This window comes from Ursus arctos, unplaced genomic scaffold (genome assembly GCF_023065955.2).
Source record: "Ursus arctos isolate Adak ecotype North America unplaced genomic scaffold, UrsArc2.0 scaffold_5, whole genome shotgun sequence".
Classification (NCBI taxonomy): Eukaryota; Metazoa; Chordata; class Mammalia; order Carnivora; family Ursidae; genus Ursus; species Ursus arctos.
The window spans coordinates 76,635,978-76,780,156 of NW_026623067.1; the positions used below are offsets into that span (position 1 = coordinate 76,635,978).

General features: G+C 37.8%; 2 pseudogenes; both read left to right on the forward strand.

Moving 5' to 3' along the window:
• The first annotated feature begins 13,551 nt into the window (after window positions 1–13,551).
• Window positions 13,552–103,530, forward strand: LOC113254968 (SUMO-conjugating enzyme UBC9-B-like; annotated as a pseudogene).
• On the forward strand, window positions 86,191–86,264 carry LOC113255386 (small nucleolar RNA U3; annotated as a pseudogene).
• Window positions 103,531–144,179: the final 40,649 nt, after the last annotated feature.

Sequence of the window (144,179 nt, forward strand, 5' to 3'; positions counted from 1 at the left end):
TGCGCACTCCTGAGCTCCCTGTTTCAGTGTGGTATGCGCACGCTCCAGAGCCCAGTTTCTGTCTGGTAGCGTACGCGCTCCTGAGCTCCCGGTTTCAGTCTAGTTCGAGTGAGCACTCTGGAGCTCCGGTTTTCAGTCTGGTCACGCTTGCATTCCCGGCCTCAAGGTCTCAGTCGGCCTCAAGGTCTCAGTCTGCTTTCTCAAGGGTGCCGGTCCTTGAGTCTGGCCCGCTCCCCAGTGCAGGTGAGCGTGACGGCTCCCTCCCCCTTCCGTTTATCTTCTGATATCTGTGTGCAGATTCACGGCTCTCCGCTTCATACCTCAATACTCAGTGCTAGAGATGTTCATTTGTAGAGATCCTGTTGTATCTTCCTACGTCTCCTATAATCTTGTATTATTAGTCATTAGTATTATTAGTATTTTTAACTCAGTTTTATTTTTTTATTTTTATTTTTTAAAACTTCTTTCTTTTTTTTTCTGAACTTTATTTTATTTATTTATTTATTTAAAGATTTTATTTATTTATTTGACAGAGAAAGAGACAGCCAGCGAGAGAGGGAACACAAGCAGGGGGAATGGGAGAGGAAGAAGGAGGCTCCCAGTGAAGGAGCCTGATGTGGGGCTCAATCCCAGAACACTGGGATCATGCCCTGAGTTGAAGGCAGACACTTAACGACTGAGCCACCCAGGCGCCCCTAAAACTTCTTTTTTAAACAGTGTTATATTAGTTTCGGGTATGCAGTATAGTGATTCAACAATTGCATACATCATCCGATGCTCATCACAACACCCCCTGTTTCTCCTGTCCCCCCATCCACCTCTCCTCTGCTAAACCATCAGTTTGTTCCCTATAATTAAGAGTCTGTTTCTTGATTTCTCTCTTATTCTCCCTCTTCCTTTGCTCATTTGTTTTGTTTCTTAAATTCCACATGAGTGAAATCATATGGTATTTGCTTTCTCTGACTTATTCACTTAACATTATATTCTAGCTCCATCCATAGTCATTGCAAATGACAACATTTCATTCTTTTTTATGGCTGAATAATATTCATTGTGTGTGTGTGTGTGTGTGTATACACATATATACAAAATCATATATATATATATATATATATATATATATATATATATACACACACACACACACAAACATATCACATCTTTATATACCACATCGTTATCCATTGGTTAATTGATGGACACTTAGGCTACTTTCATAATTTGGCTACTGTAAAAAATGCTGCTGTAAACAAGGGGTGCATGTGTCCCTTTGAATTAGTGACTCTGTATTCCTTGGATAAATACCCTGTAAGGCCATTGCTTGATTGTAGGGGAGTTCTATTTTTAACTTTTGGTGGAACCTCCATAATATATATCTGAATTATGGGGTAGAGGTGGAAACAACTCTGGCATAGTCTTTAACCGAAGAGGACTGTATACTCCATCTTCACAACACCATAAATTATCCAAAAATTAAGGGGCGCTGGGTGGCTCAGTTGGTTAAGCATCTGCTTTTGGCTCAGGTCATGATCCTAGGGTCCTGGGATCGAGCCCCGCATTGGGCTCCCTGCTCGGTGGGGAACCTGTTTCTCCCTCTCCCTCTGCCTGCCACTCCTCCTGTTTGTGGTCTTTCTCTATGTCAAATAAGTAAATAAAATCTTTTTAAAAAATAGCATTTTAAAGAAACCCCAAAATTAAATAGATTTCATCAAATTTCCACTTCAGAAAAGAAAGGTATGCCCTAAGTGTATTAGGACTTCTTTATTACTCACACAGGTGGCAGTATCTACAGTGGGTGACACTGCCTCTGGCCTGCAGTGTGGCAAGAGTCCTCTTTTCATTTTACAGAGAATCTTACCAAAAGAGTGACAAGACATACTTCTTAAAAAAATTAAAATCAGTTCTTTAGAAAGTGTATAACTTATGGTTTGATTTTTTTCTGGGAATATCACACGCATTGACCAACTACATGTATTGATGTTTAAAACATTGTGATTTCTTCAAAACATCCTGTATGTATACCAATATACCCCAAGAAGCATCAAGCCACATTATTTGTGTTTAAAATTAGTTTTTTTTTGTCCAGAGAAAAAGAATGCACTTTGTTGGTAGTATGAGATCTTGTTTAGGTTAGAAAGGTTTTGATTTTATTCAGGGCTTATTATTGCAAATTCTGCCTCCTTCTTTAGTTTTGGGTTTTCAAAATCCAGAAAAGTATCTTCTAAAAAATGACAATTGTCCTGTAACATTTCAGGCGAAATAATATTTAAAAGCATTGTGTTTTAGGAGTTCAGAAATTATGTGTCAGGCTTCATCAAGAACTTTCAAAGAAAAAGGAAGAGTAGAAAGAGAACCATCTTCTGTGATTTGACTCTCAAATGAACTTCTAGGTTTCAGGCCTGTATTAAAATGGAAATATAAAAAGATAGGCACTCAGTATATTAATTTATAATGCATTCATTAGTCTGTTCACTATTTATTGAATGTCTCCTGAATGTCAAACCCTGTACTAAGTACCTGAGATATATTGATGAGGGAAAAAAGACATAATCCTGCCTTCATAGTGCTACAAGCTAACAGGGCAGTGGACATCAGTAATTACACAAGCATATAAAACTGTAAGTGTGACAAGCATGTGGAGAAGAGGCTCGTGGTATAGTGAGAGCCTGTAAGGAGGACTTTGGACTATTGAGGCTGGTTAGAGGAAGCTGTTCTGGAAACATGATGATTACATTCTGATCTGAAGGAAGAAGGTAGGAATTAACTTGTTAGGAAGGAAGGAAGAAAGGAAGCAGGTACAGAACAGAGGGAAAAGCCAAGTAATTAGAGAGAATGTAGAACTGAAAGAAAGTCAAGAGGGCTAGAATTCTCAGAGAACAGAGGAGTATAGATGAAAGTCATACTCATTTATTCATGTAATCCAAATTTATTATGTGCTTACTGTTGCCAAATTTTGTTGTAGGTGCTGAAAATATTAGTGTTGACTTTGTCACAAAAGTAAATACAGGACATTAAAAAGTTTTAACCATGCAGAGATGGGGGTGGGATGTTGATATGATCATATTTGTGTTTTGCAGAGATAACTAGCTCCAATATGGAGAATGGGTGAGAAGAGGCCAGAGTGTATTGTGTGGATCAGTGAAGGGGCTATTACAGTAGTGTAGCTGGGAGACAATAGCAGCTTGGATGAGGAGAATGATGCTGGAGATGCCTAGAAATTGGGGGCTTCAGGAGATAATTTAGGAAGCAAAATAGGAAGTTGTATGTACTAGGTTGAGAGGCAGGGAGGAAAATGTCAAGGATGTGTCTGAGGTTTCTAGCTTGCACAGCTAGATGGGTTAGCTAAAATAATGGCAGTAATAATATCATCAGCCACTTTGACCTGAGTTTTGGTGTGGTAAGGGACTGTTAGTGGGAATTACTGAAGTATAATCTTTTTTTTTTTTTTTTAAGATTATAGTTATTTATTTGACAGAGAGAGAGACAGCCAGAGAGACAGACAGCCAGCGAGAGAGGGAACACAAGCAGGGGGAATGGGAGAGGAAGAAGCAGGCTCCCAGCGGAGGAGCCTGATGCGGGGCTCGATCCTGGAACACCAGGATCACGCCCTGAGTCGAAGGCAGACGTTTAATGACTGCACCACCCAGGCGCCCCTGAAGTATAGTCTTTAATCAAAGTAGAGCACTTCCTCCAAATCATTGTAAATAACCAAAAATGATTACCTCAAGTCTCTACTTTTTTGGTGGTGTTGTTTTTGTTTTTTTCTTGACAGAGTAGACATGTTCTACATAATGTAGAACTTCGCTGGTTCTGATGTTCCATGTGAACAGTGAGGCCTTTTAAGAACTATACTACTGTGGCCATGCATGTTGCCAAGAGCCTCTTTTCCACTTAGACACAGCATCTTCTGAAAAGAGCAGTAAGATATCATTCCCGAAGGTCAAAGTGAGAATGCGATGGAGGAGGTAAGATTGAGGAGGGGAGGACACACTCCAGATTCTCAGTTGGGAGCCAGGTAAGATCAAAGCCCAGAGCTGGGAGATATAGTCCATAAGGCTAGAGTGTGTTGTGAACCATCTGGCCTGGTGGGAGATGGGAGTGAAGGAGTGGGCTGAGGTCACTTCCCAGAAGGCTCTCTGTGCTTTGCTAAGGTTTGACTTAACCGGAAGGGCAGTGGGGGGTGGACTCTGAAAAGGTTAGGAAAATGTCAGGAACAAGGTTAGATTTGCATTTTACAAAGATGACTTTATAATAATTTAAACTGCTCTTATTGTATGTACTTTTTCTGAATGTGTGCTGTTTTCATAATAAAATATTTTTTTAAAAAAAGAAAGCTGATTGTGTCTGTGGTGTAGATTGGATAAGACTTGGAATGTGAGATGAGATACAGGGAGATCAATCAGGAAGCTATTGCAACAGGAGCTTGCTAAAATGAGGGAAAGAATGTAACCTTTGGAGCCAGGAAGACTTAAATTTGGATGGACCTTGGCTTTGCCACTTCTGGATTGTGTGCGCTTGGACAACTATTTTTCTTCTCTAGGTCTCAGTTTTTTCATCTGTAAAAAAATAGGGAACAATACCTCCTTACATTATTTTCTGTTGTGAGAATTATGTATGTTAAGTTCTAGCATATAGTACTGTCAGTAAACGTAGTTCTAATTTTAACACTGTGAAGAGTGTGAATTAAGAGACAAGCAATGGGAATGGAGAAGGGGGAATAGATGGCAGTGATGTTAAGGAGGTGGATTGTGCAAGCCTCAGGGACTGATGTAATGATGTTGGGGAGCTGCCATACTTCCTGAGAATCTCACTTGGATGGGATTAGGCAGATGGTTATTCCATTCACTTAGAGAAAATAGGAAGAAGGTCAGGGTTATTGGTTGAAGGCGCGGGACAAGGTTGGGAATGAGGGGAATTATGAACTCAGAGTGGGACTTGTTACACTTGAGATGCTCTGAAGTCAGTTGGCTCTTTGAGTCTATAGCTCTCTGGGAGAGTGGGGGCTCCATGATGGATATTGGGGAGGTGGTATTTTATAATGAAAATGTGCTCAGAGTAATGAGTAGAGTAGGCCATAGGGAGCAAGAATGTTTTAAGAGGAAGGCAACAGAACAGGAGGCAAAAAGAGCAAGGGCGGGGAGATTAGAAAAGAAAATGGTCATATATGTTAAGAAGGGAAACAGTAGTTTATAAGCCAAGAGAGAAGAAAATTTCAAGAGGGAGGAAGTGATTAATATTGTCAACTGGCTCAAAGAGGTCAGCTAAGATTGACATTAAAAAAATGCATTGGATTTAGCAACTGGGGGCGGGTGAGGCTTGTGTCACAGTTTGGCTAGAGATTCTTGTGTAGAGTGCTAGGGCTGGGATCCAGATTGCAGTATGCGAAAGAGTGGACAGGAGGTAAGAAGTGGGCATGGGGTGGAACTGTCCTCTGTTCTTTTTATGAGGGGAAAGAGAAAAATAGGGATGGTGGCATTTTGTTTGTTGGTTTTAAGAAGTGAACGCTTGTGTGTGTGAAGTAGCCAAACTAGAGAGAGAAAGAATAAGAGTGATTCTGAACTCTGTGGGAGGGGGTGGAATCTGCCGGCACAGGTGAAGGAATTAGCCAGAAACCAGAAAAGGGAGGTTACTTCCTCTAGGATGAGGAGAAAGCTGGCATCAATGGGTATAGTAAAAATAGATAAAAGCGTGGGCTGGGGAGGTGTAAGATATTGAGGAAATTCATGCTGATGATCTCAATAGTCTTTGTGAAGAGGTGTGTGGAGAGAATGGCACCTGTCACAAGGCATGAGGATTAGGAAGAAAGACTTGGTTTTATTAAGCTGTTTGGGGGGGGGCAGCAACAGTTGCTCACAAGTGGGCTCTGGAATGGATTGTTGAGTAGTGCTCTAGAATGTGTTGGAGCTGAAAGTAGTTCACTGGCTGGGTGTCCTCCACCAGTGTGTCCCATTGTACTGGCAAGACTCAGGCAGGGGCTGACCGAAGCAAAGGGGCAGTACTCGTGTATGGAGGTGCTGACTGGGAGGTGAGGGTTGAAAAGAGCTCCTGGATCCCGAGGATGTAGGTTGTGGTGGATAGCGGGACTGGTGAGTGTGTGTTTAGGAATAGAGCGTTCAAGTGGCCTCTCTTCCTCCTCCCCCAAACACCTGAAATCTGAATAGGAAAGCACAGGGTGGGGCACTGGATTATCTACAAGGCTATTTTTAGTTGGCCCCTAGTTGGTGGTTCCTGTTGTTTTCTCTTTCTTGGGAGGAGGCAGCAGCTTTTAAAAAACTGAATTTAAAGGAAATAATTTATGTAATTTGAAGTCTTTAGACAATGGGAACAGAGCAAAGATTTCAAACACTGGTGAGACAAAAGCAGTATCTACAGAGGTATTACAAAAAGCTACAAGCCCTATTCTTAATTAAGTGAAAAAAAAATCATTACAAGACAATGCATGGATTATTCTCTTCCTTTTTCTTCCTTCCTTCCTTCCTTCCTTCCTTCCTTCCTTCCTTCCTTCCTTTCTTCCTTCTCTTTCTTCTCTTTCTTTTCTTTCTTTCTTTTTCACTAAATTGTCCTAAGTCTTTTATGTCTTACCTTGATAAGAGGAATGCAAGGGGTTATAAGTAGCTGTTGATACTGGATGTTTCATTCAGGCTCATGTGTGTGTGTGTGTGTGTGTGTGTGTGTGTATGTGTGTGTGTGTGTGTGTGTGTGTGTGTGAAGGAGTCCTCTTTGCATTTTGTGGTATTAGATGTCAAGTATGAGTGCTAAACAGGAATATCTGTGGGAGTTATTATCAGTAGCTAAAATTCTCTTTGCAGTTAATTTTTTTAAATGATAGGAATAAAGTATTGAAATCAAAGTGTTCAAGAATTTGTATTTCAGGTAAAAGATCTTTAAAATTCTGGCAGGAGATGGGCAAGGAAGCAGTCAGTCTGGGTTTGGAGATAGCAGGCTAGTTCTGGAAGGAGCCAGTTATGCCAAATGCTCACTCCCAAGTGCTACATTTTTATAGGTGTGCTTGCCCTTTTTACAGGTTCCCTCCCTACATTGCCTTGAATTAGTATGGTCGGGGGAGGTAGTGAGGAGAGAAATTCAGCCTTGTAGGGGAGCCCATCTCCCCATCTTGAGGGTGATGAGGTTAGTGTGATGGCAGCCAGATCTCCTGCCAGAAGTCACCCTGGTGCTATGAAAATGTCAGGAAATGTTCATAGTACCACTGTTCTTAATAGTCCCAAAATGGAAACACAAAAATGCTGACCATAGGAGAAAAAGATAAATAATTATGGCTAATTCTCACGATGGAAGATTTACTTGCAGTGAGTGAAAGTACAGATAACAGCAAGATGAATCTGTAACAAAATGCTGAGTGAAAAAGAAAATCCCAGAAAACTATATATAGTACAATACCACTTTTGTAACATTCAAAAACAAGCAAAGGAAAAATAAACACAAAGTTAGGGATAGTGGTTACTCCTGAGGTGGCGAGGGTGGAGGGCAGACAGAGGACGGCATGGGGAGAGCATATAAATAGATATAAGTTATTGTTAATATCATTGTTTGGGTTAAATGGTCTATTCATAGGTGTTTATATGTTATTGAAATAAGATAAATAAAGAGAGCCATAAATGGATTAATGGAAATAGTGCACGATTAACCAAATAAGTATATATTTCAAGCCTCATGACATTGTAAGCAGAAAATATGTCCATAACATGGGCCCTGTTGGCAAGCGCAGCCCTTCTCACCTGGGAAGCAAGACTCAAGAGACTCTTTCCACATAGGTTTACCTTCTAGTCTTGATGGACTGCAAACAAAGGATTTCAGAAAGTTGTTAAGTACCATGAAAACAAAAGCAAAAACATAGCAATAACTCTTTGAGTTGGCATGTGTAGGTATGTCTCTAGGATAGGTACCCAGAAATAGGTTAATTGAACGAAAGAGTACATACATTTAAATTTTTGATAGATACTGCCAAATTACTCTCCAAAAAATGTGCTAATTTACATTACCACAACCTTCTCTCTTTTTTTTATTTTAATCTTTGCCGATGCTGGCAATTATCGACGATTCTTAATCTTCTGGCTTAGCTGAGTGGAAAAATATGCTATCTCATTTTTGCTTCAAACAACCAATTTTTAGGTGAGCTTTTGGTGTGGGAGTTATTAGTGAATTGAAGACTCGGTGCACATTTTTGTTCCATTATTGGTGAAAGAATGGCTGTAGTTGTATTTGCCTAAAAATTCTCTGGGAAGAGTTTTGACCTGTGATTAGATCTATTACTCTTTAATCCATTTGGGCAGGAAGTAGTACTTACCTGAAACACTTGGGGGCTTGGAAGGGGAGGAAAGGGAGATTTATTTCACTCTTTTATGAGTCAAGTAGTGGGCTACAGGCTTTTGCATGTTCTCTCATTTAGTGTCTTCTTCATGGCAGCCCTCTGAGAAAGTCTAGAGACTCAGAGAAGTGAAGACTTGCCTTAGTCATACAGTTAGGAAGTGGTTCAGCTAGCTCTCACTTAATTTTTCATACTTTTCTTCCTTTAAGCCTAACAAAAGATAGCACCATTTTAAGGATCTAGTCTTTTAATGGTTCTATTCCAGTGGTTCTCAACCTTGGCTGTGCATTGAAATCTCCTGGGGAACCAGAAAAAATATTCATGCCTAGGTCTTACTCCTGGAGATTCTAATGTAATTGGTCTGAGGTGTAGTCTGGACATTAGGATTTTAAAAAAACTCACATTCTTTCAGCCAAGGTTGAGAGCCACTGGTCTAATTCAGTGATCTCCAGATTTCGTTTTAGACTTGCATTACCTATAATTTGATTTTGTGACACTCTCTTGCCATCTTATCTCCTAAAAGTTTGCAGTTTTTTTTCTTTGGTTTATTTTGAGGCTTTTGGAAAAATTCCATGATAGACTTTGGAGTAATTACAGCTATCCTGGTGTGAGATGGGTAGAAAGACTGCATTACTAAATTGAGGTCATTATTGCTGAGCTAATTATTTTTCAGATCTTTATTTTGCAGTTTTTAAAATCATGCAGCATGACATAAGCAATCTTCTTGAAGAAGAGTATTAGCAAAATATTAGTATCACGACTTCTTGCAAATATATTTTAATCTGTTACTGAACATCAAATAGGGCAGGTCAGGGACCTCGAAAAAGGAAATAATGTCATCTGTAATAAATGAAATCTTATTCAAATTTTATTCAGTCTTTCTGGGAATATTTACTCACTGCCCTATAAAAGTAAAATACCTTCTGATTGTCTTCCACATACACATGATGAGCTTAGTTGGTAAAAACATTTTCCCCATCTGTGATATCAAGATGCCTTCCCCAACCTTCAATGCTGCTTTAGAAAAACTGGCATCATTATTTTGGCAGCTCAGATGGGGTTCATAATGCCTCTTACTCATTCATTTGTTGTAGCTTATTATTTTAATTGAATTGTAGTTAACACACAGTGTTGCATTAGTTTCAGGTGTACAACACAGTGATGCCACAGCTCTGTACATTGTGCTATGCTCACCACAGGTGTAGCTCCCATCTGTCACTGTACAGCACCACTACAATACCACTGACTATATTCCCTGTCCTGTGCCCGTCATCCCCATGACTTATTCATCCCATAACTGGAAGCCTGTTGTGGTTCATTCTTACTGTATGTTGATCTTGAATATTGCATTTCTTTGTGGTGCAGACAGCAGTCATAGGAGAGCCATGTGGTGATTCTTGCAGAGGCCTTGTTCTTTCCTTTCCAAATCACTTATGGTTGCTAATATTTTAACTTGAAGGCTTTTTCAGTTTAATGTAAGTCTGTTTATGGGATCCTATTCGATTTCTGTGTAAACTAGGAGATTTTCCTTTTTCTTTCCAGTCTTCTTTTCTGTAAGTCTCATTCATCATGGCCTAGTCCTAAGATCAGCTTTGCAAAAACCTTGCACCAGGAAAATGACTTAGTCTGGTGGCATGGGAAAAGCCAGAGTTGGTGGACTTTGCTTTTAATTCCACCTCAATAAGTTCCTATAGAATTTTGAGTTATTCTGTGCCATCGTTTCCTTAATCTATAAAATGGAAATAATAGTTCCTGAGGAGCAAACAGTAGACTGTGTGTGAAAGCACTTTGAAATATATAAAATGTAGTGTAGTTCAGTATGATTTATTTTTTACTAGTCTATTATCTTCCTAATATCTGCCAAGTCGGTAAAATAAACCAAAAGCCATCTTGAAGCTGCACTGTGGTGTGTGCTGAGTGTGTGAGATTGGAGGTCGAAGGCCTGGTGTGAATCGGGGCAAATCTTTCATCTCAGCCTTAGTTTCCATCTTTAAAAATGAGGACACTAGATAGACACCATCTGCGAGGGTGGATGGATTAAATGCTATCAAGAATGTGAAAGTACTTTGTAAATAGGAAAACACCTCACAGACATTAGCTAGTTCTTTAAGTTTGGGTACATGACCCGTCCTTGAAGTCGTTAAGATTTATCCTTCAAGTGAGTCCCCAAGGTGCGGAATCTCAGTGCTACACCCAGAACTCCCACTTTTCCCCATTTTGCTGCTCCTTTACTAGATGCTCCCATGTGGACATCTCTACCTTCTGACCTTTCTCTCTTTCACCTTCTTTACTCACAGCCCTCTCCCAAATTATATTGACATTTTCCTTCCCTGGCTTATATTTTCTTTATTATGAAATTACACTTCTATTCGTATTCACTTCTATTCGTAACTATTCATATAGTTTTTTTAGCAGCTGATTTACAGCTGTTTGTGGCTAGCATTTTAAGTGAATAGTTAATCTGTTGAATTAATCCAAAATAAATGTTTAGATTATGTTGTTCCTTCAGAGAGTTTATTGTATTTTAGCAGTGATCAGAGTACCAGAACTCACAATAATAACAAATGTATGTGTTTCAGGTCTGTGTTAGATTTGAAGTAAATGTTTAAGGAAAAATGTGCCTTTTGTTACCATTCAAAGTACACATTTTAGTCAGCTCCTCACTGTATTAAACCATAGTGCTGCTCTTAGATGGGGGAAAAAAAATTACACTCTTTTCCCCTTTTTTGGGTTCAGATGAAAAGTTATTTAATAATACCTTCACTATATTTTCAACAATTTTATTAACATCATATAATAACCTATATTTAATTCTTTTTTTATATATATATTTTTTTTATATTTAATTCTTTTGTGGAACTTTGATTCAAGTACAAGATGATAAACTTTTAAAATATTACACAACTACTGAACACATATAGAACATGACATCCCTGTCTTAAAAAAAAAAGCCTCAATCAATTATGTTCTGATTTTTATAGTATTGCAAAATGTTTTCTTCCAAAAAATGAAGAAAACTCAGTATCTTCTTTTTTTAAAAAAAACATCATTTCTAAGGAGGATGTTCTTCTAAGAGTTCCTAAAATCAACTGACTTCCTGCTAGTCATGAATACCTAATATTGAGTAGTAGATTTTTGAAACATTTCCGTGAACTCACAGAAACAAATAAAAAGTGAAAAACCAAACGAAATAAACATCTCTGATTATCCTAGAGATTTTTCTTCTTGCGAGTTCTTTATTTCTTGCTTTCTTCCAGGTGTTTAGTTACTAAGTCATAAATTTCAACAACAGATCTTCCACAACTACTTTTGTACAGCCAAAAAAAAAAAAATGTTGCTTCTCCTAGATAACTAATGATTTCCAAGGCATTCTTAATAAAAACAATACCTTATTTCCTTGGGCTATGAGACTGTTCAGGCTGAGAGAGACTGAGGGATTATTTTGCTCCAGCTGCTGTATTTATTCCCAGATGTGGGAACTGGGCCCACAAGGCCCACAAGGAGGTGACAATTTACTTGAGTTCACACAGATAACTCACTTTATTGCAGAATTCTTGAGAAAGAATATGAATGGACGCATCTAGATATGAGATAAGAAATATCTGAGTTGTATTGGTTTATTAATGAGCTGTTTGTCATTTTATCATTCATTCATTCACTCACTCATTCACCATGCTTCTGTTTTCTTGGGAAAGTGAAATAATAGCAGGATTCCTGCCCTATTGCTGAGCTCGGGAGAGTTTTATATATAGTAGAGATGTTCATGGAAAAGTAAAGGAAAAAAATAGCCTCTTTTTGAAATGTATTCCTTCTCTCGCCTGGTGTGGTCTTAGTTCTCAACCCCTGGTCTTAGAAAAATAAAATTTTTAAGTGTGTGTCAGGGCCGGGGCGGGGGGTAACCCCCAGTATCCCTGAGAAGAGCTTTGGCTTAGGTGCTTTGAGGGCAGAGCCATTACTACTAGCTCCATTGTCAGACAGCTCTAATTGTTTGAAAGTTTTTCATTATATTGAGTTGAGATCTGTTCCCTGTAATTTCTACCCGCAAATCCTAGTCCTTCTTTCTGGAGAAACCCAGACCCAATGTATTCAATTGACTCCCTTCTTCCCCATGAAGGCCTTTTCTTTCTGGAGTAACCATCCCTTACCCTTCAGCTTTTCTCCATAGGGCATTATTTTCAGACCTCTGATTGTTACTGTTGGGACTCAGTCTAGTTTTGAATGGTGTTTTTAAAACACGAAACTGGGAGCTGAGTATTTCTCCAGATATTGTTGTCCATTATGAGATATATGGCAGAACCATAACATCTGCTGGTAATACTATATTAATAGAGACTAAATGCACTTGCTTTCTTGGTAGTTGCCTTTATACTCTTGACACCTATTAAGCTTGGAAACGACTAACCCCCCTGCATATTTTCTGCATGAAATGTTATTATATCAAGTCACTTCTAGTCTATGTTTGTGCTATTAAATAATTTGCACTGACTTTTATCTGTATTAAATGTTATGTTTTGGTTTCATTGTGGCAAGAATATTTAAATTCTTGATCCTGTCCTTGATTGAAATCATTGTGTATTTTTCTTGTGGTAGAACAGTTTTCAGCATTTTGAAGGATGGGGTGCCTTATTTTTCTTAGAAAAATCTATCAAAAGAAGCATTGTTTCTAGACTTTATTCTCAGTCTCATTTAAAAAAAAAGTGTGTGTGTGTGTGTGTGTGTGTGTGTAGTGTGAGTTTATACTACCTAGTGGATACTGTAGACTACTATCCAGATCTCCCTTTTTGAACCAAGTCACTAATTTCCCCAGTAACTGAGAAGGTGGGATACTGAGGGCCCTAAGCTAAGTGCCTCCCTGGGGATTGTCCCCAGCCAAAGGGTTGTCTTACGCTAGATCACATCACTTTCCTAAGGATAGCCTATATACAATGATTGGTCAGGCAGGGGAACAAAGGCTTAACTCATTGCTTTGAGGAAGCGCCCTCCCAGCTCCAGAGATTTCCAGTGTGACAGCTGAATCCTTTGTTGTGACTGCATTGAAGTTCAGTTCTCCTTTCTGTCCACACCTACTTCCTTTACTCCCCAACAGGTGTTGATTTAAAGGACTCTCCTCAATAAACTTTATGCACTCAGAACTCCTTCAGAATATTTCCTAGGGAAATTGACCTCTAAGTGATTTGGTACCAGAAGTGCTCTAAGGAAGCTGACTCTAAAATAGGATTTTGGAGATGGGTTACTGCAGTTGCCTGGCAATGGCATTTAATCCCTACCATGAAGTAGTCATTCATTTGTTTACACTTGTCACTGGTGATGAACTGGATGGGGTACCCATGGAAGAGAATGAACTGGATGGTGCAACATCTCAGACTTTTGAGAGGTGAGAGTACTAATTATAAGGATAATGGAATTCTGTGCCGATGCTGAGTGTCTTTAAGGCATAAGAGAAAGACAATTACCAATCGAAGGAGTATGGAAGCTGGGATCTCCTTAGCCACAAATAAAGAGACTCATCTGCAGCTTGAGGGCAGAAAGCACTGAGGACGACAACCAAGATATAATTTTAAGAATAGCACATTTTGAGGCTCCTGGGTAGTACAGTCAGTTAAGCGTCAGACTCTTGGTTTTGGCTCAGCTGGTGATCTCAGGGTCGTGAGACTGAGCCCCACGTTGGATTCTGTGCTCAGTGTGGTGTCTACTTGAGATTCTTTCTTCCTCTTCCTCTGCCCCTCCCACTTATGCTCTTTCTCTAAAATAAATAAATAAATCTTAAAAAAAAATAGCACATTTACAGAAAAGGTTAAATATTCAGCCCCAGCAAATTTCTATGCCAAGGACATATGACAAATTTTGCTATGCCAAATTTTCCTAGTTTTGGAAAAGAATAAGACCCTAAAACTTGAGATGGGAACATCAGCGTCAAGGAACTTTAATTAACTCTCCCTGAACTTTTTAGGCTTGCAAAAGTAGCTTTTTCTTTGTTAGAGACTCTACGCCCTACCTGAGGGTAATGTAGCCTTTGCCTTGCAAAACCACATAGGCCACCCCCTCAGATCCTGACCAATAAATAGCTAGTTTCAAATCAAATTTAATGTGGCCAGGAAAGTGCTGAACTTGGTAAGGAAGGAAAAAAGGGAACTAAACCCAAAAGGAGATGCAGAACTTAGCAGGATGGGTAATCAGGAAGCTGAGGGCAATTGCCTTAATAAAAAGCGACAATTCTTTGCCCAGGTTTTAGACCTGAGCCAGTTTTTAGAGTTAGAAGCCATAAATTGAAGGAAAGGCTAGGTTTTTAGGAAGAAACACCCTGCAACAGCATGTCAAATGTATATGGTAATGGTTCTTCCAGTACTTCCCCAAAGGAACTAAGGCCATGTACTTAGATAACTGTACACTGGGAAAAAGGGAATACTTAAACATTTTGAGGACAGTTGGATGGATACAGGATCCAAGTTGATGTTGATGCCTAGAGACCTATGGTGCCCTTCTGTGGGAGGGTGGGTAAGGTGTATGAAGGCCAGTAGTAAATGGAATTCTGACTTAGGTCTGCCTGAGGGTGAGTCTAGTGGGTCCACAGACCCACTTTGTGGTCACTTTACTGGGCTCAGAATGTGTAATTGGAATGTGTATATAGGTAGTTGGCAGAATTTCCACTTCCGTTCTTTGGCTTAGGGGGTAAGTATTATTGTATTGAGGAAGGCCCAGTGGAAGCTTCTGAAGTTACCCTCCAGCCCTAGCCAAGAGAGTAAATCAATAACAATATATCCTGGAGGGAATGGGTAGAGATTAGTGCCACCATTAAAGACCTAAAGGATATAGGCAGTTCCTATCATATCTGAATTTCATTTACCAGTCTTGTCTGGCCTCTTCAAAAAACATACAGATCCTGGAGAATTAGAGAAGACTACTGCAAAATCCACCAGGCAATAGCCCATTTGCAGCTGCTGTGCCAGATGTGGTATCTGTGCTAGAACAGATTAACACAGCCTCTGGTACATGGTATAAAGCATTAGTCTGGTGTTTGTGTTCTTTTCCACTCCTAACAGGAAGGTAGATCAGAAACAGTTTGCATCCACTCAAATGATAATCATTCTAGGATTAGTTTTCTCACCCTCTAACATAATATAGTCCAAAGGAATATTCACTGTCTGGACATTCTGTAGTATATCACCTTCATCCTGTATATTAATAATACCACATTCATCAGACTGGATGAAAAAACATGGCAAGCATATTGGAAATGTTGGTAGATACATGTGCTTTAGAGGGTTGAACATAAACCCTATGAAGATTCAGGTGCTTACCACAATAGCAACTTTCTTGGAGTACATTGATTTGGGGCACACTGGAATATCTGTCCAAAATAAAGAGCAAATTGTTGCATTTCAAACCTCCCAGCACTAAGAAGTAAGTACATTTGCTAGGCCTCTTAAGTTATAGAGGCAATATATTCTATACTTGGGAACATTTCTTCAACATATTTTCTTCATGATACAAAAGACTGCCATCCTTGAGTAGGGCCCACAGTAAGAAAGTGTTCTGCACTAGTTCTAAGTTGTGGTGCAGGTGGCCTTCCTGCTTAGGCCATATGACCAAGCAGACTTTATGATAGGAGGAGTATTGGTGGTGAGAAAAGACACTGTGTGAAGTTTGTGGAAATCCCCATGTATTAGTCTGCTCGGGCCGCTATAGCAAAATACCGGAGACTGGGTGTCTTAACAGAAATTTCTCATAGTTCCGAAGGCTGGAAGTTCCAGACCAGCAGAATTGGTTTCTGGTAAGAGCTCTTTTCTTGGCTTACAGATGCCTGCCTTCTCACCTCATAAAGCCTCTCTTCAGTGCATGGGCAGAGAGAGATCGAGATAGACAGATAAAGAGATAGATAGATAGATAGCAAGCAAGCTCTCTGGTTTCTCTTTTTATGAGGACATTAATCCTGTTAGATCAGGGATCCAACCTCATAACCTCATTTAACTTTAATTACTTTCTTAAAGGGCCCATCTCCAAATATAGTCCCACTGGGGGCTGGGGCCTCAACATATAAATTTTGAGGAACACAAACATTCAGTCTTTAACAACCACCTAAGGAGAATCACAAAGCAGACCCCTAGCACATACCATCTAGAGAACTGTACACCATTCAATGAACAGCTCCTGAGATGCTATCTACCGGGCTCTAGACTATGGGATACCAAATGACCATGCAGCCAGAATTGCCTATCATTAACTGGGTTGGATCACACAACCACGTCTAAAATCTGGTGAGACCAGGAATTGTCAATGAAAGTTGTATATTAATGAAGCTATGCCATTCACTATTGTTGTACTGAGGCTTCTTTCTCAGTTCACACAGAGGGCTCCTGGGACAAAGGGCCCTTATGACAAGCTAACAGAGGAGAAAATAGCAAGCACTCAATTTTTTGTTTAAAGTTAATGCTGTATGAAAATAGATACATAAGAATATTATTTTGAATCTCAAATAATCTCATTCTTAAGATTATATTTTTTATTTACTTCTAATTTTCCTTTTATAATTCAACCTGATATGTCCTATTGGCCATAAGAATAAGAAAGAAAATGATAGCAAAGGACAGTAGGTTTTTTTTCTGTTTTGATTCCACTATTTCTTGACGCTATTGGTTACATGGTAGTTGGAAGCTAGGCTTAGTTCTCTTTCCTCTTGTTGCCATGGGAAAAAGTGAACATTGAATAGAGATTATGTCAGGGAGTGGAGGAAATTAGAGACCCTCCTAAACCCAGGGTCTCAAGCTTTTATATAAGTTGCTTTGCTCAAAGCTAGCTTTGGTCATATGGTGCATGTTCCAAATAACATTGCCATTACAGTATCGTAGATAGCTGTTGAGTGATGAGCAAAAGTATATAATTGCAGCTCTCATGAATTTCATCTTTGTATTTTCAGTAAATTGATGATGATTAAATTTAAGGACTTCAGCCTTTGCTAATTGCAGAATGTGCTTCAAACACTGACCATAGAGGTAGTTATTGTGGTGAGGTCTCTCGGTACTATCTGTCTATAGTTTGTTGCATTTGTGAAACTTCTCTTCATTCTGCCTGATTTTCACAAGTGATATTTATTGTCTGTGGTTTGTGTTATGTGGCCTACAGGGGAAAAAAAAAACAACACACCACTTGCTTAACTATTTAAATATTCATAAGTCTATAGTTTCCTGAAATAACCCAGTCTAACTTTCTCAGAAAAGTGTGAAATTCCCTTTTCTGGGAATTGTTTCTTGCTTCTGATTCTTGCCCTCAGTGACATCTATGCTGGTCTCCTATTTCCATGCTAAACAAGATAAAAGTTAAAAGCATAAAAATTAACAAAACAAAACAAAACAAAACAAAACAAAAAAGAAAAGAAAAAGAGCCAGGCCAGCTAGCTATCCCCATTGCTCAATTTCCTTTATCCTCTTTCTGCTGACCTCATATGTTGGTAATGGCTATATTGTGGGGTATATTCCTGGGTTAAATTTTTTAAAAGGCTAATAATTGTCTTCTGGTACTTGTTTTTCCTGTTATCAACATTTCTTAGATATGATTTTCTCCTAAAAGTATTTAAAAGAAATTCCTATTGAGTGAACTCAAAAGGCTGAGGTTTGATGAGAGGGGTAGTACATTTTTTCCTGGGGAAACCATGAACACAGGTAATTTTTTTTTTTTGCTGTTTTCCACTACTTCTTGAAACTTTGAAAACATATCACTACTCCTTAAAACTTCAAAATTTTGAAATAAGCTTCCCCAAACATCAGTGGATTGAGATAGCTGAGAGTTATTGCCTCTAATTTTAATTTTTATTTAAAAAAAAGTTTCAGTGCTGTGAGGAAAAAAATTATTGAGGGGAGGACTACAAGAGAGTCTTTGGGGTGCTGGACATGCTTTATATCTTGATTTGAAGTGCTTACATAGGACTATGTGTGTGTGTGTATGTATTTGTATTTATATGTACGAATTCACGGAGTTGTATGCATAAGATTTGTGGTTTATACTGTATATATGCTATACCACAATAAAGCAAATTAATATTTTCTAGTTTTTAAGGGTGTTTTATTTTAAAGCATTTAAAGCACGAGACAAGATAAGGGAAAGAATTTTTAAAGTGTGTAGTGTTAAGCAAATGAAAGATACCACGATCTAGAACTATAACTGGAATATTTGGTATGCAGAGTGTATTATCTTCCACCCTCTAGCCCTGGATCTTTTAAACTTTGCTTCATTCCATCAGCCAGGTGCCAGAGAGAGTTCTTTGGTGCCAGGATAACTCTTACCTCTGACCCTGCTGTGGAAATTAATGGTTTATTTTTAGGGCAATAAACGTGCAGATCTTGCTCAAAATTTGCCACCTTACTATGACTTAGTGAAATAGCACATATTATCTCTTGGATGATCGTGGGCAAAGTTTCCAACAGTTGGAGGGGAATTCAATGGAGTCAGGGGCTGCATTAAGGAAATCTGTCCCAGAGGTAGAGAGAACACATCATGAGTGTAATGAGCATGAGAACAAGACAGATGATTTACATTTCTGTTAACACTTTGTTAAGCATTTTGTGATAGAACTGTTAGTGCTGGCAAATTAATGGAGAAGAAAAACTATTTAGAGTTTCAAACAAGGTCCATCATAAATAGGTTTAAATGTTACTTGGACACTGTCAAGGTACAGTAGAGTTGACTTTTGAACAACATGGTTTTGAACTGCATCGGTCCACTTATACAAATTCTTAAAAATAAATACAGCACAGTATATAAATGTATTTTCTCATGATTTTCTTATTAACATTTTCTCTTCTTTATTATAAGAATACAGTATATAAGACATGTCACATACAAAATATGTGATAATCCGGGGCGCCTGGGTGGTTCAGTCGTTAAGCGTCTGCCTTCCGCTCAGGTCATGATCCCAGCGTTCTGGGATGGAGCCCCTCATCCGGCTCCCTGCTCAGCGGGAAGCCTGCTTCTCCCTCTCCTACTCCCCCTACTTGTGTTCCCTCTCTGGCTGCCTCTCTCTCTGTCAGATAAATAAATAAAAAATCTTTAAAAAATGTGATAATCGACTATTTATGTTTTCTATAAGGCTTCCAGTCAACAGCATGCTATTAGTAGTTACATTTTTGGGGAGTCAAAGTTATACATAAGTTTCCAACTACATGGGGGTCAGCACCCCTAACTTCTAAGTTGTTGAAGGGTCAACTGTATATTCTTTTAGTGTGAATCTTGTGGATAGAATCAGCCTGAACAATAGGGCCCTGAGAGCCAGCCTGGCTGCCCTTTGCTATTGTGGAGTTTGATCTCCTATGATTATGATCCCTCTTACTCTGTACCGTTCCATTTGTTTCCATTGCTTGCTATTTGATGATAGCTTCTCTAGCTAGTTCCATTTCTTTTCTTCTATCTCTGCACTTTCCCCCTTTTTCCTCCCATTTTTAAGTTTTTCCTTGGACTTGTTCTAAGCCTGCTTAGGTGCAAATTCTTGCTGTTCTTCCTCTCATCCGTCTCTCCTTCAACGGCAAGCTCAAGTTTCATATCTCCCCCCACTTCAGCCCATCCTGATCTCCCCTTTCTTGTTGTACTTTCCATCTGTAACTCTCTACGTGGCACTGTATGATTTCTGACCTCATTTCTTAAGTGGTTCATATGAATGGTTGGTTTCTCCAACTTTCTTGGAGGGATAACATCACCGTCATCTTGTGTCCACTTTAGGGCATAGCACAGTGCTTTAGAGGAACCTGGGAATCAAAGTACACCTGAGGAATGAACAAATTCTGTATTCAAGACTTCTGTAATATCAAGCACTCAATTTTTGTTTAAAATCAATGCTGTGTGAAAATGGATACATAGGAATATTATTTTGAATCTCAATCTCATTCCTAAATTATATTTTTATTTGCTTTTAATTTTCTTTTTGTCATTCAGTCTGACAAAAGGGCCCATTTGTGTATGTGTAGGAAATCTTTTGCCCAATATAGGCTTCTAGTAAAAACAGGTTTTAAATAATGCAATATGGATACAGCTCATTATAGTCTCTAAATAATTACCGGGTCCCTTCAATAAGGGAAATACTTTTTCGATGGATCATTAGAAACACATTTGTGGTAGACTTTTAAACCATTAATAATCATAGAGACTGTCTTAATTGCTTTTGGAGAAGAGAATTCTTTCATAGTATGGAGAACCACTTGCTAATTCATCTGTTTTGCTAGACTGGATTTTCTTAAATTGGCTTGCTTTAAAATGGACATACTTGCACTTTAAAAAGCTCCAGAGACCTTCCATCTATATACAAATACAAAAATAGCATTAACGACTGACACTTACCCCCCTTTCCCTCTGTCAGTTACGGGGACTATTTAAGGTTCTATATTTTTCATGCTGTAGAAGTAATGTGAGGTTTACATTCAACTCCCTTTAATCTAAAACACTGACTGAGCTCCAAACCACTTAGCAGCCTGCCATTTTTCAATGGGAGGGGAAAGCAGCAATGTAATTTACTGTCCACATTTTATAGTTTTCCTTTTAAAAAACCTGCTTATACAGTTCCTGTATTTGCAGAAACTATGTAAAGGCTTTTAAATGTGACCCAGTCTGGGAAATGCTGGGAAACCCAAAGCAGCTGAAAGCGTCCCGTAGTTGGTGTACGGTGGTGAGCGATAAGGGGCTCTCGGTATAAAGGTGTCAGGTAGAGTGTGAAGAAAGATGTATGCAGCAAAACAGGTTTGATGTGCCAAAAGGGCAGCAGAGTACGGGAAGAACAGAGGGTCGGGGCTGGCCTGTGCCACTGAATTTAGGTGTACAACTAGGTAACAATCATGTGATCATTTTAGGCAGGCTGCAGCATTTACTGGGCACTGACTTACTAGGAGTTTCTTCACCACTACCCTGTCTGAATCCTGGTCTCTTAAAGATCAGCCAAAAGAACTTCTGAATTCACATACTGTCTTTATTACCAAACAGGCACTGTCTGCCCTGGGCCTTGTCTAGGAAAACTGGATAAGAGGTAGGACCCCTGAGGCCTTACCTTAAGGGTGCTGTCCACCCCACCAAGACTTTCCCTGCTCTCTTTGTCCCCATACTCAATTGCCTCACATTCTTCAGCAGTTTTCCTCTCCTATTCACTTCATCCATTCATTCACTTCCAGCTCCATCCACTCATGAAGTCGTTACTGAACCTCTCCCATTGGAGAGCACATACTGGAGGGATACTGTATTAGCTAGGGTTCTCAGAGAAACAGAATCAATGGGAGATACACACACACACACACACACACGCACACATTTATATCTATATATACATATATGTATATATATACATATCTATATCTATATATATCTCCCATTGATACATGTATCTCCCATAAATCTCCCATGATATATATATATCTCCCATATATATATATATATATCTCCCATATATATATATATATATCTCCCATATATATATATATATATATATATATATATATATATATCTCCCACTGATATATATATATCTCCCATATATCCCATCTATATCTATATCTATCTCCCATTGATATATATATATATATCTACATGTATATTTACATATATATATGTATATAGATACACATATATATCTATGTATATACACACATTTGCCCCCACCAGCTTTAAGATTGATCAGTCTATCTATCGATTGATCGATCTATCTATCTATTTATCATCTATCTAGATTTATTTTAAAGAATTAGATTGAGGGGGTGCCTGGGTGGCTCAGTTGGTTAAGTGTCTGACTCTTGATTTCAGCTCAGGTCATGATCTCAGGGTTGTGAGATAGAGCCCTGCATCAGGCTCTGTGATGAGTGTGGAGCTTGCTTAAGATTCTCTCTCTCCTTCTCCCTCTCCCCCTCCCCACCTCTCTCCCTCTCTAAAAAAAGAAAAAAATTCAGGCTGTCTGGAGACCCCAAGGAAGAGTTGATGTTGCAGCTTGAATCTGAAGGTGGCCTGTAGGCTGCTTTCCCTCTTGCTTGTGGGGAGGTCAATCCTTTTTCTGTTAAGGCCTTCAACAATTAGATGAGACCCATCCACATTATGAAGAGTAATCTGCTTTGCTCAAAATATCCTGATTGAAATGTTAATTTCATCTAAAGCATACCTTCACAGCAATATCTAGACTAGTGTTTGACCTAATGCCTTAGTACTATGGTCTATCCATTGACACATAAAATCAACTGTCACAGGTACTATGAATCTTACAAAGGAGAGTAATGTAGGTCATTGTCCTCAATCAATATGTTTAATTAGAGAGATACATCAACCCATCAATCAGTCAATAACTATAAATCAAGTCATGAGCCTTGTGATGAGTTCTGTATCACCTATAAACAAAGAGCTTGGGGAATCTAGAGGAAAAATTGAGTAGTCCTCACTGGGGGTAGTGAGAAAGGCTTTGTAACAGGGGTGCATTTTGTAGTGGATGTTGAAAGCTAGGTAGAATTTTGCTAAATGAAAAACTTAGTAACTGATTATAGGAAACTGGGGCAACTTAGGTGTTAAGGTGCTAGTTGCTAGCAAAGGAACACCATCAGCTAATGAAGTAGAAGGATTATGGAAGGGTATTTTCCAGGTCACAGATTTCCAGGAAATCTGTAGTGTTAGGTCTGGGAGCCATGCAGCCAGGAACTATGCTCACACCATACCCTGGGGCTTCTATGATGAAGAGTCCACTGTTGCACCACTGGACACTGCATATCATACCACAGGTGACCATTGATGCTGGACATGGGATACCAGAACCTCTACCACGGCTTGCCCCAAACTGCACACCTCTATGTCTGACCTCATGAAAGTGCATACTGTACAGCTCTGGCTTCCTCACTGTACCCTAGCTGCGAGAGAAGCTAGGAAAGAGAGGTTCTAGCTTCCATTTTGGACAGTTTGAGGAATTTCTCAAACATAGAATAGATATTCACAAGAATGCTGGTGACCACAAACATGCCTACTCCAGGTGTGAAGGAAAAGAAGTAATCAAAACTGATTCCAAGGTTTCTCATTTAGCAAATGGATGATTGGGGATGTTATGACCAATAATAGAAAAATGGAAGGATGAATAGATTTGTGGAGCTAAAAAAATTAGTTTGTTTCTGAATACATTAAACTTAAGATATCTGCAGCACACCAGTGTGAAGTCAGTTGTACAATATGCAGTTAGAAATTTGCATCCTGGGCTCAAGATGGCAGATAGGGCTAGAGGTGTAGACTTGGGAACCAATATGGAGATGAGAATAGATAAGATTGATCAGGATATATGTAACCCTGATGAATGTTGCCTCAGAGGGGCAGATAAAAGAGGAGGATGAGCCACCTAAGGATCTCAAGGGGAACAAGTTGAGAGTAGAATGCGAATCCAAAGATGGAAAACTAGAGTATCATGAAATTCAAAGGTGTAGTGGAAAGAGATGGTGTTTGAGACAGTGAAATGCTGCAGAGAAATGTGTGTGAGGGCTAAGGGTCACTGAATTTCTCAGAAAGGAAATCACTGGTGGTGTGCAGAAGTTATTTTTCCTGAGGCCAAGATCATGACCCATTTACGGTAGACAGTCACATACTCTATACCTCTCCTGAGCCCTCAACCAAATACAGCCTTTATTTCTTTGTCCCCACCCAGTCCTCAGTTTTCCCTCTTTTAAAATACCCAGTGTCCCTCCCTCCTCAAGACCACCTTACCCTACATTCCTAACAAACTCTTTCCAAATTAGCACCCCATTTTAATCTGTCTGTAGCTGTGCCTTTCCCAGTCTCACTGTTTCCTCAGCTCCTACTTTCTTTTCTTTCTCAACCCTACTCCTCCAGTTCTCTTTGGTGTTTCTTGAATTGCAGGGTCACTAATCTAGCACCCAATATCAGTTCCTAGGTCTGAACCAGTTCCCTAATTTCCATTCTCTCCATCCCTATTCATGGATGTACTTCCCATCCACCAGTGGCACTCCCATTTTCCCCAAAGTTCCGCCATACTTCATGGATCAGAGCCTTTACTTGTACCCAGCATTTTCCTGGCATTGGCTCTGTTGTTCTCAGTCCTTGGAGACTTGACTTGCAAACATTTGTCCTACTTTTCTCTGCCTGTCTCATTTCTAGTTCCTTCTTTCACTGTGAATACTGTTATTTTCTCTGGAATATGGTCCTTCCTTACTGTGAACCTGTCCTTTTTCCTTACTTGCTAATTTAAAAACAACGGTATGTCTAAAAAGTTGTACCTTTTCAGAGACACATACTGAAGTATTTTTTTGATGCAATGATATGATGACTGGGATTATTTTCAAAATATTTGAGATGGGGACAGGTAGGTGCATATAAATGGAGAAATGACTGATTATGAGTTGATAATTTTTGAAGTTGAAGAGTACATAGGGGCTTTTTATTTTTGTGTATGTTTAAAATTTTTCATAAAATGGTTTTAATGAATGTATGTAAGTAAATAAAATGAATTGATGAAAACTATTAAGTAATACTAGTACTGATATGGCAAAAAATATGATATGGAAAAAACCATGAAGGTGATATTTGAGTAGCTGAAAGGGGGAAAACACTAAGATAATAGAGAAGGAGCTCAGAGTGAGTGGGGATATGGAGCAATAGAGCAAGCTTGAGGAAAGAGGAAAAAAGTCTAAGCAATTCCATTGTTTAGGCCTGCTCTATTGGGGAAGAAGTCCATATGCTCTCCAGGGAGTAAAGGAGTAGGGAGCAGGTAGGACTTAATGAAGAATTTTGAGATAGTCATCGTGGGGAAGGGGAAGGAAGCCAGCTAGAGGTAAGCTGCAACTGAGATTGGAGAACGTGAATCTATAGAAGGATTGCTCTCCATTATCTTAGCAGTCTAGTCTTCTAAGTAACTCTAGCGACCCTCATGGGTGCTTCGGGTTTTCTGCAAAACATGTCTTTTCTGTAAATCAATGAAAATGTTAACTACCAGTAGAACCTATTTGTCTAGAAAATCTGTTTTATATACTTGGTTTCAGATTTTTATGGAAAAAAGTTCCACTGCTAAAATGTTGGACTAAATAAGCACTATCCCTGGCGTAGGTATTTACTTTGTGGTGTGTTATGCACTTGCTGCTACTTTTGTTGTAGATGTAATGGGGTATACTGTACAATGATGGATGTCAAGTCTGTCTCAAAGGGAGGACAATTTTGAAAGTGGCTGTTGCTCTTTGGAGTAGCTCACAGGGTTTTATCTATTCCCCATTGGTTAGGCAGTGGTTTCCAACCTCTGTGTGTGTGTGTGTGTGTGTGTGCGTGCGCACGCGCACACACACATGCACATACATACACAATTTTGCATAAAATTTCTAGGGGTTCAAAGATCAAAGATCCCAGTTAAATTCCAGATCCAAGCCATGTGCAGGAGACCTTAATGAGGAACATGTCCATTTATGTTTAGCAAACAGAAGGTTTAATTTTGGCTTTTAGAAATGATGAGCAGTATTGTTACCAAGATTGTACATTCTCCGGGCCTCTAATGTCAAAACTTGACCTTCTCACCTTAGTCCAGGAAGATTTACCAAAAGTTAAATATTTAAGCCTGACTCAAAGCCTGTTATCCCTTTGATGTCAGATAATTGCCTAATATATAAAATATTTATAATAGTATAACATGTCCACACAGTACAAGTTGTATTTTATCTTATATTTTTTTAAAAGATTTTATTTGACAGAAGGAGAGAGAGGGAGAGAGCACACAAGCAGGCAGAGTGGCAGGCAAAGGGAGAGGGAGAAGCAGACTCCACATTGAACAGAGAGCCCAGGACTTTGGGATCATGACCTGAGCTGAAGGCAGACACTCAACTGACTGAACCACCCAGGCGCCCCTATTTTGTATTTTAAGAGTAAACTCTATATACAGACTTAATATTGCAAATCAGCAGGAGGGAACTAACATTTATGGAGCATCTAGGACTCATTTGCTGCTCTGTAATGTAACTTGTTTAGTCAGCACAGTATTGCCATTAGACAGATATTACTTTTCTATTTGAATGATGCAAAAACTAAGGTGCAGAAAGTCTGATATAGTCAGACAAGTTGACGAGTTAATGAGTGGCTGAGCCAGCATTGAAATGTTGGTCTCTTCTATCTTTGCTTAACAGAGAACTCTGGATATTTGTTGTGGGTGTTTTGTTTTTTGTTTTGTTTTGTTTTGGCTATCTTGTATCCATTTCTCTCTTTTTTGGAGAATTACTCCCCCTGTTGCCCACCTTCCCCAACCCCATTCTATGATGTGCTCTTAAAATTATTAATCAAGGTACCCTGCCTTATGTCTCAAGCTAGGATAATCCCATTCTCTGTGAGTTGTTTGACTCCTGCTACCTAGCCTCACTGATCTACCCTGCTGGTTCCTTAGATTTCTCTTTGATTCTGTGAGCTATTCAATATCCTTGAATAAACTCATTTCTTTTGTAGGTTATGTAGAGCTGTAGACTTAACTGTGCCCTCCATCTCCACCCACTCACCACAAATTCATATGTTGATGCTCTAACCTGCAATTTGATAGTGTTTGGAGGTAGGGCCTTTGGGAGGTAATTTGGTTTCAATGAAGTCATAAAGGTGAAGCCCTCATGATGAGATTAATGTCCTTACAAGGAGAGGCACCAGAGACCTTGCTTCCTCTTTCTCTGCCATGCAAGGGCCTGGTGAGAAGGCAGCTATCTGCAGGTCAGGAAGAGAGCCCTCATCAGGGAACTGAACTGGCCAGCACCTTGTTCTTGGACTTCTCAGACTCCAGAACTGTGAGAGATAAATTCCTGTTGTTGAAGCCACAGGGTCTATGGTATTTTGTTATGACAGTCTGAGCTGACTAATACAAACAGTTTTTGTTGCCTTCTATCAAAGAATTGACTACTGTACAAGATGAGTAGTAAAAAGACATATTTAGCTTTTAGTACCTTGGTTCTGGCAGGAGGAAGAAAGAAGGACAAAGATCAAACAAGTGAGTTTACTGACTTACTATCATCTCTTGGGGAAAAATGTTGTGAATAAGGAGAAAATTGAACCTATTTCACAGAGTTGGATTTGGGAATTATTTATGGATGATACTTATTCTGACTTTCCTTATATCTTGTTTGCATAGTCCTCATTCCTAACTTGGCTGTGATTTAGGCTACATTGTGATAAGCCAGTGGTGAGTTAGAAAATAAATTGTCCCTGGATAACTTCTCTTTCAGGCTACAGAGCTGGTGTAATGAAAGCTAATCCCTAGAAACTGGTCTGCCAGGAAGAAAAGCTGTACTGAAATGGACACCTAATTTTTATTCGCTTTGGTCTTAAAGAATGTAAGAAATTCCTACTGCAGGAATTTATTCACTGGCTCCCAGTCACCTCTTCCTAACATAGGTTCATCTTTTATTTTTAGAGCTTTGTTTTGATCTATATGTCTTTTGGCTCTGAGTAGTGCATTCCATGAGATGATTCAGTTCTGAGAAATCAAGCCAGGTGAAGATGAAATACAAGGTTTTACCACCTTTTCAATACTTTTCATCTTCTTTTAAGGATGTATACCGTTCCACCAGTATTTCTTGGCACCATCTATATTTTTTCCTATCCGTTGCAGAGCATTTTGAGTTTGATGGCATCTTAGCAATCATGCAGTTCACCCTTCTTATCTAACAAATGAGGAAGCAGAGACTTATAGAAGTAACTGGCTTGTCAATGATTATGTAGTTAGTAACTGAATAGCGACTTGAACACGCTTTTTCAGATTCCCAGTTCACCGTGCATTCTACTTCCGTAAGCTGCCAACTAATTGACTAACCAAAGATAATGAAAGCAATTCCCATTTAACCTGAACTAAAGAAAAATGTGGAAAAGAAGAAAAAATAGAAAGTTTTCAGAGTATTGAATTTCACCATGCAGAGGGGGAAGACTTTGAGCCAGGTGGAGAAAAGAGGCAGAGAAGTAGTGCTTTTAGGAAGGATTGTTTTTAAGCCTACTGTCAAATTGCTTTATTCTCTGGGCAAGTGTCTGCATGTTTATGTTCATGGGTTAAATGATTCCTTTAAGGTGAATTAAACACCGTCTCATTTCCTTGTGAATTAAAGTTTTTAAAACAATTTTTTTCCCTTGGGAATTTGTCACATTAAATCCACTTGGTTTGTGCATCTATGTCGAAAACAGACTAAGGGGAACTGGGACTTCATCTTATTTCTCTAATTGGCTTCTGTACCTTCCTGTCTTGTGAGAATTGAATGTTGTTTGGATACCCCTCTCCTTTTTCAGCTCTAGAGCGAATATCCAGTGTCTGCTTGGTAGTTTTTCTCTTTTGGGACAACCACACCCTAGGTCAGGATAGTTTGTTTTCAGTATAGGGCCAGCTGTTCAGGATTACTTTTTCAGGGTTGGAAACCTCCAGTTTGGACCTTGAAGCAAAAGGCTGAGAATAAAATGTAAAGAAAAAGGTCAAATAACATTTTGTCAGATTGTTGAGTTTCTGTTTGGACCGAATCTGTCTTTAGTGTTCTCTAGTATCCCTGCTCTAGACATATTGCTCTAAAGAACATATGATGACAAGTCATCAATATTAAGTGAAAACACACCCCTCTCCTTTCCTCTAGGCAACAAAAGCAAATACTGAAAAAGGACTAGAATAGTGAAATTTATAATTTGCCACCTGAATAAAAAAGTATTTCTTGATAACTCTAAGGGCTTGGAATCTAGGCCTGCGCTTCCAAGTCCCTCTGTGTATAAATAAAAGGCAGTGATCAAAGCAGACATTTTAGTGAGGCAAACAACTTGAGAGCCATCTTTACCATAATGGGCTACTGAAGTTGAGTAATTAGTAGCTACAGAATTTAGAGCACAGTTTAAGGAAGTTAGTCTCTGTAGTTGAAAGCATATGCCATGTCATAAGAATTTGTTATGTCACAAGAATATTCACTGTATTCTTTGAAACAAAGAAAAAAGAAAGTAATAAATATCAAGTTCAATAATTAAAATTTGTATTTCATAAAGTTGGCTATTTTTTATCTTGTATTTAGATTGCACTTATAAACCTCTAAATCCTAAATCCCTGTGATTTTATTTAATAAAGGTCAACAATATAAATAAACATTTAAAAACAATTAATTCATAATCATATTTCCCATACAATGATACATATTTTTTCATAGTAATTTCTAGTTCTTTTCATAAGTCTACGTGTTCTATATTTATAATCATACTATTTTATTTTATTTTTTAAGATTTTATTTATTTATTTGACAGAGAGAGAGACAGCCAGCGAGAGAGGGAACACAAGCAGGGCGAGTGGGAGAGGAAGAAGCAGGCTCCCAGTGGAGCAGGGAGCCCGACGCGGGGCTCGATCCTAGAACCCTGGGATCACACCCTGAGCCAAAGGCAGATGCTTAATGACTGAGCCACCCAGGCGCCCCATATAATCATACTAGTTTAGATTACACTTTTTTCATGAAACATTCTACATGTCTGTCAACATTAAAAATTCCCGTGTTTTTGTTTTTTAAAAAGATTTATTTATTTATCTTAGAATGAGAGAGAGAGAGAGAGAGGGAGAGGGAGAGAGAGATTGAGAAGCAGAGGGAGAGGGTGAGAATCCCAAGCAGAGACTCCCTGCTGAGCGTGGGGCCTGACGTGAGGCTTGACCTCATGACCCTGAGTTCAGGCCCTGAGTCAAAACCGAGTGTAGGATGCTTAACCCAGGAGCCCCAAAATTTCCCATGTTTATATATTGTATTAACAGTTGCTATTTTAAATGATTACATAACATTTCGTATTATTTATCTTAATATGCTAACTTCTATTGGCCACTTAGTTTTCAACTCTTATTAAATTATATTAAATGTAGATGTATATTATAGATAACATTGTATTGAGCATCTTCATGTCTATAACTCTTTATTATAATTCAGTTGAATTATTTTCTCATAATTAAATTTCCCCAAATGGTATGAAAGTTAAAGATTATGGACATCTTTATGGTTCTTGCTGTATATCTACATGTCACTTTCTGAAGTGTTTATGTAATATGATCACATGACTTCTGCATTGTTAACGTCTATTCTGCATTGTTAATGTCTATTGGGTATTATCATTTGCTTGTTTTGATTTGCGTTTCTTTGAATATAACTGGAAGGAGCATTTTCCATTGTGGATTTTGTTTTATTTATTCTACTAGTTGTATTTATTTGAATATTAATTGTCTATGACAATTTAACAACTTATTTTTTCCTGTTTAATTGTTTCTCTGAGGAACAGTACACTTTGACTTCTGGACACTTGACTGTCTATTCTAAAGTGATCTTTGGGCCAAGAACATTAAGATAGTTTTTCTTAGGTGAGATTTGTGTGAAACCAACGCACTACATTTTAGTTAAAATAAATATTTGTATCATGAGGAGACTATCCCACCTTGTCACTGTGTCCTCAGGTGGCAGAGAGAGATCAAGGGAGCTCTCTGATGTCTTTCCTTGTAAGGGCATTAATCCCATCATAGGGCACTACCCTTATGACCTCTTTTAATCCTCATAACCTCCAAAATCCCCATCGCTGAATACCATCACATTGGAGGTTAGGGCTTCAACATATCAATGGGGGCGGGGAACACAAGCAATCAGTCTCTAACACTGCCCATCTCCCTCAAGTCACTCCAGCTTCTATCCAAGTACACACCCTCCTAATTAAGAGGCACTTGGTAAGTGTTAAAGACGGAGGTAAAATTTCAGAACACTTGATTGAACTTTTAAAAAATCTAATTGATAAATAAGGAACAAAATGAAACAAAGTGTGGAAAGAAAGTAGTTGGACAGTTTATGTTAGGGCCATTCACTAAGTATGAGTTGTCTCGTGGGTATTTATGGTGGCATATGGTATGTGTTAAGATTTAAGAAGCCATTTAGAAAAGTATTTTTATGTCTTGTAACTCATGAATTCTGAATTTTGAGTCCCTGTCTTGAATGATAGGGATGGAGCTTCTTAATTCAGGGATCTTAGCAGCACTGGGAATTACGTTTGGTACTTTCTCTGCCCCTCCCCCACTCGCCATTCCCTTCCTTTCATTCCCTACCCACATCTCTCCACCTAAGTTCCCACATACCAACTGGCATCAGGCTAGTTACATATCTGGCTAGTTCTTTACTTTTCTTTTGTGACTCACAAACGAATCAATATCCTGGCAAGGAGTTAAGAAGGCTGGTTTCTTCAAAGTGCATTTTGTAGGTAAATACAAATAGGATAACTTGACTGTTTAAAAACACTTTTAAGTAACTATGTTCTTTAATTATATGATTCTTAAGCTTGAATATTTATTTTAGGATTTAAATAAATCCCATCAGTTGATAATTCAAAAAACTTAACCACTTTGTAGAATCTGAGTAAGTCTTATTTGTACATGTTAAAAAATGCAAACATTACGAAAAGGTGTGCAGTGAAAAATAAATTTTTTTCCCACCCCACATTCCCAGTTCCTTTGTCTCTTTTTCCTCAGAGGTGGCCACTACCATTTCTTGGTAGTGCCCTATAGAAACACTCCTTAGCTAATCAAACTTAAATACTATTTATACAACCCCCTTGTAAAAAACCCACATATGAAATACTACATACACTTTGTTTTTATTATTATTATTTTTTATTTTTAACTTAACTGTGTCTTATTTCTTAGAGACTGGTCCATATCAGCATATATAACTTTATCCCATTCTTTTTACTGCCTGTATGATGAAGATATGTGATAATTTATTAATTTAGCCCCCTATTAATAGGTATTTAGGTTATTTCTAGTCTTTCAAAAAACAAAGCCCACTCAATGAGAAGCTTTGTATATATGTATTTGTATGTTTGTGCCAGTATATTTGTAATATATTTGTAGACTGTAATATATGCTGTAGACAGCAGAAGAAAAATGTGGTGTTATAAAGGTTAAAAGCATGGATATTAGGGGTGCCTGAGTGGCTCAGTTGTTGAGCGTCTGCTTTCGGTTCAGGTCATGATCCTAGGGTCCTGGGATCGAGCCCTGCATTGGGCTCCCTGCTCAGCGGGAAGCCTGCTTCTCCCTCTACAAGTCCCCCTGCTTGTGTTCCCTCTCTCGCTGTGTTTTTCTCTGTCAAATAAATAAAATCTTTAAAAAAAAAAAAAGCATGGATATTAGAGTTTGATATCTACTACCTGCCTACTGCTTGGTAGACATATAACCTAAGGACAAGTTACTTAACTTTCTTTGCATTGGTTTCCTGATTTGTAAAATAAGTATAAATGATAGTATAAACCTTGGAGAAATATTATAAATATTAAGGGAGCTAATAGAAGTACAGCATTATTAGAGGGTAATTGGAGAGTAACCTTTTCACCCCCAACCTTGATGAGGAACTCACTGCTGAGGTTGTTACAAGTATTGATAAACTTGATACCTAATTTTGGCCAAAGGAGATATTTGAGAGGGTAAATTGAGAGTAGGAGTTCCTGCTGTAGGTAGAAGTGGGAGGCTAACTGTAGTCTCATTCGTGTTTGAACTGTGGATTAAAAAAGTCAGCATTTGGGGCCTGAATGTCCTTGTCTCTGATATGCAGGAATTAGATTAGATAATCCCTAAAGTAACTTCTAACTCGAATAATTATGTCTGTGCTTATTCCATTCTCAAAATAAGATGTGATTTATATGGTTTAGATCATTGAGAGAGATAAATTTAAGTACCGATTCATGTAACACTGTCACTTTGCACTTATTCTTCCCTTTGTGTAGAATGACCTTCCCTTTGTCTAACTGTGTAGCTGAGCTCTGACTCATCCTCAGAGACTTAGATCTGACTGGGCTTTCACTGTGAAGCCTTCCCTGAGTGCCTCAGTTGAGTTAGACACTTTCTCCCTTTGAGTTGCCTCTGTGGTCTGTGGTGAGAGAAGAGTTTTCAAATATTAACTGATAGCTTTTATTTGTCACCCCATACTCAGTTTTGGTATTGCACTTCTTTGTTGCATGGAGGGAGGGGTGACATAGTCTTTTCTTGCATTTTAAGTCTCAAAAGTCTGGGCCCTTCAGGGAATGAAAAAGGCAAGGTGCATAGATAAACTAATTGCCAGGAAAAGATATGCTGAGCAAGTAGAGTTTCCATGCTGCAGAAGAAAGAAAGTACCCCAGCCAGGGGAACACAAGCAGTGAGTAGACAAGGTGAGCCTCTGACAAAGGGGTGAGGCTCCCTGGTCTTTTCCTGAGCTCAGTGCAGGGATAATGAGAGTGACAGAAATCCCCCAGAGGTATGCAGAATCTGAGCACAGACAGCCTAGATTTTCATTCCTGGATAGAGCTCAAAGAAGTGAGAAGAATCCAGAGTGCAAATGGCTGCATAGGGCACCCAGGTGGACTTGCCCAAGGAGGCTTGCATAGGTTCCACAGAACCTGCCATGGCATGGAGACAGGGACAATATTCCCATGCTCTGAAAGGAGCATGGAAATGGTAAAGGACCAAGGATGGTCCTGCTGACTTTCCTGGGGCCCGCTGTGCTGTGGGAGCCATAGAATGGACCCCTCTACCTTAAAGGGGCAAGGGAGTTAAGGAGAGTTGGGCTCCAAGGTACTGTTGATAGGGAACATCAACAGAATCAGCAGAGAACTACAGGGACCACCTACTGAAGGCCAGATGGAGGACATATTAGCTACCCACTCCCAGCCTGCCCCAGAGAAATGCACAAATCCCCATTCAACTGAGATTTTGCCGTTGAGATTTACTAAAGCACAGGGAACCAATAGAACCCATTCGTGGGCAGTAGGAGGCAGATCTGCATCTAGACTCTAGGTCCTCTGACACCAGATTGCCTTCATAGGGAAAAGTGATTCTTCGTAGAAAATACATAAAATCAGAAAGTATAAGAAGTTAAAATTTACTTATAATTCCTCTTCCTACAGATATCCACTATTAACTTTCAGTTATATTTCACCCTTATTTAAGAAAATTAGAAAATTGATATCAATACTTTTTTCGTATGTCATTATATCATGAGTATTCTGTCTAGTCCAGGGTGTTTAGTGTTCATGGAACCAAATCTATGCAGATCATAGTGTTTACTGGGAGAAGTTATTGGAGATAGGACTTCACAGGTAAAGTGAGACACTCAGTATACAAATTCTTGCTTTAAACAGTCTTCCTGAAAACTTTTAAAGATTTAAGGGGAGTAAAAACGTATATATAATCCAATAAGACTATCATGCAATACTTTAATTACAGTTTGAAATACCAAGAAGACAATAAAAATCACCTTAAGTGTGGTTTATGAATGGCCAAACAATCCTGCTGGAGAGAGGAGGGGCCTCATATCCAGGAGGGATTTGACTACTTGACCCCAGTGGAGCCTCTATATGCGTGGACAGGTTTGTCACTTCATCTGTCTTCTTGAACTAAAGAGAGAGGTTAGGAAGTCAGCCAGAGCACAACAGTGATTGAGCAAGTATAGCAGCATCCTCCCTCACACTGCAGAGGTTGTAAACCCTGGGCTACAATAAGGACTAAGAGGTTAACACTAGATTTACTTTTCAAACTTTCTAGAAAATTAACGTGTCTGTTTCAGGTCAATTAAAGAAGAAAGGCACTTCCCATCCAAAGTATTAGAATCTTCTCAATGGGAATGGAAACTAGGGTAGAATTGTTCTGGCTTGTTTCCATGATATTTAAGAAAGGAGGCCTGGAGGGCACTCTAAATTGACTTGGTGTTTTTAGGTTTTTGACATGTGGGGACTAATCTTGTTTCCATGTCAACGTACCCTGTCAGCTGCTGCGGATTAAAATATGATTAGTCCTTCCCTTTAATTGGCCATGTAATAAACTCATCATTTCAAAACCATGGTTTGTGGTTCAAAGCACAGACTTGGATCCACACTACTTGCTTTTGAATCCTGATTCTGCTCTTTATGGGCTTTGAGACTTCAGGCAAACTATTAAAAATCTTTATGCCTCATTTTTTTTTTCATATGTTCTTATCTCAGGGGGTTTTTAAAGGATTGAATGAGTTAGCATATGTAAAGCACCTCAAATAATGCCTGATGCAGAGTAAGAGCTATAAAGGTGTTAAATAAGAAGTAGTGTAATTAGGTTCTTCCTTTGTGTTTGCTGGGGAACCAGAGGTAAACAACTAATTGGGAGTGGGCTAATAATATATGGCTGACTTGGAAATCTTTTAATAATGAGAAAGTGCCAATATTTTTGTCACAGAGTGGGTGGGTGGTTAAGCAAGAAACAGGGAGATGAGGGCTGACTACTGCAAGGGCCTTTAAGCTCACTGAGTTGCTTTACTAAGCAGGATATGTTGGGGCTGGTCTGGAGAATGAGTGCGAAAACTGGGTTATTTTATGAACAGGTGGGATATTTGAAGGGGGATTGGGATTTCTCAGATACTTATCTGGACTATGAGTGAGTTTGTTAAAAGAAGTAAACTGAGCTTATGAATAGGTTGAAGATATCCGGAGTTATTCATTCTTGCTAGGCTTTTGGATAAATCAGATAGAGTCTACAATTCACTGTTTCTGTTACTATTTGTTCGTTGCTAGTACATAAACCACTTTTGGCTAATTGAATCAGAGAAGTAATTTACTGGAAGTGGGGAAGCTCAAACAACCAAGCAGAAAGGCAAGGCAAAAGGTGTAGAATGATCAGGAAGTACAGCCCTTGGGGTCTGGGAAGCAGGGACTGCAGGATGTTCATTTCAGGGTCAGTTAGCCTCTTGTTTCTTGTTCATACTCCAGAGAAAGGAATCTGATCAGCCTAGGTTGGGTCAGGTGCCCACGCCTTGGCTAGAGGAGGGCAGGGCATCTAAACTGGCAACCACACCTGACCGTATCTGATGCAAGAGTTTCTCCAAAACAAAATCAGGGTGCTATTACCAGAAGAAGGAAGAAAGGAAGCAGAATGGGCAAAAACAACAAATGTCCACTACTCTATATTGCTTCAAGCAACCAATGAGGAAGACAAAAGGCATAAGGAATTAAGGAGACCCTGAAAACTTTGATTTTTAATCTTTCTCCCCAGTTGCCTTCTCCACTGAGCTCGAAGCTAGATTCCAAAGCCTGGATTTATACCAGAAGGAATCCTCATACTCTGATGGAATTTTCTTCTGACCCTACCACAATCTGATTTAAATAGTTCAAAATACTATAGAGATTTTTATGAAAATGATATTTTTCCATTATATACTTATTGGGTGTCTACTATCTATCAGTAAAAGACAAGCCCCGAATCCTGCCTTGCAGAAATGTATAGTTAAGGAGGTAAAACAGACATATAAACATATATGACATGATTATGAGGTAGTGTGGAGAATTGAATGGTAGAGAAATAAATAAGGCAGTTAAATCTGCCTAGGGGTTTCAGTGGAGGTGGTATTTCAACTAAGTCTTGAAAAATGAACAAGCATTTATAATTTTAAACTGAGACATTTAGTATAAGAACAAAATTGTGACCCCAAATTATAAACATTATTCACACCTCTGTCAGTGGCACCAATTTAATCTATTGGCAGCATAAATATTGTTCTTTGGTTTTCTAAGGCTAAGAAGTGAGCTCATAAACAATGCCTTGAAAGTCAAAAACTGAAAAACAAATAAACTGTTGCATTCCTAAATTACAACTCTTTGTAAACACAGCCCCATTCTTAATAACTAGTTTCAGGAACTTAACTAGATGTGAAATGTGCCATGTCCCTCTAGGAGTTCTGGAACCCCTCAGGAGCTGTCACTTATTGGCTAGGCAGTTTGGGGGTCAGAGCCTCTCCTCTACAAGGGTCTTGGGTCAGCTACTGACATTTTAGTACAGGGACTATTTATGCATTTAATATTCATATCTTGGCTAGAACTCATAGTATGCCTTTGGGTCTGGATCTCAATCTTGTCAAAAAACTGTAAAATGAGAGTTAGGAATATAGTGGTAACAAAGAAGTCAAAATTAGTATGGACAGGAAGAATCTCATCACAAAATAGGATGATAAAGCCTCACCAATTAGCAGATTATTCTCAATTAGTAAAAATATTGTCAGAATTTATTATAATGGAAGTGTATTTTTCTGTGGCAAATGAATATTTCTGAAGTGTTGGAAAATATTTTTTCCTCTTATGTTGATATGCATGCTTTACCTTGTTTCATGGCACAGATCTCTGTAAACTACTTCAGATCACTTTTTAGATCAAGATGGGAAAGCAAAGAAGAAATGAATCAATAAATGAATAAATAAATAAGCTCTAAAAAATAAGGTTTACTTAAAAATTGCATTAATTATCTAATTTGAGTTAATGAAAACTGTCCAGAGTCCCCAAAAATGCTTCTGTTGGCCCTGTTAGTTTGCCAAAAATAAACCATGAGTTAGAAGACCCGAATTGTGCCTTGGCTCTGCTTCTATCTACCTGTGTGAGCCTAGGTAAAATACTAGGATAGCCCCAATGGATTAATTGACCTCTGAGGAAATTCTGCATGAGATGTTAGCTACCCTTCTGAAATCCTTTCAAGTCACTTATCAATTTACCTTAAGGCAAATCAGCTCAAACCGTATGATTTGTGATATTTGTACAAATTTTCATTTTAGTAAACATTCCTATTGTTTTCGCTAAAGCCTCTCCTTAAGCATAACATTTCAATAGATTTGATTTATGTATTAGATTATTTTATTATCAGAGGTTTCATTTGCATTTTCCCAGTCGTCTCAAGGTATGTAACACAGAAGAGCTAAGAGTATACATGTATTTATTTATTTATTTATTTATTTATTTATAAACATATTCCACCTAAAACTTGGAACACCAAGTTTCTTAGGTAAAATTTGAACTTCAATTTAATTATTTCCTTTTTTTTAAAATAGTGTTTTGCTATTTCTTTTTTTTTTTTAAGATTTTATTTATTTATTCGACAGAGATAGAGACAGCCAGCGAGAGAGGGAACACAGCAGGGGGAGTGGGAGAGGAAGAAGCCGGCTCATAGCGGAGGAGCCTGATGTGGGGCTCGATCCTATAACGCCGGGATCACGCCCTGAGCCGAAGGCAGACGCTTAACCGCTGTGCCACCCAGGCGCCCCTAATTATTTCCTTTTTTAAAGATTATAAATTTTCTTCATCTTTCTATTTATTTGTAGATTCTTGTTCATTCTTGCTCATGAAACCTTTTTCGATACCGGAAGTACATAATAGAGGGAGGGCTCAGTGGAACAGAGGAAGAGAGATACTCATAGAAACTCACATTGAGCTAAATGGTCCCTGGAATACAATTTGAAGATGAGTGTTCCAGATTATTTTTTCTCTTTCAGATGACAGGCTAATAAGAGAATCGATCAATTAGTCAATCAAACTCAATAAGAAGGGAGCAAAGCTCATCTGAGTGATGATGGATGGTACTTGAAAGTGAATTAGTGACTGATTTGAAGAGATTTCAGGAGTAGAGCTAACAATGGCAAATTAGGTTAACATGTATATATTGCTGACAGGATGTGGGCTGGGCAACAGCAAATTCTATCCAACAGCAACTGCCTGTGAGGCTGACCGAGAGGCTGCCTCAGATCTGATGGATTGAAACAAGTCCATCGGAAATCATTTTTTCAGCCCTGTAATTTTTGTAATGATATGTATCAAGCCTAGAAACCTACATTTAAGCACCTGAATACATCCAAATAGAGGCAAACAATTCCCAACAATGCCTCCACAACAATATGCTGTTGGTTGTCAATTGGAAAAAAGCACAAGTTGTAATTAGAAGGCATTCTGTTGCTTGCTGGGAGGCTCCTCCCCTAAATGGTTAAAATATTCAGCTCTATAGGGCAACCACCTGGTTTAAATTTTTGGCAGGTGGTGTTAGCAATGCATATTTACTTTTTTTTTTTTTTTTTTTTAGTAATGTAATGTTTGTGCACCAGCTTAAAAATCAGACCATGCTACTAATGGTTATTAATATGGCCACTGCTGGGCCCTCCTCACCCCCTTTAGAGACAGAGTTCCTCTCACATCAGTTCACCTCAATGCCTACCTAAGCCACTGCCCTTCCTCCCAGTCCTCTCCAGGCCGTGGTGCCAGCAGGCTCTTTTCCCCAGGTGTTGACAATCAACCCTTCAAGCAAGGTGATTGCCAAACAGAAGAGGAACATTTTGAAATGCATCCTGAAAGAATGTCAAATGCAGACATTTAGTAGATTCAAGTAAATAAAACTAAGACAAAGAGAAAGTGTGTGCTTCAAATTCTGTCAGCCTTTGAAGCCCAGGATTCCTGCCCGGATCCTATGGTTTTGATTGGACTGCACCACTGGATGAAGATATGAGTGTTGCAAATCCCATAGGGATTTATTCACTCTAGAAAGGTTTTATACTGGAAAGTGTAACTCCAATGGTGTTTTTATTTTTGGATAGATCCTTTTCCCCCTCATTTTATTACAGTTAGGAAACAGTATTCTATACTCCGCAGTCTCTCTTTAGTCTTGTTTCTAACGTTCCTCCCCCACACTCTTTTTCCCCAAGAAGCAGAGGCAGACAGTAGCTTTTGAGTGTTTCTGTTTGTGGCAGGCATCCCTTTCCTAGCTCACAGCCTGCTCTGGCCTTGTTATGCAGCAGGCTGGTGGAGTTACCGCGGGATACCCAGAAGTGACTTCTGTGGCTTTGACAGTACCCTGATGGATTAAGCTGATTAGTCAAAGCCAACTGCTTATTTTCAGGGACTTATTCTATTTTCCTATTTTGCCAATATCACCTAATTTAGAACCAGATGCTTTTAGCCAACATCTTCTGTAGTTCAAGGAACTCCAAAAATCTTCCCCTACTCCAGGAATCTAATGCCCAGTCTTGAATAAATTAGTTCCCCCTACTCACTCTAAAGGAAGCATGCAGCTTTTAAAGGAGCAGGTGAACATATGGGTGTTTTTCTTTTCAATAGAGCATGGAAATGTCTGGAGACACAGAATATTTTGGAGACAGTGGGGGAAGCAGGCATGAATATATATTTTAAGGATTGTAATTTGTTGCATAATTTCCTGGAGGCAATTTAGTTCTATCAAGTTTTAAATGCACATATTCTTGACCAAGGAATTTCACTTTTAATCATTGTATCTCCAAACTATACTAGCATATGTGTTCAAGGAAGACTGTATGAGGATATTAATATGGCACTGTTTACAATAGCAAAAGGTTAGAAGCAGTCTAAATGTCCATTTAATAGGGGACTAGTTCAATAAATTATCAGACAGCCATACAATAGATTCTTTAACAATTGTAAAAATTGTTAGAAGAATGAATCAGATCTATAGGTACCGATATGGAAAATTTCCAAGATATATGAGGTGTTGAAGAAGGGACAGACAATGCTGCCATTTATGTAAATAAAGGGTCTTTATGGGGTGCCTGAGTGGCTTTGTCAGTTAGGTGTCTGCCCTCTTCTCAGGTCATAATCTCCTGGTCCTGTGATCAAGCCCTGCATCTGTCAGGCTCCCTGCTCAGCGGGCAGTCCTCTTCAACCTCTCCCTCTGTCCCCCGCCTCCAACTTGTGCTCTGTCTCTCAAATAAATAAATAGAATCTTTAAAAAGGCGGGGGGGGGGGGGGCTTTATGTATACATGTGTATGTTTGTGTATGTGTAGCCTATCTGGACACATTGTTATCAGCAGTCGCCTCTGGTGAAGGGAACTGGGGAGCTGAAAGAGAAGGATGGAAAGAGTCTTATTTCACCTTATGCCTTTTTGTAAAGCTTAAAATGTTTTCCTTGTGTATTTAATTCCTACTCATATAAGCAGGTAATTAAACAAACAGTAGATAAAGATGTTAATTTTTCATCTTCCCATTAAGATTTCCTCTTACTATTTGCTTTCCACAGAAAGGATTCTCTTCCTGGTCGTGGGGTCAGATAGACCTTTAGTTCTGGCCCCCACTGACTAGCTGTGTGATACTCAGCAAATGATTTAGAATTGTCCAGAGCCTCACTTTTTTTTTCTACTGTAAATGAGATTAATAATATCTCAAGACTTACTGGGAGACCTAAATAAGACAAGGTCCCTCCCATAATGCTTAGCCCAAAATCCTTAATGGGACCGTGATAAACAATCTTTCCCCCTTCAGGAGGTGATGCTGGCAGTATAGACATTTCTAACACCTTGCTGCAGCCAAAAATCTTTCCTTTACCCTTCTTTGAAGGGAAGTCTTCCCCTTATAGCCCACTGAAGGTTTTACGGCTTACTAGGTTAAAACAAACAAAAAGACAAGAAGGTACCATAACACAAATAAACAAAACTTCTTCTTCACTGGTGTTATGATTCAAAACAGGACTCCGATGAGGACCACAGACTGGCATTAGAGCAGGTGGAGCCGCCATCCCACTGAGCTTGCACCGTCCTCCCCAGGGCCCCTGAAGCTTTAATGTTTTTTTGCAGCTGTGACCCTTAGGCCCCTCTGGAATCTGCTTAGTTCTAGCAGCTACTCAGCCCAGGAGTTCCAAACAGCCTCTGAGCTACCCAAGAGTCGTTTTCCCCCAGTCTCCTGGGGGCTTTACTTTCAGAAAGAAGGTTTTTGTTTGTTTGTTTTTCATTAGGTTTTAAACACGTATAAAAAAATTGTTTCTGTTTTGATGGGGAAAGAGGGTACTTTTGAATAAACTACTTAGCTCTCTAGGGGAACTGCTGTGGCAATGGAGTGTTTGTGCCTGTATGTGTGCGCATACACTCTTCTATTCAGAGATTTGCAAAGAAGCTGAAGCAAGTGAAGTGTTTTGCTTTGATTCCCCTTGTGGCCTTGGTCTAGTTGTAGTATACCACAACCTGGGTAGTTTTACGCACGCCGACTGCAATTGCTGCTGAAGCCAGAGGTTGTGGACTCGAATTCACAGAGAAGGCCTGCGTTCTTTTGAGCTCTGGGGAGAGTTGCAGAGACCCTAGTACTTTGCACCTGTCTCCATCACCATTTACCACATTGCACTGCCTGTATCAGTTTTATAGTGTGGGGTTGAAGCGGAGGGTGAAAGCACTGAAGCCAGTCAGATCTGGTGTGAAAGCCAGCCTTGCTGCTTTCTATCTAGGGAGACTTCATGTCTTAGTTTGTTTCAGCTGCTATCACAGAATAACTTGGGTGGCTTATAAACAATAGACATTTACTTTTCACAATTTGGGAGGTTGAGAAGTCCAAGATCAAGGCATCTGCAGATTCAATGTCTGGTGAGAGCCCTCTTCTTTATAGACAGAGTGCCTTCTTGCATGCAACCTCAAATGGCCAAGGAAGGGATGAAGGATTTCTCTGGGACCTTTTTATAAGGGCACTAATCTGATGGCTTCTGTCCTCGCGACTCAGTCATAGGCCTCACTTCCCAATATCATCACACTGGGGGTTAGGATTTCAACATATACATTTTGGGTGGGTCTGGGAGCAGGAACACATTCAGATCAGAGTGCTTGGGTAAATTATGAAATCTCCCAAAGCTTTAGTTTCTTCATCAGTGATACAGGGATAATAATGGTACCTGCCTCATGGGGCTGGTGTGCCTAGCATAGTGCTTGGCACGCAGTGAGCCTTCAGTCAGGGGCACTGCTAACTCAGACCCTGGCTGTCTTTCTGCTTGATAGTGAATTCTTGCAGGGCAGATGCTGTGTCTTTCCCTTTATTTATTTTTTTCAGAGAGATCAGCCATTATTTATTTCAAATATAAATTTAACATATTTGATGAAGAAAATAACCTTTTGATGTTTCCATTGAGTTAAGACAGTGTTCAGACTATTTCAGCAAGAAAAACATTTTTTTTATTATGTTCAGTTAGCCACTGTGTAGTATCCCAAGTGCCCAGCACATTGCTTAAGCATTTGATGAAAAAACGAGATCCCCAGAACAGCATCACAATGTGACTGATTTTGTGACACATTTGCCATTTTTATTTGACTGGCATCCTTGGAAGACCCCCTTTTAACATCATTTTTTTCTTGACTACTTGACTACTTTTTTCTTGACTACTTTGCCCTTGGCAAACTCTTCTTCTATGTATTATTTTATAAATTATCTTTCACAGGTGCATTATAACTTGTCTTCTGTTTTTTTGTCTTAAAGAAATTCTCTCATCAAGTCCAATAGAAAAAGAAAAAAAAGAAAAAGATTTTAGAGATTTATGACAAATTTTGTTAGTATTTCTTGTTACTTAAAATATGTGTTTGGCTAGAAAGTAGGAAGGGTAATTGCTTTTCAGAATTTTGCATACAATTCTCTTAGGTCTATACTATGGCATACAGTATGTATCTTAAGACTCTTTCCCATCCACATTTGGACTGGGCCTCTTAAATTTTCACGCAGCTTCATGATGTAGCTTCATGATAACCAAATTCAAGAGAAGCCACTACAGAGTTGGTTCAAAATATATATGACTTTCAAAAAGTGAAAACTAACCAGCTGCCTCTTTTGTATTTGACATAGAATATTATTATAACATACTATGTACTAAATGAGCACAATTTGATACCAACTTTCCCCAAAAATATTAATATTGTGATTATAAAAGAGAAGGCACTTGAGCTTTTCTATTTCCTGGAGGGAAAACTCTTCACTTCTGCTTTTCAGACATGACCAACTAGGCTCTGATGCCTTTGTTGTCAGCTTTACAGTCACAGAATGAAAGAGCTGGAAGACTATAGAGGTCACCCAGTCCAACCCCTTCATTTTGCAGAAACTATATAGCTTAACCAGGATCACAGGGCTAGTTAATAGCAGGGTGGTACTTAGAAGCCAGATCTCCTAAATCATTGTTCATTGATTTTTCTAATCCACCTAATGCCTTTTCTCCTACATTTAAGATTTAGAGGTTTTAGTGATGCATATTCTAATATTGTTACTCTTAATTTAAATAATTTGAGGAATGATGGCAGAAGATTGATTTCCTTAAGGAAATTCTGTAGGCAGTTAAGAATGTGCCTATTTATTTAAATGAAAGTAAACAAAAATGAGATAATAAATAGAATGTATTTGGGATCATATTTGTCACAAAAACCAGTATTTTGTGACCGAATTTATTACCTAGTCATGGAAATGAGTCTAGTGCACATGAAATGAGTGATATACAGATGTTTTGAAGTGACAGATTATATGGTATAGAGAAAATGTTTATTGAGGACTGCAGGAGTGAGAGAAGGGTTCATGGAGGAGATGAGACTAAATCTAGGCCCTGAAGAATGAGCAGGAATTGGATATGCAGCTGGAGAAGCAGAGCATTCCACGCAAGAGCAAGAAGCATGTGTGAAGCAGTGGAAGTGACAATGGAGCAGTGTGGGTGTGTGTCTTGTGTATTCAAGAGAGAATGGTGAGGAAGCCAGTCTGACTGGAAAGTAAGGATAGGCTGGTAGGGTGGAGTCATATTATGAAGGACTTTGAAAGTCAGGTAGAAAAGGTCAGACTTGTAGACCACACTGAACTTACTTGGCATTTTGAGCTAAAGCTTGACTCTGTAGTGGCTTTTTGAGACTGTTACTTGAGCAGTTTGGTTTGGAGAGTCTGGGTGACTAGTTATGAGGCATTTCAGTATCTAGGCAGGAGATGGTAAGATGCAGAGACAAGTGGAGATGGAAAAGAAGAAGAAAATATAAAGACATTTCAAAGGAATAATCACTAAATCTAGTGATTATTTTAGATTTGGTAGATCTGTTTAGGTTTGGTAGATCAAGAGAAGAAATTGTTCCAAGTTGGGTCCAAAGGTTTTTACCAAGCTCAAAGAAGTTTGTTTGAACTTCATTTCCTGCCAAGATTAGAATTTGAGCTGATTGTTCTAATAGGACCTATTCCTAGTCAGCAATCTTTCTCTCCCCACATCTGTTCTCTTCTTGTTTTAGGTTACAGAGTTCTTTTATTAAAGGTGTGTCTTATTTCCCTTAAGGAAAAACAATATTTGTAAAAAAGTTGTTTGGTTCCTTGCACCTGCCTTCTGATTATTGTTGACTTTGCCACTTAGTTATCTCATTGTTAAATATATAGAGAACGATCTCTGGAGCCCATTAGTCTCTGCAGGTGAGAATGTATTTAATCTATGGGACAAAACAAAATTACTTACCTGGACTGTTTGTTCTCTGACTAATAGTGTGGTCACATTGATCCACCCTCAACGCTAAATGAATTCCCGAAGGTTTTTGTATGGGGGGAGGCATTAGAAATGGCTTAATTTCCATATATAACTAAGGGAGCCAGTGAGGGACCTTGGATACATTTAGTAGGTGACTGACTAAATTTTAAAAGATTGTAGGGTACAGAACCTGCAGATTTGTACAGAGAGTGACATTTTTTTTTCTGGTTTAAGGGACATTCCATTCTTACTGCCGTGTCTCCTTCATCCTGAGAGAGGCTGAGAAGAAGGTGAGCTAGAAGAGCATTGTGCTGCAAGTTTTCCTAATGCCAGCAAACATTTATGTAGTAAAATGTTATCGTTATCACTATTATTAATCTTCACAGTAGTCTTGTGAGGTAGATTGATTGATTTAGAGAGCTTGTGCATATGCATGCAAATGAGCAGAGGAGGGGCATAGGGAGAGGATCTTTTTTTTTAATTTTTAAAATTTAAATTTAATTAATTAACATATAATGTACTATTAGTTTTAGGTGTAGAGGTAAGTGATTTATCAGTCTTATATAATACCCAGTGCTCATTACATCACGTGCCCTCCTTCATGTCCATCACCCAGTTACTCCATCCAGAAACCCTCAGTTTATTTCCTAGAGTTAAGAGACTCTTATGGTTTATCTCCCTCTCTGATTTCGTCTTGTTTTATTTTTCCTCTCTTCCCCTATGATCCTCTGTCCTGTTTCTTAAATTCCATATATGAGTGAGATCAAATGATAATTGTTCTCTGATTAATTTATTTCACTTAGCAAAATACCCTGTAGTTCCATCCACGTTGTCACAAATGGCAAGATTTTTTTTTGATGGCTGAATAGTATTCCATTGTGTGTGTGTGTGTATATATATATAAATATATATATATATAGCCACTTTTTTATCCATTCATCTGTCGATGGACATCTGGGCTCTTTCCATAGTTTGGCTATTGTGGACATTGCTTCTATAAACATTGGGGTGCAGGTGCCCCTTCAGATCACTACATTTATATCTTTGGGGTAAATTCCCAGTTGTGCAATTGCTGGGTCATAGGGTAGCTCTATTTTCAACTTTTTGAGGAACCTCCATACTGTTTTCCAGAGTGGCTGCACCAGCTTGCATTCCCATCAACAGTGTAAGAGGGTTCCCCTTTCTCTGCATCCTCACCAAAATCTGTTGTTTCCTGACTTAATTTTAGCCATTCTGACTGGTTTGAGATGGTATCTCATTGTGGTTTTGATTTGGATTTCCCTGACGCTGAGTGATGTGGAGCATTTTTTCATGTGTCTGTTAGCTATTTGTATGTCTTCTTTGAAGAAAGATCTGTTCATGTCTTCTGCCCATTTCTTGATTGGATTATTTGTTCTTTGGGTGTTGAGTTTGAGAAGTTCTTTATAGATTTGGGGTACTAGTACTTTATCTGATATGTCATTTGCAAATATCTTCTCCCACTCTCTCAGTTGTCTTTTGGTTTCGTCGACTGTTTCCTTTGCTGTGCAAAAGCTTTTTTATTTTGATGAAGTCCCAATAATTCATCTTTGCCTTTGTTTCCTTTGCCTTTGGAGATATGCCTAGAAGAAGGTGCTCCAGCCGAGGACACAGAGGTTCCTGCCTGTGTTCTCTTCTAGGATTTTGATGGATTCCTGTCTCACATTTAGATCGTTCATCCCTTTTGAGTGTATTTTTGTGTATGGTGTAAGAAAATGGTCCAGTTTCTTTCTTCTGCATGTGGCTGTCCATTTTTCCCAATACATTTGTTGAAGAGACTGTCTTTTTTTCCATGGGATAGTCTATCCTGCTTTGTCAAAGTTCAGTTGACCACAGAATTGAGGGTCCATTTCTGGTTTCCATTGATCTGATCCATTGATCTGTATGTCTGTTTTTGTGCCAGTACCATACCATCTTGATGATTACAACATTGTAATAAATCTTGAAGTCCGGAATTGTGATGCCACCAGTTTTGGTTTCCTTTTTCAACATTCCTTTGGCTATTTGGGGTCTTTTCTGGTTCCATACAAATTTGGGATAATTTATTCAGTTCTGTGAAATAAGTTGATGGTATTTTGATAGGGATTGCATTGAATGTATAGATTGCTGTAGGTAGCAAAGACGTTTTAACAATATTTGTTCTACCAGTCCATGAGCATGGAATGTTTTTCAATTCCTTCATGTCTTCCTCAATTTCTTTTATGAGTGTCCTAGAGTTTGCTGAATACCAATCCTTTGCCTCTTTTATTAGGTTTATTTCTAGGTATCTTATGCTTTTGGGTGCAATTGTAAATGGGATCGACTCCTTAATTTCTCTTTCTTCTGTCTCATTATTAGTGTATAGAAATGCAACTGAGGGGCGCCTGGGTGGCACAGCGGTTAAGCGTCTGCCTTTGGCTCAGGGCGTGATCCCGGCGTTATGGGATCGAGCCCCACATCAGGCTCCTCCGCTATGAGCCTGCTTCTTCCTCTCCCACTCCCCCTGCTTGCATTCCCTCTCTCGCTGGCTGTCTCTATCTCTGTCAAATAAATAAATAAAATCTTTAAAAAAAAAAAAAAAGAAAGAAATGCAACTGATTTCTGTGCATTGATTTTATATCCTGCCACTTTGCTGAATTCCTTTATGAGTTCTAGAAATTTTCAGGTGGAGTCTTTTGGGCTTTCCCTAGGGAGAATCATGTCATCTATAAAGAGTGAGACTCTGACTTCTTCTTTGCCAATTTGGATGCCTTTTATTTCTTTTTGTGGTCTGATTGCTGAGGCTAGGACTTCTAGTACTATGTTGAACAACAGTGGTCAGAGTTGACATCCCTGCCGTGTTCCCGACCCTAGGGGAAAAGCTCTCAGTTTTTCCCCATTAAGAATGATATTCGCTGTGGGTTTTCATAGATGGCTTTTATGATATTGAGGTATGTACCCTCTATCCCTACACTGTGAAGAGTTTTAATTAAGAAAGGATGGTGTATTTTGTCATATGCTTTTTCTGAATCTATTGAGAGGGTAATATGGTTCTTGTCTTTTCTATTAATGTAGTGTATCACATTATTTGATATGTGGGTGTTGAACCACCCTTGTAGCCCAGGAATAAATCCCACTTGGTCATGGTGAATAATCCTTTTAATGTACTGTTGCATCCTATTGGCCAGTATCTTGGTGAGAATTTTTGCATACATGTTCATCAGGAATATTGGTCTGTAATTCTCCTTTTTGTGGGGTCTTTTTCTGGTTTTGGAATCAAGGTAATGCTAGCCTCATAGAAAGAGTTTGGAAGTTTTCCTTCCATTTCTATTTTTTCAAACAGCTTCCAAAGAATAGGTATTCATTCTTCTTTCAATGTTTGGCAGAATTCCCCTGGAAAGCCATCCAGCCCTGAGCTCTTGTTTGTTGGGAGATTTTTGATTACTGCTTCAATTTCCTTGCTGATCATGGGTCTGTTCAGGTTTTCTATTTCTTCCTGTTTCAGTGTTGGTAGTTTATACTACTCTGGGAATGCGGAGTATCCCTTTCTTCCAGGTTGCCTAATTTGTTGGCATATAGTTGCTCATAATATGTTCTTATAACTGTTTGTATTTCTTCAGTGTTGGCTGTGATGTCTTCTTTTCCATTCATGATTTTATTTACTTGGGTCCTTTCTCTTTTCTTTTGATAAGTCTGGCCAGGGGGTTATCAATCTTATTAATTCTTTCCAAGAACCAGCTCCTAGTTCTGTTGATCTGTTCTACTGTTCTTTTGGTTTCTATTTCATTGATTTCTGCTCTAATCCTTATTATTCCTCTTCTCCTGCTGGGTTTAGGCTTTATTGGCTGTTCTTTCTACAGCTTCTTTCGGTGTAGGGTTAGGTTGCGTATTTGAGACCTTTCTTGTTTCTTGAGAAAGGCTTCTTTGCTATAAACTTCCCTCTTAGAACTGCCTTTGCTGCATCCCACAGATTTTGAACAGTTGTGTTTTCATTTTCATTTGTTTCCATGAATTTTTAAAAGTCTTCTTTAATTTCCCGGTTGACCCATTCATTCTTTAGTAGGATGCTCTTTAGACTCCATGTATTTGAGTTCTCTCCAACTTTCCTCTTGTGATTGAGTTCCAGTTTCAAAGCATTGTGCTCTGAAAATATGCAGGGAATGATCCCAATCTTTTGGTACCAGTTGAAACCTGATTTGTGACTCAGAATGTGATCTATTCTGGAGAATGTTCTATATGCACTCAAGAAGAATGTGTATTCTGTTGCTTCAGGACGGAATGCTCTGAATATATCTATGAAGTCCCTCTGGTCCAATGTGTCACTGAAAGCCCTTGTTTCCTTGTTGATCTTCTGCTTTGATGATCTGTTTGTTGAAATGAGGGAGGTGTTAAAATCCCGTACTATGATTGTATTATTATGGATGTGTTTCTTTAATTTTGTTATTAATTGGTTTATATAATTGGCTGCTCCCATGTTAGGGGCATAAATATTTACAATTGTTAGATCTTCTTATTGGATAGACCCTTTAATTATAATATAGTGTCCTTCCTTGTCTCTTATTACAGTCTTTGGTTTAAGATCTAATTTGTCTGAAATAAGGATTGCCGCACCAGCTTTCTTTTGATGTCTACTAGCATGATACATGGTTTTCCACCCCTCACTCTCAATCTGGAGGTGTCTTTGGTTCTAAAATGACTCTCTTGCAGACAGCATATTGATGGGTCTTGCATCATTATCCAATCTCATACCCTGTGTCTTTTCATTGGAGCATTTAGCCCATATGCATTCAGAGTAACTATGGAAAGATATCAATTTAGTGGCATTGTATTACCTGTAAAGTCACTGTTTCTGTATATTGTCTCTGGTCCTTTCTGGTCTGTTAGTTTTGGGCTCTCTCTTTGCTGAAAGGATCCCTTTTACTATTTCTTTCAAGGCCAGTTTAGTGATCACAAATTCTTTTAGTTTCTGTTTGTCCTGAACACTTTTTATCTCTCCTATTTTGACTGACAGCCTTGCTGGAGAAAGTATTCTTGGTTGCATATTTTTCTCTTCTAGCACCCTGAATATAACATGCCAGTCCTTTCTGGCCTGCCAGATATCTGTGGCTAGGTCTTCTGCTAGTTTAATGTTTCTACCCTTGTATGTTAAGGACCTCTTGTCCTGAGCTGCTTTCAGGATTTTCTCTTTGTCTCTGAAATTTGCATGCTTCACTATTATATGTCAAGGTATTGACCTGTTTTTACTGAGTGTGAGGTGGGTTCTCTGTGCCTCCTGGACTTGAACACCTGTTTCCTTCTCCAGATTATGGAAGTTCTCCACTGTAATTAGCTCCAATGTACCTTTTGCCTGTCTCTCTTTATCCTCTTCCTCTGGGATCCCAATTATTCTAATATTGTTTTGCTTTATGGTATCACTTATTTCTCTAATTCCTCCCACATGATCTATTAGTTGTGTATCTCTTTTTTCTCAGATTCTTTATTGTCCATCATCTTGTCTTCCCTGTCACTAATTCTGTCTTCTGCCTCATTTATCCCAGCAGTTAGAACCTCCATTTTTATTGCATTTCATTGATAGCCTTTTGATTTCACCTTGATTAGTTTTTAGTTATTTTATTTCTCCAGAAAGGGGTTCTGTATTGTCATGTATGCTTTTTTTTTTTTTGAAGCCCAGCTGATATCTTTATAATTGTTATCCTCAGCTCTACTTCTGACATCTTACTTATATCTATACTGATTAGGTCCCTGGCAGTCAGTAATGCCTCTTGTTCTCTTTTTTGAGATGCGTTTTTCCTTCTTGTCATCCTGTCCAGATTAGAGTAGATGAATAAGAGAACAAAATACTAAAATAGCAACAACCATCCAGAGAAATGTACACTAAACAAATCAGAAGGGACCTGAAACTGAAAAAAAAAAAAATTAAAAAAGAAAAGAGAGAATATAATCAGAATATAATATGCACAAAACAGAGCAATACACTGGATCCTGTGTGTATTTTGGTCTGTTTGTTAGAAAAATAGATCCCCAAACTGTAAAGAAACAAAAACTTAAATATGTACAAAAATAAAATTAAATACAATGAAAAGATAGATGTAACTGTAAAGATGAAAATTAAAAGAGAACAGTAAAAGAAGAAAAAGAAGGAATATAAACAAACAGGATGAACAGAACAAAACAATACAGTATATTCTGAGTGTATTTTGGTCAGTTTTTTTAGAATAAACTAAATCTCAAAATTATAAAGTAAGAAGTTTTATGTGTACGTTTTATGTATATATGTACACATATATATGTACAAAAATAAAAGTAAATACATTGAAAGGATAGAATGTATCTGTAAAGATGAAATTTTAAAAAGGGTGTAAGGAAAAAAAAAAAGAAGAAGAAGAAGAAAAAAAAGAGTGAATATGATCCATCAGGTGAGGAGTCCAGAGCCATACATTAGATTCCAGGTCTATTTTGGTCTGTTTGTTAGAAGTAAAATTGTAAAATTGTAAAGAATTAAGAATTTAAAAAAAGAATTGATAAAATAAGAAATTGGTTGAAAAAGGAAAGAGAAAGAAAATTAAAATGTAAAGACTAAGGAATTACGGGGGGGGGGGGAAACATGAATTCTATATACTATTTTCCCCTTGCACTGGAGTTTTGCAGTTCTCTGTGATCAGTAAACTTGGTCTTAGCTGGATGTTCTTGCTGATCTTTTGGGGGAGGGGCCTGTGGTGTTGATTCTCAAGTATATTTGCCCCAGATGGAGTTGCACCCCCCTTGCCAGGGGGCCAGCCTAAGTTCCAGTGACTCTGGATTCCTCTGTGTGGCTTTTGTTCCCTGAAGGCTTTCTGTGCTGCTTTAGAAGACGAGAATGAAAATGGCTGCCTCCCAATCTCCAGCCCTGGAGCTGAGATCTTGGGGCCCTACTCAGTGCACCCTCAGGGAAAAGCAGTCAATCACTTGTATCTCCCTGGTCTTCATCCACACTCTGTGCTTACCAAGCCTGTGACCGACTATTTCTATCTCAGGCTTGTGAACCCACTTTGAGTCTCCAAATCCTGCAGACTCATGTGGCTCACACCAGCACTGCAAGTCCCAGGGGAAGAAGAGGGTCTCACCTCTTCTGCTTCTTGCTGGGCCCCTGCTTGGAGAGCAGTTGCCCGACCTAGCCCTGGTTCATGGTATATGGCATCCCTGAGCTGAAAGCCTGCTCGTGGGCTTGCTGATTGCAGCTGTCTTCCCCACTCTGATGCCTGGGGACTCTGTTGCACTCAGGCATTCCTGGTCTTCTTGTGACCTTGGGGATCCTGAGACCACACTGTCCCACCTAGGATTCTGCCCTGCTTCACCACCTGAGTGCCTTTTAGGCAGGGGCATTCCTCACCGGAACCAACTTATGAAAATTCTGATTTTGTGCTCCGCTGCTATTTCGCTTTCCAGTAGCTGGCTTATGGAGGCTCCCTTCCCCCATGGTTTGTCTTCCAATATATCACCTCGGATTCACTTCTCTGCACCTCCTACTTTGCAGAAAGTGGTTACTTTTCTATTTGTACAGTTTCAGCTATTTTTTTCTTAGATATCTGTTTGAGTTTGCAGTGTTCAGAATGATTTGATAGCTATCTAGCTGAATTCCTGGGACCAGATGAAGTTATGGTCTCCTACTCCTCTACCATCTTGGATTCAGAGCCTGAGAAAGAAAATTTTAAGCAGGCTCCATGCCCAGAGTGGAGCCCCATTCAGGGCTCAATCTTGTGAGGTAGATTTAATTATCATCCTCATTTTGCAGATAATGTCACTGAGAAAGTCTGAGACAGGTAAAATGAATTGGGTTTTAAACCAGCCATCTGACTCATCTGACTTTAAATCCTGAATTTTTCTCATAGTAATGTGGAGAGCATGGGCAAGAAGTCAGGCTCCTAGAACCTGCCAACTTGTTTACATGTTTTATTTTTCAATTATGTGACATTGGTTCTTTATGGGTTGTTTGGACTTGTCTATTACAATAAATAATTCATAGAGTTGTATATTTTTTTCCATTGGCTATTTGTTCCTGTGAACTAATTATGCTACATAAAGTCATCCTTACAGCTGTTTAAATTATCCAACCAATCCAAATTCTTGTTTAGCTTCTTACAAGGTCCTGCTTGACTTAGAAAAAAATGGGTGTTCCATTTCTTTCACTATATTTAGCAGCCTGGAATGGTAACTTCTACCTGAACTTTGGGACTTTGGCTCAAAGCCAATGTGGTTACACAAGGGAAGGGTAAAGTGGCTGGATCAAGGTTGTATTTTGTGTCAGCCATTTTTATAAGGGCAGTGTTTGGAGAAGAATGTTGCAACATGGCTGGAGGAAATGTTGGGTTGTGCGCATACTTGGCGTGGTTTGCTATGATTTTACTCATTTTCTCCCCAGTAGGCTGTCTTTATGAGCTTGTCTTTTGGATACTTGCAACTCTAAAATAGAGTTCTGTGAAAGGTGGCATGTTCTGTGCTTAAACCTGTGGCAAATTATCAACACTGCTCCTCTTTTTAAATTCCAAGAAAATATACTAGGCACCAAGGAAAAACTGGCTGGCATTTCTTCTGCTTGTGATATGATCATTGTATTCCTTGACTGGAAGAGATTTTGAGAGGTCAGCTTGTTCTTTCTACCTTGCCCTCATCTTCTTGAAGTGGATCCATTAAAAACATCCTCAGAAAAGGCATCACATTTGATTAAACCCCTAAAGAGAGTCCAACTTCTTTTTATTATTAATTCTAGTGTTTATCAATTTAGACTGTGTTTAAATAACAGGAAAAAAGCTGATGATGACAAGGTTGACTAACTCTGTAGTCCTCTTCCTATTTGTTTTGGCCCAATACGTAGCCAGTTGAATTGACTATGTAAACATGAGCTATGCACATGGATGAAAATACTGGACTGGATTATGTGACAGTCAGGTGAAAGACATAACCATATTATCAGCAAATTCATCCTTTACCTAATTTCAATCCCTGAGGGTACAATTCAAGTAAACCTCTTCTGAAACTGCTGTAAATGGAGGTTTTGCTATTTGCTGTATAAGAAACCTCCATATGTACTGGAAAATAAGAGAAAGAAATTCTGGACCCTTAGAATAAATCATCAGAGAATTTTTTGCTGCTCAAGTCATCCTAGGGACCTAAGTTGCTCACTAAATATGAAATTGCTTATAAACAATTTAGGACAAAACCCAACAGTTCTAAGAATTTGGTAAAAATTAGCTATTATTTAGAGAAAGCAGTCCTGGGGTTTAAAATGAGCCCTCCACACAGAGGAGGACAAAGGAAGGTAATAGATGAGACAAGGTGATAGGAGCAGAACCAAGCCATTAGTCTGATCATTTCTGCTGAACAATTGTCATAACTTTAGGGAAGAGACATCCTCAGTCACTACCCAAACATACCTCTGTGTAATACTGCAGTGTTGTTTCCATTTCATTTAAACACCTACTAATCTGTTTCCGATTTATCCACAGTTGACCTTATCATTCTCAAATCTTCTTGTGGCAGGCTTAAGATCCTACTCCATTACCATGGGAAGCAGAAGTGTCTGAATCAGAATGCCTCTACCATCTGAGTGAAGGGCTATTCCTGGTTGGGGAATAGCAGATGCCTAAAGTATCTGACCAGATCAAATGAGGTGAGAACCCCACGCTAGCACTCTGAGCAGGGCAGCGGCATTGATCCCATTAGAACTGGCAAAAGGATGCAGCTCTTGGGGAACATTCCCACCAGTGGACTCCTTTGGCAGTCTTTTACGTGTGTTCAAGCAGATGAGTCAAACAGATTACCAAAATTATCCAGGACACTTAAAAAAATACAATATCCTATGCCCTATTATCTGATATTCTGATCTTGTAAGTTTGAGATAGGACCCCTGACAATGTTTTATAAGCTTTGTAGATGATTCTTGGAGACTTTCCTTCAAGTAATTGAGCTTTTCCAAAGGAATCATTTATCTTGAATAAATGGGGGAAACTCTTTGAGCTTTAACAGTTTGCTCACCTATCTTAAAATGTAATATTTTACAGGGCTTTGGACAGCTCTGATTTAGTTCTATAATTATCCCTTATTGAATTAGTTATATCTGCAGCAAAGTTCATGGAGGACACCCAGGTCTTTATTGGGATTTCCAAGTAGGACAGGCTCTTCTTAAATCACCCTCAGTTTCTGAGATGTGAGTTGGTGGTCTGTGTGAGGGGTTAAAGTGCCTGATTAGCCCATCTTCCCAGGACCCCCACTGCAGAATCAGCTTTTTTTTTTTTTTCCCAAAGTCCTACCCTGGCCTGGAAGTAGATCATTGACTTACTCTTTATTCTCATGAGCCTGGCATGAGTCCTACCGCACACAGGTTATATTTGGTGTGCTAGATGTGAGTGCTGTGTGACCTCTCTTTTGGAGTCTCTTCTTCTCCTTACATGCTGACTTCTGCCTTATTTACCAGTGTAACTTTCCACTTCTTCACTTGATCTGCAGCCTACCTTGAGTCTTTGCCCACTACTCCAGCCCCCTGCCTTACTGCCTGGCTCTTGCCTCTTTTTTCCTGTGGCCTGTTCTCTGGACCCTACTGCCTAATCCTGCAGTGCACAGAGTAGCATATCTTGTGGAGCCAACAGTGACTCCCCAGACTTAAACTGCCTTGGTTGGAAGCTGGCTCCAGCACCTTCTAGCTGGGTGAGTTTGCACAAATGACCTAACTACTCCTTAGTTTCTTTACCTTATTTTCTTCATCTTTCTTCTCTTAGTTTCTTCATCCATAAAACAGAGAAATAATAGTACCTACCTCACAGAATTGTAAGAATTAAGGTAACACATGTAAAATACTTAGAAAGTATTTAATAAGTGGAAGCTACTCTCATGATTTTTACTGGCTTACTTAGAGCCATGAAACCATTGCCTGCTTGGTTTCAAATTTTGTCTGCTACATGAAGTTTAGTTCACCACATCCTTTGGACATTGCCTCTTGTGCTGCCTGGTACATGAGTTCCCAGCTGCTTATCCCTCCCCTGCCCCTGCAGTGTCAGTGGTGTTTCTAGGGATCCTGTGCAACACTTGCCCAACCAGCCTCATTTATGACAATTCATTCTTTTCCATTTTCTTGCCTTTTTTTTGACTGAACTGACCAAGTTCCTCAACTTCATATAGGCTTTAATTTCTGATCACTTGGTCATCTTCCTGCCTCCACTTCAAACATTTTCCAAATTCTTTTCTCATTTAGTTGATTAAACCCAATACGGTTTACAAAGGTTTAGAAACTAGGCTGAGGATTCAAAGATTATCTTGAGGTCCCTATATGCTCTCCCCGAGTCTCCATTCAGGATCATGCTAAAGTGTTGAACCTCAGAATGCAACTATTCTCTGGCTGCTGACATGCTCTCACTCACACTGAAAATTTTCTTTGTCTTGTTATACTATTTTGCAAAATCTAATAAGATCTCAAGAAACTGCTGATCTATTATCATGGAGGGCTTAGTGGTGGGTTGCCTCTTTTTTGATGGTGAAGATAAGGAAATGATGATGGGACAAGAAGAGAAAGAATATTGCTATTTATTCAGTAAATATTTAATTAGTACCTATTTTGTGCCAGGCATTGCTCTAGGTGCTTAGGAGAATATGAATGAATAAAACAGACACAGATCTGTCATGGACATTTTCCATCAAAGGTGGACACAAAATCAGTAGTTGTATTTTAATAAAAAATATTTTGATTAAAATTTAGAGGGATGTATTAGAGTTTAAACAGATATCAAAGTTTTGGAATTATGACATTTTATAACATGCTTAGCAAAATACAGGTGTTATTAGTGATATTTGAATTAATAAACAATAAATATAATAAATAACAAAGGTAATCAGCCTTTACCTTGATATTTTTCACATTTTCAAAAGCTAAACTGGATAATGAAAGGCATGCAATTTTATCCTGGTGATCTAGAATCTTCTAGAAAATGTTGATGAGGCTGTGAGGCTGTAAGGTAAATTGTGTATGGCAAAATTAACAAATACTGTTCTGCAGTGATCAGTCATCCTCTAAGAGGGATTGGCAGTCTTCTGGATTAAAAAATCAGATCTTCATTTATTACAATTTTCTGCATAGTAGCAGGGGTGATGTCCCTGTACGGGAAGAGGTAAAGGTGCTGGCGGTGAGAGCGTTGAGAGAGCAGGCATGACAGTGGCTTAAAGATCATATTCTCTACACGTCTACGCAAGGCTGTCTGGTGGGCGTAAGGGTTATTTCAGGACATTCTGGGGGCAGCAAAACTGACAGAAGATACGGAAAAGGGAGGGTAGTTTTCCCCCAGCCTTTAAAAATAGAAATCACATGGGGAAGAGTCACATCTTAATTCTTTATAAACTAACATTTTAATATCATGGAAAAGAAAATTACATAAAACCGTGTTTTAAAATGGTTCTGATATTTTAGTATATTTAAATTACATGTTAAAATATTTAAAAAATAAAGCACAGCTCTTAAAAGAAATAGAGTGGAAATTTAGAAATTCGGAGCTAATTCAACAAACTGTATTTGAAAATCCAGACTGTATTTAGCATTTTTTCAAAGCTCTGGGAGTGCAATAGTTGCTAAGATACATCTCTAGTTCTCAAAGAACTCACAATATAGTAGAGGGTGAGGGTGACACACACAACACCAAATGAACACTATTCATTGTTGTAGATGGTATCAGATTATATCCCCTCAAGTTACTGTGGAGGAGGGTGGGCTGGTTCTGGGAAATTTTATTATCAAGTTTTCTTTCTTTCTCTTTTCACCCTTGTGCTTCTGTGATTTTATGGTTTAATTGTAAGTGTGGCTTTGTTTGCAAATCATCTCAAATCCTTTTGAGAAGGAAAAAAAAAATGTCCTTAATCAGTAAAGATAATCCTCTGATAAAGTAAAATTTGGATAAAAAAAGGAGACAAGAAATCAAAGTTAGAATAATCTTAAACCGTTATGTATAAAACACCCCTCAAACAAATAGGCTGTTTGGAAGAAAATCTCAGAGTGAATTTGCTGGAGGGCTTGTCAAAGGTCCTGCTTCCTGATTCAAAGCGATTATCACTGGGGGATTTCCTTACATTCAGCAGTCTTCTGTTCTTTTTACTCTAGTTGAGTAAAGGATCACAAAGAATCTGGTCAGCATTGGGAAGAGAGGAAAACTGTGAAGAAGGAGGATTCTCCAGATGGAAACACTGGCAAAATTCTAGTTCTGGGGGATTATAAGAGGGGAGATAGGGGGCCTGCCAAGGTAATTAGGAAGAAGATGGTTAAAACCTTGGATCCTACATCTGATCCCAGGATTAGGTTGAAGAGGCAAGCTTTCACTCAGTAGCTCCAAAATACGATCAGATGAGTATAGCCTAAATGTTTCCAATTCTAAAAGTCAAGATAGGGCGAAATTTTGTTTGGGCTGAAGAAGCAACACTGCATTAAATTAAACAAGTAATGACAGAAATTAAAGAGTCATACGGTGGAAGGCACCACTTTATTTGCATGGGTTTGCATTTCTTTAAATCTTATTTTATGCAGTTTTAAAACTATATTTTGTATTTATAATTAGCAATGTTAATGAGTAATTTTCTATTTGTATTGTTACATTAATAAAAGCTTCTTTTAGGGGCGCCTGGGTGGCACAGCGGTTAAGCGTCTGCCTTCGGCTCAGGGCATGATCCTGGCGTTGTGGGATCGAGCCCCACATCAGGCTCTTCCGCTATGAGCCTGCTTCTTCCTCTCCCACTCCCCCTGCTTGTGTTCCCTCTCTCACTGGCTGTCTCTATCTCTGTCGAATAAATAAATAAAATCTTTAAAATAAATAAATAAATAAATAAAAGCTTCTTTTATACAAAAAAGAAAAACCAACTCAGTTGTAAACTAAATAATCTGAGAGATGTGTCTGGTGAAAACTAGCTGGAATTCATAACATAACTGAGGACTCCATTGTGTCTTCTAGTATCAAGGACACAAATTGCAAGCATAGCAATCCCATTCAAGAAGATTTAACCAGCCTTGTAAATCCAAACCTACTGAGTAATGGTAAACAGCAAATCATGGCAGGGATTGGCTGGCAACCACTTTAAGTCAAGAATGGAGCATACTACATTGTCATTGCTTACTCCCATTTGGTGATAAATTTTTTGTGTAGGGACTGTATTTGACTTAGCATTGAATCCCTGGAGCTCGAAAGTATGGGATGCATAGTTGGTATTTGAGGACAATTATGAAATGAATTAGAAACGAGGGTGAGAAGTGAGGAGGGAAGCCAAAAGGGATATATGAGGATCTCAAAATCGAACTGAATTTGTTTTCCAAATTTGCCTAGAATCTTCCTTGGCTTTTCCTATGAGCCATAGATAGTTTACTTCATCTAAAAGGGCTTATTAGGTGCCAAAGAGAATCTTAATTTTAGTTTTCAAACTGTAGATTTGTCTTTCCCTTGACAGCATGTTTCTTAACAACAATGATAGTAATTTTGTAGATTCTTTGCAGTCTTAGAATTAAGACTTCAGGGCCACTATGTGAGATCTCCAACCAAAATATATTTTCTATCACCTCAAATGCACCTAATCAAGTAAGACTGTTGTCTTCAGGGAATCCTTGACATTCAGGCCCATCTATTTAATAGAGAGTGGGTAATAATAGCTCCTTTATAAAATTGCCTATTTAATTCACCTCAATTAAGTGAGAATAACAAACAAGAGTTTTAACCACAGAGATAAAGTAACTGAATTGCAAAGCCAAGGATGAGTGCAAGTTAATGGATTTGCTTTAGGAAAGGCTTAGGAAGGCCCACTAGAACAGGCAACTGCAAAAATACAAAGTGGGATTTTGTAAAGAATCTTCTCCTTAAGGATTAAGGATTAGTGCTTTGAAAATATGATAGCACACAGAAAAATAGCATTAGAAACTGAAAAAAAGAAAAAGAAAAAAAAAAGCATTTTCTAAAACAGCCATTCTCAGCCAGAGTGCAAAAGACACCTTTCAGCTGGAGTGGCTTTTACCATTGCCTGGTGCCAGGTTGCTGTAGCATTGGCAGGCGGCTTCACACAGCTTCTTTCCTTCAGGAATGCCAGCAGGGAGAAGTTTGCAGAGCATGTCTGCACAGGCGACCAGAAAACTCAGGTTCTAAGAGCTAAATAAGGAGATTGATTCTAAGATTCCTTCTTAGTCAATCCTTGATGACTCTAGAGACAGTGGTAGCCCTGTTGGTTTCATTATGTGATTTAAAAGAATGTATTGAAGAACATCCTAATAGGATCACATGACTGACTATACACATTATACTGCAAGATAAAGTCAGTTTTTCTCACGCTTGGTCATCATCAGTCTATTTCATGTAATACTGCTAGTCAGACTTCTTAGGTCCTCCTAGAATTTCAGTGAACAATTCTAGACATCCAAGAAACATTTTTTTAATAAAGGTACTATTTTTTAATAGCAAGCATATGAAAATAAAAGCAGTTTGACCATCACCTCTTGGTGGCAAAGTTACAACATTTTTAGACAGTAAATAAACAGAAGGTTGTTTTAAGGAGCAGTAAACCTAGGCAAGGAGACAGTCTGGAGATAAATGCAAGAGCAGGAGGGATGGTAGAAAGGGAGGAGAACATCCTCCTGGGTGGGATATCCTCCAACACTGTGACTCCAAGCATAGTCTTTTGTATTTATGAGAAACACCAGGGGAAGGTGTTAAAAAGGCAAGTTCAAAGCCCAGAACAAAGAGGTTCTGATTCTGTAGGCTTGTGTGGTACCTAGAAAATCTATTTCTAACAAATTTCCCTGGGATTCCAGCACAGATGGTCACTGGACTACACTTTCAGGCACCTCTGCCACTGATATGAAGATCTGGCAAAGGAAGGCTCTGTTTACTGAATAAAATCTATTGAAACATATGGGAAGGGAAGGAAAAATAAAATAAGATTAAAACAGAGAGGGAGGCAAACCATAAGGACTCTTAACTATCGGAAACAAACTGAGGGTTGCTGGAGGGGAGGTGGTTGGGGGGATGGGGTAACTGGGTGATGGGCATTAAGGAGGGCACGTGATGTGATGAGCACTGGGTGTTATATGCAACTGATGAATTACTAAATTCTGCCTCTGAAACTAATAATACACTATATATTAATTAATTGAATTAAAAATAATCTATTGAAGAAGTGGGTCATGAAAGGCTTCCTGTTTGGGTCTAGCGGAAGGAAGTTCCCTGCTGGAGACATGACTAATTGTAGAACCCAAGCCCTCCTCTTCCTAACTTTATCCGTGTTCTAGTCACACTGAGCTCCTTGCTTTTTCCCAAAACTCACTGTACACTTCACCACTTCAGTCTTTACTATGCTCTTTTTCTCTGTACAGGTTTCAGAATCTGAAAGGCTGTGTTTGGATTCTAGCTTCAGGCGTGTGCTAGTTTGGTAACCTCAGGCAAGTGATTCACAATCTGGCACTCAGTGTCCTCAGGTGTATAAGGGGTAATGTAGTACCTGTCTTCTGGGGTTATTGTGACAATTACAAGAGAAATGCCCTGTGTAAAATATACGGCACAGGGAAAGAATTTAGCAGACATTCAGTACATTATCACAACTACTGTTGTTACTCTTTTTGGGGGGGGGGGGCAGGACTGGAGCACTTCCTTTTCTCTTCCAAAACTTAGTTACTCTTTGTAGCATTCCTTGATGAGCCTTCCTTAATACCATCATGAATTACTCACCAACCTGCACTCTCATAGTACTTAAACATATCTCTTTGTGTCCCTTTTGACATTTGTTTTTAGTTTGTTCCCTGTTTCTCGAGTGAACTGTAAACTCAAAAACAAACAAATAACAAAAACAAACTTGTCTTTTCCCCCTTCTGTGGTTTTAGCGTCTTACACATAATTCTAGTTAAGGCAAGGTTTGCTTATGTGTTTGGCACTGTTCTAAGCACTTTTAATGTATTTACTCATTTAACCTCAAAACAACCCCATTAAGTAGGTATTGCCATTATCTCCATTTTCTAGATGGGAAATTGGAACACAGTGAGGTTAAGGAACTTGTCCAAGGGCACACTGCTAAGCAGTAGACCTGTAATTTGAACCGAGGCAATGTGGTTCCAGGATTCAAGCCTTAGCAGACCCTCAGTGAATGCTCCAATAAATTGTATTACATTGTGAATGCATCGACTTAAGGTGAAGTCCTTCCTCTTCAGAAAATGGGGTTCTGAAGATGACAAAGGAGCAAGTTAAATCATTGTTCAGTTTCCTGATACATCTTATTAAATTAAAAAAATAATACCAAAACAAATCACAGGTATAAAATATTTAGTGTGTTCCTTCTGAAAGGAAACTTCAAATCTATTATGAAATTGTGATGACAAGTGTTTAGCTTATTTCAAAGAGCAAGATTTTGTAGAATAGCATAGTAAAGACTTCCTGACATTGACATTCCTTTTTTTAGCTTTATTGAGGTATAATTTACATATAATAAACTTGCTCATCTAAGTGTACAGTTTGAGAATTTTTGTAATTATGTATAGATGAATAACTTCCAGCATAATCAAGATACAGAAAAATTCCATCACCCTAGAAAGTACCCATATGCCCCTTGCAGTTAATCCTCAACTCTGACCCCTGGCTTCAGGCAACCATCGATCTGCTTTTTGTCACTATAGCTTTATCTTTTCCAGAGTGTCATGTAAGTGGAATTATACAATACAGTAGTCTTTTGTGTCTGGATCGTTTGCTTAGAATAAAGCTTTTGAAATTTATCTGTGGTGGTGTTGTTTGAGTTTTATTTTTATTTAACTTTAAAAAACGGAGTATAATTAACATTGGGTTATATTGGTTTCAGGTGTATAACATAATGATTCAAAAATTCTATACATTACCCATTGCTCATCTTGATAATTTACTTTTAAACCCCTTTATCTATTTTACCCATCCTTCAACCCACCTCCTCTCTGGCAACTACTGGTTTGTTCTATGTATTTAAGAGTCTGGTTTTTTGTCTCGTTTTCTTTGTGTGTTCATTTGTTTTGTTTCGTTAATTCCACGTATGAATGAAATCATATGGTATTTGTCTTTCTCTGACTGATATATTTCATTTAGCATTATACCCTCTAGGTCCACCCATCGTTGTTGCAAATGAAAAATGTCTATTTAGGCCCTCTGTCCATTTTTTATAGGATTATTTGGTTTTTTGGTGTTGAGGCATGTAATATATTTTGGATATTAACTTTATATATTTTGGATATTGGCTATATCATTTAAAAATACTTTCTCCCATTCAGTAGGTTGCCTTGTTTTATTGGTGGTTTTCTTTGCTGTGCAAAAGTTTTTATTTTTATGTAGTGTACGTTGTTTTTAATCAGTAGTTTTTCTTATTGACAAGTAGTATTACATATTGTAGAAATACCATGATTTGTTTATCCACTTACTAGTTGATGGGCATTTGTATTATTCTCAGTCTCTTTGTTATTATGAGTAATGCTGCTGTCAAAGTCTTTGTGTGAAAATACGCTTTTATTTCTCTCAGGTGAATCCTTGGAATGCGTTTGTTGGGCATGGTAAATCTGTGTTTAACTTTAAAGATGCTGGCATATTGTACTAGAGTTCTGGTAGCTTCTATTTTTGACGACACTGGATATTGTCAGTCTTTTAACTTTACCTCTTTTAGTGAATGTTTAGTGGTAGCTCATTGTGATTTTAACTCACATTTTCTTGATGACTAACGGTGTTGACTATCTTTCCTGGACCTATTATCCATTTGCATATCTTCTTCAGTCATTGTTTATCCAAATCTTGTTCATTTAAAAAATTGGGTTGTTTGTCTTTTTCTTATTGAGTTGTATGTATGTTTTCTAAAAAAAATACTCTGAATATACACTTTTTGTCAAAGGTAGTTGCAAATATTTTATCACGGTCTGTGGCTTGCATTTTCATTTTCCTAATTGTGTCTTTTGAAGAGCAAACAGTTAAAATTTTGATTAATTTAATCTATTTTTTCTTTTTTGTGCTTTTTGTTTCTTGCTTAAGAAATCTTTGCCTAACGATGTCACAAAGATATTCTTCTAGAAGTTCAATAGTTTTTTACATTTAGGTCTACCTTAATTTCAAGTAAATTTTGAGTTTCACATAGACATTTAAATCCTGCTTTTATTGGAGTTCTCTCTTCTTGCTGATGTGCCAGGTAGCTCATCATGTAACCCTGTCAGGTTACACATGGCCATGTAGAAACTAGCATAAGAGAGTGTGTGGGTGTGAGATTCAGGGAAACCTTTAAAGCTGGTAGCTATTCAGTTCTTAAGTTCCACAGCAAATAAATTGTTTAAATCAGGCTGTTGAATTTTTGTGGGGTATGTAGAAATAATGGGAGGGAAATATCTCATGGTAGATACAGAGTTCGAGTAATTTTTTTTTAAATCCTTAAGCCTCGGGCAGATGGATATGTTCAAATCAAAGTTAACTAGAATAAGGTATGACTGTAATGCCTATTAATGACTCCAAGTTTTGTTGAATCTTCTAAATGTGAGGCCAAGTGATATTATTTTTCTTGGTTTTTAATTTTCTGCCCATTTCCAGGAAGCATAGAGTTCTTATTTGGAGAGAACAAACACTTCGCTCATTGCTGCAAACCTGTCTGAAACAGGGAAGGACCAATCTTGGGAAACATTTTCAGCCTGATGTCTTTTTTCCTAGCCTGCCTTTTGCCCATAACCACTCCCACATGCCCTGTTCCTAAGATAGTCTGAAGTTTCAAAATGCCAACAAAAAATTCTCTGTATTTAGGTTGTTTTGGATTGTTAATTATTGGTGGCAATGGATGAGTGTTCAGCACCTTGGAACTTTTGCAAAAGAAACTTAATAAGGATACGTTTGCTGTGGTTGGAAAAGTATTTGATGAACAGCTGACCTTTCAAATGTTTACATGAGTTGAATCTCTGAACTGCTAATGTTAGGAAGGTCCAAATTCTAATTCAGAGTTAGACACTGAATCCCTTTGTGGGGAAAGCTTTTAAATATCTTCAGTTTATTCATTTGTTTTTTTTTAAAAAAAGGCTGACTTCACCTACTAATTAATTCATTAATGTTTGTGAATGTTTTGAGAGGATGAAAAGCACTTTTTTCAGGGCAGTGCCCTATTGTTCCCTATCATGATTATGGTTTGCCATTCACCTGAAGTAAGTGGGTAAGTCATGTGCCAAGTTTGCATTGTAGAAAGGAAATGATTCTACAGATCCTTAACCATGAGGTGGAAAAAGATGTTTCTTTCACGTGGAGCTTGTGAATAAAGCTTCCACTGTTCTAAGGAAAAAAATGTAAAAGGAAACATAGTTCTCTGGATTAGGTCACTTATAAATACCTTTAAAAATATTTACATAAATCTCCATTGACTAATTCTCTGTAGCACGTTTCATAAACATTTCTTCTCAAGTAATTTCTTTTGAAAATTCATACGTTTGGTGTGTTCCCCCCCCCCCAGCTTCCCCCCTCCATTGTGTGTTGCATGCAGTCTGGTGTTTACATAGTGCTCAGTTGACTTAAAAAAATCAATCCATACATCTCAAAAAACAAGGGTGATAGGCTGAGGAAGAAAGTTGGGGTGGAGGAATTGGGAAGGGCCTTCTTTCTATTGTGGCTTTTTTTTTTTCTGATGTAGTATTTTAACATGGTTTTTGCTTACATTCAATTGCTTTGTTGCTTGAGTTCCTCTTTTAGATGAGTTTTCCTGCATCCCTCATCAACTGCACCAGTCCACCAAGGCTGTCTCACCCTAAGCAGTTCCAGAACTGTCCTTATGTGGTTCTGACATTGAGCAGGAAGCAGCAAGCCAGGGCATGTCCATATCTTCACTGGAAAAGGCCATTTTGAAATTGTTCTAAAATCAGTAATCATTTTGGTCGCACTTGAAGTATGAAGGGAATTCTCAGGGAATCACATGCCATAGACATCATCTGATTTCCATGAAGGGAAGATAAGTGTTGTGTTGTTGTTATTGGAAACAGTAAAAAGAAGTCAAGTTATCTGATCGCCTCTGTTGAGGTCTGATCATACCTTGAAGGTGTCTGGAATGGAGAACAGAGGTCATTTTTAGTGTTCAAAAATGGAAACAAAAGACAACAGTTTCCAGCATAGTGTTAAAAACCAAACAAACAAACACCTCCCCCCCAACAAAGTTTTCAGCACTTAAAATTCAGAGGTTTCACATAAAAATCTGGAATCCCAGCTGTATTTGAAAAATTGGGAGATTTGGTGTCTGTATCTTGCTTACAGATTTGACAAAATTGATTAGATTGGAGCATCAGCTGGCCCTTGGGACATCTGAAGGCTCATATTACCAGCTTGTTCCCTGGAAATATGATCTGCAGGGTTTACATGCTCAGAATAAAGGTCCAAATATATCCTCTTAAAACATTCCTTTCACTCTCTCTTAATAGTTCCTATCCTTTGAACAGGAAATAGACATGGGAAAGCATGGTAAGAGAATGAATGACTTTTTATCATGCTTTCCCATGTCTATTTCCTGTTCAAAGGACAGGAGCTTAGAGAGTGAAAAGAGTGTTTTAAGAAGATATATTTGAATCTTTATTCAGCTTTTGATAGTCAATACTTCACAAGGTTATCCAAATAACTCAAATTTAAATATACCAATTCAAATATATTTACTTGGGTTTTTGTGAGGGCAATATGTGTAAGTGTTAGGAATTATATAGGCTTAAAAAGAAAATTAAATATTTTTCAAAATGGTTTATCTGATATTTAGGGCCTTTTAAGAAAAGCTTCGTTAGCATGAACACTTGACAGTGAAACAAACTAATCTCCACTGTAGTCTAGTGACTACCACCGGAATTATATTTATATCTAAAGAGAGATAAAATAACAATCAGACAACAATACCTCTTTACTGAAAAGTATGGATGAATTTCTAAGACCACATTTATTCTAAGATATATTTTGTTTATAATTCTGCCTTTTTCCACTAGACATAAATTGCTTCATAGATATTCATCCTTTCTTCCGAATAGCATCCTGATTTTCTTCTGTGGTTTTATCTCTCTCCCATCTATTGCAGTCCCAGGGGTCTGAAGGGTGGTGGTAATAAATCAAGCCACCTTGGATTCCCATTAGAAAAGCCCTTACTCTTACTGCTGGGTATAGGCATGTGACTCAAGCTTGGAAAGCTGGACTCTTGATTATTTGAATCTTGAGCAGAGTGGTACAAAGTTAAAAGCAACAGTTGAAACTCAGGTGTTCCAGGGATGTTGCTCTGATGGTCAGATGGTTCTTTGTCTTGTTCTTGTCCTGTTCCCAAGTCTGGTTTCTCCAGGCTCCCTCTTGATTTCATGAGTTTTCTCAATATTCTGTTTAATTTTCTTTCTTTTTTTCTTGCATATAATCAGATAGCTCTAACTGATATATCTAAGTCCTGACTCTGTATTGCCGCTCCCCTACTACTGCCTTGATCCATTTTTCACCGGCTCTTGCCTGGAATACCAAAGTAGCCTTCTTGCCAATCAAAACAGATATATTAATATATATCTGCCAAAACATTTGTAAGTCAATTTAAAACCTTCTCCACTCAAAACCTTCGAGTGGCTTCCCAATTCACTCTGAGTTAAGGACAAAATCTTTACCATGTTTACTATGGTAGAGGCTTCCCAATTCACTCTGAGTTAAGGACAAAATCTTTACCATGTTTACCATGGAAGGTTCACCATGATCTGGCCCCTAATGCCTTTGCGACGTCATCTCCTACTACTCTTTCCCTCCTTGCTACACTGGCCTCATTGCTGTTCCTGTAATGTCAGGCATAATCCAGCCCCAAGTGGTCTTCACTTGCTCTTCCTTCTACCTTGATTCTTTTTCTCCAGACAGCTGCTTTAGCTCATTCTCTCACCTTGGGATTTTAGTCACATATCAGCTATGTGATGAGACCGTCCCTGACCACCATATTTACAATGTAAAGACCTTCCCATCACTGGCATTTCCTACCCATTTCTCAGCTTTTTTTTAAATTTAATTTTTAAATTTTAATTCCAGTATAGTTAATAGACAGTATTACATTAGTTTCAGGTGTACAATACAATGATTCAATAGTTCTAGACATTATTTAATGCTCATCATGATAAGTGTACTCTTAATCCCCTTAACCTATTTCACCTATCCCCCCCAACCCCCCACTCATCTCCTATCTGGTAGCCATCAGCTTGTTCTGTATACTTAAGAGTCTGGTTTTTTTGTTCTTGTCTTTTTCGTTTGCTTTGTTTCTTAAATTCCACATATGAGTGAAATCATGTATTTGTCTTTCTCTGACTTATTTCACTTACAATTATACTGTCTAGATTTATCCATGTTGCAAATGACAAGATTTCATTCTTTTTTTAATGGCTGAGTTATATATGGCATCTTCTTTATCCATTCATCGATGGATGGGACACCTAGGTTCCTTCATGTCTTGGCTATTATAAATAATGCTGCAATAAACATAGGGATGCATATATATTTTCAAATTAGTGTTTTCATTTTCTTTGGGTAAATATTCATTAGTAGAGTTACTGGATCATATGGTAATTCTATTTTTAAGTCTTTGAGGAACCTCCATACTGTTCTCCATAGTGGCTACACTAACAGTGTAGCATTCCCAGTAACAGTGCATAAGGGCTCCTTTTTCTCCACATCCTTGCCAGTACTTGTTATTTCTTGTCTTTTTGATTCCAGCCACTCTGACGGGTGTAAGGTGATATCTCATTGTCTTTTTGATTTGCATTTTCCTCATGATAAGTGATTGAACATCTTTTCCTATGTCTGTTGGCCATCTGTATGTTTTCTATGGAAAAACGTCTAGTCAGGTCTTCTGCCCATTTTTAATAGGATTATTTGGGGGGGGGGGTTGGTGTTAAGTTGTAGAAGTTCCTTACATATTTTGGATATTAACCCCTTATCAGATCTATCATTTGCAAATTTATTCTGTCATTCACTAGGTTGCCTTGCCATTTTGTTGACAATTTCCTTCACTGTGCAGAAGCTTTTTATATTGGTTTAGACCCAATAGTTTACTTTGGCTTTTGTTTCCCTTGCCTTCAAGAGACATATCTAGGAAAATGTTGCTATAGCTGATGTTGAGAAATAACTGCCTATTCTCTCTTCTAGGATTTTTATGGTTTCAGGTCTCACATTCAGGTCCTTAATCCATTTTGAGTTAATTTTTGTGTATGGTGTAGGAAAATGGTCCAGTTTTATTCTTTTGGACATAGCTATCAAGTTTTCCCAACACCATTTGTTGAAGACTGTCTTTTTCCCATTGCATATCCTTGCTTCCTTTTTCAAAGATTAATTGACCATGTAATCGTGAGTTTATTTCTGAGCTCTCTATACAGTTCTATTGATCTATGTGTCTATTTTTTGCTAGTACCATACTGTTTTGATTGCTATAGCTTTGTAGTATATCTTGAAACCTGGAATCATGATACCTCCAGCTTTGTTCTTCTTTCTCAAGATTGCTGTGGCTGTTTGGGTTTTTTTGTGGTTTCATACAAATTTTAGGATTATTTGTTATAGTTCTGTGAAAAATGCTGTGATATTTTAATAGGGATTGCATTAAATCTGTAGATGATTTTGGATAGTTTGGACATTTTAATAGTATTGGTTCTCTCAATCCATGAGCATACTACACCTTTCCATTTATTTGTGTCATCTTGAATTTCTTTCATCAGTGTTTTATAGTTTTCAGAGTACAGGTCTTTCACCTACCTCTTGGTTAAGTTTATTGCTAGGTATTTTATTATTTTTGGTGTAATTGTAATTGGGACTGTTTTCTTAATTTCTCTTTCTGCTACTTCATTATTAGTGTATATAAATACAATGGATTTCTAAATATTAATTTTGTATCTTGTGGCCTTATTGAATTCATTTATCAGTTCTGGTAGTTTTTTGGTGGAATCTTTAGGATTTTCTATATAGTATTTCATGTCATCTACAAATACTGAAGGTTTTACTTCTTTCTTACCAATTTGGATGCTTTTATTTCTTTTTGTTTTCTGATGGCTGTAACTAGGACTTCCAGTACAGTGTTGAGTAAAAGTGGTGAGAGTGAATATCCTTGTCCTGTTACTTACCTTAGGGGAAAAGCTCTCAGTTTTCTATATTGAATATTGTGTTTGCTGTGGGTTTTTCATATAAGGCCTTTATTATGTTGAGGTATGTTTCCTGTAACTTTACTTTGTTGAGGGTTTTTGTCATGAGTAGATGTTGCACTTTGTCAAATGCTTTTTTTGCATCTGTTGAAATGATCATATGGTCTCTATCATTTCTCCCATTGATGTGATATATCACATTGATTGGTTTGTGAATATAAAACCACTATTGCATCCCAAGAATACATCCCATGTGATCATGATAAATGATTTTTTTAAATGCATTGTTGGATTCAGTTTGCTGATATTTTGTGGAGGATTTTTGCATCTACGTTCAGAGATATTGGCCTGCAGTTCTCTTTTTTCTGTAGTAGTTTTATTTGGTTTTGGTATCAGGGTAATGTTAGCCTCCTAGAATGAATTTGGAAGCTTTCCATCCTCTTTTATCATTTTGGAATAGTTTGAAAAGAATAGGTATTAACTCTTCTTTAAATGTTTGGCGGAATTCACCCGTGAAGCCCTCGGTCCTGGACTTTTGTTCATTGGGAGTTTTCTGATTACCGATTCAATTTTATTGCTGGCAATTGGTCTGTTCAAATTTTCTATTTTTTCCTGTTTCAGTTTTAGTAGGTTATATATTTCTAGGAATTTACCCATTTCTTCTAGGTTGTCCAATTTGCTGGCATATAATTTTTCATAATATTCTCTTATAATCTTTTGTATTTCTGTGGTGTCAGTTGTTATTTCTACTCTTTCATTTTTGATTTTGTTTATTTGAGTTTTCTCTCTTTCTCTAATTAAAAAAATTTTTTTATGAGTCTGGCTAAAGGTTTATCATTTTTGTTGATTTTTTCAAAGAACCAGCTCCTGGTTTCATTGATTTGTTCTATTGTATTTTTTAGTTTCTATTTTTTTATTTCTGCTCTAATCTTTGTTATTTCCTTCCTTCTCTTGGCTTTAGGATTTGCTTATTTTTCTTTTTCTAGTTCCTTTGGGTGTAAGGTTACAGTGTTTATTTGAGATTTTTCTTGTTTCTTGAGGTGGGCCTGTATTGCTATAAACTTTCCTTTTAGAATAGCTTTTGCTGCACCCCAAAGATTTTGTACTGTGGCGTTTTCATTTTCATTTGTCTCCAGGTATTTTTTTTAATTTCCTCTTTGATTTCTTTGTTGACCCATTCATTGTATAGTAGCATGTATTTGTGTTCTTTCCAGATTTTTTTCTTGTGGTTGATTTCTAGTTTCATAATGTGGTCAGCAAAGATGCATGGTATGACTTTAATCTTTCTGAGTTTGTTAAGACTTGTTTGTGGCCCAACATGTGATCTACTCTGGAGAATGTTCCATGTGAACTTTAAAAGAATGTGTATTCTTCTGTTTTAGGATGGAATGTTCTGAGTATATCTGTTCAATCCATCTGGTCCAATGTGTCATTCAAAACCACTGTTTCCTTGTTGATTTTCTGTTTGGACGATCTATCCATTGATGTAAGTGGGGTGTTAAAGTCCCCTACCTACAGTATAATTGTATTTCTATCGATTATTTCCTTTATGTTTGTTATTAGCTGCTTTATGTATTTGGGTGCTCCCATGTTGGGTGCTTAAATATTTGTAATTGTTATATCTTCTTGTTACATTGTTTTCCTTTATGATCATATAGAGTCCTTCTTTGTCTCTTGTTACAGTCTGTTTTAAAGTCTGTTTTGTCTGATGTAAGCATTGTTACTCCAGCTTTCTTTTTACATCCATTTCCATGATAAATGCTTTTCCATCTTTTCACTTTCAATCTGCATGTGTCTTTACGTCTGAAATGAGTCTCTTATAGGCAGCATATAGATGAGTCTTGCTTTTTTACTCATCCATCACCTTATGTCTTCTGATTGGCACGTTTAGGCCATTTATATTCAAATTATTAGTAAGTATGTACTTACTGCCATTATATTACTTGTTTTATGGTTTTCTGTAGTTGTTTTTTGTTTCTTCTCTTGCGCTCTTCTCTCCCAGTTTGTTAGCTTTCTTTAGTGATATACTTGGATTCCTTGCTGTTTATTTTTTATATATCTGTTACTGGTTTTTTATTTGTGGTTACCATTAGGTTTATATATTACATCTTATTCATATTGTAGTCCATATTAAGTTGATGGTTGCTTGTTTGAACCCATTCTTTCCCCCCCCATGTTTTACATATATGTTGCCTATTTATTTATTTATTTATTTATAAGATTTATTTTAGAGAGAGAGAGTGCACATGCAAGCAGGGGGATGAGCAAAGGGAGATGGAGACAAGCAGATTCCCTACTGATGTGGGGCTCAATTCCAGGACCCTGAGATCATGGCCTAATCTGAAACCAAGAGTCAGATGCTTAACTGATTGAGCTACCCAGGCATCCCTCCTTTTATTTTTTTAATCCCTTGACGATTTTTTTAAAGAGAGGGTGAGAGATTGTGGGGGGCGGGGCAGAGGGAAAGGGAGAGAGAGAATCTTAAATAGGCTCCATGCCCGGTGCAGAGCCTGACGTGGGGCTCAGTCTCACAACCCTGAGATCATGAGCTGAGACAAAATCAAGAGTTGGAAACTTAAGTCACTGAGCTGCCCCCCCCCGACTGATTTTTTTATAGAGATACTTAATTTACTGCTTTTGTGCTTCCTACTTTTCACACCCTTTCTCACTGTCTTCCTTTCTACTCAAGGAATCCCTTTTAACATTTCTTGTGGGGCTGATCTAGTGTTCATGAATTCCTTTAACTTTGTCTGGGAAACTCTTGATCTCTCCTCTTATTCTGAATATTAGCCTTGCTAGATAAAGTATTCTTGGCTGCAGGGTTTTTTTGTTATCTTTCCTCACTTTGAATATATCATGCTATTTTCTTCTGGCCTCCAGTTTCTGTTGAAAAATCAGCTGATAGATTTATGAGGTTTCCCTTGTATATAACTTTCTCTTGCTGCTTTTAAAATTCTCTCTTTATAACTACTTTTTGCCGTTTTAATTACTATGTGTCTTGGTGTGGACCTCCTTGGGTTGATTTTATTGGAGGCTCTCTGTGTCTCCTAGATCTGAATTTCTGTTTCCTTCCCCAGATTTGAGAAGTTTTTAACTATTATTTCTTCAAATACATTTTCTACCCCCTTTTCTCTCTTCGACTTGTGAGATCCCTATAATGTGGTTGTTATTACAGTTGATGATGTTGCTGAGTTTCCTAAGCCGATTTTCATTTTGTGTTTTTTTTTTCTTGCTCCTGTTCAGCTTGATTGCCTTCCATGACTCTGTCCTCCAGGTAGCTGATCTGTTCTGCTTCCTCTGGTGTACAATTTATTCCCTTTAGTGTATTTAGTATATTTTTAATTTAAGTTATTGAGTTTTTCATTTCTGATAGGTTCTTTTTTATGTTTTTTATCTTCTTGTTAAGAGCCTCACTGATGTCCTCCACTCCTTCCTCCAGTCCAGTAGGTATCTGTATGACCAATACTTTAAGTTGTCTACCAGGAACATTACTTATTTCTGTTTTGTTTAGGTTTCTTGGCCTATTCTTTAATTTGGGACATATTCCTTTATGTCCTCATTTTGTCTAATTCTCTGGGTCCATATTTATGTCTTAAGAAATGCAGCTATGTCTTCTGTTCTTGAAGGTAGTGGCCTTATGAAGAAGAGGTCCTGTGGTGCCCTGCAGTGCAGTGTTTGCTGTTCACCAGAACCTTGTGCTTCAGGGGTGTCTCCTCTGTGTGTTGCATGTACCCTACTATTGTCACTGAGCTGCTTTTGCCTTCAGTTTGGTTGTCTGGACTGGCTCTCTTTGCCTATTGTGGGTAGGGCTTAGTTCCTATGTTGTTAGTGGGACAGTCTGGGACTGCCTTGGTCTTGAGTCATACCAGGCATTTGCCAGAGATGTGGCATCATCAAACTGTAGGGCGCTTTCCCTGTGTTGGCCCCTGAGAAGCTTTCATTGGTGGGCAGGGTCTGCAGTCAGACCTGATGTCTTTCTTCATTTCACTGCTAATACCACAGTGGATTTGGTGTGTATGGTTATCTTGCCCTTTTCCTGGGCAGGAGTCACTTTGGAATGGGGCAGATCCCTGTTGGGACTGCTTGCACACTGCCAGGCATGTGACACCATTTTGGATGGGCTCCTGCCATGGGTGAATTGGAGGGGGTAGATATGCAGGAGATTGCAGGAGAATGCAGAAGTAGGATGTTCTGTTAGCAAGGTAGGTAGCAAGTATTGGTGCTGTACTAGTTTTTGCAGGTATATGTGTCTAGGCTGGGGCATGGGGAAGGGAAATGAAACCCGCCAGCTCTTTTATTCTTGGGGAAGTCTCCCAAAGATCCCTGCCCCTCCAGCAGACACTCTGAGATCAGTAAATGAATATCCCCCCTGTACATCCCAGGCATTTTTCAAACTGCTCCTTCTATGCTGTATCTCCATGGGACTATTTGTTGTGCCGCTTCTTTAAGGGTGGGAACTCAGTTTCCTATCACCCTTTGGCTGTCCCAGAGAGGAGCCTGCTGATTTTTAAAGTTCCAGGTGTTAAGCCCATTGATTGTTGGGCCTCTCTGGTTTCAAAGCCAAATGTTATGGGCATTTGTCTTCCCCATGGAGGTTCCTTCCTCTCTTCATGTCCTAGTTTTCCTCACTCCTATGGACAGTACTGCAGGTTTGTTTACCTCCCAACCATGTCTCTGCCCTTCCTTGTGTGGCCTCTTCTCTACATTTAGCTGTGGAGAGTCTATTCTGTCAGTCTTTGGGTCATTTTCTGGGTTATTTACGTTGATGTGGGTGTTATCTAGTTGTATCCATGGGATTAGGTGAGCTTAGGGTATTTCTATTCTGCCATCTACTCAGAAGTACCAACTTATTTTCAAAATTTATTTTATAGAACCTTCACACCATCTAAAATAACCATATGATTTTCTAAAAATTGCCTATCTATGCCCCTGGAACATAAGCTTCAAAAGGCCATATAACTTTCACTTCTGTATCCTTAATATATAGAATAGTGCATGGCATGTTAGTTCATTGTATAACTGCCACAGGGAGGGGCAGAGGGAGAGGGAGAGTCTTAAGGAGACTCCATGCTGAGCGCAGAGCCCAATGCAAGGCTCCATCTCATGACCTGAGCTGAAACCAAGAGTCAGACCCTTAACTGACTGTGCCTCCCAGGCACCCCAGAGCAGTTATGTTTTATTTGGCTTGTGTCCTTAATATCTAGCACAGTGCATGGTACAGGATAGGCAAATAATAAATATTTGTTTTTGTTGTTGTCCCTAGCTGTTATAACTGTTAAATAGGACAGAGTCATCAGGATCTAATCCTTTCGTGGTTTCACTCTTTTGGATAAGTAGTTTGTAATAATCATAGGGACTAACTCCACCCAGTATTTCAGCTCATATTCATTTTAATGAAAACAAAACAAAAAAATGACAACTTGATCAGGACAGAACTTGCTTAAAGAAAGACTCAGATTAGTTTCAGCAAGCTTACATAGTCAGCATTTTGGAGGTGAAGCTCTGAGGTTGAATCAAGCCAAGAAATACAATTGATCATCCTAGTCTGCAAATTTCATTTGTAAGTTCAATTGAAGTGTAAGTGGGATGGGATCATGTTATTAGTTCTCTTAGAGGCACAGATTTCCAGGATAGGAAAATGTGTCTGCGCCTGCCTGGTCAGTCAGCCATGGGCTGTCAATGCAGTGTTCCCAGGGACACTCCTTGGAGGGAACAAAAGCACATAAGAAGGGACTATTACTAAGCAAATGTTTTGATCTTTCCATCCTCTTCTCCACAGTCCCCCATCCCCAATACACACCAGTTAAACCATATGGTTGTGGTATTGCGATGAAAAGATAAATATAATTCTAATCTAAATTTAGTCCATTTTTTCAGTCAGAATATTTCTTATCTTCCTTTTGCAATTAAGCATTCTAATTTTCTTTTCCCTCTCCAAAATTTTGTCTTTTAGATTGGCAGGGATTCAAGTGGTATTAATCATTATTTCTAATTATTTAAGCTATTTCAATGATTGAAAAGAATGTCTGTGATTATAGGTTACTGTTGAATAATGGGGTCCTTTCAAAATCTCATTGGTCAGTTTCAATTTAGTTAGGAAAAAAATCATGAAGACAAAAATATAAGTTTTGAGGAACTACCCTTTTTAGCTATAAACATTAGCTTGCATTATTCTTACCAGAAGTGGAAGAAAGATTTTGCTGCAAACTTGGGAGAATACTGCTTATTAACTTCTTTATAACATGATGAGATTTTTTCCTTCCTGAGTTTCAGCAATTTTTAAATGTCAAGATACTCTCATTTTTCCTTTTAACTAAATTCTGGAATCCAGAATTTTTTCCCTTAGGTTATGAATTCCCACACTCCAAGAGAATTTTGAATTTCTTTTCTTTTTCATAAAAATAATGCATTTGAAATATTTGGGTTAGATAAATCCCAGGTAAGGTCAAGTTCACCTTTTTAAAAAGACCTGCTATTTCAAATCAAAGCCACCTGGAGCTGGAGTGGTTCTTTTGCACCCATGTATTTGAGAAAATCTTACTGCGGATTGAGAGTTGACTCTCATACTTCATGTGCACATATCAACTTAAGAAATAAGCTTATTGTCGGGGTGCCTGGGTGGTACAGTCGTTAAGCGTCTGCCTTCGGCTCAGGGCGTGATCCCGGCGTTCTGGGATCGAGCCCCACATCAGGCTCCTCCGCTAGGAGCCTGCTTCTTCCTCTTCCACTCCCCCTGCTTGTGTTCCCTTTCTCGCTGGCTGTCTCTCTCTCTGTCAAATAAATAAATAGATAAAATCTTAAAAAAAAAAGAAGATTATTGTCTAAAATCTTCATGTAAGATTTCATTGGAGTTTTTTTGCAGGGAGGGGCAGTTGTTTGTTTTTTATTTTAGTTAAGATTACATATTAATGGCAGTGGGATTTTTGTGTGTGTTTTTAATGGATATTCAGATGGCAGCATCAGTTTTCCATTTTTATTTTCTTTTGTGTCTTCTTCAATAAGTGCTGTTCTTGTACATGTGAAACCAAATAAAATAACTGTTCAGTTCAGAAAGTGTTATTATTTTCAGTATTTATAAGATAATGTGCATTTGTAATCAGTGGAGCAATTATAAATTCTAGATGGCAGGGGCTCTATTAATTTTTCTATCCCCAGAGCTTAGCACAGTGCCCAGCACATAATAGGTCCTCCACACTTGCTTAATGTGAATCACCTCAGCTAATGGGACGGTTTGTTACTGTGATCTAGTTTTTTGACCTATAAAAGTGGCATCAATTATCTTTCATATATTCAATTATTATTATGCCATTTAGAAGTTCTTAGGATACACATATTAGGCTCATAATAGTAGTTCCTTGAATTTGAATAAGTTTGTGAGAAATACTTATATCTATTATTTTCGTATGTTCCCATGACATCTCTTAAGTCTGGAGGCATGGAAACCTACAGTTTAACAGATTGTTTATCATTCTTTATTCTAACCCCAGGCCAGTTCTCTCTTTTTCACTAACCATATGGTGGGCATAATGAACACATTAACTTCCAATAAAAAAATTTCCTTCCTGGGGTGTCTGGGTGGCTCAATCGGTTAAGCTTCCAACTTTTAATTTTGGCTCAGGTCATGATCTCAGGGTTGTGAGATCAAGCCCCAAATTGGGCTCTGTGTTCGGTGGGGAGTCTGCTTGAGATTCTCTCCCTCTCCCTAGTCCTCTGTCCTTCCCCTGCCAGCGTGTGCTCTCTCTCTCTAAAATAAATAAATAAATCTTTAAAAAAATTTCCTTACTAAAGATTCGTTGGTTCACAGTGTTAAAATAATGATGCGGAATTCAGAAATCAAGCTTCTGATATCTTTACACTGTTGGCATGAATTTTAGATCTTTATTTCAGGGAGCTACTTTCCAAATTGAAGCTCAGCATGATAGAAAAATCAGCTCTGGGCCATATACTTGAGGATTGTTTACTTGGTGGATTAATAAGACAGTTGTTGGTTTATTCCAATGTTGGCTTCTCGGTAGGGATCCCTGAAGGTTGGTATGTGTCAATAGGTCACAAATTTCTTTCTCCAATTGGTTTTGTCAATAAGACAGGCAGTACTTACTTGGTTGACTCATTAATTTTTCAGAATTTTAGATATGAAAAATTATTAAGTTTTCACACCAAAATTTAATTTTCCTCATCATCGACATTGTCCTTATGTTTGCTTTGACAAAACTTACCCCATTTCCTAAATTTTTTTGTAGAGTTAGAGCTTATTAATGCTGACAGAAATTTTTAAGGTAGTTAGTTGTAGTGTTTGTTTTTCTCTAAATAATCTAATCCCAAATCTTAAAGCGTTTTTTTATTCTTCTGCCTTTTTAATACCCTTGAATTCTAAATACCTTTAAGTGTACACTAGCTGTATGGTTGACTCAGGTTGAAATGCAATTCACTTTAAGTTTCACTTTTTTTTTCATCCAAATGTGCAAACTCCTTAAAGGCAGAGACCTTATTTTTTTCTGTATTCCTCTTTTTATTCCTGTCACATATGAAGTGCCTGGTACCTTCAAAAGAGAAACGTCATACATGGTTATTTGCTTAATGCGAAATCAATAGTAGTCCATATCTGTATTTCTTAATAGCAACAATAAGCACTTTTAACACTGATCTCATTATAAATGTTAGACAAGTTAGTAAGAATGATAACAGAACAAGGTAAATTGTTTTACAGAAATGAGGATTACAGCAGCTATTAATGCATAATATGTACTGAAGATATTGATAAGATTATCTCAATCTCATTTTATTTTATGTCCTATCACCTTGTTTACTCTGTCCCTTGATGTTTGAATAAGACATCAATTGACTTTAATGACTAGTATTGCAGTTATCTTCCTTTTTCCCTTGATTAATTTTTTAAAAGACTATCCCCATTCTTAGAACAAAATGTCGTGATAGGGACATGTGTATCTTAAACTGCCCATGTTACCAAATCAGGTTTAGATCATTCTAAACCTGTGCAGATCATTCTGAGCCTGTTATTTGACTAGGAGGATTTTGCAGCCTTTAACAGCAAAACAGTTATTGTATATGCATGCTCCAACATTGATGATAGGTTTTTGCTTAACGTTTTACATGGTATCTTAAGTGCCCTTAAATTTAAAAAGTGAATTTTGGGGTTTCTAGCCCAGTGATTAAGAACTCTATAAATGTCTACCTATAAATGTCATATTTCATGAATAGGAAAGAATAATTATAACTTCTTATTGACAGTGACCTCAATGATTTCGCCCAGTGGTTGGGCAGGCATCTAAAGATTAGACCTTTAAAGTTCAAAGCTGACTTAGATGGTGAGATACTGGATCAGTTTTGTGAGTGGAGTTTTTATCTGGTGTGGGGCTTTGTGAGAGAGCTTTGGAGTTAGACTGCCTGCCTTTGAATCCTGCCTCTGCCATTCTCAAACCATGTGGAAGCACTACCAAATGATTTGACCTTTTTGTATGTTTCCTTATTGGCAGAAAGGGAATGATAATAGTACTTCCCTCAGAAGATTGTTATGAGCTTGAAATTAGATACTTAAATTGCTCAGTTAGCACTTAATAAAGATCAGATACTATTATTATTCTCTCTGTGTGATTTATCTCTACTTTTTTTTTCCATCTACATGACTTTAGCCAAGAATTGCCTGACCCTGAGGACCATTTCAGAGTCTACGCCAGAGGACTTCCAGTCTCTTTCCCTCTCTTTCTCTTGTTCCCTTTCCTCCCTTCCAGACTGATAGTGATGTGGAATGAAGTCTTTCTCTTGTTGCTCCTTTCATTTTTAGAGTTTTGATGATACAACCTAAGAGAAAACAGAGTTTAACAAACATGGGGGGTGGTGATAAAACTTAAATTGTACCGAGTTTTTACAGTTCTGATTTCCTTTTTTTGTTTGTTTTGTTTGTTTGTTTGTTTTTACAGTTATGATTTCCAGTATAATTATTGCCTCCCTTACAGAGATGTTCTCTACTCATTCAAATTATTTTTTATTTATTTATCTATTTTAGAGATAGAGAGAGAGAGGGAAAGAGTGGAAGGAGGGACAGGGGGAGAGGGATAAGCAGATTCCATGCTGAGCACAGAGGCCCATATGGAGCTCCATCTCATGACCTTGAGGTCATGACCTAAGTCAAAACCGAGATTTGGATCCTTAACTGACTGAGGCACCCAGGCACCCCTCATTCCAATTATTTAAAGGCAAAAAACATCTGCTTTCTCCTTCTGTGAAAACCCTTTTCCAGATGGACTAGTATAGAAGTCAGTGAGCTTGTTTGATGAGATGACATTTGTCTATTATAGATTTCTCCTTCATGCAGGAATGGTGCCTTTGGGGAATTCTTTGCAAACCCAGCACCAAGTCTATTATATTAATACTTTCTCAAATTCAAAAAGTGTTTTTGGTTGTTAGTATGGGATTTCTGATTTTATTTAAAAAAATGTGTCACTCCAATTTGGTGAGATGTCTATATTGAGAAAGTCTGTGAAATTTATCTTTTGTAAGGATATTGTTGAGAATACTTTTCATTCCATTTGTTGCCCTCTTTTGAAAGACTCGGAAAAAATTCCTGCCTTACTTTAGTGTCAGTTAAATTAATCAGTTATTGATTTGTTTTCCTAAATAATCATTCTGTTTACCTTAGAAATTGTACTATATATAATTGATAAAGCTCATCTTTTCTGACATTTTATCTTTTAAAAATTAACCTCATCTTCTTTTTTCTTTTTTGTGTTTACAGTTTGATTTAGTGACTTTGTATTTTAAAGATCTTTATAAGCCACCTTAAAGATTTCTTGAAACAAAGGTAGTGTGTAAAAGCTGATATGTTTGTAGGTATTCAAACTATGGCATTCTAAACATCCTTTATTTCCCCAGAATAATTACAGTTATCATTTGTTCATCTCTATGTTCCACAAACTGTGCCAAACACTTTGTAAATCAACTCTTTTAATCTCCATAGCAGTGCTATGTAGAGGGTTTTTTTTCCTTTTTATAGGTGAGAAAACTATAGAGAAGTTAAGATCATAAAATTAGTAAATTAGGAAGTCAGGTTTTGAACTCATTTGGATACAAAACTTGCACCTACTCCCTATCACATGTAATTGAAGAAGGTGAGTCGGTCCTCCATGTTTTGAAAACTTACTGATTTATGGCAGGGTACTAAATGCGTGGCTCTCCAAATCTTTATTGGCAGTGATATTTGGACAATTCAATGTCCTGGGCCCTTAAAATATGGTGAAATAATTTAGCATTTTTATCAAATGTCAAGTTACAGATTAAGGAAGGCATAGTAGACATTTTTATTTGCAATCATCTCCAAGAAAATTATACCTGACCTGATTTAAAATTTGTGGAGTGTGGTCAGAGGAAATCATTAGCTGCATTACTACAATTATGATTTTTGTGAAATTGTGAAATTCAATAATTGCTTGTGTGAAGACAGGTACTCTAAGGGGTCAACTTTTATTGTTGTTGGTTTTAAGAGTGAATTGCAAATTCATCTAAAAATGAGATAATATACTTGAGTGTTGCCACTTGTTGTACCTGAAAGCTGAATGATTTTTATCTCAGCCATACCTCCTGGTTGTACTGATTGATTTTAAAGGAGAGGAGGGAAGGGCAGCCCGCTTTCTTCTGCCCTTGATTGAGAAGTCCAAATATCTGTGTTTTTTTTGTTTTTTGTTTTTTGTTTTTGTTGTTGTTTTGTTTTTTAATTTTCAAGTACCCTTTATGGTCTTCCTACAGAATATTAAGTGACAAGATTCTTTTTATCTTTTTGTTCCCAATTCCTTTTATTTATTTATTTTTTCCTAACAGTTTTGGAAAGCATGCTCCTTCCAGGCATTTAAAAGCTTTTTTGGCATCTGATGCTGCCAGTGTTAACACTGGCAATTGGTACAATTTACAATAGTGTATTAAATACAAATCTCGTTTTACATCATTTGCATAAAGTTGGCTTGTGATAAAACTTTGCTGGTAATGATAGATGTATATTATGAATTAGTGCATGTTCAGTGCATGCACTTGAACTGTATGGAGGTAAACAATTGTATGTTTACTTAAGAAATGGTAATGTGTCTCTACAACTTAATTTTTGTCATGTCTTTGTCATCTTTGAAAAAGGCCATGATGAGTTTCTATGTCCTTGAGTTAGGTAATTTCCTTTCTGGGAAAGATTCACTGAGCAATTAGAATAATTGATTTTAAGCCCTTTTTAGAATTTTAAATTAACTTCTGACATAAACCTTTCTCATCTGGGTGACTTCTCAGCCTTGAGATTTTTTTGTGGCACACTTTATTCCCTTTGTGTGATTAGAACACTGTAGGATATGTGAGCATGTAGCAGTTTATCTTAGATGTTTTGGGGCCCTTAGAAGAGTACAGAGAAGCATAATATTTTCTAGTATTATAGGTCTGTCTTTTTCCTTGAATGGGTGCATTTGTTTTGGTTTCAGCTGCACTGTATTTGATTTTAGTCCAACTGGTGTTTCATTGGCTCTGGCCTCTGCACAGTTCTGTTTTCCTTAGAACACTCACCTTTAGTGAGTTTAACTTTTCTCTTTGGAGTCCTTAGTTCTCCAGAGACTCTCTGGCTTCTGGTTTATTTTTTGTTGTTTTAGGGTCTGTGCCTTTACCAAATTAGATCTTTCCCCCAATTTAACCTTGCTTTTAAAAATAGAAGGTAATGGGGCGCCTGGGTGGCACAGCGGTTAAGCGTCTGCCTTCAGCTCAGGGCGTGATCCTGGCGTTATGGGATCGAGCCCCACATCAGGCTCCTCCGCTATGAGCCTGCTTCTTCCTCTCCCACTCCCCCTGCTTGTGTTCCCTCTCTCGCTGGCTGTCTCTATCTCTGTCAAATAAATAAATAAAATCTTAAAAAAAAAATAAAAATAGAAGGTAAGAGTAATACTGTCCTCTAATCTTTCTTAACTTCAGTTTAGGTTTGTGAGAGAGAAGTAAGCCTTTTTGATAATGATTTGAGTAGCTGTTTTCCCAAATCACCCAAAAGTGATACTTATGTAATACCTTTCTGGATGCATAAAAGAGAAATTAATTCATTTAATCCAAAGGATGCCTTTGATCATTAGGGCTTAATTCATTTGCAGGACTCCAGTGTAGAAGGACACTAAGGCTTGCTTTGAATATACACCAAACAAATGAAGGGGCAGGATGACTGACATTCTTTCAGTGCCTACATCACAGTAGGGAATGCACAAGGACTTTTAAAAATATTCTCTCATTTAATATGAGATGACTTGAAAAGCTGGCCCACTGAAAATGCTTCTATCAGGCCTGTCCTTATCTTAAAAAAAAAAAAAAAAAAAGAAGGCTTGTGGGAGACCCAGGCTCATTTGAGTGTGTTTGATTCCTCTTGCAGCTGGAATGATAAAACAAAGACCCTAGTAACTTTAATACCCCAGTTATATCAGTGGATAGATCATCTAGACAGAAAATCAATAAAGAGACATCAGCCTAAAATGAACATTAGACCAGATGGACTTAATAGATGCATACAGAACATTCCATCCAAAAGCAACAGAATACAGATTCTTCTCAAGGGCAAGTGGAACATTCTCCAGGATAGATCATATGTTAGACCATAAAACAAGCCTCATATTTAGAAGACTTAAGTCATATCAAGCATCTTTTCACAATGATATGGGACTAGAAATCAGTTACAAAAAGAAAACTGAAATAATCACAAATATGTGGAGATTAAAAAACATAATACTGAACAACCAATGGGTGAACAAAGAAGTCAAAAATATCTTAAGATACACGAAAATGGAAATACAACTTACCAGAATCTATGGGATGCAGCAAAAGCAGTTCTGTGAGGGAAGTTCATAGCAATACAGGCCTAGCTCAAGAACCAAGAGCAATCTCAAGTAAACAATGTAACTTTATGCTTCATGGAACTAGAAAAAGAAGATGAAACAAAGCCCAAAGTTAGTAGAAGGAAGGAAATAACAAAGATTAGAGTGGAAATACATGAAATAGGAATTAAAAGACAATATCAAAAGATCAATGAAACTAAGAACTGGTTCTTTGAAAAGATAAACAAAATTGACAAACTTTTAGGTAGCTGCACCAAGAAAAAAAGAGAGGGCTCAAATAAATAAAACAATAAATGAGAGAGAAGTTACAACTGATACCACAGAAATACAAAGGATTATAAGATTACTGTGAATAATTATATGCCAACAAATTGGACAACCTAGAAAAAATGGATATATTTCTAGAAATATATGATCAATACATTAATGAAAGAAGTTAAAGAATACACACAAATAAATGGAAAGATAGTCCATGCTTATGGATTGGAAGAATTAATATTGTTAAGATGTCCACACTATTCAAAGCAATCCACAGATTGAGTGCAATTCCTATAAAAATCCTGGTGGCATTTTTCACAGAAATAGAACAAACTTTCTTAAAATTTGTATGGAATTAGAAAAGACTCCAAATAGCCAAAGCAATCTTGAGAAAGAAGAGCAAAGCTGGAGACATCACATTTTCTGGTTTCAAACTATATTACAAAGCTATAGTAATCAAAATAGTCTGTTAATTACTGTAGCTTTGTAATATAGTAGATATATGAAAATGTAATTTGGTGCAGCCACTATTGAAAACAGTGCAATATATTATTTTGGATTTCAGAGATTTAGTGCAGTTTCAACATATAATCAAGTGTCATGTAGTTCACCACCTCACATTTTATTTTCAAAAGACAGAGGCTGAAAATTGGATTCCTTCTTCTCTCCAAAAAAGGAAGTTGATGGCAATGTGGATCTATCTTTAGAGCAATCTGTTGGTGCTTCAGCAGAATCTACCCTGTTGGTAAAGTGTAAAGTAGTTGTTTCTTTTTTTTTTTTTTAACTAAATGTCATTCCACTGTCTCCACAATAATAAAAAAATCAAAAACTTTGCTTACTCACAAAACTTCACTTATTAGATTCGACTCATGTATATGATCAACTCTTAATTACTATAGGGCAAATACATTGGGAAATGAAAAGCTCCCTCAAATTGGTTAGTATTGTAATAGTATATTCCTCCAAATTTAGTACAATTTCCACAAAATTCTATGTCAGAGAAGTTTGAATGTTGCAGCCCTAGCTTAAAGGCACATTATTAAAGAATCTCTGCAAAACAATATAACTTCATTGAGTTCCAAATAACTTTAAGATATTAATAGGGTTCTTGCTGCCAATGTGGCCACTTGTCTCTTTCTGTTTAATTAATGCTTCCTATTGAGAATCCATGGAATTCAGGATTATGGAGAAATCCTGATCAGAAAAGGTTTAGGAGGAAGGAAAAGATACTCCTGTGTCTGAGAAATAATAGTTTAGTTTCACTCAGAAAAGTGAAAAATGCACCCAAGTCTCAAGTGCCTATAATTGTGTCTATAATCTCTTGATGGTTTCCAGTTGAAAAATTATTTCCATATTGTATCAAGTTCAAAAGTCCTCAAAACCTTGGCATCTTACTTGATTAATGTTACTCAGCCATAAAAAGGGATGAGATCGTACCATTTGCGACATGGATGGACCTAGAGTGTATTATCTAAGTGAAATCAGTCAGACTGAAAAAGACAAATACCATATGATTTAACTTACATATGGAATCTAAAAAAACAAATGAATAAACAAATAAAAAGCAGAATGACGGCTGCCAGTGGGAAGGTGGGGGGGCTGGGCAAAATGGGTGAAGGGAAGTGGGAGATACAGCTTCCAGTTATGGATGAATCAGTCACAGGAATAAAACATACAGCATAAGTAATATAGTTAATGAAGACTATACTTTCAGGGATCATTTCTATAGTTTGTTACTAGGAATATAGTTAATGATATTGTAGTAGCATTGTATAGTGACAGATAGTAGCTACACTTGTGGTACATGATGTATAAACCTGTAGAATCACTATATTGTACACCTGAAACTAATGTAATATTGTGTGGCAACTATATTCAAATAAAATAATTAAAAACCAAAACATAACAAACAAAACAAAACTCATAGATAGAGAGAACAGAATGGTGGTTGCAGGGGGGGAATGCTGGGGGGGGGGGGGCGAGTGAAATGGGTGAAGGGGGCATCAAAAGTTACAAATTTCCAGCTACAAAGTTAAATAAGTCATGGGTATGTAATGTACAGCATGGTGTCTGTAGTGAATAATATTGTAGTGCATATTTGAAATTTCCAAGAGAGTAAATCTTGAAATCTTTCTTTCCCATCACAAGAGAAAAACTCTTTTTGCTAACTTTGTAAGGTGACAGATGGTAGGTAGCTAGACTTCTTTTGTGGTGATCATTTCACTGTGTATACAAGTATTGGATTATTATGTTGTACACCTGAAACTAATATAATATTTTATGTCAATTATACCTCAATTAAGAAATGAAAAACCAAAAGCCAAAACAAAATTCAGAAACCTTGAGACCATTTAGCTGCCTAATGTAGCAATTGTGTCCATTTGTACTGTTCTTTATCCTTAATAACCTAGAGTTTCTAACTTATTATAGGTGTACAATAAATTCTTTTTAGTAAAAGCATAATGTAATCTAATGATTTTTAATCCCCTTTAAGATAGTTTTATATACTTCCACTTAAAATTTGTAGAGATTTTGAACAGGTTATGAGTCTGGTTATGATCTCACTGATCTTCACTGAAGTGAATAAAGATCCAGAGAATACTGAATGGAGTGTATGTGAGTGGATTTGTTTTGTGAATTTATGAGTGAAAGAGGCAACTATCAACAGGAACACATGTTGTTTGCTCTAGGTCTGTTGTGAGAAACTGGGGTGTCCTTGTTCCCAGGCCTCTGGCTGACTCTGCAGCAGATGAGATGAAGCTGAAATTATAACAGGACATGCTCCCTATCAGGAGCTGTCATGAGTCACTCCTTTCACTGGGAAGAAACTGTTCACAGTAATATGAAGACCTTGATGCAAGAGTGGTCATCACTGGCACTGGAATGCATGAAATAAAGAACTTGGTACCTTTCTAGTCCTGTTTGAATATAATTAGGTTTAGAATGAGATCAGAGATGTTTTTCTACATTATATGTTCTAAGAACAATGTGACTTCAGTGACAGGGACTCTGGTGAAAACCTGAATCATTTAGAAAATGTACTATCGCTTTGACAAGCATAAAAATTTATACAATTATAAATACTACACAGCTGTTTCTAAAAAGTATTAAGTATAATAGTATCGTCCTGATTACCTTTGTTTTTCCCCCAGAATATGGTATCGCATGACATCACTTAAAATTAATTGTGCTTTGTTGAAATCAGTATGCCAACCCTCTTACATTACATACAATGCTATTTTATCATGAATAAATATACCAAACAAGGAAACAAGCATATATTTCGAAAATGAAAGAAAGAAGTTGAAGTGTTGACAGGGGTGAATGGAGGTAGGGGGTGAGAACACAGGAGGCAGAAACACAGGATAATGGTGAAATTCTAAGCCCTTGTGGAAAAAAAAATCTTGAGTTCTCATTCTCCTCATGTTATAGAACTGAGGGTTGAAAGATGTATTACCTAGATTTCAGGAATTAGGGAACCTCTAGCTGATGTCTGGGTGCCATTAGTCAGCATGTCAAGTTATGTTCCCAATATTGTACCAACTTCTCTCTCACTCACCATTCAAATTCCACTATACATCCAATCACTTATACTAAAGCCCAGGAATAATTCTTGTTTTTTTTTTTAAGATTTATTTATTTGAGAGTATGTGTGAGCAGGGGGAGGGACAGAAGGAGAGGGAGAATATCCTTAAGCAGACTCCGTGCTGAGCAGGGAGCCCTGTGCGGGGCTCAATCCCATGACCCTGAGATCATGACATGAGCTGAAATCAAGAGTTGGATGCTTAACTGACTGAGCCACCCAGGCACTCCAGCCTAGGAGTCATTCGTGACTGTGCTTTTCCTCTTACCTTCCATAACCAACCCAAAAGCAATTCCGTAGTTCTATTTCTTTTTTTTATAAAGATTTTGTTTATTTATTTGAGAGAGAGTGAAAGCGAGGGAGATCACAGAGGGAGAGGGAGAAGCAGACTTGCCCCTGAGTAGAGTCCGATGTGGGGCTCAAAATCCCAGGACCCCGAGATCATGACCTGAGCTGAAGGCAGATGCCTAACCAATTGAGTCACCCAGGCACCCTTTTAGTTCTATTTCTAAAATAAACTTTGAAAATATTTACTTGTTTCCTATATCACTACTATTCCTGATCCTGGAACACCATCATCTCTTTTCTGGACAAGTACAAAAGAATTGTGATCTCCTTCCAACCACCCTTTTCCCACTCTTGCCATGCTCCTCTCCTTCCATAGCAGAGCGGTATATGAAAATAGTAAATAAAATCAATCTCTTCTCTGTTAAAAATCCTCTAGTGAGTTCCATATCTCTGAGGATAGAATCCATACCCCTGCAGTGCTGGGGAGAAGCTGGCCCCTCACCCAGTACCACCTGCTCTCAGTAGTCTCCCACCACACTGCCTGCCTATGCCCAACAGGTGCCAAGATGTTTCCTGCCTTAGGGTTTTTGTTCTTGCTACTTCTGCACATGTATTTCTCCTTCTCATTCCATCCCCATCTTGTCATCCTTCCATGTCAGTTCAAATATTCCTCCTTGTGGAGGTCTTCCCTTTCTATTCTTTTGAAAATTGTCCCCATTTGCCATATTGCTTTATTTTTTCATAGCACTTGTTATGATCTATAGCTTATTTATGTGCTATTTCTCTTCCTACCAGAGACAGGAACCTGTGGCTTTTTTTTTTTTTTTTGTATTCCCATTGCCATTTTATAGTAAACACTCCATAAATATTGGTTAATTTAGATGTCCTCCTGTGCCTTTGGGAACCACTGGCTTACCACCTTTCTCTTCCTATGGTTCAGAGAGATCCATGGGCCTATCCCATATTTCGACTTTCATTTAGGTCTTTTCTGCTTCCCATCAAACAAACCTCCTAAAAATTGAGCCATGTAAATAGACCTCTGGTAGGGTAAGGAACAAACCCTCTGGTTGCCATCAGGGTCCAGCCATGACTGAATCCCAGTAGGCACACAGATTGGGCAGAAATGGGCTCTTGATGTATTTGTCCTTAAAGTCAGTGCCAGATATTCATTCTTCATCTCCAAAGTTAAGTGACTTTTTGAAGATATGGTACATAACTTAAAGAGTTCTGAGAAGGAAAACTAAGACTATATTGCCCTTCCTGAAATCAGTTTTAATCAGAGAGAAGTTAGAAGAACTTTGCAGTTTGATTTACATTTCCTTGACTATTAGTGATGTTGAACACCTTTTCATGACTTGTTGGCCATCTGTATTTTTTTTTTTTAGAAAAATATCTGTCCACGTTCTTTGTCCATTTTTTAATTGGGTTGTATGTTTTGTTGCTGTTGAGTTGTGTAAGTTCCTGTTATATTTTGAATATTAGCCTATTACCAGATATGTGGTTTGCAAATACTTTCTCCTATTCCATAGGTAGCCTTTTCATTTTGTTGCTGGTTTCTTTTGCTGTGCAGAAACGTTTTAGTTAAACGTAGTCCCACTTGCTTATTTGTGATTTTGATTCCTTTGCTTATGGTATCAAATCCAAAAAATTATTGGTAAGAACCATGTCAAGGAGTTTACTCTCTATGTTTTCTTCTAGGTGTTTTATGATTTCAGGTCTAATGCTCAAGTCTTGAGTAAATTATTGTGTATGGTATAAGATAGAGGTCCAGTTTGATTCTTTTGCATGTGACTATCCAGTTTTCCCAACACCATTTTTTTGAAGAGACTATCCATTTTCCATTGTATATTCTTGATCCCTTTGTTCTAAATTAATTGACCTATTTCTGGTCTCTCTATTCTGTTTTATTGATCTACGTGTCTGTTCTTATGTCAATACCACACTGTTTTGATTACTATAGCTTTGTAATATAGTTTGAAATCACGAAGTGTGATGCCTCCCGCTTTGTTTTTCTTTCGTAAGATTACTTTGGCTATTTGGGGTCTTTTGTGGTTCCATAAAGATTTTAGGACTGTTGTTTCCATTTCTGTGAAAAATGTCTTCGAAATTTTGACAGGGATTGCATTGATTCTATAGATTGCTTTGGTTAGTAGAGACATTTTAATAATATTAACTCTTCCAATCCATGAGCATGGGATATCTTTCCATTTATTTGCTTCTTCTTTAATTTCTTTCATCAGTGTCTTATAGTTTTAAGTATATAGGTCTTTCTTCTTGTAGTTAAATTTATTCTTATGTATTTTATTTTTCCTGAAGCAGTTGTAAATTGGAATGTTTTCTTATTTCTCCTTCTGTTAGTTCAATGTTGGTGTATAAAAACATGATTAGTTTTTGTATATTGCTTTTGTGTCCTGCAATGTTACTGAATTCATTGATTAGTTCTGAAAGGTTTTTTTGGGGGGCGGTTGTCTTCAGAGTTTTCTATATATAATATCATCTACAAATAGAGACAGAGACAGTTTTACTGCTTTCTTTCCATTTGAATGCATTTTCTTTCTTTTTCTTGCCTAACTGCTCTGCCTAGGACTTCCAGTACTATGTTGAATGAAAATGGCAAGAGTTCGCATCCCTGCTTTGTTCCAGATCTTAGAGGAAAAGCATTTAGCTTTTCATCAGTGGGTATAATATTAGCCATGGGCTTGTTATATGTAATCTTTACTGTGTTGAAGTATGTTCCCTTCATGCCCACTTTGTTAAGAGTGTTTATCATAGGGGCGCCTGGGTGGCACAGCGGTTAAGCGTCTGCCTTCGGCTCAGGGCGTGATCCCGGCGTTGTGGGATTGAGCCCCCACATCAGGCTCCTCCGCTATGAGCCTGCTTCTCCCTCTCCCACTCCCCCTGCTTGTGTTCCCTCTCTTGCTGGCTGTCTCTATCTCTGTCGATTAAATAAATAAAATCTTAAAAAAAAAAAAGAGTGTTTATCATAAATGGATGTTGAATGTTCTCAAATGCTTTTATTCAGCTATTGAGATGATCATATGATTTTTATCCTTCATTTTGTTAATGAACTGCATCATTTAATTGATTTACAGTTGTTGAACCATCCTTACATCCCTGGAATAAATCCCACTTAATCATGGTGTATGTTTTTTTAATGTACTATTCAGTTTGTTTGCTAATATTTTGTTAAGATTTTTTTTATCTGCCTTTCTATCCTCATCTTGTCCCACTCTCACTCTTTTTTTAATTGAAGTATATTTGACATACAGTTTTACATTAGTTTCAGTGTACAACATAGCAATAAGACAGTTCTATATGTTACAATATATTCGGCATGATAAGTGTAGTTACCATCTTATCAGCACACAAACATTATTACAATATTATTGACTGTATTCCCTATGTGGTACTTTTTATCCCCATGAATTATTTATTTCATAACTGGAAGTTTGTACCTTTTAATCCCCTTTACCTATTTTGCCCCTCCCATAGCCCCATCCCCTTTACAACTACCAGTTTTTCCCTGTATTTATGATTCTGTTTCTTTATTTTGTTTTTTAGATTCCACATATGAGTGATATCATATGGTATTTGTCTTTGTCTGACTTATTTCACTTCTCATAATACCCTCTAGGTTTATTTTGCCTGAGAATTATTACATCTATATTCATCAGGGATATTGGTCTACAGTGTTCTTTTCTTGTACATTCCTTGTCTGGCTTTGGTATCAGTGTAATGTTGGCCTCATTAATGAGTTTGGAAGTTTTCTATTTTTTTTTTGGAAGAGATTCAGAGTATTTGTATGAGTTCTTTTAAAAATATTTGGTAGAATTCACTAGTGAAGGCATTGGTCCTGATTTTTCTTGTTGGGAGGTTTTTGACTACTGAGTCAATATCCTTACTAGTAATTGGTCTATTCAGATTTTCTATTTCTTCATGTTTCAGTATTGGTAGGTTGTATCATTTTCAGGATATAGCCATTTCTTCTGGGTTGTCCAATTTGTTGGTGTATATTTGTTTACAGTAGTGTCTTATGATTCTTTGTATTCATGTGGTATTAGTTGTAATGTTTTCACTTTGATTTATAATTTTATTTATTTGAGTCCTTTTTTTCTTGCTTAGTCTAGCTAAACATTTGTCTATGTTATCATTTAAAATTTTTTATGTATCCCATAAACTTTGGTATGTTGTATTTCCAATTCATTTGTTTCAAATATTTTTTTGATCTCTTTTGATTTTTTTGTTGACCCATTAGTTATCAGGAGCATGTTGTTAAACCTCCACGTTTGTGAATTTTCCAGTTTTAGCCTTATAACTGATTGATGGTTTCACACTATTGTGGTTGGAAAAGATGCTTGATATGACTTCAACTTCAAATTTATTGAGACTTGTTTTGTGGTCTAACATATGATCTATTCTGGAGAATGTTCCTTGTGCACTTGAGAATAAGGTGTGTTGGAACTGAATGGAATTGACTGGAATATGGAATATTCTTTCCTTCTTTCTTTCTTTCCTTCCTTCCTTCCTTCCTTCCTTCCTTCCTTCCTTCCTTCCTTCCTCTCTCCCCTCCTTTCTCCCTTTCTCTCCCTTTCTTCCTTCCTTCCTTCCCTCCCTCCCTCCCTCCCTCCTTCCTTCCTTCCTTCCTTCCTTCCTTCCTTCCTTCCTTCCTTCCTTCCGTTCTTTTTTAGAGACAGAGTGTGGGGAGGGCCAGGGGAGAGGGATAGAGAGAATGTCAAGCAGCCTCCATACTCAGCATGAAGCCTGATGCAGTGCTCAATCTCACAACCCTGAGATCATGACCTGAGCCAAGAGTAAGAGCTGGTCACTTAACCAACTGAGCCACCCAGGCACCCGTAGAACAATCTGTTTATGTCTGTTAGGTCATCTGGTCTAACATATAATTTAAGTTTAATGTTTCCTTATTGATTTTCTGCCTGGATGATCTATCCAATGTTGAATGTGGGGTATTAAAGTTTCCTGCTGGGTGGCTCAGTCGGTTGAGTGTCTGCCTTCGGCTTGGTCATGATCCCAGAGTCCTGGTATTGAGTCCCATATAGGGCTCCCTGCTCAGTGGGGAGTCTGTTTCTCCCTCTCCCTCTGCCCCTCCCTCCACTCATGCTGTCTCTCTCTTTCTCTCTCTCTCTCATTCTCCCTCTCAAATAAAATCTTTTTAAAAAAGTTCGTTGCTGTTATTGTATTGTTGTTTCCCTTCAGATCTTTTAATATTTGCTTTATATATTTAGGAACTCCTATTTTGCATGCATAAATATATATATATATATTTATATATATATATATGAATGTTATATCCTCTTGATGAATTGACTCCTTTTTTGTTATATAATGACTTCCTTTATCTCTTGTTACATTCTTTGGCTTAGAGTCTATTTTGTCTGGTATCAGTATAGCTACCCCTGAATTCTTCTGATTCCCATTTGCATGGAATGTCTTTTTCTATACCTTCACTTTTAGTCTATGTGTGTTCTTACAATTAAAGTGATTCTCTTGTACATAGCATATAGTCGTTTTTTATCCATTTAGGGACTTGTGTCTTTTGATTGAAGAATTTGGTCCGTTTACATTTGAAGTCATTATCAATAAGTATGGACTTACTATTCCATTTTGTTTGTTGTTTTCTAGCTGTTTTATAATTCTTTGTTCCTTTTTTCATCTCTTGTTCTCTTCTGTGATTCCATGGTTTTCTTTTCTTTTTCTTTTTTTCTATAGTGGTGTGGTTTGATTCCTTTCTCTTTTGTGTATCTACTGTATTTTTTTGCTTTGTGTTTACCATGAGCCTTATATAAAACATCTTATATTTATAGCTCTCTATTTTAAACTAATAATTTAATTTCAAATGTACATAAAAACTCTGTTTTTGCACTGCCCCCACGCGTATTTTATGTTATTGATGTTACAGTTTACATTTCTTACACTGTGTATTCATTAATGAATCATTATAACTATTTTCAATACTGGTATCTTTTAACATTTATACTAAAATTATAAATGATTTACTGCCATTTTAATATTACAATATTCTAATTTTAACTATGTATGTTTACCTTTACTGCTGAGTTTTAGCCTTCCATATTTTCCTGTTACTATTTAATATCCTTCAAATACAGATTTGTTTTTTTATTTGTATTTTCATTTTGATAGTATTCTGAGAAAATTCACTTGAGCATATTTTGGATCCCCTGGAAACCCACTTTATCACAGAGTGCTGTAGTGACCTTTCAGTGCCCTCATTTGCATTTGCGTTTGTGATTAATTCACACCAAATGGAAGCCAAATGATGTTAGTTTCCCTACTGTAGAAGAAGAGGTTTGGCAGTAGTTTAAAGGGAGTTGTATTCCTCAACCTTTGTTTCCAAATATTTGTTGCCTACATTAGTCCTTTGAGATAAACTATCCCAGACCCTGACTTTCTTGGGGTCTCAGTGGCGGTACTGAGGGGTCTTTGGAAAAGTGCATCGGGGAAATAGAGGGAAAATTCTGCCCTCCCCCCCTTCATTCCCCATGTCCCTGCCTTGTCTTCAACAAAACAGCTCTTCTTTTCTGTTTTGTACATCAGTCTCCTTTGTAATAAGCTTGGTGACCAATGGGTTCATTATCTCAAAACAAGTTTTTAACTACTGGCCTAGATCACTACAGTTATAGATTAGAATTTAAAATATTATAAAAATGTGTAATAAAAACAATTGGCTAAAATTTGACTATAGCCTTATTTTCTGAAGCAAAATATGAGAAACTGGCTCAAACTCAGAACCATAGTTATAAGCAAGTTTCCACCTAAAGCAAAGCAAAACACATTTCTGTTATAGTACATGGAGTATTGCAGTGGGATAGTTTATTTCTCTCATGTTACAGAGAATGTTGTCAAAGACTCCAGGGTCCCACAGTGATTCAGAGGCAGAGCCAAGACTAGAACCCAACCGCCTGATTCATGTTCCAGCATGCTTTCCATTAATCTGCATCTTCCTTACACCCTTTCATCTCAAAATTATCTTGCTGAAGAAGACTTAAAGTTTCTGGAGGAAAAATACATTTTTTTTCTGGAGAGTTTCAAGGCATCTCTGATAAGAAACAAAATGTCTTAGGGCGCCTGGGTATCTCAGTTGGTTAATGGACCAACTCTTGATTTTGGCCCAGGCCATGATCTCAGGGTTGTGAGATCAAGCCCTACACTGGGCTCCGTGCTCAGCGGGGAGTCTGCTTGAAATTCTCTCCCTCTTCCTATCCCCTTGACTGGCCCTCCTGCACACACAGTTTCTCTCTCTCTCTCAAATAAATAAATAAATCTTTTAAAAAGAAACAAAGTATCTTTTGAATCAGAGTAGACACATTTGCAAATCTCTAAATATTAGTTTTCTTTTGTTTGGTCACAGCTTATTCTTTAATGCTCTTTCTTCTTTTTGCCGAAGCAAATGCCTTGGGTATAAGTAAGGCTTTTAAAACATTTTATGTTCCTTCATGAGATCCTTTGGTGTTAATACGTACCCCTTATGTGACAGGTACAGTTCCAAAGAAATCCCTATATAATTTTGCCATGTCTGGAGACTGACTTGCTTGCTGTCTTCATAATGTTTCCAAAGCTCTAATCTGAAATACACTGATATCTTTATTTGGTACGTACAGTCCTCTGGCCTTGCTTCTTGTAGCATGTTCTCTTTCATCCACTTGTCTAGAAAAGTTATTATGGAGTCCAGTTGGTGTGCTTCAGGCTTTCTCATAAAACTCATATTTTGGAGTTATACTCTGACTGGGACAACTTTTCTTTCCATTTGCAAGATCAGGGATATCTAGGTTGGCTAGAAAAACAGTTTTATTTTTATTTGTTCTTTCACTTCACAAAAACTCTGGAAATTCTTCCTTTTTATAGTCTTTCCAATTTAAGATTAGCTATTTCTGTATCAAAAATTTTCATCATTTACTTTACTTCTAATTGCCTTGTTCTGTCCCTCTTCCCCCCCCCCCCCCCGTCCTTAAGAACATTCATTGACATTGCTTTGTGTCAAACAGTATATGCTTTTAACTATGACCACATGTTTACTGGTTAGGTTGAGTAGCTTCAGATACATCTTTCATCTGTGTTGCTGAGTGAAGCTTTGACTATTGAATATAGAAGAAACAGAGCCATTTATAAATGTTCTGCTAGGTTTTTTTCTTTTCTGGCTTTTTCTTTCTAGAGTTGCCTATTTGGGTTTATATCTATTTATTATATCTTCCAACTCTTGCTGACTAGAGTTCCGGTTTCAGACATCACCCATGGTTATTGATGTTACCTGAACTGAAATTATTGTTTTTGGTTCTCCTGTGTATGATTTGATACTCATATACACTGGACTTCATTTCATTTTCAAAAATGCTGTTTCTCTGAATTGTTACAGTCAATTTGCAACCTTTCCCTAACTTCTAGAAAGTTAACAATTGCACCCACATCGAGGCAAATACAGACTTACTGCGCTCATGTCTCTCATGTAGGTCACTGATAAAAATAAATAACTTGGTGAATTTTCTCTTGATGCAGAAAGTAGGTTACTGTGATCCCATGGAGAATATCTTCTCATTTTACCGTGTTACAGTGTTGCTTCTAGACAGTGATCACGTGAGTCCTTTCTGAAAATCTGGCATTCATTTTTTTTTTCTGAACACAGTACAGCTAAGTACAACATATGGCAATCATGTTTAAAGTTCTATTTTACTTTATTTTAGTATATGTATATATGAGGAGTCACAAGAGATTAAATCTAAAGCTACATTTCACTGTCCTGTGCTAACTCATAACAGCCAGGGGTGCTGTCTTCCAAAAATACTTTCATGCTGTATGTATTATTCTGAAATTTTCTTTTACCATTTAAAATTACATCATAGCATCTCTCTGGTTAATAGGTATATGTCATATTCTTTACTAGTTGCATAATATTCTACAGTATGGATATACTATAATTTATTTAATCATTACCCTATTGATGGACATTAAGGTTGTTTCTAATTTTTCACCACTAAAAATATTGTTTTACAATATTACAGTTTTATAATGAGAACTCTTATGAATATATCTTTTCAATCTGGTTCTTTTATTGCTGTAGGATAGATTCCCCAAAGTATAATTGATGGGTTATATGCATTTCTTATTGCAATGGATATTGCCACATTACTTTGCAAGAGATTTTAGCAATTCACGCTTCCATCAGCAATATGTCCAGTTTCCTGCATCCTTGTAAACACTGGATTTTTTACTTTTTAAAATGTAGGTTAAACTGATGTTTAAAAAAGAGTACCATGTTTTAATTTCTATTCCTTTTGTTCAGTGAAAAGGTCAATGCCTTTTGGGTGGGGGGGTTGTTTAAGTTTTATGGTCATTTGGGTTTCCTCTCCTGAGATTATCCTGCTCATAGCCTTTGCTTCTTCTTATTTTGAGTTGTTTTCTTCTTTTCAATTTGTAGTTCTTTATATTTTAGAACTAGAGATCTTATATTTGTATTTTTTAAATAAATTTTTAATTTTAGAACAGCTTTAGATTTGCAGAACAATTGCGAAGATAGTACAGAAATTTCCCATATTACCCTCATCCTTCCTGCCCCATTTCCCTTGTTATTAACATTTTACATTAGGATTGTAGATTTGTCACAATTAATGAACCCACACTGATACCTTGTTATTAACTAAAGCCCATATTTTATTCAGATATGCTTAGTTATTTTTTCTAATGTCCTTTTTCTATTCCAGGATACCATCCAGGATACCACATTACATTTAGTTGTCATGTCTCTTTAAGCTCCTCTGTGCTGTGAAAGTTTCTCAGACTTTCCTAGTTCTCGATGACCTTGACAGTTTTGAGGAGCACTGTTTAGGTATTTTGTAGAATGCCCCTCATTTAGCTTGTCTCTTTTTCTCATGATTACTTGGAGTTAATGCTATTTGGGAAGAAGATAACAGAGGTAAAGTGCCATTTTTTTCAAGATTTTATTTAAATCCCTGTTAGTTAACAGAGTGTAATATTAGTTTCAGGTGTAGAGTTTAGTGATTCATCACTTACATACAATACCCGGGATTTATCACAGCAAGTGCCTTCCTTAATCCCCATCCCCTATTTCACCCATCCTCCCACCCACCTCCTCTGTGGTAACCATCAGTTTGTTCTCCATAGTTAATCAAGTCCCATGTTCATTGCATCGTTTCACAGGTACATTCCAGCAACATGACTTGTTATTGATGATCACCTTAATCACTTGGCTGCAGTAGTGTTGTGTTTCTCCACTATCAAGTTACTCTCCCCTTGCCACCCCCATTTTTCATATGACTGTAATAGGGAAAGAAGTAACTGTGTGCAGCCCAAACATTCAAGGAGTGGAGAATTATGCTCCACCTCTTTTGAGGGTGCAGTATCTATGTACATTATTTGTAATTCTGCAAGAAGCATTTATCTCTTTCCTTCCATTTATTTATTTACTTATTCATATTCCTGTCATTGTGCTTTTTAAATTTTTTTTTATTTTTAGTACTTATTTACTGGTGCTATAAGATGTTCCAGACTCATCTGGTATATTTTCCTGCCCCAGTGCTAGAATCAGCCACTTCTGTAAGGTACCCTGGTTCCTTTTACAGGACAATAATTTTAGAAAATAACATCTGGGCATTAGGTATGCTGTTGCTGAGAGAGCAAGGAAATGTATGTGTATAGAGGTATAGGAATAGTTTTTTCTATATGTAACCATCTGTATCTATATTATACTAAACCTAAGTTCATACTGATGTTTCCAATTCTAGTCCATTACCACATGGTTCATTCTAGTTTCCTCCTCTTGTTTATTTGTAACCTCCCATTCCAACAATGAGAAACCTGGCTCCCACCAACTGCCATACATTTTAAAATTTTTACCATTATATATTGTGGTATCAGAATTATTAACATATACTTGCCCCAGGGGAGAGAACTTTACCAGAATGAGCTTAGTACTTATACCAGTTTTGTTTGTTTTGTTTCGTTTTGCCTTTAGTTTTATAGAATCTACCCATTTCCAGTTATTTAGGTCAGCACCTTCGCCTGTTTCCTTCTGTTGTTCCAGATATTTGTAATTTGGTTAGATTGCTTTGTTACATTCTCTATTCCATCCTAAGATCTCTGACCTCCTAAATAATGCTTTTAAAATTTGTGTACATTGAGGTTCACTCTGCTATAAAAGGCTATGGGTTTTGACAAATTCGTAGTGTCATGTGTCCACCATTACAGTAACATATAGAATAGATTTAATGCCTAAAAATATCCTGGTCCTTATTCAACCCTTATTAACCCTTTCTCCCTCTATAACCACTGATCTTTTTACCATCTCACTAGTGTTTTATTTAACAGAATGTGACAGAATTGGAATATAATTGGATACTGAACACAGCCCTATCAGACTAATTTCTTTCATTTTGCAATATGTCGTTAGGATTGATACATGTAGTTTTATAGTTTTAGTTTTAGTTTTGTAGATAATATCTTTTTAAAATCACTTCATATTTCATTATATGGATGCACAGTAGTTTACTTATCCATGCACTTGGAGAATTTCTTGGTGACTTTGAGTTTTTGGTAATTATGAATACAGCTGTATAAACATTAAGGTGCAGGGTTTTATGTGAATATAAGTTTCCATTTGGGTAAATACCTAGGAGTACAGTTATTGGATCATATGGTAAAACTAGATTTAGCTTTGTAAGAAGTTGCCAAAATGTCTTCCAAAGTAGCTGTAACCACTACTGAATGAGAATTCGTGTTGTTTTGCATCCTTGTCAGCAAGTGGTATTGTCTGTTTTGGATTTTTCTTTAACGTTACTAGCAGCTTTATTCATAACTGCCCACATGTGGAAGCACCTGAGATGTCCTTCAATAGGTACAGAGATACAAAAGATGGGGTGCGTTCAGGCAATGGAATGTTATTTAGCAATAAAAAGAAATGAGCTGTCAAGCTATGAGGAGACATGGTGAGGAATCTTAAATGCAATATTACTATCTGAAACTATATACAAAAGTTACATACCATATGGTTCCAATTATTTTGTCTGAAGAAGACAAAACGATAGAGAATGAAGAAAGATCAACGGGTTGCCAAGGGTTAGGGTGAAGAAAGGAAAGAACCCAGGTGTTTGTCATCCCAGGATTCCCCTGCTAGCTTCTGGTAGAACTCTGAGATCCAATGAGACCTGGCTTCCTTTGAAAAAAATGGATGTGGCATCAGTGCCTTTGGTTTGATTCCATCGTTTTTGAGCTGCCCCTCACATTCAGCTCAAGTTTTTTGGATTTTAACCATTCTGATAGAATGGTTAAATGCAGAGGCATCTCATTTTTGTGTTAACTTGCAATTCCCTAATGACAAAGGATGTTGAGTATATTTACTACATTTATTTGCCATCTTTGGTGAGGTGTCTTTTCAAAATTGTCCATTTTTCAGCTTGTCTGATTGCACTAGTTAGGACTTTTAGTACACTGATGACTAGAAGTGGTGAAAGGGTGCATTCTCATCATATTCTGGATTTAAGGGAGAGAAAATCCATTTTCTTTCCAGTAAGTATGATGTTAGTTGTAGGTATTTTGTAGAGGTTATTTATCAGTTTGAGGAATTTCCCTTCTATTTCTAGTTTTCTGCTTGTCATGGATTTTGCAAATATCCCCATTCTTTAATTTGTCTTTACATTTTGTTCTCTCTCTTTTCATATACATTTTACACTTGTTTCCCAACATTTTCATATATGAAGTCTCAGATAGACCTTGAGCTTCTTTGTTTCACTTGCTTCTTCCATTCTTCCTTTATTTTTCCCTCTAATGTGTAAGACTTCTACATGGTCAAGCTTATTGATTTAGGATTTTTCTGGGCTCAATTTCCAGAGATTACCACTTCCTAGTTTTTTGAACTTGGAAAAGTTTTTTTACCTCTCTGAGTTTCAATTTCCTTCTCTGAAAAAGTTGGTGTATTATTCCTTCCTCATATTTGCAAGTGCTGAACAAGTGGATGCTACTATCTTTTTCTTTTATGGAAAAAGTTACTATTACTATATTTTTTCATTCTGGAAAGCATTAGCATCACACTCTCCAGCTGTGTGACATATCTGAGGAACAAAAGTGACCAGAATATAGTTTCATTTATGCAACTGTTTTCCTCTGTGAGCAGAGAAATATCTTGGTCATATTTTTGGTCCAGCCATGTTATATCACTGTTATAAATAAGTAATCTCTTTTTAATGATTAGCTTTGACCTGAATAATAAAAGTGGTGTTAATTTTTGTTGCAGGGAAACTTGATGGAGACAAACTTTCACACACATAAATGAAATGTTGTGTATATAACCTAGAAATTTGAGTGCTTAAATGTTTTATAGTAACTATAAGTCAATGCAAGGAACGTTATTAAGTTACTAGTACATAAAATTCTTAGTATACTATTATTTCATTATGGAATTTAAATGGGATTTGTATGTCCTACACATACAGTTGGTAGGGGTCAGAAGTTGATGACTTCTGTCCTTTGTCACAGTAGTTATTTTGTATTTCTCAGATTTACATCACAAATTAGGAACAACTTGGCTAGAAATAGCTAAAGTTCTGCTGGGAAGAAGATTTAACTGGGAATATGCTGTTGGAATTTCTGAATTGAAGAAGTATGATTGTTGAAAGCATACCAAATGTTTGAAAAGTAGTATTTGCCAACCATACAAAACCAGCATTAGTCATGGGCAAGAAGTTGAGCTGTTGGTGTGATAGGAGCCCATTGTTCCCCTTGCTTTAAATTGCTTATCCTTTTTTGATTTTTCAAGACATGAAATAGTAATCATATTTTCCATTATTTAGCTCACAGAATGTTAGGTCAGAATAGGATAATGTGGGCCTAAGATTCGTCATTTGTTTTCCATTACTTACAGGCTGAAATCCAAATTCCTTAGCAATATCACAGTGGTTGAAAACATAGGTTTTGGAATTAGATAGAGGTTGTGAGCCCAGATTCTGACTTTGCCACATACGGCCATGTTCTTGAGCACGTTGCTTGAACATTCTAAACTTTAGTTTCCTCATCTATGATAATAATAGTCCCTTCCTCATAAAGGATGGAATGAGAGTTAAACTGGGTAATGTATGCACAGTACAAGCACAGGGTTTGGTGCATTTTATGTGTTCAGTACACAGTAGCTGCTGGTAATCATAGCACCATGACATATAAGGCCTTTGCTAGATGGTCTTTTCAACTTCATTTACCATCATTAACCCTTTAAATTCACCCCATTTATCCTGAATACACTCCTCTATTACAACATACCTTCCTGACTTTTCTCCACTGTGTCTTTTAAGAAAATTATGTAGACTTAAACTAATAGTGGGATAATCAGGGCCGTGTGCAGGGCAGGCTCCAGAGGGAAGTCCTGAGACAAAGGCAGCATGGCCTCCACTGCCAACCTCAGCAGCCCCATCAGCCTAGTCCACCTCACTTACCTCACTTGCCTGGCCACAGCCATCTGAGGGACTTTGAATTTGTCAGGGATTTCCCTCAGCAGACTCTGCATGGAGAAAGGACCACCGTTTGGCCTGGTGGCTGTCTTACAAAAAATCCCAATGGCGGGATGAACCTCATGAACTGGGATTGCACCATTCTGGGCAAGAAAGGGACTCTGTGGGAAGGAAGCTGGTTTAAACTACGGATGCTTTTCAGACACCACTAATGATCCTCACCCCCCAAATGCAAATTTGAACCACCACTATTTCACCCAAATGTGTATCCTTTGGGCACAGTGTGCCTGTCCATCCTTGAGGAGGACAAAGACTGGAGGCCAGCCATCACGATTAAGCAGATCTTGTTAGGAATACAGGAACTTCTAAATGAACCAAGTATCCAGGACCTAGCCCAAGCAGAGGCCCACACAGTTTATTGCCAAAACAGAGTGGACTGCAAGAAGAGGGTTCAAGCACAAGCCAAGAAACTCACACCTTTGTAAGCAGCGACCGTGTGGTGCCATAAGAAGGAAGGGATTGGTTTGGCAAGAACTTGTTTACATCATTTTTGCAAATCTAATGTTGCTCTGTTACAATTACTAGTCACCTGGGGAGGGTTGGGCCAGCTCTCTTTACTATCTCCACCACTGAGATGCAGTCCTCCACTCACTGGGTGGCCCAGTTTTTCATACAGGGTCTCTTCCTTCAGTCTCTTGTATTTTTGATTGTTATGTAAAACTTGCTTTTATTTTAATATTGATGTCATTTCAACTGCTGTAAAATTATAAACTTTCATACTTTAGTGAGCCCCAAGGAGCTTGTTTCCTTTCCTCACAGATTCAGGCTTGCTTCACAATGTTTAGAGAGAGCTACACTCAGCCTCCAGCCAGCCTCCCTCCCACCTCGTTCTCCTCGGAACCTGGGTTGTGTTGCTTATGAGCCTCAGATCTAAATTCCAGTGATGTCTCCTTACCACATCGCTTCCTTTGTGTTTATATGGTGTTTTGTCTGTGTTGGCCTTTAGAGTAAATGAACTGTTTATACAAAAAAATAAGCTAATACTGGGATAATCATAAATACATAAGAATTGATCAGATAAGTGTATATTCAGTATATTAAAAATAAAGTGTAGGACAATCCCTGTGTATATAAGACATCTTGAACCAGTGGTCATTGAGCCAAACTAAGTATAGACCTGTTTTGTTTGGTCTCTTGATGTTAAAATAAATCAGAGAATTTATAATAAAAATTTGAATTTCTGGCTTCTCTTGAAAACATTGAAGATGTAGCAACTGAACCTCCATTGCTGCACAGAAATGGTTGGGGTTTTTCAATTAGACCCACTCTCCATTCAAATAATATAGATGTATCACAATAGCATCTATGTGGTCACCAGTATAGAGTTCATCTTTTTCTCCAGAAAAGGTGATTTGATTAATGCAAAATAGGAAGAGTACTGCTCTTTACCCATTCCCAGGTAGGTAGAGTATAAACTGATCTACCTGAAGAAGCAACAGCAGCCACCCACCCACCTCCCAAAGTGCCTAACCAAATGTTCTTAAAAATGTTTGATCTTGGCAAAGCTTGTATCACTATAGCTATGTATAGTCTTGCTGATTTTGGTATTGGTGATTTGTTCTGTGCCCTCCTGAGAAGCCCTACAGTTTGTGCAGGTGAATTGGAGTTATTAATGGAGATGGTGGCTTGTATTAGATGAGTCCTATTCTCTTACAGCCCCATGACTCTGGTGCATGTGGTTTTGGCCACATTGTGGCAGGGCCAGGGGGCCATGTGTACTCATGTTAGAAGACTCTATAGAAGAGTATTTGACACGGGCATCAGGCCAGTTTATAAGCTGAGTTTTTTCTGGGGGGAGGATGTACCTTCAAATTTTAACCACTTGAATAATTAAATGTTTGTCCCCTCTGTGACTACAGGTACATCTCATAAATTCCCATGCTTAGGAGAATATTCACAAAAAACAAAGGGAAATGATTTAGCAATAATCTAGTTAATTTGGTCAATGTAAACACCCCAATTGGCTATATCATATTATGTTTTGAAACTTGAATTGTGCACTTTTTATTGTTTACACTGACTAAATTGGGCATAAAATTGCCAGATCAGTTTACTCCATGTTTTACAGATACAGCATAAAAGCCAGATTAAGCAGAGATAGTATTTTTCTCTGAGCAGAGTGTGGGAATTTGAGTTTCTTATCAGACTTTGAAAACTGTGAATGTTAAATTATACTAGGATGGTACTTCCTGTTTTTACTTGTCATTGAATTTATTTTCTTCTTTGGAAGCCCAAAATGAGCTTTTGACCACATATCCTTTAATGCACTGACGTGGGAAGAGATGTGGTAGAGTTGCAGCCAGGAAAAGATTAAAAATTGACTCAAGAAAATTTTGTATCGTTCAGTTCAAGTACAGGAACTAACATGACTTGTCTGAGATTTGGCAACGTCTCATCCCTCTTTCAAAATGAAGCACATCGGAAACACCTTCACGAGGGACGTACTAATTGGCTCTTGCTTCTTGCTAGTTACTGTGTTATTACCTACTGCAATCCAATCAGACATCCAAAAGGAGATCTATTTCTAAGAGTGTGATTCAGTTGGATTAAGTACAGACCCTGAAGTTTGACACGCTGGTGCCACTGACGTACTTGTCAGCGGAGAATGTCAGTCAACATTACAGTGTCTGAGTTTCCATAAAAGACATATTGTGATTTGCCCCACATCCAAATAAAGATATTATCATGACTTAAAGGTAAATTGCTGTAAATGAAAATAATTCAATTCAATGCATACCATAGGAAATAATTGGATGTATAGATAGGCAATATGTGTTAGAGAAAAACAGAGTGACTTCATTTTCATCCTTGTAGTCCTAGGGCAGGTAGAGTGCCTAGTATCAGCTGCCTGCTCAATGGGTGACTACTGAATGGATGAATCTGTCCATCAACAGTGGTGCTTTGGTAACAACTTACTCTAACAAGATTAAGTTACTTAATCTCTGCAGACCTCAGACTTTTCTATCCATGAAATGATTTCGACTAGCTAGTAAGAAACATTTTCTTGCAGGTCCACAATTTGACTCTATGATTGTATGTATTGTAAAATGTGGCAAATATATATAACCTGAAGTGTTTGGGGCCTTGGTTTGGATACTGTACGAAAACAGAAAGATTTTGAGTTTGACTTATTGAAAGATTATTTTTAAATTTTTACTTATTGGTGAATTTAAACTCATTTGTATTTCTGAAAGTATTAGGAAAATATTAGGTGATAAAACATACCAGGGGCTGTTTATATACATATACTTGATAGGATGGCCTTTGAGGATTAGAGTAAGAAAATGAGCAATGACTTAAATAATATGCTTATATAAAATTAAATAATGAAAATAAAACATAAATCGGTGTTTTAATGACCAGCAAACATCAACCATGACTGTTAGCATATGAACTACTGTCCCAAGTGAAAATTTGGGCCTTCTAGTGGAAATTTTGATGTTTGAGAATTACCATGAAGAATTTTGGTGTATTAAAAGTTCCAGGTAGAGAGAGGCTTCTATAGATACAGAATTGACTTCCTCTTAATTCCAGGTAGCCCCTCTTATTATGACATGGCTACCAATTCCTTTCTCTTAAAGGTGTGAGGGACTGGCCAGGAAGGAGTGTGAGACCTTCACTTTCTTTCGGTCCTTTTAAGGTGCTGAAAGCTTGTTGCTCCTCTGCCTAGGCCTGACTTGTCTTGAGGAGCTCAAAGCTGCAGGGCCTGTTTAGCTGCTGCTCTTTACGTGTGCTGACCAAGGTTTATATCCCAATTGCTTATGTATCAGAACTCTGAAGTTGAGAAAGCACCTTTGAAAAATTCAGTGATGTCTGCTCCTGGAGGGATTTATATTTGAAATGTTTTCCTATCATGCCTTCCTCTTCAATTTGTTCTCTTTTGTTTCTTCCTTTGCTGTGACTCTCATTCATTTATTCATGCATAAAAACATACAGGATATTTTCTATATGCCAAACACTGTGTTGGATCATAAGGATAGAGAACTAAAGATATGCTGCTTACTGTATAAGAGCTTACTGCCCAGCATCATTTTTTTTTTTTTTTGGTGCAATTTCTTTGTAAGATTGGTCCTTTGCTACTTAGAGCCTCTGGGAATGTACTTATACTTTGAATGTTTAGTTTTTGACTCTTAGCTTTAAATAATTCATTCCTAAATTCTGTCAGGTGTCTATAAAAGTCAACCAGTTGAAGCTGTTTTTAGCCATCAGTTGGTAGATATGAACACTTAATATTAGGTTTTTTTCGTTTTGCAAGTGTCTCTTTCAACAAGAAACTCAAAAGTAGGATTTTTGCAGCTTTACCCTTTCTGGTAACCAGGTTCTAATCTTATGTGATTACTACATTTGGGGGTGAATGTGGAAAGGAAATTTTTATTTAAGTTACAAAGTCTGACTTCTCCCCCAACTAAACTTTATTGAAATCCTCTGATGAGGCTATAAACTTACTGCTTCTATTTCCTTTTCTTTCTCCTTCATAGTTACACATATGGGAGACAAAAGCCTCAGATCTCCGTTTGAAACCTCTTGGGTAGTTAGTAGAGAAATTATTGCAAGCTTTCAGAATTGAGGATGAAGAAACTACGTATGGCTATTATTATAACTAAGCCAAAAGAGAAGGAAATATTAGGAGGAGCCAAGGAGTCGGTTTATTTGAGACAAAGAATTTTGGTTAAACAGATCCTATTGAAATTTGACTTTGATCATACTTTTCAAAAACATTGAAAGTGAATATTTTGATTCCTTATTGCTGCATAACTTTTCTCTTCCCCCAAACTTGGTGGATTAAAACAACAATGATTTTATTATATCTCCTCATTCTCTGGGCTGATTGAGTTCAGCTGAGTCCTTCTGCTTCACGTGAAGTCACTTGGGGATGCAGCCATCTTGGAACTTACCTGGGCCAGAGCCTCAAGATGGCCAGTGGTAGTGGACCACTGATGCTGGCCATCCTCAGTTAACTCAGCAGGGACTGTCTCCATGGGGTCTTGATTCTCCTTAAGGCCTCCTATGCTTCTTCCTGTGGCTGCTTAGGCTTCCCTGTAGCATGGCTGCTGGATTTCAAGAGGCAGGAAGTAGAAGCTGCCAGTCGCCTTAAAGTCTAGCCTAAAGTTGCACAGCTTCACTTCCCTTACATTCTATTGGTCAGAGCAGTCACAGGCCCAGTTTATATTCAAGGGAGTGAAGAAATAAGACCACTTTGCAATGGAGGCAGCCACAAAGATTTTACAGTTATCTTTAATCTACTATAGTAAATCTGTTTATAGCTAATCAATATAAAAGCTGATGTTTGAAAAAAAGAGAGGGACATAAAAAAGCCTAGGAAGTTCAGCATTAGGTATCTCCTGAATGCATATTTTATAAAGGGGAAAATTAGCTGCGTGATAATCACATTCAGGCAGACTCAGGGAAAGGTTAACTTAGACCACTGGTTCTCAAACTTAAGTGTTCATCAGAATTATTAGGAGGGTGTGTTAAAACCAGATTGCTGGGCTGCACCCCTAGAGGTCCTGATTAAATGGGCTTAGGGCAGGGCCTGGGGATTAGCATTTCTAAGAAATTCCCAGATGATACTGATGCTAGTGGTCTTGGGAACCACACTTTGAGAACCAGTGCCTTAGACTAGGTGGGGCCAGAAAGAGTGAGAAGAAAAAGAAAAAAAGAAGGACATATATTGTTTTTCCTCTAATGGTGTTTTTTAAAAGCCTAGTGTCAGTAGTATAAATTTAAGTTTCAGGCCATCATGAACATGTTAACATAGGGCCTTTATGTTTATCAGGGTTATTAATCCTAGTGCTGCAATATCAACCCTGAAATCCCATTAGCTTAACATAACAAAAGTTTATTCTTACTTATGTAAAGCACAGTGTGAGTCAGTAGCATTCCTCTGTATGTGCTACAGCATCTGGAACATGTGGTCCTCATTGTTGCTGAGGCAGGGGAGGGAGAAGAGAGAAATAAACAAGGCACACCAGCTCTTAACTGCCCCAACCTAGAAGTGACACAGGTTACCTCTTCTCAGAGTCCATCGGTCTGAACATGCACCCATTGGTGCATGACCTCAACCTAAGTACAAAGGAAGCTGGGAAATGTGGGGGGGGGGGACATAAGTAGGAAGCCCTAACTATCTCTGCTATAGTACCCAACTAACTTCAGGGTCCCATATTCTGTGATTAGGCAGAGCTGGAAGAAGAAAGAATCCCATGAGCCCTCAAACCCATATGTATACCTCAGCTTGTAATTATTCAAATACTATTATTACTTCCAAAATATATATTTTCTTCTATGAGTAATTTTTTTTTTTAGTCCTAATTTTCTGGGTGGCATTAAACAGAGTGCCTAATGACATCGCTATCTCAAAAGAAAAATCTGCTGTGAAAACTTTTTCATCTGTTACAAATAATTTGGTAAACTCTTGTTATCAAGCCATTTTGGTTGTTCTGTTAAGGATTGGTTAAGTAAGAGGTGCCTGGGTAGCTCAGTTGGTTAACCATCTACCTTTGATTCAGGTCATGATCCCAGGGTCCTGGGATTGAGCCCCACATTGGGCTCCCCACTTGGTGGAGAGCCTGCTTCTCCCTCTCCTTCTGCCTGCCATTCCCCCGGCTTGTGCTCTCTCTTTCTCTCTCTTTCTCTGTGTCAAATAAATAAATAAAATACTTTTTAAAAAGGATTGATTAAATAAGACACCGTCTCTTTTTCTTTGCTGATTTTGCCAAGCACAGAATTCTTTAGGTAATTGTTAAAGTGATTATTTAAGCTGCTGGAGACTAGACAGCTTGTGTCCATTGGCAAAGGGTAGTATCAGGACTTTGAAGATCGTCTTGTGGGCATTTTTGAAAATAAAGGAATGAAATTTATTTTTATCCTATCCATACAAGTCCCACTGATAGCTAAGTGATAGATAGATAATATGGTACAGAATATTGTCAGTGAGAAACAAAGCACAATTTAGGTTTAATTTGTTCATCAGATTCCCTCATATTGCTGTTGCCTACCTTTGTCTGGAATTCTTTTTTTTTGGTGCCTCCACAAAAATTGATACTGGTAAGCAGGACTTCCAGGCACATAGAGACTCTTTGGTCATGGGAAACCAATTCCTATTTTCCTCTGCTGATGGGAAGACCTTATTTGGAAGATAAAACCTTTGGAACATGCTATATATTCAGTCTCAGTAGCTTTGAGGCAAATTTCCATTTCAATATTGTTTCTTAAATTCTACAGGCTTAATTAACATCTCTGATATGTTGAAACAATATGATGATGAGGTAGTTCTTTGTAGAAACATGCTTGACTGGTAGCAGTCTCCTGTCTTAGTTTGGTAAACTAAAATTCTATATCTCACGGTTATTAGAAAGCATCTGAGTTATGTACTTTGATGCCTTCATTATGTGGTTTTAGTTTATACTTAGAATCTTTATAGGATTCCCCCCTTCCACACACAGTTATTTAGTAGCTACTAGACTGGCAGCTGCCTTAAATTAACAAGTGACGGATCAGCATTACTCTTGCCACTGAACAGATGAAGAAACTGAGACTATTTTGTGACTAGTCCAAAGCGTCCTGGTGAGTCAGGGTCAGAGTTAGGATTAAACTTTAGTGTAAATGCTCAGGCCAAAGCAACTTGTGTAACTCTGAAGTTAAATTTCTGGAGACAGAGACACTATCTTATTTTAATATTTGCTAGCACGACAGCATGATGTGCAGTTACATTGGAGACTATTTAAACTATCTGATCCATTTCAGAAGTGTAGCTGCAGTCTCCTACCCTACCTGGGATGGGTGAAGAAGGGCTTTGGGTATACACAGAAGGCTACATAATGTATTGGAAAGGACAAGACACTGTGGTGGGAAGAAACACGTTCCATTGAGAGCTGTGTGACCTTGGTTATGTCACTTAATCTCTCAGGAACCTCAAAGTCTTCACTTGTAAAATGTGAGGCATCAGCAGAAATGTTTCCTAAGGTCTAAATTTTTAGTGCAGAATTTTGAAACTGTTATATTTGTGATTAGGAAATCCTCCTTAGGTGAATCTTAATTTAACCAAAATTCCCATTCTTTTAAAGATTTATTTTTAAATGCAATTTCTATGAGAAACAGTTTCTTCGGGTTTTGACTTGGCATCTGGAATCTTCTGTCTGTCATCAGCTCTGCTGAAGAGCACAAAAGGGAATTGCAGAAGGAAGCTTGGCTGAGAAGAGGCTGAGTGTGCAAAGCAGGCACAAACTTGTAAGGCCAGGCTCTCTTCTCTCTACAGCCCTGCTTCCTATTCTTCCCAGAGCTGGAGGCCAAACTCTAAACCACCTCCTGCTACCCACTACCTTACTGATGGATAGAAGAAATCATTGCGTGGGGAGGGTGTTTGCTAGGCTATTTTGGTAGCAGCCCTTGTATACACGTACCTCACCCTATGCACTTTGGTTGGCTTACGATGGAATGAATCTTGGGGAATTTGCTTTTTCAGCTTCTTTGTCTCCTCCCACCCTTTTGCCAAGTGACAAGAAGAACAAGGTATCAGCCTCAATAAAATATAGTAGTGCCTCCCTATTTTTCCACCTCCCCTTGTGGAAGAGAGCTTGGTCAGACTCATCAAGGGCAGAGTCTGGGGGGTCGGAGTCCATTTGAAGAGTTTTCTCTCAGAGTTCAGGCTAATTTCTAAATATCACTGACCCAGAGGCCAGTTTCACATCCTGCAGAAAAGCTCTGGAAGAATGTGTCAGCAGAACTGGCATTGCATGTCTAGACAAAGAATTGATATTAGCATCATCAGCCAGCATCCAATCTGTTAACTCTTGTGTAAGCATTTGTTGTCTGTGCCGCAGGCATTTTTTTGGCTAAAAATGAAAACTGTAGGTCTAAGATTTAGACTTAGGTCTTTCAGGATGTTCTTTCAAGGTAAGGAATCACAAGGTAATTTTTTTTTTCAAAATCAGCTATTTTATTGATTATTATGAAAGTCTCTTCAACTTTTTAAAAAAATTTTCAGTAAAATGGTATTTGCATCATCACCATCTTCATTTTATTATATATTCATTATTTCAAGAAACATTTATTAAGCACCCACCCCGAAGCTATACAAGGCATGCTGCTAGGCTGTGCTGATACATTGATGAATAAAACACCTAAGGTCCCTGCCCCTCTGGAGTTTATAACTTAATGGGGGAGACTGACCACAAACAAGAGTAACAGGATATTTCTGTCTCAGTTTCAGCTGAGGCACCAAAGAACAAAGCAGTAGGTGTCAAGTTCCTTGGCTTTTTAAATTAAAGTACTAGACTACCTCTGCAGGATTTGCAAACAGGGTACCTCAGAACTGGTTTTGCTAGCCTGAACCCATCATCCACCTTCAGGGCATTGAAGAAAAGGCTTGGTGTACTTGGAGGTTAAAGTGCTGGTAGGTTTTCTTTGAGGAGAGTTGTCACTGTGCTGTGTGGTTCTCCTCACTTCAGGAAGGGGCTGTGTATCCCCCTTACTCAGACCTAGTTGGGATGAGGCTTCTAGGGAACCACTCAGAAAGAGCACTATTTTGTGTTTCCTGGACTTTGGGGACTTTGGGACTGACATCTGAGGCATTTCAAGGCAGAGGCCAGAGAGTTGGGGTAGGAATGGGATATGGTAAGGCAGTAGAGATGAGGTGGCTGCATTGGGATTGGCTAGCACTTTTAAAGTTGACTGGGTAAGAACCAACTCAGAAAAAAAGCAGACTGGGTCATGGTGAACATAACTTCACAAGGAGGACCATAGGGATGAGGTGACTCAGGAAAAAAAAAAAAAAAACAGGCCTCTAGCATGGAGCAGCTGAATGCGAATGAGAGGGAAATTCTTAAGGGACCAATCAGAAGGAGACTTGCCTAGTGAGGCAGCTGTGGGTAAGAAATCTGCCACTGATGGGAGTCTCTGAAAACCCCAAAAAGAGCAGGCTTGGGAAGCTTGGGTGTCTGCCAAGTATAGAGGTACCAACTCCAGATTACAGCCATATCTGACAAGTTAGATCTATCTTCCCCTCTTCTCCTCTATCCCCTGCCCCAACCTGGAAGGGCCCAAGATGGGAAAAGGTGAAATGAGAAAGCTTACTAGGCTGCCTCCCCTGATAAGCTTCCAAGACTGAAACAGATCTGAGCTGGCAGAGGGGAGATATTGTGGATTATTTTAAGTCTGGGGTCTTGATATTAAAATCACCCAAGAAAAGGGACTATTTGTTTATGACTGGCAAGTGACTAGGATTGTTTTGGGACTGAAGGGATATTTTCATTTAGTGACAGGGAAGAACATGTGAAGTTGAGCAGATCTAAAGGAACAGAAGTGGGAGAGGATAAATCGCTTTCGGTTCACGCCATACTGCTTCAGGTTCCTTTAACCTGGTTATGCTAGTAAATGAATAAAATACGGAATTATGAGACTCTGTGGGGAGGGGTGGCAGTTGTAGAGAACCCATTTAGATAGCTCAACTATCTAAAAGGATGACCTTTCAGGAAATGAAAATTAATGAATGAGAAAGATTCAGTTGTATTGTGTTTGGTGGGAGTTGGGGAGGGAGGTGCCTGCAAACTCCAGGCAGAAGTTAACAGCCTGTTTAAGGTTTATGTGGGAATCCTGTGATCAGCATCCAGGAAACATTTAGATGGCTTCAGTCAAAGTTATTGTCATTCTTTGTGTAGGGCACTGAATTAAATGCCAGGTCTACAAACAGGATAAATGCCTCCTTCACTGAGGTTTAAGTCTTAATTGATCAACTTTGGGGAAAAAAAACACTTTGATAAAAGGTAAGATCTAAAAAAAACTACTTTGATAAAAGATAAGATCTAAAGGCCTAAAGGCAGTAAAGAGTGGAGAAACTTCCATCCTTTGCCCTCAAGCTCTTGATGGTGCTAGATAACATTCTCCTTTTCTGAGAATTTCCATGACAAGCAGCCTCTTTTAGTGTGCTGGTGACCTTTTATGGAGTATAGGGACAGCTGAGTAAAGAAACACAGAGCTCCTCTGACAGTCCCAGGAGGGAGGGAAAGCCTTTTAACTTGTTCTAGGTCTTTGTTTATGTGTAAGGCTTAGAAAAGACTACCTGTAAGCATGCCATCCAAAATAATAGAGGTAAGATGTCAACAAGTCAGTAGGGGCAGATATGCCTTCTCAGTTGAGCACAGTGATTGGAAATGTGGTTTGCCTTTGCTGGCATAAGTTTGTTCACTCATGAAATAAAAAGAGCAGAAAGATGAACTAGTGGCCTAGGGAAGGCCTGGGGAGAGTCTCTGCAGGAATGCGGACTCAACCATTTAAAGCCTAGATCCCAGGCAGACGGAGAACCAGTGAGTGTCTGTGCTGGTGGCACTTTCCCAGTCTTGCTCACCTTCCAGCCACTCAGTCTCTACCAGGAGATGGAGTATTTTGGGGCAGGGAGCAATGAACCTGGGCTTGTGGGGACTCCCAGAGATGAAGACTGACAGCCCCTGGTTTCAAGGAACTATCTGGTTGGGAGACAGAATACATTGCCAACACATCTGGTACTCACAAATACAGAGCCAACCCAAGGAGGTGGAGAGAGAGGTAAAATATGCTTCCTGTGAGTACTGGGAAAGGACAGTGCAATCTAAATTGCCAGAGTTTTCCATGTCTCTAGCTTTTAGTTATATCTCTTCATCATCCAGATAACACACACTCAACAGAGAAACTGGCAAGCGCCACAGTGTAAGATATCAGCTGCTTACATTATTAAAGAACATTTGGTACAGAAGGGACTTCTGAATTTGGGAGGAAGGAGTTTGTGCTGTCTTTCCCATTTCCCATTGGTAGGGAGAAATAATTTGCCTCATTAGAACCTGTGCCCCTTAGACAGGAGCCAGTCCCCAAACAGGCTGCCAGGTACACAGAAAGTTCTCGATTAATGTATTTAAAAATCAAAGTTCTGTGATTTAGAGATCTAAGAATTTCATTTTTTTTTTTTTAGAAATTGGAATTAGAGTGCCTTGTAACTAGTCTGTCTTACTAGTATTAGTATGCTTTTTGTATGCTTTTTGATACTCCCTAATTTACAAATATAATGTGTTTAAAAATCAGTTAAGTTGATATCATGGCCCTTAGGTATATTTTTTCCTTGGCAACACATTATAGTAGCAAGAACATGAACATTTGAGTCAGGCAAATGTGAGTTTAAAAACCAGCCTTACAACCCTTGGATCTGGAGTTTGGTGCCAGCCTCTAGATTCCCATTTTGGAGGCTTCACTCTACCCTTCTGATAGTCACAGCCCTCCTTCCTGGAGAGACAAGTCTGAGTGGCCAAGAACACATGCTCATGTGAAACCTCTGTCCCTGTGCTCTCAGGACTCTGGGATTCCCTGCCCAGGCAACTGGGAACACACTTCCAGGGATTGCTGGGCCTGAGACAAGCTGGCTGGGCAGTCAAACCTTTCACAGAATGGGACCTGACAGGGGTGGGTGTAGAGTGGGAGGAAAGAGAGGATGGGGCAGTGGGCTGAGGAACTTTCATTTGTACTCTCACATTGAGTCCTGAAAATGTCACAGGGAAGTTTCCTTATATCTGACCTTTGGTCATATTGCTTACAAACAGTATGACCTTTCTGAGCTCATTTTCCTCCTTCAAAAATGTATGTAAGAATTCCTAACTTATAGATTTTAAGGGTACAATTAGATTATTATTTAAACGTAATTGTATGAAATTAACTAAACAATAAATTCTTATCATTAATGTAAATCTTGACTATAGAGTTTCAGACTAACCTGAAAATGTCTTCTAAAACCACCACACAACTGAAATGCATTACTAATTATATTATTAGCATGAATGATATTTCAGGTATGTGGTCTCTTATCTGAAAACTTTGGCCCAGATGTTTCCAGAATTAAGACCTTTTATGGATTTTAGATATATATATATAAACCATATATTGCATTACACTTGGAATATTTGAGGCAAAGCCATGCTATTGAATACATTACTATTTTCCCCACAAAACCTGTCAAGTAAATATATATAATAAGTAAAGACCATACATAGCCTTATGTTAATCCAGGTCAGTTTTCTAAAAAGTAAATTTCTGTATTTTGGAACAGTTTTAGATTTACAGAAAGATTGCAAAGATAGTACAGAGTTCCCCTATGTCCTGTAGCCAGTTTTCCATGTTGTTATCATCTTACCTTACTCTGGCACATTTGTCAATTCATAATAATGTATCATTATTATTATTATAATTAACATTATTATTATTATACATTATTATTAACTGAAGTTCATACTTTATTCAAATTTTCTTAATTTTTACCTACAAATTTTTCCTTTTTCTGTTTCTGGATTCCATCTAGGCCATTCCATTGCATTTAGCCGTTATGTCTTCATTAGCTTTTGCTGGCTGTGATAGTTTCTCAGACTTTTCTTATTTTTGATAGCCCTGATGGTTTGAGGAGTACTGCTCAGGTATTTTGTAGACTGCACTTCAATTGGGATTGTCTGATGGTTGAAGATGAGACTGGGGTTATGGGTTTTGGGGAGAAAGACCACAGTAATAGAATGCCATTCTCATCACATCTGAAGGGTGCATACTATTAACATGACTTATCACTGTTAATGTTGACCTTGATCACCTGGCTGTGGTAGAGTTCATTAGATTTCCCACTATAAAGTTATACTTTTTTCTTTCCTTTTCACTCTTACTTTCTGGAAGAAAGTCACTATGCATGACCCACAGTTAAGGAGCGGGGAATTACGCTCCTCTCCTAGAGGGGTAGAACATCTGAATTATTTAGAATTCTTCCACATGGGAGGGTGAACTGTTCTCCCCCATAGGTCAGATTTTTCTGCCAAATGGTTAAGGAATTTTTAAATTTTCTTTTAAATTTTTAGTGTTGTGGTTAAGGGATTATGGACCAGAGCCAACGTTATATCTAAATTTAATGTCTTATAACATGCTTCTACCCATTATACCTCTCTGTGGACAGGAGACTGAGTGATGTTTTCTTATAAGAAAGAATGATAGGGGGTGCCTGGGTGGCTCAGTCGTTAAGCGTCTGCCTTCGGCTCAGGGCGTGGTCCCGGGGTCCTGGAATCGAGCCCCACATCAGGCTCTTCCTCTGGGAGCCTGCTTCTTCCTCTCCCATTCTCCCTGCTTGTGTTCCCTTTCTCGCTGGCTGTCTCTCTCTCTGTCAAATAAATAAATAAAATCTTAAAAAAAAAAAAAAAAGAATCATAGGAACTAATAGGAAGGGATAATGGTGGCCTGTCTCCCAGAGCCATGGATAGTTCCCCCACCCTATCCCACATGATTGGCTGTACAGTTTTAAATAAGAACTATATTTGGTTGTTTCTATACCTTCATAACAAATTCAGCTTGAAGGGAAATAATGGGAAATATGGTGATGACCAAGTTAAGAGTTTACGTTTTAAAAAATAAGACCAATTTTCCTCTTCATGTATTTGTCAGACCTTTTTTAACATGAATTTTCATAGAAACTCTTGAATTGGAATTATTCAAGGCTGGGAGAGTTGTGTATAGAAGGAAATGTAGGTGGCTCTTGCCTTTGGCATGCTGTGTCACTTCCCACAGTCATTTAAGGACCCACTCTACTCTCCTACATTCCCACCTCCCTATTAAATGCCCCATACTCACGCTTGGGCAGCTTTCCATACCACACAGTCTCAGGTCTCATTCCCTTTCTCCTCTTCTCTCCCACCTTCCCTCTCACCTGGGTAAGACCCTTTTAGGAATTTTGTTGTTCATACCTAAGTCCCCTGTGGTCTCTGTATGGCTTTGGAAACTTCTACTCAGGAGTACTGTTCAGAATACCTGGCAATCTATGATGTAGAGCTGTGGCTGGGCCTTGTGCCAGGCACTACTCCTTTGGGTACAGAGGGTCTAATAGGAGAGAAGTTACTGAAGTATGTGTGAGGGGATATGGAATGGCTGAGAGTAGCAGCTATTTATCAACCTGAAGAGGAGTCTTTTGATACTTTAACATACAGGGAAAATAAATCTTATTAAATAGATTTTGTATCATATAGGTCATTGTAGCCTTCCAGAATTAAGCCCTAACCCCCACTCACTGATTACCAACATATTGCTTATATACTCTCAGGGTTGACTTTCCAACTTGTGGAATGGCTCATTGAAGCTCCAAGAAGGCATCGATTTAGTTAGGGCAACCGTGTAACCAAATATTGACCAGTTGCTGTTCAAACTTACCCCTAAAGCCTAACAGCCTACGTCATTATGGTCTTAGAGCTAATTCACAAGATGATATGAGCCCTGCGCAACTCATAATTGTTAAAAATAACTGTCAGGAATGTATCTGTAGTGAATCTTTTCCTACTTTGGCCTTCAAAGGAACACAGGTCAGGGAATTTCTCTTCTATTGATTTCACTTGATCTCTCTCCAGCCTACGATTTCATTACCTATAATCATGTTCATTTCTTTAGCATACTGTCTCTTCCACCTAATTTAAAAAATGTGTGGATACCTTGAAAATTGTACAAACTTCCGAGGAAAAAAAAGTTACATGTAATTTGGATGATGAATAATTGTCAAATAACTCTCTGAATTTGAGCTCCAATTAGGGAGAAATAATTAAGCATGCTGGCATTGAAGAAATACAATATTTTAAACCACTCTCTGATCTTCATTGTGTCTTTTTTTCAAAGTCCAAAAATTAAACATAATGATGGACTAGATAAAGAAGCTTATTCACCATCTAGTTATGCTACTTGATGAATTGACTGGAATTTCTCAGAGATCTTCTTTTCAAGGCTCCCCCCACCCACCTCTGGGGGAGGGCACAATCCCCTCAAACCTAGTTTCTATAGTATCTTTAAACTGCATGTCACTGGGTTGATTGCCTATAGCAAAGGCCTCTAAACTTTTTGTTGTTGTTGTTAAAACTCCTCTATCCATAAAAATTATTTGAATACTCTAAGTTTTTTAATACATTTTATGCATTTACTACTAAAATAATATATATGTTATAAAACTTTATGCAGTTCCTTTGGAAATTTTTTATGTACTGCCTTGTGAAAAATCTTCTATTGTATTTTGAATTTTTTAAAATAGCTAATTGTGATTTATATTTTCATTGGTTTGTATATATATTTTCCTCTGAATAGATTTAAAAAACTGTTAAGATAAAAAATTAAATTATCCTCTACTTAGAACATTTTGCTTAACTATTTCTTGGACCAGAAAGACCTGGAACCTTGTCTGATTTTGCCCTATCTGTGTGATCAGCAAGCAGCAAGCCACTTAACTTCCACGAGTCCTGATTATCTCATCTGTAAAGGAAGGGCTTGGACTAGATGATTTCTAAGATTGCTCCAGCTTTATAATTTGGATGACAGGATTTGATTTGGCAAAGCTCCCAGAAGGACATTCTCTGAGTTTGAGAAGGCTGTCCTAATTTGACCATGGATGTTATGAATTTGAAAAACCTGTTTTAGAAAACTCACCAAAGACAAAAGCATACTCACTGGCTCTAGAGGCTTGGTGTCCTAAGCCATCTTTCTGTTATACTGCTCAGACCGCAGGACAGGGGTGCCACATGGATGCCACAACTCACAGCATCATAGCAGCAGGGAGCTGGCTACACATGGGAATCATGAAACTGCCAGCAAAAGCATTGTTCATAAAGAGAACTTTAGCTGAGAGCTGAGTTCAATAATCTTTAGCTCAGCATGCCAGCAGTTTGCCTTCTCACTTTCCTTGGTTGTATTATGTTAACAATCTTTATTTTCTGAGCCTTTGTGTGCTAGCCGTGGTGTTTAGAGAAATAGATGCGTAAAAAATACAAATCAAAATGTCATATCCTGTAAACATAACATAAGCTGATTATTTTAAATGTTTTCTTTACTCAAGCAGGTGGATTTAGGGCATGACGGTAATAATAAACACTCCTCTAAAGAACAGATTTTGATCAAGGAAGTCTCCAATTGGTTCCATATATAATCTTTACTCTTTTCGTTTTCCCAGGGCAAAAACTGCACAAAAGAAACAAACCACTGCTCTTGAAATATAATACCAGTGGAAAAAAACAAACAAACAAAAAACAAACAAAACCTCAAGACAAAAACTGGCCTAACAATGCAAACTAGAACTTAAATAAGATCTTACCACACCTCTGCAGCCACCCATGTCCAGTGTGTATCCTGGAAAGACTTATGACTAACCAAAGAGAGGAGAGACCATGAAAAGAGTCAGTCATGGATTTTTAATTTGTAAGTACACACTGATCCAGGGAAGACTTACAGCAAATTTTATTTCAATGCCTTTTATTGTTTTTTATCATACAATCTGTGCCTGTCAGCAACACCCTTTGATTGCTTCTTTCGCCAATCTGAAATGCTAGGAGGATCCCTGTTTAACCAGTTTTTAATAACTGTATTTCTATGCCACCCTCACCATCATTTCATTTGCTTTCAGCACCAGAGATCTTTACTCACATTATATTTAAGGACCTATTATAATATGATTAAGGGGGGTGGACAGTAATTATACAGGAAATGAAAAATCAAGAATTTTATGTTTCTGTCCCGGGTAAGGACCATAAATTACAGTTCTGCCACAGCGGCACTCTCTCCCCTGGGGTTACTGTTATGAGAACACTTGTGACAACACATTTGACATTTTGTGTAAAAGATGCTTTATATTTGTCATATGAATGTGCAGTAAGCATCGACATCTAATATGTAAGCAGAAGTAGATGTTGCAGTTAATCACAAGAGGAGATTTCCTATGAAAAATTGATAAATGTGTATTTCATGAAAATGATTGTCAGCACTACTTTAAGTAGATATTGCTGCCCTTAGTGAGGAGAATGTAGAATAAGTGCCAGTTGTTTTCATATCATGCCTCAATTTGTATGTTGAAGGTTAGGTTAATTACCCTGATTATATGATTAATGCTTAATTTGATTTAGTAGCACTAATAATTTTGCATTTTGTGACCCTCAGTTGTTTAAGCCAGCTGTTTTGCTTGCCAGGTGTGTTCAAACTGGCAAAAGTCTAGGAGCCAGCTGAAGTCTGATATAAACTTTCCTGTAGACTTAAAAAGAAAGATTCCACTGTGGTGAATATACTGTCATTTTTAAAAAATGCTAATGAAATCCCCACAGAATGTTCAGGGCTAAACAGCAGAGAGGATGTGGACCATGCTTATTCTTTACAGTCTTGGTACTTGGGAGACCCTCTGAGTCAGCACCTTCTGCTCTGTGCCTTCCTCTCCCTACCTGGGAGGGCCAGTGTGGGAGGGGCTAACCTCCCCTGTGGTGATGATGGGTGGCTTTCTTATTTTTTGGCTTTCCTTAGAATGCTAATTTCTTTCTATTAATTTGTCCTTTGTAAACTTTTTTTAAAAAGATTTTATTTAGTTTTAGAGAGAGAAAGTGCAAGAGTGGGGGGAGGCGCAGAGGGAGAGGGAAAGACAGAATCTCGAGCAGACTCCATGCTGTGCCCCAGGTGGGGCTCGATCCCACAACTCTGAGATCATGACTGAGTGAAAATCAAGAGATAGATATATAGGTGTGTGTGCGTGTGTGTGTGTGTGTGTGTGTGTGTGTGTGTGTAATATACTCATTTGATAAAATGTATTGAGTACCTTTACGTACAAGGTATGTAGAAGGTAGAATAATAAGTATCAGTTCTTTGCTCACAGACATGTTGGGAGATGAGACATAGTCACATATAAATTTAATATAAGGTAGAGAATATCAAAAGGAAAGAACTGAAATACTCTTTCCTATATAGGTTAAAATGAAGCTATATTCAGGATGCAAGTTCATTTTGGCTCCAGTCTGGATAATTGGTCTGGCTAGACCATCATCTAGCAGAATTTGAAACAACAGAACCCATGAGGAGTAAGATTTGCTGGAGGAGGTATTGCAAGGTAAGATCAGGAAGATGATGGACCTACTGACTACCGCTTTGTTCTGTGCAATGAGGACACAGAAGAGAACAGAAAGAAATGGTTTCCGACAGTCTGGAAGTTGTTTTAAGGAAGAGCATGATCAACCAGAAAACAGAAAGAGGGTGTGCAGAAAAATAGAAGGAAGGAAGAAAGGAAGGAAGGAACCAACCTGTTCCTGGTTACCGTCATGTCTTGGGTTGGCCAATAATGTGAACAAATGTCATAAGCCTGGATCTGACATTTTCCATTTTTCTCTCTCTTTTTGCACTGAGTCTGTCAGTTGGAAGTACCGAGTATTGTACTGGCAAATAGATCCTGGAATGGTCGTGGACTGGCGTGAGGAAGGCTGATGGAGCCTTGGTAGTGGCTGGGACATGAAAATTGGGATTTCTGGGAAGAGATGTAGAGGTGGTTCTGTACTGAAGTTGCTGGCATTTAGTGGTTATAAATATTCTGATTCTGAGAAGATTGGAAGTGGCTGAGGAGAAAGGGACAGCTCTGAGAGGGCTCAGGCAAGTGGGTGATAGGAGAGGAGAAACTGCTAGTGGAGATCTTGACAACTCAGCAGATTCCTCAGTCTTTTTTCCCACCAACTAAAGAGACATTGTCTTTGGGTTGGTGGTAAGGGAAGACAAATGAAATGAAGAGGGAGGATAGAGCAGAAACCTGAGCCACAGCTGGGCTGAGTTCCCTGTTTCCTGGGGAGGGTGTGTGTGTGTGTGTGTGTGTGTGTGATGGCAGGGGTAGAGATGGACTAAATCTATGTGGAAATGTATGATGAATGTTAAAGAGGGGTGCCTGAGTATCTCAGTCAGTTAAGAGTCTGCCTTTGGCTCAGGTCGTGATTCCAGGGTCCTGGGATAGAGTGCTGCATCAGGCTCCTTGCTCAGTGGGGCGCCTGCTTCTCCCTGTTCCTTTGCTGCTCTCCCTGCTTGTGCTCTCTCTCTGTCTGTCAAATAAATAAATAAATAAATAAATAAATAAATAAATAAATAAATAAAATCTTTAAAAAAAGTTAAAGAATTACATAATGTAAGAATCAATTTTGTGGGTTGTTTCCGTTTATGCCTCAGGTCTGCTCTCCAGTCCTACTTCCCTTCCTTCCTTCCATCCCTTTTCTTCTTCTTTCAAGATTTTATTTAAAGCCAAGTTAGTTAACATGGAGTGTAGTATTAGTTTCAGGGATAGAATTTAGTGATTCAACATTTGCATTACATCAAGTGCCCCCCTTAATATTCATCACACAGTTATCCCATGCCCCACCCACCTCCCCTCCGACAACCCTCAGTTTATTCCCTATAATTCAGAGTCTCTTATGGTTTATCTCCCTCTTTGTTTTTATCTTATTTTTCTTTCTACTTCCCTATGTTCATCTGTTTTGTTTCTTAAATTCCATGTATCAGTGAAATCATATGGTATTTGTTTTTTTCTGACTGACTTATTTTGCTTAGCGTAATACACTCTCGTTCCATCCACATTATTGTGATATTGTGATATTCCTGCATATATATCTATATATCTATATCTATATACACATATACATACCATATCTTCTTTATCCATTCATCTGTCAATGGACATCTGGGCTCCTTCCATAGTTTGGCTATTGTTGTCATTGCCACTATAAACTTTGGGGTGCATGTGCCCCTTCGAATCACTATGTTTGTGCCCTTTGGATAAATAACCTAGTAGTGTAATTGCTAGGTTGTAGAGTAGTTCTATTTTTAACTTTTTGAGGAACCTCCATACTGTTTTCCAGAGTGGCTGCACCAGCTTGCATTCCCACCAATGTAAGAGAGTTCCCCTTTCTCTGCATCCTCCCCAGCTTCTATCATTTCCTGACTTATTAATTTTAGCCATTCTGACTGGTTTGAGGTGGTATCTCATTGTGGTTTTGATTTGTATTTCCCCAATGATGAGTAATGTTGAGCACTTTTTCATCTGTTCTGTTAGCCATTTGTATGTCTTCTTTGAGAAATGTCTGTTCATGTTTTCTGCCCATTTCTTAACTGGATTTTTTATTTTTGGAGTGCTGAGTTTGATAAGTTCTTTATAGATTTTGCATACTAGCCCTTTGTCTGATACGTCATTTGCAAATATCTTTTCCCATTCCATGGGTTGCCTTTTAGTTTTGTTCATTGTTTCATTGCTGTGCAGAAGTTTTTATCTTGATGAAGTCCCAATAGTTTATTTTTGCTTTTGTTTCCCTTGCCTCTGGCGATGTGTCTAGTGAGAAATTGCTGTGGCCGAGGTCAAAGAAGTTGCTGTCTGTGTTCTCCTCTAGGAATTTGATGGATTCCTGTCTCATATTTAGGTTTTTCATCCATTTTGAATTTATTTTTGTGTATGGTATAAGAAAGCACTCCAGTTTCATTCTTCTGCATGTTGCCGTCCAATTTTCCCAATGCCACTTGCCGAATCCTTGTCATGTTTCTGACCTTAGGAGAGAAGCTCTCAGTTTTTTTCCCATTGAGGATGACATTAGCTGTGGGTCTTTCATATAGGGCCTTTATGATGTTGAGGTATGTTCCTTCTATCCCTACTTTCTTGAGGGTTTTTATCAAGAAACGATGCTGTATTTTATAAAACACTTTTCTACATCAATTGAGAGGATCATATGGTTCTTATCCTTTATTTTATTAATGTGGTATGTTACATTGATTGATTTGTGGATATTGGACCATCCCTGTCTTTTTCTTTTTTTTAAGTACTGATTAGGATATATATGTTTTCCTTTTCCCTACTAAATAAATTCCCATCTACTCGGTGGTATGCTGGCAAAGAAAAAAATACATGTGTATATACACATTTATTATAAACGTTTCTGATATATATAAAAGATTTGTTACGGGGCACCTGGGTGGCACAGCGGTTAGGCGTCTACCTTCGGCTCAGGGCGTGATCCCAGCGTTATGGGATCGAGCCCCACATCAGGCTCCTCTGCTGTGAGCCTGCTTCTTCCTCTCCCACTCCCCCTGCTTGTGTTCCCTCTCTCGCTGGCTGTCTCTATCTCTGTCAAATAAATAAATAAAATCTTAAAAAAAAAAAAAAGATTTGTTACAAATAACCAAGTATATAATATTATTTATTGTAAATTTCATATAGTCAATTGATTCTTATAAATTGCTTTTGTGGATTTTTCCTGGACTCCTATATTCTTAGCTAGCTTATGGTCACAATTGCTGAAAGAACATAGTTCTGACATGAATGTCACTTGTATTTTCATTTAAGTTAACAGATAAAACAAGGGTGATTCAATGAAGACATTGGTCATAACATCACTTGTTCATCTATGGTGTGAATGGTTGCTGAAATGGCTACTAGTTTTTGAATACTGTAAGAATATTTCCCGAAGTTTTTTGTTTGTTTTTAGTTACAATGTAATAGCTACAAATATGACACACTTTTGAGTTAAGCATTATTAACGTTTTCTCACTTTCATTATTCATTAACATTTTCATCACTTTCTTAAATCTAGACAATTAACAAAACAATAGATCAAGCCCTGCTTGGTAGCTTTTGCCAGTTTAAGCATGGTGTCAACTGAATACGCAGGTGGGGAGCAAAGTGCAGCAGCATATCATTACATAGTATTTTCTCCCATTCAGACACAGTAGATGTAAATAACCCCCAGAGCAGAGATCACAGTAAGTGCAGCAAAATATTTAGGAAATGATGAATTTTGAGTATTTTTAACCTTGATTTTAAGATATGTTTGAGAATTTATTACGTTTATTTTTAATATAATGAATTTAGTTGTAAATCTCTATAATTTAAATTTAATAATGGCAGTGTTTCACAAATGATTTGAAAAATTCCTGTAAATTTAACAGTCAGCTCTCTTGGGCCAGAATGAGTATGCTTTAGCACAGTAGTGCATCTGCCCATCCCTACAGCAGTGTGTGTCCTCCAGGTCATGTCCTGATTTCTGTGTCCTAGGCAGCTTCCTACTTTGACAGACTAACCAGGGGCCACCAAAGCAAATGACTTAATGTTCCATATAGGTATCTTCTCTTAGAAGGGAAAGCTTCTGAGTTATATTTTAAAATAATTGAATTTATAATGGTTTTTATTTTGAAAAAGCTTAGAGAAAAATTTTGTTGAATATTTAAATCAAGGTAGCTTAACTGAAGAGGGATGCATGGGTGGCTCAGTCAGGTAAGCGTCCGACTCTTGGTTTTGGCTCCGGTCATGATCTCAGGGTCCTGGGATCAAGCCCCACATTAGACTCCCCACTCAGTAGGGGAGTGTCCTCTCTCTCTCTCCCTCTGTCCCTCCCCCCACTCATGTGCACTCTCTCTCTAAAATAAATAAATAAATCTTAAAAAAAAAAAAGCTTAACTGAAGAGAAGCATTGGAAATCATGGGGTTGATTTGAATAGTGTAGACAAGAAACTAGATCGTGCAAGGCCCAAATTTCTTGTCCTCATTCATGAATTCAGATTTCTAGGAAATTAATAGACATAATCGTAGGTTTTGTATTTGTAGTCTAGACCACTGGGATTATTGAACATAATGCTCTAGATCATTCATTAGTGATCCCAGATGCACTTGGTTTATAGTAATCCAGTATGTCTAAAGTATGAATTCCAAACATGAAGCTGGGGTGTAGGAGCAAGTCTCATAGCAAGTGAATGAGTACCACTGCCAATCTAGTGCCCTTCCCCCTCTGTTCATAGACTTTTAGCTTGTGAAATGATGAACATCTTTCTGCAAGAAGGCCAACTGCTACCTCCAGTGGTGGATGTGTATGAAAAGTTCTAGAGCTAAGAAAGAAATGGCCTTTGTGCATGTCTTAAATATTTCAGAATAAATTAAAACAGAATAATAATTCATAGTCATATTTTCATCTGTTTAAGTTGCAAATAACAAGTCTCTTTTTAGTTAGTTTAAGCAGAAAAGGAATTTATTAGAGGATACCGTGTGGTTCATAGATTCACTGGAAAAGCAAAGGAATCAGACTTAGAGGCCATGCATTCAGGAACAATGCCTAAAGAACACTACTGATTGCTCCAGCAAAAGCCACACTGCCATCATTGCTGGACACAGACACCACAACTTCCATTGCTGATTCTGGTTAGTGGATGCCAGAACTTCTACTATGGCTGCCCCCAAACCTGGGCACCTATCTAACTGCATTCACCAGAAAATGAATTTTTAGATGGTTTCTCCTTACCAATTCTCAGTGTTCTCTTACGAATCCAGGTTGCATGTGGTGGTTTCTTATTGGTAGTAGTAGTGATATAGACAGCTAGTGTCTGGAAAAGTGAGTTTCTGGCTTCCACTTTGTGGAAGTATGACAAAAAAGCTTAAGATTCCTCATATATAGGAAAAATGTTCAAAAGATTCAGGGTGGCTACAAAGAGTGACTGCACCAGAACTGATAAGATTAAGACGTTAAACTGGATATAATGCAGTACCTAAAATGGTAGAAATTCTGTAATATGTTATTTGCAGTTATGGGATTTAAAAAGGGTCTGGGATATAGTCTGCATGAATGTCATATGTGTTCTGTACCATGACATACAACTTGCACAATTTGCAAAAAAAATACAAGAAGAATTATTACTGGGATAATGGTATTAATAAGGAATTTTTTAAAGTTAATTTGTTATTATCATTATTTTTTTAGTAATCTCTGCACCCAACATGGGGCTTGAACTCACAACCCCTAAGATCAAGAGTCTCATGCTCTTTTGACTGAGCCAGTCAGGCACCCCAAGATTGCTTTTTAAACTGCTTTATTAATTTCATACTATGAAAACAATAGTTTTTCCTAAAGCTGGGTGAAATTGCCCTACTGGACAGGAAGTTTTACCCTGAGACAGAACAACATTTAATTGCAAACTGGTAAGTTTTCTGGTACATGTAAATTTTTGGCGAAATGCAAGGGGTTTTCTTTTTTTCTGAGCAACCAGTGCCACTGAAATCATCCTACTAGCCAAGATGGTAATTGCTTTTGTTCTGAGGTTCTTTGTTGCACATTCATCAAAAAAAATTTTTTATTGAACCTCTGCTAGAATGCCAAGTACTCATCTAGGTTCTAGGAATGAGAAGCACTGAGCAAGACATAGAAGTTCTCTGTTTTCGTAGACTATCATTTAGAGGGGAGAACTGAAAATAAACTAGTAAATACAGAAATGATTAAGATAGTATTAAAGAGAGAGACTTGTAAGGAAGGTGGTAAGCAGGGCAATTGGATAGAAAGTGACTGGGGTAGCTTTCCATGGGATAGTCAGTGATGTCCCCTCTGAGGAAGTGACATTTTGCTGAGACTTGAATAGTGAGAAGCAACTATCCATGGAACAATCTGTTAGCTTTCACATAGATGCTGCTTATTTATGTTTTAATCATTAGTGTGGAGTGATGCTTCCACTCAATAGTTTCAGAGATGTGATGGTTTTCTCACACGGTTGTGACTTTCTTCCAGTACGTCCTGGTTATTTTTTAAAATATATTTTTATGCCAGTTCTAAGAGGATAGTGTTAATTTCTTTATGAGCTCTTTTGAAGCCTAAATACTCATGCATAATATCACAAATATCATTATGCCTCTAGTTATATGACATCCGTATAGCAATGACTGTCCAAATGGTAAGTGCTACTGTGGAAATCACAAGGTACTAAAAGACTGTCTAGCTCTGTTTTGGAGACCAGGTTAAGACTTTCTGAAATGAGAGACTGGAGAACAGGAGAGTAGGAGAGAAAGTCTTCTAGATGGAGGAACATGCGCAAAGGCCTCCAGGGAGACAGAATATGGTACATTTAAGAAACTGCATACGGTCTATATTTGGCTGAATTACATAGCACAAGAGGTAAAGTGATGTGTGAGAGGATGCCAGCAGAATGAGCAGAAGCCAATAACAGAGGGGCTGGTAAGACTTGTTAAGGAGGTAGGACTTTAGGCTGAAAAATAGGACACCATTCATTCAACACATTTTTATTAAGTGCCTCCCATGCACCATGCACTGTTCCAGGCCCTGGGAATATGTCAGTGAAGAAACAAAAGTCCCTCCCCTCATTCTAGTCTATATTCTAGAGGTAGAGGAAGGTAGATAATAAACATAAGAAATTGTTGTTGTTGTTATCTGACAAAGGCTTTATTTATTTATTTATTGAGTATGGTTGATACACAATGTTGCATTAGTTTCAGGTGTACAATATAGTGATTCTATAGGTTATACGTTATTCTGAGTTCACCACAAGTATAGCTACTATCTGTCACTATACAACACTATTACAGTATCATTAACTATATTCCTTATGCTGTGTCTTTTATTCCTGTAACTTATTCATCCATAACTGGAAGCTTGTATCTCCCACTTCCCTTCACCCATTTTTCTCAGCCCCCCCACCCCCCAGTACATAAGTTTGTTCACTGTATTCATAGGTCTCATTCTGCTTTTTTATTTGTTTATTCATTTGTTTTTTTAGATTCCATATATAAGTTAAATCATATGGTATTTGTCTTTTTCGGTCTGACTAACTTCACTCAGCATAATACCCTCTAGGTCCATCCTTGTTGTTACAAATGGCACAATCTCATCCCTTTTTATGGCTGAGTAATGTTAATCAAGTAAGATGCCAAGGTTTTGAGGATTTTTGAACTTGATACAATATGGAAATAATTTTTCAACTGGAAACCATCAAGAGATTATAGATTAATATAAAAGAATATATATGTTGTTGACAGTGGCACTTGAGACTTGGGTGCATTTTTCACTTTTCTGAGTGAAACTAAACTACTATTTCTCAGACACAGGAGTATCTTTTCCTTCCTCCTAAACCCTTTCTGATCAGGATTGCTTCATAATCCTGAATCTTATATATTCTCAACAGTAAGTATTAATTAAATAGAAAGAGACTAGTGGCTACTTTGGTAGCAAGAATGCTATTAATATCTTAAAGTTATTTGGAACTCAATGAAGTTATATTGTTTTGCAGAGATTCTTTTTTTTTCAAGATTTTATTTATTTATTTATTTGAGAAAGATTGGAAGCAAGTGCAGGGGGAGGGGCAGAAGGAGAGAGAGAATCTTAAGCAGACTCCACACTGAGCATGGAGCTAGATGCAAGGCTCAATTCCAGGACCCTGAGATCATGACCTGAGCTGAAATCAAGAGTCAGATTCTTAACTGACTGAGCCACCCAGGTGTCCCCATAGAGATTCTTTAATAATGTGCCTTTAAGCTAGGGCTGCAGCATCCAGACTTCTCTGACATAGAATTTTGTGGAAATTGTACTTAATTTGGAGGAATATACTATTACAATACTAACCAGTTCGAGGGAACTTTTCATTTCCCGATATATTTGCCCTATAGTAAGTAAGTAAGAGTTGATCATAGGGATGCCTGGGTGGCTCAGCAGGTTAAGCTATCTGCCTTCTGCTCAGGTCATGATCCCAGTGTACTGGGATTGAGTTCCTCATCGGGCTGCTTGCTCGGCAGGGAGCCTGCTCCTTCCTCTGCCTGCTTCTCCCTCTGTGTGTGTTCTTGCTCTTTCTCTCTCTCTCACAAATAAATAAATAAAAATAAAATCTTTAAAAAAAAGTTGATCATGTATGTGCATTGAATCTAATATGAAGTTTTGTGAGTAAGCAAAGTTTTGAATTTTATTATTGTGGAGACAGGGGAATGAAATTTAGTTTTAAAAAAAAAAGTACTCTACACTTTACCAACAGGGTAGATTCCGCTGAAGCATCAACAGATTGCTCTAAAGATAGATCCACATCACCATCAACTTCTTTTTTTGGAGAGAAGAAAGGAATACAATTTTAAGCCTCTGTCTCTTTAAAACAAAATGCGAGGTGGTGAACTACGTGGCACTTTTGATTATATGTTGAAACTGACTAAGTCCCTGAAATCCAAGAGAATATTGCATTCTGGTCCTTTGTGCAGAATACTCACATGAGTGCTCACAGGAACCAATCCAGAAGCAAACTGCTGCTGATAGTAACTGACAGCATGAATTACTGCACTCTCAGAGACTCTGCCAGCATCAACCCGTATGATCTCATTTTTGCTCATATGGCAAGCAGAATTTGTGCATGTGCTAGAACCAGCCTCCCAAGTTTAGGGAACAGCAAGGTCTCTCAGCAGTTGTTTGAAAATAGCCAGCACCTTTAAAATGAATCACTGTGGCATCTCATCAGCTCACCATTATACAACCAGGGAAGATTTTTCTTTGCTGAGTTTCTGACCCTAATCATGTAAAGTCCCTTAGAAAAAGAGAAACTGACTCATCTGTTTATTCGTCATATGAAAACCAGACAAGTCAATGAATGTGGAAGACAACATCAATTTCTCTTCCACAAGCTGACCTGCCTCTGGGTCTGCCACTCCCTATGGTCCATTTGGAGACATTCTGCTGCTGGTAATTGTCATGTTGATTCATAACAACCTTTAGAAATCATCCTCTAATTTGGAATAAATAAGAATATTGAAAAAAGAACTATACTTTTTATTAAAAATGCTCAGTTAGGGGCGCCTGTTTGGCTTCTTTGGTTAAGCGGCCGACTCTTGGTTTTGGCTCAGGTCGTGATATCAGGGTTGTGAGATCTTGTCCCAAGTGGAGCTCTGTGCTCAACACAGAGTCTGCTTGTCCCTCTCCCTTCCTCTCTGTCAACCTCCCATCTCTCTTTCTCTAAAACAAATAAAAATAAAATCTTTTAAAAAATGCTCAATTAAACTAAAATATATATGATAGGAAATGCTCTAAGAATGAATTTATATTTGTGTATACTGACGCAACCAAGATCACTAAAATATAATTCAAATATAAGAAAAGCTCATTCCAAATGTACATGCTTGGAAAGAAAAGCAGGAACTGAAAAGATTCTTCCAAAGGATGAAATCATAGACCCAATTTCACAACCCAAGATCAGTCTTGAGAGTACTTCTTTTATTTCAGACTATTACAAAACTTACCTAAATAGTACCAAAATTATAGGGAGAAAAAAAAACTTATGGTTTAATGCCCTTGCCATCATTAGCAATATAATCTACCGTTTCTGGGAAAACAGACTTTCTGAGGTCTTGAACTCTGTTCTTGGCAGGTAAGAAGCCTCCCAGGTCATCTTTAAAGGCATATTTATTTTTAAATGCTTAAGTCTACACATGTTTTCTTTTAATAAGTTGGAATCTTACACGAGATTGTTATTCACTCTATTTATTTACCTTAGAAAGTACTCAGTTCTTCTGAAACAATGGTCCCTTTGAAAATGGGTGGGAAATAGAATTTAAAATTGAATTAAAATAGAGGGAAAATAGGCTTTCTTTCTTCAGTGCATGTTTTTGCTTTCTCCAGAAAGGGTAATGGACTTCTGCCCTTACAAGATATTTCTTCTGAGTTAACACTGCTCTAATAAGAGAGAGGGAAAATGGGAGAGCCTTGTCTGTCACGGGGATCATGGGCTCATTGAGGTACCCTGAAGGGATGGTTTTTAGATTGGACAGTCCTTTCTGTCTAGGGAAAGTTAAAGGTAGAAGATGACAATCCCAGCATGGTAACATGAGGTCATGCAACATGTAGTGGGCACACAGAGATTCGAATGAGCACTTGCCTCTCAACACAGATGTTCCACAGACCTCTCCTGTTCAACATAGTCAAAACTCAGCCAATTACCTCATGTTCCTCCTCCTGTATTCCTGATCTCAATGAGGTCTCACAGTCCACCCCAGGAAGAAGGCAGAGAAACTTGAGGTTCCTTCTTGACTATTTTCCATCCCTTGTGTACCACACCCAATCTATCACCAAGACCTTTCACTTCTAACTCAGTTATCTCTTTCAAATTCTCAAATTCTCTTTCATTCCCATTCTAAGTACACATATCATCTCCTTTACAAATAAGTCTCCTAATGGCCTTAGTCTTGTTCTCTCTGATCTGACCTCTACAGTTTCTAAAAGATACATCTGATCATCTCATTCTTCTGCTTAAAAGGATCCCTGTTGCCTTCAAGGAAAAAAAAAAATGAAATCTGAACTCCCTTAAATGGCGTATTTACCTCTCAATCAGCATTCTTTCTCCCGACCTTTGCTTCATCATATTTTCTGTTTTAAATGATCTCACCTCCTTCTTTCTTCTGTTAGGTAATTTCTACATGCCTTTCAAATTTTGATCCAGCTGTTACCTCATCCAGGAAACCTTCCTTGACCCTCTTTCTAGCTCTTATCACCAAATGTTCCCGAAGTACCCCTTTGGACCACTATGTCATGCATGCATCTTGAGGGTAGGTGCAGTGTTTTCATTTTGCATCTTAGCATCTAGATACAAACTTAGCATCTAGCACAGTGCCTGGCAGGTGAATGGATGCAGGGGGTTATCAGAGAGAGTCACACAGAAAAAGGTAGAATTGAACTGAATCACTCTTGGGAGAGAAATAAGATGAAGTAGAGAATGATTTTGAGAGAGAAGGAGTAACATGTGTAGGAGCATGAGAGAACTTGCTGTGTATAGAGAATACTAAGTGGTTTAGAGCTGCTGGAAAATAAAAGGTGAGATAAAGAATTCTATAGCATAAGCCATATTCAGAATTATAACACATTTGTTATAATCTGTGGCCAACTTATCTCAAAATTTGGAAAGGCTTTTTGTTGCTTTTCTTGATGCTTTAGGTATAGTTAAGAATGAGGTGTCCAAACAGGATTATACATAGTAACATTCTTATACACTTACATTAACAAATTAGCCCTTTTGACACAGAAAACATACAATACACTTTACTTTTATTAATTATGAGAAATTATAGGATACAAATATGAAGATATGTGTGTGTGTGTGTGTGTGTGTGTGTGTGTGTGTGTGTGAATGAATATTTGTTCATAGCAAACTATAAGAGGTATGATCAGCCACGGACATGTGTCTAACGTAGTGAAATAAATGTCTTCTGTTTATATTGTGGCATGTCTCGGGGATGATATAGAGCCTCCTTGGGTAGTAATAACAGAGCTCTAACTTTGCAGATATGAGCTGGGAGTCAGTGGCCCTTCACAACTCTCAGTCCCTGATCTCCTTCTTACCTGCCCTACATGTGGAAGACTTCAGTGGGAAAGTCATGCTGGAAGCATTTACTCCAGTGAGCTTTCTCTGCTTATTTCCATTTTTTTCTTCTTTTTAACTACTTAGAAAATGACAAAAGAAAAGAAAGTTAAAATGAAAAAAGGAAAAATTTGAAAAATGAAAATAGAAAAGGAAGGACACATTAAAGAAAATGTTTAGAAAAAATTAAAATTGCTGAGGTGAAGAATATTTTAGAAAAAAATAAAATAGGGCATTTTCATATTTCAGGTAAAATAGGTCACAAGCTCTATGGAAATATTTAATTACTGTAGTTGAAGAAAACTTTCAAAGTGTAATTTCTTCTTGCAAACTATGGATGCAGGAGCAAGTAAGTCCAGCTTGGAGCAACCTAGTGAGCAAACAGATCTCCCTGACCTTGCTGAAAAGTTCAGCTCTCTGTCTTCCAGAGTACTGGAAAAGTCCAAACTGCATCCAGAACCAAACCACAAAACAGATGATCAGTTTATTCAAGATAACTGTTCTATATGCTAATGTATGTCTATACTCAAAGTTGTGACTGAGTATCCTGCTTTCCTTTTTCTTTTTCTTATACCCTACTTGTAGTTGTTTTCTCTTCTTGCCATCAGATAAGAATGCATGAGAGTCTCACAATATTCACAACAGGAAACATGCTTATAGTGCTTACATTGCTCACAAAATGAGTAAGCTGTTATCTCCTCATTCTCCTGGTAGAATCTCTTAAAATCTTCATTTGGGCTGAGGTTTTCCAGATTACGTTTAGCCCTTGGTTCAATTTTGTTAGAAAGGTGCAAAGTTTATATATCAGGATATTTCTCCCCTTGGAGTTAGTGCGAAAGTTTTTCTTCCTGGGGTGTGGCCAAATCCTGATGAGTTTCTAGATTCTGTGCATCAGGGCCTGCCTTTGACTTTTGCCTCCTTCCTGGGACTGCTGTCCCCTTCTGAGCTGGACTTGGGACACGGGGCATCAAATGGTCTTAAGAGCCACAGTCAGCCTCACGAAGAGGTTAGCAAGACTTGCAAACCACTGTTTGCAGCTTTTCCTCATTTCTCTGTGCACAACTGTGTTTCAGGCCTTTGTTTCTCAGATGGAGATAAGTGGGGGTGGGGGGAGAGGGCAGATGGCTAGAACATCACTGGTGACTCAGTGGTAGAAGCTGGAGTAGGAAGAACACAGCTTCCCTAACTCTTGTCCTGTGTTTTTATTTTTCTCGATATTTTGGTCTTGGTTATATCTTTAGTAGGAGAATAGGGGAAAATGTCATTTTATACTTTAAGTGACTTTACATACAAATAATTGAAAAAAAAGGCCAAACTTGTAATATTTTGTTTATATTTAGTTGTGTAAATATGCAGACATTAAAATAGACAAGTTAGAGGCTATTCTAACATTCCTTTTTTTGTTATATAAACATACCAAAAAAGATTAGAAGTACTCATTTCATTTGTTGTTTTTTAAACAATTGGAAAACCTCAGTGACATCAGTTTTCAAAACATTTTTCTTCTTTTTATAAGATGGAAGAAGAAAGTAATAAGACTTCTTATTTATATGCATAACATTAAAAAAAGTTTTCATTCTTAAATAAATGCCTTTTATATTTAGTATCCATCTTGAACTTCCTCAGTGGGGTTCTTAATATTCTTGGTAAAACTTTGTGAGTCTTCTCTCTGTTCTCTTTCTGATGTATAATTCCATGTCATATGCCCTGGCAAATAGCTGGGTGAGAAGTTCCCTCCACAATTGCTACGGTGTCTCCTAGTTAGCCTGTCTATAGAGCACTACTGAGAAGACATCTGGTGATTTGAACTGGAGACTCGGCTAGTCAAGAAATCCTCTTTTGAGCTTGGGAGCAGGGTGTGGAGCCAGGTGTGGGCTTCACCTCCAAAACCCTCCCTCAGGCTGGGGTAAGGAACGGAGGAAAGCAGTAGCAGTATTCTTCTGCACAGGCTCTGGCTTCACGTAGGATTTACTTACAGCTGGGTCTAGAGGAAGGCCTTTAATCATGGAGTCCGTTTTGGGAAAGGATGGTTTGATTTATCAAGGGTATGCAAAGTTTTGAACACATCCAAATAATGGTGTTATAGGTCATATTTTTACAATATAAATATTGGACATAATGTGTGCTTTACAAAGGTTGGTGGAGAATTCGAATGCAATATGGTATTAACTTATTTATTCAACTACTGTATATTGAGTATATTCCATAAGCCAGGTACTATGATATGATATGTTGATAGTTGTAAACAATACAAAACAGTCTTTATTCTAATATGGTCTGGTTTTTTTTGGTGTTTTTTTTTTGTTTTGTTTTGGGTTTTTTTTAATGATTTTTTATTATATTGTGTTAGTCACCATACAGTACATCCCCGGATTCCGATGTAAAGTTCCATGCTTCATTAGTTGCATATAACACCCAGTGCACCATGCAATATGTGCCCTCCTTACCACCCATCACCGGTCTATCCCAATCTAATATGGTCTATTTTAAAAATACAGTATCTCTGGATGTATAATATTAAGTATAACGAGAGTACCTATTTTAAAACTAATTCCTGTTTTTGCTTTGATGAAACAAAAATTATCTGTATAGATGATTAGCTAATTACCATTTCCCTGTACTTTAACAGAACAAAAATATTTATTTTTTAAGAATTATTTAATAATTTAAATACTTGAAAAATTAATTAAAATAGTTTAAAAAGAAATATTTTGTATTTTGGTAGCCAATATGTGTACATTTTTCCAAGCAGAAAAAAAAATCTCAATAAAAATAGGTCCCTTAAAGGTTATTTGGACTTTATTCAGAAACACTGATAATTCTAGATCTATTGCCAATAACTTAATTAAGCATTGCTTTTTATTTCCTTATTATCTTTGATTTTTTTCTGTCTCCCCATTTTTCTTTCAGCATAGTATCTGGACCTGCATTCAAAAAGATGGTTTAAGTCCAGTCTTTCCTCTTTGTGGTTGCGTAACCTTGGGAAGTCACATTTACTGTATCTTGGCCTAGTTTCTTCATCTGTAAAATGATAGGATTATATTGAATAATAGCCGAGATCCCTTCCAATTTTAACAATCTCTGGTTCTTTGATCTTCCAGATTTGAGGGTAAAATGTAGACTCAGGGACATGAACACATGTTAAGAAATGCTATTAAAAATAGAAACAACCAGAAGCTTGGACTTAGTTGAAGTTATGAATGAGTTCTGGTTTGCTTACACTACAACACAGACTTCTGTACTTGTTATACTTTACCAATTCATGTCTTCCAAGGAAAATGCATGTGTGGGTAAGCAAGGCATTGGGGATTATTGTAGCATTTACTCAAAAGAAATTCAGGGCCACTTCAAACTAGAGATAGTGGCATTGTCTTTAGTCAGGGCAGGTACAACTCAGATAACATCACTCTCAGATTATGTACCAAGTCACAGCCGTATCACAGCACTGCCGGAAGGCATCCTGTTGACGCAAGGCCCAGGATCCCAGCTCACTTCTGAAAGCTCCTTACTTGAACTTTCCTGATTCCTTCCTAAAATGGAAGCCCTCTCTTCCTTTTTCATGCTCCAGTTCACTTGCATTTGGTCTTGTATTAAAATTAGTTGCGTATAACTCTCTCCCATTTGGTGTTTCCTAAACTCCCTGAGAGAACCCAGTCTTTCTGGTTTACATGTGTATTTCCACGCTCATTTTTGTTCAGTAGCTGAGACTACTGAAGTTAAAAACAACTACAAAAGAATCATGTTTCATATTCTTAAGTTCTAACGCAAGGGCAGAGCTTAGTAGAAGTACTGAAACCCGAGCTTGATAGTGGCAGAATGGCATCCAATGAAAAGTCTTATTTCTACTAAGGTATGGGAATCTTGGCAGCTCAGTCAAGCTGAAAGCAGTCTTGCCTGGGGTTTTGGAAGGAGACTCAAATGCCTTTGTAGTTACCCAAGGGATGACGTTCACCTTAGGTCAGTCCAGTCAGTGATCCACTCTCCTACCTAGGGCTGTCTGCGTTCTCCCATAGATCCTGGCCTTGGGTCATACTGTTTCATCACATGATTCATTACTTGCTGTCTATATAAGCCTAAGGCTTTATGATGCACAAAAAAGTGCGAGCCTAAATAGAGAATGAGACAATACATTAAAAAAAATCATCTACTGTAGAGATTCAATGGCAAAATATACTGTTCTCTTTTTTGTAAATCTCATTCTTCTCAGTTAAAATCACTTTTAGCTTTTTTATGATTTCTTCTATAAATATAGTAATGTCTGTATTACTATATTTAGTTATGGTGAATATAATCTATTAACTTATTTGTTGATTAATCAATTTTAATTATTATTGATGATTTTCTGCTGTGAAGATTATAGATTTAACTTATTGAAACACTTCTCAACTTTTCCATTCTTTCTTCCAATATTTAGTATTATAATATTACTTTCAGGTTTTCTGTTGTAACTTTTTTCACCTACAGTTATAGGATGTTTTATTTCTTGTTCCCTCAACTTTAAGTTTGTCTATTGGATCAATACTATATAAGATGGTGAAAATATTCAGGGACCCTTTCAGTGTGATGGCTTGTGTCTTTCTGCATTTCGTTCCTTTTTTTAAAAAAAAATAGTTTATTTTCTTTGTTCTCCTTCTAGATCCCCAGTGGGCTGAACATTGAACTTTGTAGATTGATACTTTGTGACTCTTATATTCTCTGTCATGTGTTTCATCTATTTTTTCATTATATGTTACAATATTTTAAAAATTTTACTGCTTTTATGAATTTTTGAGTTTTACATTTAAAAAAATTTAAGAGCTGGTTCTTACTGTGATCTGTCCTATTTTTATAGATCCTTGTTCTTGTTTTTAAGGTTACAACATCATTTTAAAACTTCTGAGGATTCTTGGGGTGCCTGAATGGCTCAGTTGATTAAGCTTTGGACTCTTGATTTTGGCTCAGGTCATGATCTCAGGGTTGTGGGATCAAGCCCTGCATCAGACTCTGCACTCAGTGGGGAAGTCTGCTTGAGACTCTCTCTCTCCTTCTACCCCCCCACCTACTCTCTCTAAAATAAATAAATAAATCTTAAAGAAAACCAAACTTCTGAGGATTCTAATTAGAATTAAAAAAAAAAAAAACGATTTCTTCATTTCCTTTCACTTCCACTATATTCTACTGAGTCTACAGCTGATTTTATCTTCATCTTTCTCTTTAATGTTGTCCGTCTTCCTCAAATGTCTGGTAGTTCTTGCTTTTTCTTATTTAGGCTTATTCTTATTCTTGTTTAGGTTGATTTTCCAGGTTGGGGTTGTAGGTTTTCTTGGCAGTTTCTTTCCCCAAGATGTCTCTTCCCTGAATTGAAGGCTCTTTGTCTGTAGGTAGAGCTTATTATCTGGAGGATTTGCCTAATGGTGAGTGCGTAAGGTAAACCAGAGCTCACACTAGCAGCCTGTACTTTTCCCAGGAAGCTTACTCAATTCCTTTACGTGCCTGTGCTGTTTTTATATTGGAGGAATGAACACTAGGTTTCCATTTATTCTGCATGTAGAAATCCTGCAGAGAGAGAGAGAAGTAATGCAGCTATTTTATGGAAGGACTTTCAATGAGCCTCTATTTCTACTGTCCCCCAGTATACCTGCCCAGTCTGAGCTAGGAGCCTTTCCAAAGTCCCACTGAAGTTAGGCTCTGCCCTTCACTGTGGCCCCCTTCTGTTCTGCGCTGCAGCTTCCTGTGCTCCATTTTACTTATCCACAGGATTTTGTCTACTTTCCATTCCTAGGAATTTGTTGATTTAAGTTTAAAAAAGTAAGTAAAAAATTAAAAAAAAAAAAACCTCAAAACCCAACCAAGATTCAAATTTCATCTCCAGAGACTAAATCCTTAACCTTTATGCTATATTGCTTCTTATAATCATGCCATCAAAAAAATAAGCTTCCTCAAAAAATTAAAAATAGAACTACTCTATGATCCCGAAATCACACTATTGGACATTCACCTAAAAAACACAAAAACACTAATTCAAAGAGATATATGCACCCCTATGTTTATTGCAGCATCATTCACAATAGCCAAACTACAGAAGCAGCCCAAGTGTCCCTCGATAGATGAATAGATAAAGAAGTGGTATATAAATATATGTGTATTTGTAGGAATATTACTCAGCCATGAAAAAGAAAGAAATCTTACCATTTGCAACAACATGGATAGAGCTAGAGAGTATAATGTTAAGTGAAATAAGTCAGTCAGAGAAAGACAAATACCATAAGATCTCACTCATATGTGGAATTTAAGAAACAAAACAGATGAGCAAAGGAAAAAGGGAGAAAGAGAGAGAGAGAAACCCAGAAACGGACTCTTAACTATAGAGAATAAGCTGATGGTTACCAGAGGAGAGGTGGGCAGGGGGATGAAGAAAAGAGGGCATGGATATTAATGAGTACACTTACCATGATGAAAATAAAATTTTAAAAAACCCCACGAGGGAGCGCCTGGGTGGCACAGCGGTTAAGCGTCTGCCTTCGGCTCAGGGCGTGATCCCAGAGTTAAGGGATCAAGCCCCACATCAGGCTCTTCTGCTATGAGCCTGCTTCTTCCACTCCCACTCCCCCTGCTTGTGTTCCCTCTCTCGCTGGCTGTCTTTATCTCTGTCGAATAAATAAATAAAATCTTTAAAAAAATAAATAAAAATAAAAATAAAAAAATAAAAAAAAGCCATGAGGATAGAGTAAAGTTGGAGTATCAAATAAAAGTTGATGAAATATTTACTTAAAGAAATAGACATTTTCAAAAAAGACTCAAAAAATGAATATAATTCTATGTGATGAGGAAGTCTGAATTATGAAATTCTGGTCACACAATTTAAAATATTCTCAGTGGGAAGAAAATGGGGAGGCAGGTAGAAAACCTGGCATATTTGCAGGTAGAGAAGCTGTCTAATAAAGCTGAAAGATATCTATGTAAATGGTGTATGAGAGAATGTGTAACTAAGGGGAGCACAAAGGACTAGGATAAGAATTTCAAGAGAGTTAAAGCCAAAGATTAGCTGAAGCTCACAAAAACCACCGGAGACAGCAGCAGCAATTTTTAGTGCTATTTTCAGAGCAATAGATAGATGAAAATTATAGGTCCATTCCTTGAGAATGATGGTATCATGTTAAAAGAAAACACTACACATCCACTTTTCTTCTGCCTATACCAAAAAGAATGATCTTTAAGCTGACAACACTGAGAGATCATTACGTTAAGATGTCATTGATATATGCAATGAGAGGAGTCTAATGAAAACAAATATTTTAGATGAATACAAATCCCCAGATCATGACAAATTACATTTTAGGCAATATGCAATCTAACTGATATAATCATAGTACAACCATATTCTTTGAGAAATTTTGGAGAACAGGGAAAAAATGCAAAAGAATGGAGAAAGGTACATATGACCCTAATTTTTAGAACTTCCTACCCTGTCAGTGTGAGTCTTGGCTATATGTCTTGCTATAGCCAATGAAATGTGAGGGGTGACATTAGCTACTTCCAAGCAGAATCATTAAGAAGCACTAGCACTGTGTTTTCTGCCATCACTGTTGAAAAATATGTTACCAGCTAATTTGAATGACAGCATAGATGTTATATTTCTCAACTTTACACAACATAGAACCCATTACATAAGATGCTCTCTAGGAAAGAGAGTATGTTGGATGGAATTATTAGAATGAAAACGATATCTGTTGAAAAGATACTGAAGCAAATGTGATAAAATTAATAATTTGAAGTGTTTAACCTGAATAATTGTGTCACTGGAAATTTTGTAAGCATCAGTTGTATGGAATGAAGGAGAACTGCTTCTTTGAATTTAGGTGAAACCAGATAGCATGGATTGGTCCAAACCTCAAACAACATTAGTGTGCTGGGGCCTCTATGAAAGTGAAGGTGAAGCTATAGTAACAGAGTTGGGTGTCCAGATTATCAAGGGGATTATTATGTATTAATATTATATCCAGTTTTCAGCACTAATTTTTAATAGGAATGTTGATAAAACCCATGGGTGTTGGGGACAGTTTATTGGGTGGAGGTGGGGAGGTAGAGCTAGGGGTCTAAAACTAAACCAAAAGACCTGGCCTGATAAGAAAAAGGCTAAAAGAGCAGAGAAGGATAACAATTGCAGATGTGCTCATACCTAAGGAGGAAACAGGCTAAATATTTATATATCAAGATCTGCTTGGCTGCTTTTGACCAGACCTCTGCTTTCCTAATCAACCCTGTTTCCTGGTGATATTAAGTTATAAATACATAAAAGAGGCATACTGAATAAATGCACATCATGAAAGAGCTTTCTAATACTGGATGATCAGCAAGATCATTCAGGGACCTTTAAAAAATGCAAATACCCGGCCTTACCTCAGACCTCCTGAACCATAATTTCTGGTGGTGCACTCTGGGAATCTGTGCTTTCATAAAACTCCGTTGGTTCTAATGATCCAATGGTTTGTGAGACACTATGCCTTATGATGTTGTTGGTGTTCTTCAGGCAAGAGCTGGATTGGAGAACATAAGTACATTGTCAAGGGAGGCAAAGCTAAGGGAGTGGTTCCCAAATTCTGATCTTCATGGACAGTGCAACTTTTAAAGAAATGGGGCTCATCAACTTAGGATGGCTAACTTTCTAGTGAACCAACCAACCAACCAACCAAGCAAACTCTTATCCTAATTGTTCCATTAAAAAAGTTAAATTTTAAAAGGATTTGGGCAGGGTGTAGTATAGAAAACAAGTACAGTCTTTTACATTGAATAAACTTAGACATTTTTCTCATTTCACCATGGACTGGTGACAATGCCTTCACATTGTGGCATCATTTGGTATGTCAGCATTTGAGAACCAACGTTATAGGGTATGTCCAGTTCCCTATGATCTCTGGCAACATGTTGCTGCCTTGCTATGCAGGGTCAAGTGGTTCATAGTTGTTTTAGGGACTCTAGTTCTGACAATGGTGGAGGAGAAGGCTCTGAAAAGAGAATATAGATGCTGCAGTGGGATGATAAAGGATCTACGAGCAATTGTTTGTGGAAACTGATTGTTTATCTGTAGAAGAAAAACTTGGGTGGATCTGAAAGCTGTATTAAAATGAAGGGCTTTTGTATATAACAACCCTTGTCATGCCAGAGGGCAGCCCTAGACCAATGTGAGGAAGTCGCTGGCAGACCCATTTCAGTTTAATGTAAACAAAAGCTTTCTGACAATGAGACCTTTCCAATAAAGGGTAACAAACTACATGGATATGAGATTGCCCACTCTGGAAGAGCTCAAAACAATCTGAGTAACAAGGAATGTGGATGAAAGTGTTCTCGACTGAGTTGGAGGGTGGATTAAAATCACCATTTTGGGGGCGCCTCAGTGACCCAGTCAGTTATGCATCTGACTCTTGGTTTTGGCTCAGTTCATAATCTCAGGAACGTGAGATCAAGCTCCATGCTCAGCATGGAGTCTGCTTGAGATTCTTTCCCTCTCCTTCTGCCCCTTCCCCTGCCTGCACACGTGCACTCTCTCTCTCAAATAAATAAATAAAATCTTTTTAAAAATCACTGTTTTCTGGGGGGAGGGAAAAGAGAGAGAGAGAGAAGCAAACCATACAGACTTAATTATAGAGAACAAACTGAGGATTGATGGAGGGAGGTGACTGAGGGATGGGCTACGTGGGTGATAGGTATGGAGTGGCACACTTGTGATGAGCACGGGGTGTTGTGTGTAAGTGATCAATCACTAAATTCTACACCTGAAACCAATTTTACCAAAAATGTTAACTAACTAGAATTTAAATCAAGTGAATAAAAATAAGCTACTAAAGCTTATTTTAAGAGAAAAATAAATATATAAAATAAAATAAAAGCACCATTTTCTAAGCCTGGCAGGCCTCAATAACACCTGGGAAGCCTTTCAAACAAATACAGATTCCTGGACCTCAATTTAGATCTCTAGAAACAGAAACTCTCTGAAGGGGGCTCAGGAATCTGTGTGTTTAATGGGCCTCACAGGAAATTCTGAGTTAAGTTGCCTACAGCCTTAGAAAATAATTGTATGAAGTGAACACCAGACTCCTGAAGCATCTGTAATGAAGGATTCTCTAAAAATCGTAAAGAGATAGCATTTTGTTATGGCATCAATATTTGAATACCTACTTAATATCACGTGCTTTATTATTGTCTATTTGAAAGTTATGTCTGAAACAACCAGTTTTCTGAACATCAACACAAACTGAGAGCATTGAACTGTTTTTAAAACGAGATTTGCTTTGAGCTTACAAGAGAAATTAGCCTCACATAAGGAAAAGAAGTCATGGGCCTAATTATGAAATATGGATAAGTAAACT